At 42.5% G+C, this 117,478-nt stretch overlaps 9 protein-coding genes across 13 annotated transcripts; 5 read left to right on the top strand and 4 right to left on the bottom strand.

Moving 5' to 3' along the window:
- Positions 1 to 949: 949 nt before the first annotated feature.
- tacc3 (transforming, acidic coiled-coil containing protein 3) lies at positions 950 to 7,650 on the bottom strand (the record flags this gene model as incomplete). The annotated part of the gene is made up of 17 exons (XM_083997588.1): positions 7,560 to 7,650; positions 5,846 to 6,011; positions 5,493 to 5,620; positions 5,364 to 5,410; positions 3,812 to 4,916; positions 3,668 to 3,713; positions 3,442 to 3,577; positions 3,128 to 3,186; positions 2,902 to 3,032; positions 2,682 to 2,769; positions 2,456 to 2,584; positions 1,928 to 1,995; positions 1,794 to 1,837; positions 1,538 to 1,698; positions 1,336 to 1,442; positions 1,132 to 1,252; positions 950 to 1,015 (listed from the first exon to the last, which is right to left on the bottom strand). The coding sequence occupies exons 2-17, from the start codon at positions 6,008 to 6,010 to the stop codon at positions 950 to 952; spliced, it is 2,601 nt and encodes an 866-aa protein (XP_083853714.1). The 5' UTR covers position 6,011; positions 7,560 to 7,650.
- Positions 7,651 to 8,884: 1,234 nt separating this feature from the next.
- On the top strand, positions 8,885 to 19,948 carry kif15 (kinesin family member 15; the record flags this gene model as incomplete). The annotated part of the gene is made up of 35 exons (XM_083997586.1): positions 8,885 to 8,903; positions 9,148 to 9,181; positions 9,629 to 9,815; positions 9,967 to 10,043; positions 10,150 to 10,187; positions 10,274 to 10,371; positions 10,480 to 10,659; positions 11,636 to 11,845; positions 11,946 to 12,071; positions 12,463 to 12,585; positions 12,701 to 12,854; positions 13,012 to 13,097; positions 13,215 to 13,424; positions 13,659 to 13,836; positions 13,940 to 14,075; positions 14,299 to 14,440; positions 14,548 to 14,715; positions 14,808 to 14,936; positions 15,049 to 15,154; positions 15,894 to 16,059; positions 16,152 to 16,302; positions 16,414 to 16,499; positions 16,618 to 16,696; positions 16,796 to 16,882; positions 16,981 to 17,085; positions 17,203 to 17,325; positions 17,434 to 17,580; positions 17,689 to 17,784; positions 17,876 to 18,040; positions 18,305 to 18,405; positions 18,514 to 18,580; positions 18,670 to 18,707; positions 18,843 to 18,975; positions 19,651 to 19,782; positions 19,874 to 19,948. The coding sequence occupies 35 exons, from the start codon at positions 8,885 to 8,887 to the stop codon at positions 19,946 to 19,948; spliced, it is 4,152 nt and encodes a 1,383-aa protein (XP_083853712.1).
- A 1,326-nt stretch (positions 19,949 to 21,274) lies between these two features.
- tdrd9 (tudor domain containing 9) lies at positions 21,275 to 40,631 on the top strand (the record flags this gene model as incomplete). The annotated part of the gene is made up of 36 exons (XM_083998597.1): positions 21,275 to 21,408; positions 23,367 to 23,455; positions 24,817 to 24,954; positions 25,868 to 25,935; positions 26,504 to 26,725; positions 27,806 to 27,928; positions 28,196 to 28,276; positions 28,354 to 28,518; positions 28,606 to 28,709; positions 29,167 to 29,286; positions 29,505 to 29,589; positions 29,666 to 29,723; positions 29,848 to 29,952; positions 30,035 to 30,132; positions 30,225 to 30,356; positions 31,290 to 31,452; positions 31,565 to 31,628; positions 32,013 to 32,076; positions 32,184 to 32,228; positions 32,526 to 32,579; positions 32,853 to 32,969; positions 33,086 to 33,193; positions 33,735 to 33,835; positions 33,946 to 34,116; positions 34,972 to 35,083; positions 35,219 to 35,434; positions 36,406 to 36,495; positions 36,573 to 36,830; positions 36,960 to 37,127; positions 37,906 to 37,976; positions 38,062 to 38,171; positions 38,560 to 38,656; positions 38,764 to 38,902; positions 39,703 to 39,821; positions 39,965 to 40,037; positions 40,182 to 40,631. 36 exons carry the CDS (start codon positions 21,275 to 21,277, stop codon positions 40,278 to 40,280), a joined length of 4,161 nt encoding a protein of 1,386 aa, XP_083854723.1. The 3' UTR covers positions 40,281 to 40,631.
- On the bottom strand, positions 22,194 to 23,516 carry rd3l (RD3 like; the record flags this gene model as incomplete). The annotated part of the gene is made up of 2 exons (XM_083997748.1): positions 22,194 to 22,566; positions 23,209 to 23,516. 2 exons carry the CDS (start codon positions 23,514 to 23,516, stop codon positions 22,194 to 22,196), a joined length of 681 nt encoding a protein of 226 aa, XP_083853874.1.
- Positions 40,632 to 41,013: 382 nt separating the features above from the next.
- On the bottom strand, positions 41,014 to 61,605 carry rtn1a (reticulon 1a). Of its 3 annotated transcripts, XM_083998624.1 has the most exons (9): positions 61,362 to 61,605; positions 53,211 to 53,993; positions 52,204 to 52,902; positions 43,517 to 43,724; positions 43,270 to 43,408; positions 43,078 to 43,147; positions 42,664 to 42,710; positions 42,491 to 42,549; positions 41,014 to 41,895 (listed from the first exon to the last, which is right to left on the bottom strand). In XM_083998624.1, exons 1-9 carry the CDS (start codon positions 61,588 to 61,590, stop codon positions 41,853 to 41,855), a joined length of 2,277 nt encoding a protein of 758 aa, XP_083854750.1. In that variant the 5' UTR covers positions 61,591 to 61,605; the 3' UTR covers positions 41,014 to 41,852. The 3 variants fall into 3 exon arrangements, with proteins under 3 accessions (XP_083854750.1, XP_083854751.1, XP_083854752.1); XM_083998625.1 differs by lacking the exons at positions 52,204 to 52,902; positions 53,211 to 53,993; positions 61,362 to 61,605 and adding an exon at positions 45,605 to 45,680; XM_083998626.1 differs by lacking the exons at positions 52,204 to 52,902; positions 53,211 to 53,993; positions 61,362 to 61,605 and adding an exon at positions 43,884 to 43,908.
- A 1,634-nt stretch (positions 61,606 to 63,239) lies between these two features.
- Positions 63,240 to 77,249, top strand: lrrc9 (leucine rich repeat containing 9; the record flags this gene model as incomplete). The annotated part of the gene is made up of 31 exons (XM_083998595.1): positions 63,240 to 63,407; positions 63,662 to 63,802; positions 63,992 to 64,055; positions 64,151 to 64,221; positions 65,509 to 65,691; positions 66,063 to 66,218; positions 66,372 to 66,589; positions 66,720 to 66,851; positions 66,964 to 67,134; positions 67,266 to 67,383; positions 67,737 to 67,863; positions 67,990 to 68,130; positions 68,224 to 68,348; positions 68,677 to 68,862; positions 68,940 to 69,059; positions 69,148 to 69,339; positions 69,442 to 69,567; positions 69,724 to 69,864; positions 70,437 to 70,614; positions 70,793 to 71,013; positions 71,122 to 71,244; positions 71,335 to 71,465; positions 71,575 to 71,683; positions 71,776 to 71,915; positions 72,476 to 72,612; positions 73,033 to 73,250; positions 74,096 to 74,164; positions 75,087 to 75,212; positions 76,612 to 76,750; positions 76,974 to 77,130; positions 77,216 to 77,249. Exons 1-31 carry the CDS (start codon positions 63,255 to 63,257, stop codon positions 77,247 to 77,249), a joined length of 4,347 nt encoding a protein of 1,448 aa, XP_083854721.1. The 5' UTR covers positions 63,240 to 63,254.
- Positions 77,250 to 81,576: 4,327 nt separating this feature from the next.
- On the top strand, positions 81,577 to 89,982 carry pcnx4 (pecanex 4). Its single transcript, XM_083997899.1, has 11 exons — positions 81,577 to 81,720; positions 82,537 to 83,311; positions 83,401 to 83,580; positions 83,949 to 84,487; positions 84,619 to 84,719; positions 84,978 to 85,100; positions 85,555 to 85,915; positions 87,437 to 87,540; positions 87,630 to 88,741; positions 88,855 to 89,041; positions 89,241 to 89,982. The coding sequence occupies exons 2-11, from the start codon at positions 82,614 to 82,616 to the stop codon at positions 89,490 to 89,492; spliced, it is 3,657 nt and encodes a 1,218-aa protein (XP_083854025.1). The 5' UTR covers positions 81,577 to 81,720; positions 82,537 to 82,613; the 3' UTR covers positions 89,493 to 89,982.
- A 207-nt stretch (positions 89,983 to 90,189) lies between these two features.
- dhrs7 (dehydrogenase/reductase (SDR family) member 7) lies at positions 90,190 to 94,498 on the bottom strand. Its single transcript, XM_083998998.1, has 7 exons — positions 94,278 to 94,498; positions 93,310 to 93,462; positions 92,972 to 93,078; positions 92,543 to 92,782; positions 91,903 to 92,025; positions 91,558 to 91,773; positions 90,190 to 90,589 (listed from the first exon to the last, which is right to left on the bottom strand). The coding sequence occupies exons 1-7, from the start codon at positions 94,405 to 94,407 to the stop codon at positions 90,548 to 90,550; spliced, it is 1,011 nt and encodes a 336-aa protein (XP_083855124.1). The 5' UTR covers positions 94,408 to 94,498; the 3' UTR covers positions 90,190 to 90,547.
- A 1,921-nt stretch (positions 94,499 to 96,419) lies between these two features.
- Positions 96,420 to 117,153, top strand: ppm1aa (protein phosphatase, Mg2+/Mn2+ dependent, 1Aa). Of its 3 annotated transcripts, none has more exons than XM_083998342.1 (6): positions 96,420 to 96,814; positions 97,792 to 98,645; positions 98,751 to 98,868; positions 100,136 to 100,247; positions 100,356 to 100,413; positions 115,578 to 117,149. In XM_083998342.1, the coding sequence occupies exons 2-6, from the start codon at positions 97,809 to 97,811 to the stop codon at positions 115,611 to 115,613; spliced, it is 1,161 nt and encodes a 386-aa protein (XP_083854468.1). In that variant the 5' UTR covers positions 96,420 to 96,814; positions 97,792 to 97,808; the 3' UTR covers positions 115,614 to 117,149. The 3 variants fall into 3 exon arrangements, with proteins under 3 accessions (XP_083854468.1, XP_083854469.1, XP_083854470.1); XM_083998343.1 differs by lacking the exon at positions 115,578 to 117,149 and adding an exon at positions 104,791 to 107,537 and having other exon boundaries at positions 96,423 to 96,814; XM_083998344.1 differs by lacking the exon at positions 96,420 to 96,814 and having other exon boundaries at positions 97,797 to 98,645; positions 115,578 to 117,153.
- The last annotated feature ends 325 nt before the right edge of the window (positions 117,154 to 117,478 follow it).

The raw sequence follows: 117,478 nt of genomic DNA, 5'->3' as shown, positions 1-117,478 counted from the left end.
AAGTGTAAAAGTCCTTGTTGGGTAACTTCAGTAGCCGTTATCTGTCCTAAAAAAAAAGTGAGTGCTGCTGAGGTTTCTGGGTTCAGACAAGTCACCTTTCTTCCTTTTGAGCCAGGTGAAGTGTCTGCTGGGGGTGAGGCAGAGGGCAGCCAGCAGAGGGACAGAAGTTACCTGGATGAATGACTGAATAGATACTGTACAGACACAAGAGCAGTCTCACAGTCCCGTTTTAGATGAGTGATGGCCCCTGCAAGACTACACCGAACAAACAGCATCTTTCCCCCCCCTCCCCATTTAAGTGAATCGACCCTGTCCGCCTCCTCTCTGGTCCGCACCACCACCTCATTCAGCTCCATCCTAGGTAGGATTTCCTTTCACCATTTAGGAAGTGCATTGTCCTGCTCTGGGAGTGATGTGACAGGACCCTGTGATTGCTCTGGAAAGAAGGGGAGCATTGTATCAGGTGAGCTCTTGTTTTGTTGTAAGCATTGGAGAATGGAAGGGGGGGGGGGGGATTTTGGCTCCAGACAGATGAGGTGAGTGTATTGTGTGTTTAAAGTAGAAATTCTTTGAAGAACAAAACTTTTCTGTCTCAGTCATGTTACTTCTCAATGAGTAAATGCTTTGAATCCAAAACCAGGATGATAAGATTCAAAATGATGTAACACTGCCCCCTAGTGTTCAGACTCGCTCATCATGGTGACAGGAAATGGATAATGTCTTGTGTTAATCTGACAGCACATATTGATATAAATGAAATCTAATAACTGGAACAAAGTCACTAAAATTTGTAAATCATCTTTATTAACTTTTTTCCCTATTTACTTTTTTACAGTACTCTAAGAACATTCACAAAAACAGACAAGAAAGAAAATACTGCACAAGAAAGATGTCCAACTGACAGAGAAGAACAGAAAGAAATATTTTAAGACAGTATTTACAGGTGGGCTCAACCCTTCTGGACTTTGGTGATGAGTTCATCACAAAGTTTGGTCAGCTCCTCTGCCTCTTTCTCCTGGGATGAAAAAAAGTAAAGGGATATATTAGAAAAACAAAAAAAGGACAATTTTACATGTTTTACCTTTCAAGATTTCTGCAAATATGCATCATCTAATTAAGATGCTCCCTCACCTTCTGGTCCAGACTCTTCTCCAATGACTGAACCTTCAGCTGCTCCCGGCGCAGCTGGGCTTGTAGTCCCGACACCTCGGCCTTGTACTTGGACCGCACCTCAGAAATTTCCCCATTGGCACTGAGGATGAGCAATAAATTAGAGTTGGCCATCGCAAGTCGTTCAATTTCACACCAATAGTGTAGTTAAGTCAGGTTTCTTACTGGCCGATCTTCTCCTCTGCGTGGGCTTTAAGTGTTTGGTAGCGCTGCTCCTCCTTTTTAATCCTTGCCAGATAGTCCTGAGCACAAGCTTTCAGAGTCACTTCATTCTGGGAGAGAGCACAGAAAACAATTTAGAAAGTCAAACATACCACAGCTTCAAATACTTGTGGTTAATAACAGGAAAGCTCTGATCTTTTCTAACCTTTTTATATCCCTCAATAACTTCCTTGTACTTCTCCAGTCTTTTGAAGAGCTCAGAGAAAGATCTCTCCATGGCGCTCAGGTCACTGGACGCTTGTTCCTTCTCCAGCAAAACCTCGTTGAGCTTTGCCTCAGCGTCCTCTCTGTCCTTCTCTTGATCAGCTGAGCAATGCCAAAATAATCAAAATGCAAGTTTTAATACACTAATACCTCGACAATCCTCAAGAGTGAGACAGGTATAGAATAAGTTAACTTACCCATCATTTTGGCAATCACAAGCTCAAATTCCGCAATGATTTTCCTATAAGCAAAAATAAATTAACAAAAAGTTGTGAAAAGTCTTGAAACATTTATTATAATTAAAAAACTAAATTAAAACAGCACAGTTTACCTCATTTCCTGACCATCGTCAAGTAGCCTGTTATACTTTGCACTCCATTGCTCTTCTTTTTGTTGTACCTGTTAGAGAAAACACAAAGTAGTTACATAGTGACATGTAGCAAACTGTTTGTTGTAGTAATAACTGAGCAATTTACCATAATCAGTGACCTACGGTGTTTACCATTGGTGTCAAGTCTGTATTTGCTACTATACTGGGAACTGTGCCTTCTCACTTAATTTAATGCTTTTGAAATGCTGACATTTACAGGCCTGTAATTGACCTTGACAGTCACTGACGTTTGACCGTAACCACGTTTCTTTGACATTGGATCCTTGTGTTTAATCCATGATGCAATGCGCTCTCTGTGGACGAATCAGATTTCTCTAAACTGCTCCAGGGATTGTTTGAAAACCCACTGAATCATCAAGTGGGTCTATTGTGGTTGTTTGAATCTGTTTTCACATTCAGTCAAAGAAAGTGCCTCCACTGGGGTTTTTCTGTCATTCATCAGCTCCCAAAACACTGAGCAGGACGTACTTCTCCGCGGACTCTAGCGATGGCTGCGTCCATGTCTTTCTGACTGTACTTCAGCACTTCAATGATGGCGTCCTCCGTGTTCGTTGGCTGTGGGAACGGAGGAACGAGGCACTCAAGGATCGGATGAGTCTAGATGAAAGTTGTAACGAATCAAGTCAGCAGATGAAGCAAGAAAACACCGGAAGCAACACATTCGGTTCATGCTGGTTGTTCAAGAGTGACTTACTGTTGTCGCAGCAACATCCAGCAGTTTGAAATCACCCTCCTGTGGTGCAGGTGCTGCCTCTTTGAGTTTTGTCTGTGTAGTCTCAAGTCTAAATTGGAGAAAAGAAGAAAAAAAAAATTATGCTCATTTTGTTGTAGAGGACGTCCAAACAGAACAAATTCAGCTCTAACATCCACCGACGGCAGTAATCAGAGTGAGTGAAAACAGAAGTGTGTCATACCGTGAAGCAAAGTCAACAGGACGAGGGACTTGAGTCTGAGCAGCCGGGCCGGCAGACTTCTTTGGGCTTTCTCTCAGAAGGGGGTCAAACTTAAGGTACAAGGACTGTTTCCTCAGTGCAGACTCTTTGAACTGTTGACAGGGGTTTTAACAATTTAATGCGTTTCAGATCATGTGCTGAAAATCACAGAGCTTTGTCATCGATTGGATATGAAGCAAGTACTCACACTGCTGGACCCAAACTGCTCCAGGTAGTCGATTTGTCCATCAAAGTCGTTGGCCATAACTAAAACAAAACAACAACAAAAAAAACACAAGATCACAGATCAACATCAAGTAAAAATTTTGCATCATGATCCTTCAGGAAATTAAAAAAAAATTGACTACAGCACAAAATCTTCTGTGGACTTGCACAGCAAACTGAGGGGCAAGTGGGGTCGACCATTTTTGCAATTTCTACAACTTAAAAGTTAAAGCAACAGAAATATCAAAGATCATTGTGGAAGTAGACAAAACAGCGTAATGGCCAAAGCTTACTCACACGTCGTTCCAGGAACAAACTCGTCACCGAAGTCTAACACTGCAGGCTCTGTCTTCTGCTCAGGTTGGCTCAGCTCAAAGAACTCAGGCAGGCTCTGCACACTTCTCTCATCAGGGTCAGCAGCAGCAGCAGCACTCTGTCATTTCACAGGAACAAAATGTTTGTTGTGAACCAGTTGAGGAGTTGAATGGAAACTATTTTTTATCATATGCATAACTTCTCTTACCTCTGCGGGGTTGGGTTCAGCAGCTGGGAGACTCTCTGCAGCGCTGCTAAGGGCAAAAACACACAAAAATGAGAAAACTATGCTGCCAAGTGAACCATCCACTGAATAAAATCTTGTCACACTCGGATAGAAACCTCAACATACCATGGTGGCGATACAGCTTCCTGCTCCTCTGGCTTCTCCGTCTGCTCTGGAGTGGCAGCTTCCATAAGCACAGGGTCAGATTTCCTGATGGACTTTGGAGAGTTGTCCATTTTTGCTTTTGTGCCAAAGGGATTGAAGTTTGGGTCGTCAAATTTGTCCATGTCAAATGAGTAGGAGCTTTTGGTGACTGGGATGTCAGCAGCATCGTTGGCATCAGGCACCACTAGAATCTCTTTTGGCGGTTTGACCTCAGATGCCGGCTTTCCCCCTTTGGGTTTTACACCGAGTGGCCTTTTGCCCAATTTCTTGGGAGGCGGTTTCCGTTTAACCTCATTGCCATCGTCGAAATTGAACTCTAATAATTTGATTGGGCCTTCCTCCTTTGGGGCAACGGCTGGCTGGGATTCAGCAGCTGGAGGACTGGCTGCATCTGTGGGTTTCATTTCACACTCAACAGGCACATTTTCGACCTGTTCAACTTCGGCCACGTCTGGAACGTTAACATTATCTGCAGGTTTCTCTTCCTCTTTCTGTGGTGGGCTGCTGTCTGGCAGCTTCCTCCCCAGGACCGGGGAATTCTGGATTTTAGAGCCTCCCGTTTGGAAAGGGTTAACTGCATCAAGGTTGTCCAAATCCAAGTTGTATGAGCCTTTTGATGGGAGTGGGGCATCTTCCACAAAGCTGCCTGACGCTTTGTCCTCATCAACGCTCTGAGATGTTTGAGCAGGTTGATCTTCCACGGGCGTAGCAGAACGTGACTCTTGATCCTGAACCACTGGGACCTTCGTCACCGTGATCACGCTGCTGTCTGTGGAGCTGATGTTGGCTGAAAAGTCAGCCAGTGAATTTTCCACAGATGATGTGAATGGAAGAGTCTCATCCAGTGCCGATTCCATCTTGGTGGGCTCCTCCAAGATATTCTCTGTTTTTGTGTTTTGAGACTCAGTTGGAGCTGTAGGTGGGTTTTCAACAGCAGGCCTCGCTGGGGAGAGGACCATCTTATTGGACCCCTGGAACGGATCAAATGCGTCGAGGTTGTCAAAATCCAGCTGATAACCTCCTCTGCTTACTATTGGCATTTCATCATCGGGATAAGACGACACATCTGTGGAAAAAGTCAAATGAATCTGCATTAATTGTAAAGCTGCAACAATTAATCGAACAATAATCTATTAAATTAATCGGCAACCATTTTGATAATCGAATAAATCGGTTTGAGTAGTTAAAAAAAAAAAAAAGAGGCAAAATTCAACTTCTTTGTGAATATTTCTGGTTTCTTTGTTCCTTTATGACAATAAACTGAGTATCTCTTTGGTTTGTGGACAAAACTAGACATTTGAGGACGTCATCTTGTGGTTTGGGAAATCCTGATTGACATTTTTGACATTTTCCAAAATGTTTTACATTTTATTGACCAAACAACTACTCGATTAATCGTTTAAGTAACCAACAGATTAATCGATAATGAAGATAATCGTTAGTTGCAGCCCTAATTAATTCCTCATAATTCAGAGATACTCAAGTGAAATAACTGTAATGTTGATTAAATTACCTTGTTTGGGCTCTTCAGGCCGCTCAGGTGTCTCTTGTGGCAAAGCACTGAAAAAACAAAACAGGATTTCTTAAAAATTGAACAACAACATAATTTGAACCAAATTTCAGTGGGAGAAATGTCACTTACTTTGCTTTATCCAAATTTAATGACTCCATGGCTTTTGTACACTCATCCACACTGTTCATCCTGACAGACTTGGTTGGAGATACAAGTCGCTTTGTCACAGGATCTCTTCTTGGAGTCTGAAAACAAACCTATAAAGAAATAGTTTGGTGAATATAATACATCTTACCTGGATGCCAAAAGTATAAAAACAAAATGTTCAACTATTCCAGTAGATTTATTTATTCAATATAAAAATTGACATACAAATCATAGCGATTCCAGCCTGGTTTTATTATATTGCGTGAGAAGGATCAACAGGAGGAGGAGAAGGAGGACGTAACATCTGGAACAATCAAAAGTGACTAATTCTGTACCTTTATTGCCTTTGGCACTGCTTTGCTGGGCAGGTTCTCTGTCTGACGCAGGATGGAGGGCCTTCCAGTCGGCTGATCCAGAGCAAATATGTCATTACTTGAGCTGCTGAGTTTTCCTCCGGGGCAGACCCCTCGATTCTCATCATTCACTTCAGAAGAACTCATCCTGTGAGAGTAGAGACAAACTTATAAGTTACAGGGCTGGGACGACCCGACTGAACCCTGAGGGAGGCGCCATCCTGAAAGGTGCACACTGTTGATAAGACACTCGATGGTGGGTTGACTGATGTGTGTAAAAATGATCAGCAGAGACAGATGGCATATAAAGTTAACAGCAGAATCAAGACAGTGTGCCTCTGCCAATTCTCCTCTGTTGGTACAGTAAATCATGGTTGCCACATACATAAGTTTTATTGTTATAAAGCTTAGCAGGGGAAAAGTGTGAGGGACATTAAAATATCTGAAACGTTAAAACAACACAGGTAACGATGACGTGTATGAGGCTGGTCTGTGGACCAATATCAACTAATTGCAATGATGCATGTGTGTATGTTGCCTAACAAGGAACAAAAATGTAATCATCCAAATGTTTGCAGCATGAAGTGTTGTTGTTACACAGTTTGTCCACCAGAGAGCACCAGCAGGATGATCTCCTTTTTCCAACTTGTTGAGTCTAGTGGTCATCTTGGTTACACTACAGCCATAGTAGCATTATATGAATCATAAGAAAAATATTTTCTAAACACCGGTAAAGCAGTCTTGGTAAATCCAAGCTATAGAGTCCAGAGCCCAGACATAGCCTAAGCTACAGTAGTTTAAAATAAAAGACAAAGTGCTCAAGTGACACCTTTGTCCTGACATGTAGGAGAAGCAGGGGTGTAAATAATTACATCATTTGTAGACCATGGCAACAGCAAAACAAATGGTATTCAGCCATTGTTACTGTCATGAATGGGGCCCGTTGTCTGCGCTACCACATGCAAACATTATCTGCTGTGAAAAACATCTAGCCTATTTACTAAAAATATAATGTGGAAATATGACTTTGATCAAAGGCAAGTCAGACAATTAAAGCTGATGTTCCTGGTGATAGATAGGTGGGGACCTTAATTCACAGGATGTTTTCGAATTTGAGTAGTTAAGTTAGTTAATAGGCAAAATATTAGATTTTGGTCCTAATAATTTTAACTAACAGCAACTTTGCTGGTGTCGGGCTGTTTGCATCCTGGTTTGGACACTTTCATGATTTCGTGGTAAACATCAGCGAAGGCTAACAACAGGCTGATTGAGGTCAGGAAGGATATGTTTCCATCCACACTGCTACACATGTTTAATGCTTCATTATTATCTATACAGAGACTGAAGGACTTCTTTTGTCTGGTTGATGTCATGGGACCAGCGCTGCGGTCACACTGTGATGTTGAAGTCAACGTGGACAGCTGCCGTTAGTCCTAACTTTACTTTTCCAACAATAAAAATGCAATTTCCACAGCTAAACCTACCAAACTGTCTGACAATTAGTCAAAAGGGTGTTAACAGATATAGGCACCTGGGTAAAGAATAGTTTTAACAACGGACGTTAAGCTAACGAGCTATGAGAACTAACGCCACGGCCCAGTTAACGTTACAGCGGAGAAAAACAAAAACCCGGGACCACTTTTCATGAGCTACGACAAGTTAACAACTGTAATATCTCTCTATATACACCACTTACCTCGAGTAAAAAACGCACAGATGTAGCGGGTAGGGCTTGTAACGTCGTCTGTCGGAGCAAACAGCGACAGGCTGAGCCGAGAGAAGCAGCGACGTGCTTTTTGAATGTCCCTCGTCTCCCACGGCTGTTAACCGTTTGGAATTTAAAAGTCTTGAAATGCACCAATCAGATGCCCGGAAATATTCAAGCACACGCGCTTCCTGGTTGGACAGCCAATCACAGTGAAGAGCGGATGTGATCCAATTTTTTGGCCCAGGAGCAACAGCCACACAACTTCAAACATGACAAACAGCGCAATAAAAATCGCAACAACTTAACAGTCTGTAAACAACGATCAAATGAAGCAGCAGTGCGAAGGTAGCAATGTTGGTTCAATGTGTATTACGGTTGATTGATTGCATAGACTGTATATAAAATAGGTTGATCGACATAAAGTGCACTGAAATCACAATTATGATTTTTTCCCCCACATCAGTCAGACATATTTCATCCTATTTAAACAAAAAAAATGCACGTTTTTTGAAAAACAATAAAGACATCTGACTACAGATCGGACGCCACCTAGAAGTAACATCTTGACACTTAATTTTTGAAAACCTTGTGCCAGAGAGACACTTTAATTGGGGGCCACTGCACTGCATTGATTTGTCCGTCAAAAATATTTCAAAGAAAATGTGAACTGGCTTCCAGAGAGGCACTGAAAGCAAAGTGGGACGAGTGACCTTTTTCAGTTTGAGGACCAAACCAAACCAAATGTAAATGTGTGTGACCTGGCATGACCTCAAAGAGACAAGAAGAGGAAATGTATTGCAGAATCTGTCTGGATTTAAAACATGACTGACTGTATTTCATCTGAGCGGAGCCTATATTAAATGTGCTGATCATAATTGAATGATTGTGGTATTTCATTCTTCTTGTCAATTTTTTGTGAATTATGAGGGACTCATTGAGTTAATTGTAATTTTCCCCCACTGTGGGACAGACAAAGTTATCTTTTCTTAGATAAAAGACAAAAAGAGACACAACGACATTCAAAATCCAGTGTAAACCACAGCACACAATGTTTCCACAGTCTGTAGTGTATAAAAACGTAGACAATATAAATATATTTATATTTATGTACATTGCCCTCAGTCCTCCAGCAGGCGGCGCCACGCGCTCCGCTCTTCAGTCATAAAGCACCACAGAAGGAGCCGTGACGTCACGCCGCCGACCTGCCCGCCAATTTCGAGGCGATGTAAACAGAGATGACCGACCTGCTCTGACGGAGGCTCATCTTAACGATTATAACACAGAAAACGGCGGATATTTCTCTGTCAGCGATGATGAATCCCGGCGTGAAAGGTAGCGACACAAACACGAGTTTGATCGCGTGAAGTCAAAACGGTGTCGACACCTCGCAGCCGAAAACTAGCGTCCATAGTTGGTCTGGTTTGCTAACTTAACTCACTCCACCGCTGCACAGTCATTTAGACATTTAGTTTCATGTTTACTAGCTTTTACCATAGTACTAACCGTCTGTGTGTAGGTTTACCGAGCCTGTTTGTCCCGTAAACAATCATTAACAATCGTGTAATTATGTTGACAGGATCTGCGGATTCAAGCCAGCTCGCTGCTCCCAGGTAATGTATTAAAAGTTAACATTAGACACAATGACAGATGCTATACAGGAACTGGCCTATAACCCTCAGTATGATCTTTAACCCGGGCTGTTTGTACAGAAGGCTTTATTGTGTGGTTGTATGTTTCTCTTCTCTTAGTTTATTTGTTAAAAACAGTACATTTAGAACATACATTTACAATCATGACATGAATAAGACGAGGCAAGTCAACAAAAACTTATATTAAATCTTTACAATACATATAAATCATCATCCTAAATCAAAAAACATACATCAGACAGTCCAGTGAACAGTGGTCATAAAATAAAAGGGTAAAACAAAACAAAGTAACAACAACAAAAAACCTACATAAAAATGTAATGTAATAAATGTGATAGTCATTTTTAAATCTCCACATACCCAGCTCGGGTTGTATGTTTTTCAAATGTTATTTTCTTGTTGTTTCAGTGGTGACAGCAATTCCATCAAAGTTTTTGTGCGAGTGCGACCTATGACGCAGGGGACCGGGCTGACCACAGATGGAGATCAGAGTCTGTGTCTCTCCGTCATCTCACCCAACACCATCCGTCTGCATTCAAAACCAGAGCCACGAACCTTCACCTACGATCATGTGGCAGACATGGACACATCTCAGGTTGTGTACACATGCTTAATGTTGACATACCACTGGCTTGGGTGAAAATACATTGATTGATTATCTCTCATCTTGAACTGTCGTCTGTATGAGTCCAGAAAGTTCATCCTGACTGCTGTGTGTCTGATCTTTGTCTCTTATTTTTAAACAGGACTCTGTATTCTCCAGTGTTGCCAAGAATATTGTAGAGTCTTGCATAAATGGATACAATGGTACCATATTTGCCTAGTAAGTTGTCTTTATGTTCTTTCTACATGATATAAAATGATATTATGGGACAACTGCTCTGTGTTGTGCTACGTGTGACGCACTCATTCTCTCTTGTGCTCTACAGTGGGCAAACCGGCTCAGGGAAAACTTTCACCATGCTGGGTGAGAATTCAGTATCATTACATTGTGTTTTTTAAATTCTTTATTACAAAGATATAGAATAAAAAGTGACACATTTTTTCCTATAGGACCATCAGAGTTGGATAATTTCACAGATGAACTCCGAGGGGTTATTCCTCGAAGCTTTGAGTACCTGTTTTTTCTCATCAACAGAGAAGTGGAGAGGGTGAGCTGTAGCATTTCATCACCACAAAAGGGTTTTGTAAATCAATATTTGTATATTCCTTGTTATTCTAATGACTTTGTTCATTTGTTTTTATCTCTCCACCAAAAGTCTGCACAGTCCAAGAGTTTCCTTTGCAAATGTTCATTTATTGAGATATACAATGAACAAATCTATGACCTCCTGGACACAGCCTCCGCCAGCCTTTTCCTCAGGGAGAACATCAAGAAGGGCATGTTTGTTGAGGGAGCAGTGGAGAAGTTTGTCAACTCAGCTGCTGAAGCTTACCAGGTAGGTTGTAATGAAACATATGTTGCTGATTAAAGAGGAACTGTGCAAGTCTGGTCGCTTTTCCACAGTTTTTCTAAACCCTCCTCCTGACCATGTGCATTTGTTTTCAACGAAGCCGGCGAGAAATCAATCAATAGAGCAGTGGATGATGTTATTAATATCATAAATGCGTTACGATGTGTATATTTGTGTAGTCGTATCTGTCATAAACAAGAGATTACGGGTTACGGGGAGTGTTTGTGTCGCGGTGCTGCAGAGACGAGAGCTGGGACACCGGGGCGGAGGCTCTGATCTTGCAAGGTTGGTTTTAGGCCAAGAGATGCTAGATGGAAAACAGAGAGCCTCCTTTCTCCCCGTAACAAGTTACAAGTCATTCATTTAACCATCACAGTTACTCCAAAGCTGTTTAATTAAAGCTGTACAGAAAAGAAAATTGAATTTGAGCCCACTGTGAGTCTTAACATTACTGTAATAACTCATCTATCAGACTATGTAGCCCAAACTTTGTGCAAAATTCTATTTTTGATTAAATCCGGGATGAAAGTGTGGTATTTTTTTCCCGCATTGGATAATGCAGGCGCACGGATTATACGTCAGCCTGCTCACGATTCATCAGCCACTGATATTGGATCCGTCATCCCTCAATCAAACGTCTGAGACAATACACACGGAGCTCGGTCTCGCCCCAAGCTTTGAATATCCCGCCCGCTCGATAACGACCAAGCAAATTTGTTTTCCTCACTCGGGTAAACTCGTGCGGCAACTCGTGAAAACTCGCGACAAACAGGACAAACCATTTCTGTACACCTTTAAGGTGAAAATGTGGCATAGTTAAGTTAAAAATCCTGCATAGTTCCTCTTTAAAGAGAGAGTTTCAAGGTTATTAAACTGATTTGGACTGAATTGTATTAAAAGCAGCTGTCATAATAAAAATGTACTGTGGTATTGTACTGAATTTGTGTTTGAATCAACTTAGGTGCTGTCCATGGGCTGGCGTAATCGACGTGTGGCTTCCACCTCCATGAACCGTGAGTCTTCAAGATCTCACGCAGTGTTCACCATGGCTTTGGAGTCCAAGGAGACAATCAATGAAGTGGTGAACATCCGAATGTCTCAGCTGAACCTGGTGGATCTGGCCGGCTCCGAGAGGCAGAAGGACACGCACACGGAAGGCTCCAGGCTCAAGGTGACGCTTCATGCCTGAAGGAAGGCATGCAAAGTGGTACATCGACCATTTTTGTTGTCGCTTACAGCTGCCGCCTGCATTTGCTTTCCTCTCCTCTCAGGAGGCCAGCAGCATCAACCGCTCCCTCATGTGCCTCGGCCAGGTGATCATGGCGCTGGTGGACGTCTCCAATGGGAAGAATCGCCACATCTGCTACAGGGATTCAAAACTCACCTTCTTGCTAAGGGTTAGTGTCTGCAGATGCAAAATTTGGTATTTTTTATTTGAGAATGTATTCTCAGTCAACTTCCCTGCATTTCTGTCATTGTGTATACGTAGTGAGCTGCGGTTGTGAGACATCTGTAAATGACTCAATTGCAATTCCTCCATAAGTTGTATTGTTTGTTCAGTGCTGTTCGTGTCTATTAAATCCTTTATGAATCTATCAATATAGAAAGACACACAAGCTAATTATGAACTCTCACATCAATCATGTAGCTTATATTGAAACTAGTAGGTATACATTTTGTAAGCCTGATGTTCTGACATTGATTTCTATTTTAAAGTGTTGAATTTAAAGATATCTTTCAGTGTCACTATTTTTTTTTTTTTTTTAATCGTTGATATTGATATTTCAGGATTCTCTTGGAGGAAATGCAAAGACGTACATCATAGCCAATGTTCACCCTGGTTCAAAGTGTTTTGGAGAAACATTGTCTACCTTGCACTTCGCCCAGAGAGCAAAGTTGATCAAGAATAAGGTATCTGTCATATAATTATAATATATACTGTGTCCATACAAACTGTACTTGAGCAGCCTTTGGTGATTTCACTATCATCGCACATATTCATTATGCGTTTATTCCTTTTTGCCAGGCCATTATCAATGAAGACACACAGGGAAATGTGAGGCAGTTGCAGGCTGAGGTGAAGAAGCTCAAGGAGCAGCTTGCACAGGCACTGGCTTCTCCAACAGCAGACTATGGGAAAGATGCAGCACCAGGAGGACCTGCACTCCCCTTGGGTAGCAGTATGCCTAATTGTTAACCTTCACACCCTCAAAGAAACATCTTGTTCTTTAAACAGTGAATGCATATTGAAAATACCAGGATATGCATAAAGAGGAGGATGTTTTCAGTTCTAACTTTTACATTTTTTAAACAAATTTAAATGACTTTTCTTTCCAGGCCCTGAGATTCAACATGACGTCTCGTATAGAGCAAAGTTTTTGTCTGCTGCTCGTCTGTGGAGGAAGCGAGAAGAAGAAAAGAGAGTATGGGAAATGTCTTATTGTGTAGTTTTTTTTTTAACTTTTGTCGATTACACTGTTACACTGTAAGGGAATTATGTTGATGCAGGAGAACTTAAAATTGTATTCAACCACATTCAGACGCTGCTTGAGAAGGTGGCCCAGCTTGAGGAGGCCTGGACACAGAAAGACAAGTTCATCCACTCCAGCCGAATGATCGTCAGGTTTCGAGAAGACCACATCGTTCGCCTCGAGAAGACATTGAAAGCAGGACAAAACTTTGTGTCAGACAATGAGTCTCAGGCTCTGACTGAGCAGTTGAAAGAAGAGATCAAGATCTTGAGAGATCAGGTAAAAACAATATTGATCACAGTATCTGATGACTGTATGTGTATGATGTGTAAATACAAGGTAGGAGTCAGTCTTAGAGTTACTCCAATAATCTATTTATTTCCTCTTAAAAAGGCAGAATAGGGTTACGTGTGTATTAGCTAGTGTATATTTCTATTAGTAACAGCCATAAACCTCCACAATGCCCCTCAACTCCAGGATCGACTGTTTATCCTTTTTTTTGTGCCCTTTAAGGTTGAACACCACCCAAAGATGACTCGATATGCAGCCGAGAACTTCAGCCTCCGACAGGAGAACCGGCAGCTTCGTGCTCTTGAATCGGTGGTGAAAGCTGAAGAACTTGTTGGCCAAGTTGCTGCCGAGCTGGAAGAAGCCTTCCAGACTGCTATGGAGTCAGAAAGACTCAGAGAGAGTAAGATAATTATCACAAGAGAGCTGGGAAGTGGTTTTACTAAATGAAATATAAAAATCCTTCATACCTACTTGCATCACATTAATTTTGCATTTCTCAACAGCATCCTCCTCAACCTCAGCAGCTGCAGACAGCGTCTCAGCAGCTACAATCGAGAAGCTGAAGGCTCAGCTGCTTCAGAAACAGTCCGACCTCGCATCTGCCCTTCGTGCCTTTGAGGAGTACAAAGAAGTTACCAAGTAAGAGGAAAATATAATGAGGAGAAAAAAACAACTCAACGTGAGCTTCTCCAGCAAGCGTCACCAAATAGGAGTTTATACTGTTTTTGTTTTTGTTTTTTGAAAAAGAAAAAGCTTCTTAGTTTCCTGACTTCCATTTTGACTTGTTACTTTGCCATAACACAATTTCTTATATTTGTGAAGTATGTTTTGCTAAGTTTTTGGACGTTGCTTGGTGTTCTAGGAAACAGATGTCTCAGCTGGAGTCTGAGAAAATCTACCTTGACAAGTCCAACAAACATTTGGAAAACATTTTGGAGGCCACAAACGCCTACAAAAAACAGGAGGTCTCTGAACTGAACAGGATTCACGTCGAAACTATAAAGGTGAGGGGATGTTGAAACTTGCCTTCATCGTGAGTCCAACTATAACTCGGATCAAACCGTGACACAACCTTATTCTCCTTTTATCCTTCATTTGCCTTTCATAACAGATTCTCACCACGCCCACCAAAGCGTACAACTTGCGGTCGCGTCTCGTGCCTCTCTGCAGCCCGGACCACCTGAATGGGACCGGCGACGATGCAGAAGACATTTGGGGTGAGCAGCCTCCCTCAGACATGACTGAGATGGCCTTGACCGAGGAACTGCGCCAAGTGCAGGTAAAGCAAAGTTTACTATGTCTGAAATGTGTGCTGCAATGAATAAAGTCAGTGGCCCACACACGGTCATACTTTATCTATTTTCTCATCAGGAGCAAACTAGTCGCGTCCAGACACAGCTGAATGAGGAGGAAATGAAGAACACCAAGCTGTTGCAGCAAATTGCAAAACTTGAAGCGCAGATCACTGTGATGTCACAAGAGTGTGAACACAAAGATGAGGTATATCTCCTCCCCTGGTGCTCCTTTATTTAGAGTTTTATGTTGTAAATTTGGAAAAGCATGACGTCTTTTAACCTCACCACTTTGATGATGTAATTTACGTGTTATGCAGCAACTTTCTGCTGAGAAAGCTAACAGGGACAGAGATCAGCTCAACCTGCAAGACACTATCAGTGAGCTGCAACAGAGCCTTCAGTCCGAACAGAAAGCTGCAGATGGTGAGACTCTGATGATAAAAGGGATAGTAGCATTTTTTTTAAAAGTGGGGTTGTATGATCTACAAATAGCCCCTAAGTACTTTAATTGCAGTAGAAGACTCTCTGCACTCCTCCCGTTAGCAACGCCAGCCCATAATAGCCCTGCCCAGAGATTTACAACATACAGTGTTGTGAACAGACCCAAAGAAACGGCCTATTTTCGCAGCCTAAAAGAGGTTTTACCTGGGAAAAAAAATACACAGTTCCATTGTTCGCTATAATATAATTTTTTCCAGCCCTTCAAAGTGCAGGAAAAATGCAGTTTTTATTTGGAGCTAACCAACTGCTGATCGGCGGGCGCTAACCCTGGGCGGAGAGGGATACATGAGTTGGTTAGCTCCAAATAAAAACTGTGTTTTTCCTGCACTTTGAAGGGCTGGAAAAAATTATATTATAGCGAACAATGGAACTGTGTATTTTTTTTTCCAGGTAAAACCTCTTTTAGGCTGCGAAAATAGGCCGTTTCTTTGGGTCTGTTCACAACACTGTATGTTGTAAATCTCTGGGCAGGGCTATGGGCTGGCGTTGCTAACGGGAGGAGTGCAGAGAGTCTTCTACTGCAATTAAAGTACTTAGGGGCTATTTGTAGATCATACAACCCCACTTAAAAAAAATGCTACTATCCCTTTAACCTGTATTATAATCACCTCTTCGCCTGCCTGGACTTTTTCTGATGACTTTTTCCCTCTCCTCCTTTCAGTTCTGAGGAGTGAAATCCACGATCTACGCCTGGTGCTGCAGTCGTCCGATAAGGAACTGGCTGCTGCTAAGGACGAGTTAAGAGACGGCCAGAGCGAGCAGCAGAGAGAGATGAGCCAGCTCTCCAGCAGTCTGATCAGCACGCAGCTCCAGCTTGACAAAACCCAGTAAGCATGAGCGTCATACACAGTTTGTATTGTGGCCACTCTTCGATGTTGTGTTTTATGAGCCCGGCGTGACCACCGTGTCTTTGTTCCAGGCTGGAGTGGGAGCAGCTTCTGGAGCAGCATCGGACACTGCAGGATTCGTTTGACCAGCTGCAAGCGGAGGCCAAGTTTGAGGCTGACCAGGCAGGACAGCAGCTGCAGGACAGGCAGCGTGAGATTGATGAACTGAAAGCACAGCTCACGGTTAGTGAACTCATAAACTCAACTATGGCCTTTTTTTGTCCCAAAATGTGGACTGTGATGTCTTATTTTCTCTTTTTTATATTTTTCCATGATTTTTAACTTTCACTGTAGGAACTGAATGATTCTCTGCAAAATGAACAAGAACACACGAGCACCCTGATCTCACAGTTGACAGAAAACAAAGAAAGTACTTCAAAGTGAGTTTTGCCATTTTGTCTCTCGGGGGTTTTGTGTTTTTGTGAATTGTTGTTTTGTGAACAGTTTTCAAAAATAATCTTACATTGACATGGACGACTATTTAATATTTGTCCTCAGAGAACTCATTGAAACTGTGGAGCAGAATTCAAACCTCAAAAAACAAGTCTCAGACCTAACAGCACAAAATCAACAACAGGTAGGTTTGAAGCACAATGTGCATGTTATCAATATGGTAACTATTTGATTGTAATTGCATTTTAGTATCTAAACCAGGTTTTCTTATTTCTGTCTGAAGGCTTCCAAACTTGTCGGTCTTGAGCAAAATCTGACGTCTTCCAGTGAAATCATAAAAGGCTTGGAGCAGAAGATTGAACAGGATAAAGTAAGTCTGAATAGTTCAATCTCTCCCATCTCTGATTTACAAATACAACAGTGTTAATGTGTGCTACCCTCCTGAATGTCTCTTGTTTTGTTTAACAGGATGTTGTTCTAGATCTGATTAACCAAACCAGAGACCTCCGCACTAAGCTGAACGAGAAGGACCAGACCATCACCCATCTCTCTGAAGATGTCAAAGACATCACAGTACTTTACTTGTCCTCCTTTTTCACCCTCGATTCTTCTTAGATAACTTCATTCGTTGCTGTACATAGAAAAGCCCAGTCAGGGCAAGTTTGTGATAATGATGTTTTTCTTTTCCAGGCCAAATGCAATGTTGCCTGCCTTGAAAGGGAGGATATCAGGGAACAAAACAGTAAGACACAGACAGAAATATGTGACCTAAAAGAAGGGTTAGAAAGAAGTGTGGCATCCAATAAGATCGAGGTAAGTTTGGTCGCATTAAACACCTCAGTTCATGTGGATTTTTCAAAATCTACTGCAGGTGATTAATGATAAAGCCACAATATCTGTAATATGTGCATCTGTCCCTAGGTTGAAGTGTTGCAGGAGGAAGTGACTTATGCCACTGAGGAGGTGGAGAGACTCACAAAGGTCTTAGATGAGCAGAACAGCCTCCTCCAAGCATCTCAACAGCAAACAGCCCAAAAGGATGTCATAATACAGAATCTGAGGCAAAAGGTGAGGTTTAATTATCTCATTGCAAAACAAATGTCCAAATAATAACTGATACGTATGAAAGGAGATCATAAGGGTCAAAATCACTAAGACATTGTCCTTTTATACCAGATGCAACAACAGCAAGAAGCTGTTGAAAAAACGATAAGAAACGGAGGTTGCAAAACCTTTGTTGAGCCGACGGTCACACCTAAATCATTACCTCGGGTAAAACCTGTTTATGATTTAAGTATTCTTTAAAGACGGCCATCAAGTGCATCGAGAATTTTTTTTTAAATCATAATTTCTGTTTGTAAAGACGCCTCGTACTCCAGGAAGCTTCAGCAGGGACCTGACCCAGGTGCTGGAGAACCAGGAGAGGGAGCTGGAGAATCGACGCTCCTCCATGATGACCATGGAGATTCTTTTAGCAGAGCTGAACGCTGAGAGGACGGCCAAGAATGAGGAGATCCAAAGACTGAAGGTGTTGTAATGTAATGTAATGTAATGTAATGTAATGTAATTTGTGCTAATACAGCCATTCTTTAGTCTTGGTGTTGGCTGCTTTCAAATCTTTTTGTACCTTGCACTCTAAATTTAAATTCCAAAAAAAAAGAAAAAAAAGAAAAAATTGCATTTAAGTGTTTGTTTCTTACTTTTGATGATGAATGCAGTTGGTGTTAAATGGTCTTTCTTAACAATTGTGAATTCCACTAATAATCATTCCTAATCTGTTACCTGTCCTCAGACGCAGCTCAATGAGAAAGAGATGATGCGAATGGAAATCCAGGGTTTGCTTGACAAGTTTTATACTAAGCAGAACGAGATGGCACAGAATGGAAATAATAGGTAGAGTCTATCTGTTTAGTTGTTCATCCATTTGCTGCGTAAAAATGTAAACACTACACCTGTAATTGATGTAATGATGAATTAATGATGTTTTGTTGTGGTTTTCAGTGAGGAGCTGAATGATGCCATTAAGCAGTCCATTCTGAAAGAGTTGCAGGAGGAGAAAGCTGAGAGGGTTTGCATCTTAATTTAATTTTCTTCTGGACTAAATTGTTTATTTGATGTATTATATGATATGTAATTTCTTCTGTCATTGATCAACAGCTCAACATGACACAGAAGCTGACCAACACTCAGAAAAGGTAAGCATCTATGAGGAGAGGTTTTGTTAATTTAATTTAGTTAAATTAGTTAATTGCTTTGTTATTGAATTTCAATCTTTTGCTTTATCAATTCTTTCTCACTGAGTCATGTTTTGGTTTTGTGCTGTGGATCAGGCTGCAGGAAGAGGAGGCCATGCTGGCCCAGTCTCAGACCTGTGTTCAGGAGCTGACCACTGAGCTGAGGAACCGCTGTTTGGAGCTGAGAGATCTGAGCCACAGGATGCAGGATGAGGACAAGCTGCTCCAGGTGAGGCGGGGAGGAGGCTACTGTTTCACTACATGGAGCATTGCAGCTTACATGTATGATATTTTAAACCTAAAAAGGTATATTTATATATACAGCTAATACATTCAGGGTTGATAAACCATATTTTACCATGGAAGATGGCTACAGAACAACATCGGAGAATGTAATTTTGATAAATTACAGATTTCTGTCTTTCAGGCTGAGTAGTTTACTTGGTTTACATGTACATTTATTTACACAATCCAACTATGGTGGTGAAAGATTTGCAACAATAGTGAGACGGCAGATGTGTTGAGGGGAGGAATGCTGCCAGAAGTCTTGTATGTCTGTCTACAATGCAAAATAAGTCAGTTAGGTCTAGCCAGAAACATAAACGAAAAGATAGAAGTTTTTCAGTTGAGTGTGTGATGTGAGGACGTATAAGACAGAGGAGGGAAACTGTATTCGATGAGATTTTGAGGCTGATAATATGACAGTAAACTAAATGAAAAACATCTAAATCCTGGTGGGAATACAAGTCAAATTCTGAAATCTGATTTATTTTACACTTTGATTTGAACAATGTGACATTCAAATTCAGTATGACTTGATTTGATGACACAAAGGTTGCCTGTCAAAGACCAGACTGACAGATAGAGCTCAGCCGAGTTGACTTGTATACTTTATTTCTCACAGGAGAACGAGGTTCTCCGTAAGCAGAACGATAAGCTCTCGGAGGAGAATGGAAAACTCGTGGGACATAAGAACCACAAACAGAGGATTGAATATCTGGTCAAGCTGAAAAGGGACAACACCAAACTTCAAGAGGTAACTAACATTTCTCCTCTCTTCTCTTTGGTGCTTTTAGCACTGGTTACACATTACAACAATAAACTTTGTGCTTTCTTTTGTTTTAAAGGAAAATGAAAAGCTGCGAACAGAGATGAGCTTAATGCGAGACAGCAGTGGATTTCCCCCACTGGAGATGACCTAAGTCTGATGGATTTTTAATCGTTTAATGGAGGTGAAATTGTATCTTTCCCAGTTGTTTAATGGTTTCAATACAATGGCATTTTGATGAATTATTTTATAATTTTTTTTAATTCTGGAAATGCACAGTAAGGATTACATTACATCATATTATTACACCTTATCAGATGTTGCCAGGAGGCACACTCTTTAACTTCACTGATCTGCTATTGCAGCAGAGTGGACAGAAACGGTGTGACCAAGCCGCCCATTAGTCCAGCTCCACCTTGTCTTGGTGATGTTGGGTCGCTGCAGACGTATGGTAAAAGTAGACTTACATTCACAGCCAACATGGAAATTATAATGACGCTGAATAAGATTTTAATGTGAAATCTGAACAGTTCACATGTTCAGACTTTTTTTGGTGCTTATTTCTGATGCTGTGATTGTGATTGTTGTCTGACCATGAGTTGCTTCCATGGTAAAATGTTTCTTTATGTATTTTTCCACATCATACTGAGGTATTAGCCCATGACGTTTCTTCTTCTTCTTCTTCTTTTTTTTTAGCAGCTAATGAGCGGTTTTGTATACTGTAATTAAACATATTTTCCTCAATCTTGGTATGCTTAACTTTTTTTTTTTTTTACACTATTTTAGGGCTGCAACTAACAATAATGTTTTAATATTGGGAAAGCTGGACATTAATTGAGTAGCTTTCTTTTCAAAAAACAAAATAACATCTATCTATTATAGTTTCACAGAACTCAATGTGATATCTTCAGATGTTTTCATTTAGCTCATGTTTATGTCTGAGTATCCTGAGATGAGACGGACATTATGGCAGCACCTGATTTAATTTGCTTTTATTTCCTCCTTGGTTTGAGACAGTCGGAGATGTTTATGTTACAGACGAATAATGGATATTTTTTTTTTATTATTATTAATATCAGAGTTTCCTGTTTTTTTTATATCCTACAAACAGCAAGGCATTTTGTCATCCTGTTTCTACTGGATTTCTACAGGATTTTTTTTTACAGTCTATGGTTTCTACACTTACTGTAGTCTAAGGTTATTCCTTTAAATTGTCACAGACCTGTATCTCTTTAAGGATTAGATTTTAGATTAGAGTTTTTATTTTAAACAATATATGTGTGAAATATGAGCTCAATGTGCCTCTATATTGAATAGTTAAAAATGCAGTAAATAGACTTTTTTTTCCTTTTCTCCACATTATTGACAGTTTTCAGTCCGACGCCAGGGGGCCGCGTGAGTTTTTCCCTTTGGCTGTTCGCGCGTTTCGAAACGGACTCGACTCATTAATTATGTGATTAATTTAGAGACGTGAAGCAACATGAAGAAGGTTTTCACCGCAGAGCAGATTTCGGACTGGTTCACTTCTGGGACCGCGTTTGCAAGTATCAAACTTACAGAAGAGGCTGCAGAGAGAAAGTCGGAGGATGCACCGTCTAAAGCGGAAGAGCGCAGGTGAGTTCACCTGAGGGGCCGTGAACATGAGGTCGGCTGCAGGTCGGCTAGCCTCATGCTAACTAGCTTCCCTGCATACCAGTTTAACGGAAAGAAACGTGAAAATATTGCCACCTTAATTTTTTCCCCCATGAAACAATGAATATATAAAGATAAGAGCTGGTAACGTTACTGCACACATGTTTGAGCACGAGGTCCAACTTGCATGTCAAGTTGTGGCTGCAACAAGCTAATTAGTTGTGTCAATTGGGACCATGATTAGCAAGATGAGAAATAAGACAAAAACATGTGTCCTACACAAATTATGTTTATTGCAGCTTTTCTCCTCCCTTTCCTTTATCCATAGTTTTACTCAATTGTTAAGATGAAACAATGAGAAGACATTTTTAAGTCTTTGGTTAACACTAAAGACAGGTTTTTTTTTTTTTTTTTTTTTTTTTTAATAGGTAGGCAAGGCTTTCTTTTCTTTGTAAGACTCTAGCTAAAAACCTGTCACCCGTTTGTCCGGCCTGTACATGTTTTCAAATCCTCTGCCCACATGGATGCACCATGTATCCCTCTCCATGTAACTCTGCAGTCTGTTTTCAGGACAAACCAGTCACAGATTTGGGATGAAACATGGCAGGCCAGCAAAAACTAGTTTTTTTTTTTTTATAATAAAATGCACTATGAACAAAAATCCATGAAATATCTAAAGCTAATACAGTCTTGGATCTCATCTCCATGCTGAGGATGTGATGACTGGTCTTCCTTGTGTTGGGGGTAAGGTTGAGCAGTTTAACCTTTCACAGAGTCGTGCTGTAAGCCCCTTTGGGCCTCAGAGGAACTGGATAGTAATATGGAAGATCCCAGTCTCTTTTTGCTGCCAGTGAACCAGAGTAGCGCATGGCCCGGTCCACATACCCAGAGATGGTTGGGATCTCTTCCCTTGGGTGGTCTCCACAGTTGGGAACAGTCGGCGTGACAAAGCCCTGCTTCATCTTGTAGCGGCTGGTCCAGGCCTCCATCGGTTGGAGCTGCGCCGCCTGCACCGAGAGGTCCTCATCATCATCATCATCATCATATTGCCTTTGACTCAGGAAGTCCCTCAGCACTTGCTTGAAGACAGACGCCAGCTCCCAGGGCCTGATGTTGTTGGTGGCCAGCACTTCACGAAACCTGTGAAACGATGCATCGATACAGTTAAAAACCTGAATTTTCAAGACTTGAGTGTGTAATGTTTATGTATTTTACCCATCCCCAAAGTTAAACCCTGCAAGCCCTTCCAGTTACTGAGCGTCTTGTAGTTTGAAGAATGACGGATCTAGGACAACAGCACAGATTTGTGGAAATGGTACAAACATCATAACACCAATCTTACTAAATATGTTTTTCTTTGGTAATATTTGGTTATGTAAGCACTAGCAGCACACACCAGTGACCTAGTAGTTGGGTTTTATGGGGAAAAGTAAGTAGGTCACAGTGTTCAGACATGTAGAGCAACTCTTCAACCTTCTTTTAATATCATAATTGTTAACATGGGGCTGATGAAAGGAAAGCCCTGCAGTCTGGCTGCACTCGGCCTTGCAGGGCATCCTTCACCTTCACATGTTCACACCCTACATGGCCCGCCGCCGTGACAGTAACACATAATGGCTTTCTTGGCAGTTCGCCCTGCCTCTTTCCCTTTGGGTCTTCTCTGCTTTTGCCTGCTGTCAGGCCTCGTGTTGACGCAATAGCAGCTAGCCACTGTTGACAGCATACTAATGTGAGGATGGAGCGTGGTGTGGTGTGGCGTGGTGTGGCCGCTACCAAAAACACCTGGAAAGGACGGTGGCCGCGTGGATCGGTGGGATCTGTGCACACAGGAACTCCAGCTGCCGTAGCTCCGACGTGGGGATGAGGGTCTGCAGTCTCGGGTACTTCTGAAACCAGTGGAGAGCCTGGGTGCCGTGGGCCAGCCTGTGCTCTCGCTCCAGTTCCCTCGCCAGCTGCTCGCGCTCCTCCACGTGCCACAGGAGCTCCCTGATCAACGTGCGGTTGGGCACGACCCCCGAGGTCTTGAGAGGTGGCGCTTCAGCTTGCGCCCTCGTCTCATGTGGCCACTTCATCCAGCTGAACAGAGGCATGGCGGTCACAGCAGACAATCCAGACAACTGGAAAAGGAAAAACAATATCTCTGTTGTTCTTCTAGACTGTGAAGCAATTTAAAGCAATTCAGTATGCTTGAGTACTTCTTCCTTCAAGGCAAGTTCTCTCTGAATCACACCTTCAATTGACAAGCGAGCATTACACCATGAGACAGACTGCACAAGGGCATGTGAATCCAATGAGGAAATGAAAGCTACTGTTAGGAACAGGAAAACCAAACACGAGGAGAAAGTCTGTAAAAAGCTAAAAGTTCCTGAAGAAGAAACTGCATTTGTGCCAAGTAAGGGTCAATATTTCACCCTTTAAAACCACAATGAGAAATGTGCAAGAAAATCTCAACTTAAGTTCTAACTGAGTTATATTAAATATTATATAATATTATCTTTAACTGTTTGGCTGTATTAAAATTAATGTTTTCAAGTTTGACAGTGAAGGATGTTTGCACTGTATCTAAACTGACCTCTGGTCTGGTGCTATGATTGCCTTCAGTTCAAGTCAAACCCTGCAAAGCACAATGTCCCAGGTGTGTGTGTGTGTGTTTGGCCCTTTTGTTCAATATGATGGATTCAACACAGCTTCCACCTGGGATTCAGATGGATTACACAGCCTGCAGGGTCAGAGGTCAGCCGCACTGAGCACTTCACACATCGTAAGGTTGCAAAAACCCGTGTTCCTCTGCTGCTCTGGTGTCTGCTTTGATTCCTGAGTGCCTGGACAGCTGTGATGAATTATCACTGTAACATCTTGCTGAAGATTAAAAGCAAAAGATTTGTACTTACAGGTGAAAACTGCGCTGCTGATGCTGCTTTTGTGAGATATTCAGAAACCAAGCAAAGACGAGCTCTTCATAGAGAACAGTCTCCAGCCTTTTGGCAGTCCACGCAAACTTCATTCCTTCACTCGCTGTTGACGACGTCCCTCAAAAGCCATCAAAGGAGCACATCGTGTGCGTCCGCAGCAATCCTCCAGTGTCTTAACTGTTGGTAGCGTTGGTCCTCTCTGTGTTGTAGTTATTGTCTTGTCCTTATCATCCCTCCCGCTGCTCCTGTCACGCAGACTTTTTCCAGGAGAGTTAGTCACACACTGTTAACTGACTAAGAGCTGTCACCTCTCCTCTCCCTCTTCACCCCACTCTCCTCTGTGCAGTGTGCAGCTTTGTTCTAAGGTCAGATGCTTTGTAGCTCGCACGAAACGTGTGCATCGGAGAGAAAGAGAGAGGGCGAGGGTGCATGTGTGCGCACAAGCCGTGGGTGTGTTGTGTTTGAGCTCCACTGTCAGAGTTTGTGCCTGCTGTTGCGATAAAATCCTCCCCTCACAAAGAGAAAGGGAGAGGCAGAGACAACTGGGAATGCTTTCCCGGCTACAGCGCTGCAGGCCTGGCTGAGCTGACCAGAGGAGGCACAGACTCGGAGCAAAGTTAGACATGACATTAAGTAATGATGTGGGCAGAGCTGCTGGTATTTTCTTGCGATTGCATTTTACTTTTAATTATAAACTCAGTTTTGTTGCTCAAAAAAATGCCTTCATTTCTGAGAACTGCCCCGGTCCTGGTCTGTCTGGTCTGGTGTGTCAAATCACATGAAGTGCTGCAGGACCCAGTCTCAGCCACAGTAGATTCAGCTAAGGTGATGATGAAGGCTGACCAGCTATAGCATATTCACATTTCTACAAGCTATTGCGTATATAAATAAAATAAAACACAGCGCTGAGAGACACTGACCTTGAATCTATCCAGGATCTGGAGGGGAAGTTATTAAAGCTGCCGTTAGTTCAGCCTCTTACTTAAGCATGGCCTTAACAGTACATTCAACATTCAGTAACTGTATGTTTCTTAGGTTTTCTGAGATCGTGAGTTGCTTACGTGAATGACTGAAGAGAGTTGTCTGTCACATATGAATAGAGAGAAGGAAAGGTTTTGTCCCCTATAAAGAGAGATTTCTGTCTAGTCTCTGTGATATTGAAGTAAGTGACTTTATAATCTAAGCGTAAACTGGGGCAGAAAACCTGGACTTTTCAATTCCAATACATTGTGACGTATTTAATCAAGCCATTATAATTAATAGATTATTCATATATCGCATTTTAGTCCCTTACAGGATTTTAAGAGCCTCCAACATTATAAATCTGATTTCTTTTCAGATCACCAGATGTTCCTGCAGAGGGCAGCCCAAAGAGCTTGAACACTGAACCTGCCCCGAAGAGTGAGTTTTGAACTTTTACTGTCTTCATTTTTACCTTCATAGTAAAAATGTACAGAAAACTGCAACAGATTGTCAAACAGTATTTCTTATACGTTTTAATCTCGACCTCTGTGTTTCTGAATCTCCAGGTGCTGCTCCTCCACCACTCTTGAGCTACGAGTATCCCAGTTTGCCCATAACTAAGAACAGACAGGAGGTAAAATGTAGCGTCCACACAGCCTGATGGTCTCTAAGTGCACACTCGTTCTCCCCTAGTTGTTTTACTTATGGTCATATTAAGAATTGTACTGAAAATGTCACTATGACCTTAGGACACTGGTACTTCAAAGCTTTTACTGTTTGCCCAAGATGAACCCGGTGTTATGTGATGTTCAGGACAACACCTAACGTGAAACTCACCAGGCAAAAACATTTCTATTGTTTATGTGTGTGTATATTTTAGGAGCTCATGCGGTCATAGAAGATGCACTTTTTTAATGTAGACTGTAAAGTCTGGACTTCTGATTACAAATCAGTTTATAACATCCATCTATACAACAATTTCATAACTTATTATTACATTTCTTTTTTATAGCGTAGATACTGTATGTTACAAATGGCCAAATGGTTTTCTTTTTTTTTTGTTTTTGTCTCTCTGTGTGTGTGTGTGTGTGTGTGTGTGTGTGTGTGTGTGTGTGTGTGTGTGTGTGTGTGTGTGTGTGTGTGTGTGTGTGTGTGTGTGTGTGTGTGTGTGTGTGTGTGTGTGTGTGTGTCCCTGCTTCCAGCTGGTTTCACTCATAGAAAACAACTCTGTGCTGATAATTCGAGGAGCCACAGGCAGTGGCAAGACCACCCAGCTGCCACAGTATATTCTGGACCACTACAATGAGAAAAACGCCTCCTGCAACATCGTGGTCACGCAGCCACGCAAAATTGGGGCCATCAGTATCGCTCGATGGGTCGCCACGCAGCGAAAGTGTACTCTGGGTAGTCTGGTAGGATACCAGGTAGGTGCATCTGAATCTGATTCACCCAAACTGTGCAACACATTATAAACATATGAAGTGTCGTGTTTGTATCTGTTTAATAATAAATAAGTGAGATAAAGGATGGAAAGAACACCTGTGCCACTCTCATGTAATAACAGTAGCTCTGCACTCTCTGGCCTTCAGTGGTTTACTGTAGACTGCACATAAGCATTGCATCTCTCACAAAAAAGTGTTTTTTGTATGCATGTGTTGACAAAATCTTTGTTGCCAGGGTGTCTAACTGTATTGTGCAGAGCTCTGAAATACTGCTAATAATAACTGTTGTCTCCTCCGCTTGATGCAGCCCTCTGGAGTTAAGGATGATGTAATTTAAAGTGGGAGCAATAATAAACAGTTGATATTAGTGAGAGATGTAATGTCCAGGTAATGCAGTACAACCTGAATGTCATGCGCTGTTGCTAAGGTGATTTTAAAGATGTTTTTTTTTTTTTTTGTTCGCTCCAAGGGTTGAGCTCTCTGCTTTTTCCTCTTTGGGTCTTTTTGTCTTGGTTTATGAAAGTCGTTCAGTCGGTGAATGGAAAGTTCTTTTGTGCTCAGAGTTGAGTCAGCGAAGCAAAAGTATTTCCCTAAGGTCAGACACAGGGTAGCAATGGATTTTTATCTCAGGTCACTGATATTTTCTCCAAAACCAACCAGAAATGGTTACGTTGCAGACATTAGTTTTGAGGCCTAAAGCCATTGTCGGGAAAGTTTACTCCGGTCTTTTCTGTTCATCTTTCTGATGCAGTGGAATATAAACTGATAGGAGACAGTAAGTCTGTGTTTTATGAAGAAATTCCTTGATTTGCCAGCGGAAAATTGTAAAACGTGTTTTCTGGAGCTCAGTGAATCTGTGCAGTGCTTTTGTGTGACAGACTTACAAAAAAACATAGATGGTGTAGTCCTGCAGACAGACATCTCCAGGGAGACAGGGTGGTTATAACGATGAGCTCATTGGACTCTCAGATCTTTGTAGAGACATAGTAGTGATTTACAGTGTCAATGTTCAAGCATATGTGGGCAAATTTATATGAAACTCTTTGAGTATTTGTTTTCCAGGTCGGACTGGAGAAGATGGCAACTGAGCACACCCGACTAATCTACATGACCACAGGCGTGCTGCTGCAGAAACTGGTTTCAGCCAAACGCCTGGCAGAGTACTCCCACATCTTTGTAGATGAGGTGAGGAGCATTTTAAAAGTACATGTTCGTTTCTGTTAACTGGCACAGATCACATATTATTTGTCTTACTAAGCTTAGATAAATAATGGTAATTTTACTAAGAAATGTGGGCTTGTTAAATTCTAGTTTATCCCATTTAATGTTGCCATGATTATTTCATTTTATTTCATCACACCTCTTTTGTTTTGGATTCATTTATATTTTACATTACCCCGGGGGGGAGGGTCTGATCCTGTTTTCAAATCACTGATTGTTGTTTTACCCAAGGTTCATGAACGCACCGAGGAGATGGACTTTCTGTTACTGGTTCTGAGAAAACTACTTCATTCCAGCTCCCGTTACGTCAAGGTAATCACAATAAACACCCCTCCTCCGTCACCTTCAGTCAGTTGAACTCATTCATATAACCTGTATTTTTTCCTCAGATCATCCTCATGTCAGCCACCATAAACTGCAGACAGTTTGCGGAGTACTTTGCCACCCCAATATGGGGCAAGATGACTCCAGCCTACATATTTGAAGTGGAGGGGAAACCCTACGCCATTGAGGAGTTTTACCTGGACGACCTCCAGCACTTGTTTCCATACAGGGTAAAGACGAAGTAGTTATTTACTGATGGTGGCTGTTCTCTCTGTTGTGAGGCCAAACAGTCTACATGCTTTGATGCTTCTCACCAGGTGGAGTCCCTTAATCGAGAAGACCCTCACATCTCTGTGGAGATGTACAGTCTGGCCATCAGCCTCATCCAGAGCTTTGACGAGATGGAGGGCAAAGATACCAGGTGAAGCCTCGGTGGTTCATCGCTGAGCCAGACACGATGTTGTCCCCTTCGTTCAGTTACAGAAAAAGTTGGAAAAGTTTAAGGCACTTCAGATGTTTAGATTATCTGAGAGGCCTGTGATCGGTCCCAAATTTATGCTGCAACATGACAATGACCCAATAATTACAGCCAAAAATAACTATTTTAATTCACAAGAAGAATACCGAGTCCTGATCTCAACATTAACCTGCCAGTCAAGTACCTTTAAAAAAAACTGTGCAAGTGTATGGAGAACTGGTACTAAAGCGTCACAAAAGTATGATTTGATACAGGTTTCTTCTGTTGCTTTGACATTATATGAAGTTAATCGATAAATAAAGACTATTCATGGCATTATCTTTGAAAGTATATACACTTATAGTGCTTGAAACTTTGGACAATACTGTACGTCTTGGATCGTGTGATTGTGTTTTAACAGGAAAGCTGAGAACGAAGGTGGCCTGACTCTGTCAGACAGAGGCAGCGTGCTGGTTTTCCTTCCTGGTATCCATGAGATAGGCTACATGCAGGAGGCCTTGGCCAAGCTGGTCCACAAAAGGTTTGCTTTTGAGTCTACCTCTACGTTTAATCACCTGGAGCCAAGTTCTGGCTTTCTTTTGCAGGACGAGTCAGTTTTGTTCTTCAGTGATGACGAGTAGAACTAATATCCCATAATATTACAGTGCTATTACATTAATATATGAACCTACTCAACCTTTTCACCTGTGATGAGTGTTTATACTCATCATTCACAACAAATGGACTTGTGTTGTTCAGATTGCAGGTTTACCCTCTGCACTCCACGGTGACTCTGGAGGAGCAGAGCGGTGCCTTTCTGTGCCCGGTCCCTGGATACAGGAAGGTAAAAACAGTTCATCTAATTCTGTCCCACATGTGTTTGAGTATCTGCTGTACTAATAATATTTTCACATTTACAGGTCATCCTCTCTACCAACATTGCAGAGAGTTCAGTCACTGTTCCAGATGTCAAATATGGTGGATTTCAGTTTTTTTTTAACTTAATTTCAGTTTTTTTTTTTTTTACCTTGATGCAAATCATTTATCACTTATATGTGATTATCAATTTTGATTTGTAACTGTGCATTTTTTGCCATCACAGTCATCGACTTCTGCCTGGCCCGTCACATGGTCTGTGACCCAGATACGAACTATCAGTCTCTGCATCTCACCTGGGCGTCCAAAACCAACTGCAACCAGCGCAGGGGTACGGTAGCTACAGCACAGAGCGTTTAACAGTGTCCGTTCACCTCTGACCTCTCCCTTACCTCCCCCCTTCGTTACTGCAGGTCGGGCAGGACGAGTATCCAAGGGTTACTGTTACCGTCTTGTCTCCAGAGAGTTTTGGAGAAATGAAATCCTAGACTACATGATACCAGAGATACTGGCAAGATAATTCAAATACCAAAGTTTTGTTTTTGCAGTAATGAGAATGGCCCTGTCAATCATCCTGTGCCATACTCTTTGTCTTCCTCTCAGCTTGCCCCCTTGGCCACCATCTTGCTGAAGGTGAAGCTGCTGGACATGGGAAATCCCTGCTCGCTCCTCTCAACAGCGCTCTCACCCCCCAACCTCGGTGACATCGTGAGATCGGTGCTCCAACTCAAAGAGGTCAGTAAAAAGACGCCAGATAGATGATTCTTCCCCGAGACAGTCACTAATGTTTAGTCAAGTACGTCTGAATTTGGGGCTGTAATGATGACCGTTATGTATTCGGGCGGGCAGCTGACCACTCAGCTCTGTCACAGAGTATTAGACACAGAGGTCTTTCACAGGAGCTTTGTGTCAGCCAGTGTTAGGATTGTCTAGTCTGTTAGGTGAGCCGAATTTAGGGCAGTGTGGGCTTGTTTCTGTTTCCATCACTGATACATTTCAAGATAAACATAGATTGCAACATCCATCAATACCTATTGAATCAACAAAGGTAAACAATTAGATAAGCCATTTACATGTCCAAATCAATTAGATATTAAAAGTAAAACTCTTACTTAAAGGGATACTTCACCCAAAATCGATAATTCACCAATTTTCTACTCACCGTCATGGCAAAGAAGGGTTCGGACAACTTTCTGAGTTATCAAAACGCTTTTGGAGTTACAGTTGGGGTCCGACTGGCAATGGATTTTCATATAATGGCAGCGGATAGAGTTCACGTTTGAATCGTCCAAAACACACACTATGAAACATCCAAATACCTCCATACTGCTCGTTTGTACTGACCCAAGTGTCCTGAAGCCGCGACATGAAAAAGTTGTTCGGGAAAAAATAATTTGATCTCTGTTTTTCGCCTTGTTGTAGCAGTAGCTCGTAGTGGCTCTGTTGATGTTTGTATGCATGCGCGAGATTTGCTGCGAGATGTTCGTTTGTCATTGTAAACCATTGGATGTGTGATGTAAACATGGAAGAACATCTCGCAGCCACTTCCTTGGCATGGCGGTAAGTAGAAAATTGGTGAATTATCGATTTTGGGTGAAGTATCCCTTTTTAATGTTCAGGCGGTAATTAAAGCTGGAAATGAAATTCATGCTGTATTTTATTCTGCAGATGGGAGCACTGTCTGTGAAAAGTGACGGCAAAGATCAAAATGACGACGGCATTCTGACGTTCCTGGGCCGAGTGCTGGCCCACTTACCTCTGGACCTGTACCTGGGGAAGATGATCGTCCTGGGCCACGTCTTCGGCTGCCTGGACGAGTGCCTCATCATAGGTCAGTCTGTGAACGGGACTCTTGTTACCACACGTGTGCAGACATAAAGGCGTAGACTGGTGTTTGTGTGCATGTAGGATCTGTCTTTGAGTGACTGTTTGTTGATCCTCAGCTGCCTCGCACTCTCTGAGGAGTTTCTTTGCCATACCATCCATGCAGCAGCTCGCCGGCCAAAGGTGAGTCACCTCCACTAACTGCTATAACTCACAGGCAGCCGGGCTGTCGGTAGAGATACGTTTTGAGTCTCAACAAAGAAACAGGGTATTTGGGACAACATGAAGTCAAGACCCCTCCGTTGACTCACTTCTACATCTTAAGTCCCATTGCAGTGTTTTGTGGCTAATGAGATGCCTTGCAGTGGAAAACAGATGCTCACAGTCTAAACATGAACATGATGCCTCTCTCATACTGTGGTCATTAAAACGGAGCACGTTGCTTTTGTTGCACTAGATGCTTATAGAGTTTATGTCACAAGCCGCAACATGTTTTCATCGGGATATGTACAGAAACATGTGCAGTGTATTCTTTCTATCTGACATGGATGGTCTTTGTAAATCCAGGAGCAAGTTGGCCTTTGCCCGTGGCACACCAAGTGATTCCATAGCTTTTGTCAACGCCTTCAAGGTAAAGTGTTTGTTGTCAAGTCAGAAGCAAGTTGTTGTGCTCAGGGGATTACATATTTGTCTACTGGCTGTTGTCTTTTAAACTGCTCCGTATTGTCCCACTGTTAGGCATGGCGCTCATCCAAAATGAGAGGACAGCTGAGACACCCAAAGGTGAAACCAAACAAGAAACAAACACGCTCTCTGCAAAAAGCAACACACACAAATTTATATGCTGATTTTATTGTTTATAGCATGGAAAAATGGTGCACTGCTGTTGTTCAAAGCCATCCCTTGAAACTCCAGTTATTTATCTTAAATTATCTTTATGATTGGTATAACAGTACAACACTGTAGCTTACAGAGAGGCGAGGGAAAGTAGATGTAATGAGCCTTGTCTGTATATATCTAAACTGTACATGAAAACCTTTGTCACTCTGTTTTTCTTTTCCTTTGCTGCTCTCTCCTTAGGATGAACTGGACTGGGGAAGAGAGAACTTCATTCAGATCAAGAGGATCAGAGAGGTACAGACGAAATGCAGAGGGATGAGTTCATGGAGGCTCTTCTCATCACCTATCCTACTTAATCCTTTCCTACATAAAATTCTTCATCAATTCCATGTCAAATTTCCATAGCAAGAATAGATTTTATTATTTTTTTTTTTTTAAAGTTGTGTAAGTTGATTGTGCCCATTGTCAGTAAAAATTTCAACATCCAGTCATCATGGGCTAAATGAATGATATTAAGATGTTTGAAAACAATAGTTGGCGTCGCCTCAGCAGTAACTCACTGTCCAGGTTGCAGAGTTGTATGAGGACCTGAAGCGGCGTGTGGCCCAGTTCAACATGAACGTGCAGGAGCACACTGAACCGTCAGACTACACCAGCTCACACATGCAGAGTTTCATTCTTCAGGTTAGACACAGACGATGACATTTGCATAATGTGAATGAACTCCCAGGTCCACGTTCAGTTGCAGGACGCATTAGGGAGGCACCGATTGATCACCTGCCGACCGTTGTCTGTCCTAGGTGGTCATTGCTGGTGCCTACTACCCCAACTACTTCCTACAGGGAGAAATGGATGAAGAACTGGCCTCCAAAGAATTAAGTGGCCTCAACCCCAGAACAACAGTGATGGTATAACCCTAAATATTGGCAGCCAAGAGCGGGTTACTGTTTGAATTCGTAGTTGTAAAATATTTTTAGAAAGACGAAAGCTTAAAATTTGATGGAAACTTTTCGGTTACCCTTTAATTTACAGGGCGCTAATTACGTAATAATGTCAAGAAACGGACAAGATGTAACAAGTAATTGCGTCATAATGTCTAGAAATAGCCAATAAATAATGATCAATTTCATAGTAATGTCAAGAAATTGATATCCAAGAAATAACAATTACTTGTTGTGTAGAAATAGCCAAGAAATAATTGATTGTAATTGACAAGTGCAAGGACCAAAAAATTCAAACCATGAAAAGCATTTGTAATCTTTTGCCTTTATGAACATGACATTGCTATGAAATTGACCTTTATTTATTCTCTATTTCTTGACATAATTAATTAGTGGCCTGTAAATTAAAGGGTTGCCAACTTTACTCTTAAGGGGCAGCTAGTTTGACTTTAATGTTTTAGATTCATTATATAGGAAGCTGTAATATCAGATGTTGTGTTTTGTCCAGGTGAGGAACCTCCCTCCATTCAGTTTCTTGTACTACAAGCAGCTGCAGTCCCTGTTCCGTCTGTGTGGACAGGTCAAAACCATTTCCTTCGACAGCTCCAGGTAAACGGGGGCATCAAATGTCTCCACTTCGTTTATACCATGCACTTTTAATTTTATTACTGATAATGAACTTAAACTTGCACGCTCATCATCTGCCTGTTTGCGCTCAGAGCGTACATCGAGTTCTACAGGACGTCTCAGGACATGGGGGTGCTGCCAGAGGTGTCCCTCGCTCTTCTCCTGGCCCAGCAGACTCGGACCATGGAGCTGTCGGTTTACCCCATGGAACAAATAGAAAAAAGTGCTGGGAGCAGAAACTCGTCTCACATGAAATATGGAAGGTACGGCTTAAATCACACACAATGGAAAAGCCACACATAACTTCTCTATCTGTGACTGAAATCTGTTGCTGCATGAATTTAAAAAAAAACTGTATAAATTGTATCAATGAGGGGAAAAAATGCACAAAGGCCTGACTGTCTATTTTGAGGGGTGAGACTGTCTCTTTGGAAAGTGGAGCCCCCTGCACCACAGGCTGCATTGGTCAGTGCCCATGCGCTGAGCCTTAATATAATCTGACATCCTAGCACTCTGCATGACTTTCCTCAGCAATCACTTTGACTCAGAGAGGGTAGGTTTTAGGCAGACACAGCACCAGCTCCTTCCTACCTCCCTCTGGGAGGTCGGCGATGGGGTGACTCTGCATATTATTGAATGTCCGACAACAACACAGCTCACTATTCTCTGCCCTCACCGATTACAGTCCCTTCAACAATGATATTTACTCAGGGCTTCAACTTAAAATATCTTTGGCATATTTTAGGAACCTTGAAATAGATTTTACATTTCGATCACTCAAGCAAAGATTCCCACATACTGCATACCAGCTTTAAGACATGGGGTTTCTTCTCCAAGACTAATGCTTCCAGTCCTGTAATCCCTTCGAGAAATCATTGCATCAGTTGATTTGGACAGTAGTAAATTGAATCTCCTTTGATGTTATATTTTGATTTAGGATACACTGTGAACACGTGTCAGACAGCTCTGTAAAGCCATTAAAATAACGTGATGTTATGACGTTCAACATCAAAGCAGCAATAAATCCAGTCTGACACCATGTTCACAGCGTGACTGCAGTGAAAGCGATTGTGCACATAACATTAAAGTCCCGTTCTCTGCGTGTCATTTCTGTCCAGAGTGAACGTCGACTTTGAGAACCAGTCTGTCTGCCCGGTGGGAGTGGTGAGCGGCACCATCGACCCAGATAAGCTGCCGCCCAATCGCTTGTTTGTGGTGAACGTCACAGAGGTCAGTCCTCTCTGCATTTGACTTGGTTTGACATATTTCAAAAGAGGAACTGTGAAAAACCTGTGAAGGTCATGTTGTTTGGTGTTAACTATCTGAATCTTTAATGAGCATCTCCTCTTCTCCACTCTGCTGCAGGTGGTGGAGGTGGGGCATTTCTGGGGCTTCCAGGCAGACGAAGCCAGCCTAGAGAAGCAGCGCCATCTGACAGCTAACATCAACAAACGCACACTGCATCCTGTAACTGTGTCACTCTACCCCAACCTGCTGTGTCTGGCGCCGTACTCCGAGATTAAGGAACAGTGCCTGTACTATCGAGCCAAGATCCTACACATACGTGGCAACACAGTGGAGGTGAATATCGCTCACACGACGTCGCAGTTCCCTCGTCAAGATGAAGCACGTCGTCCATTCAAATGTCTTGTAACAATTGTCATTATCTTCTGTTTTCTTTTCCCAGCAGCTATCTCTAATATGAGTGTGTTATGGCTTTCACACACAATGTAGTTGAACAAAGTAATATTTATTTATAGACGTGCAGACCGTTGGTATAGCAGTACAACAAGTGAAGTAAACAATGTTTATGTGTTTGATGTGGCTCAGTAGATAGTATGTCGTTCTACAGGAACAGGGCTCACTAAAGGTTTTTACGATCTCACTTGCTCAGTTTGTCATTGGGGATATGTCCAAGTCTGGTGATCCAACCAGATGACGGGGAAAGAAATCTCTACTAAAGGCATGAATATAGTGAATTCAGCATGAATACATGTAGAAATGAAAGAGTTGTTGGTCAGAACTGGCAGTGTTTGCATTTTGTGTTTATGCAGACACGTGTACATATTGTACTACATCTTTGGGTTTAAAGGGACAAACTGAACAAAGTAGGATAGCAGTTGTTCATATCATCTAATGTAGAGTTCTCAATTTCAGCCCGGAATGCGACCCGAACCAGCCCTGCCCAACAAGCTGGGGACGGGCCAACAATTTATACTAATTTATACTAAATACACTCAGTCCAGGAGCCAGGATGAAGTTACTGAGGGGGTACAGCTCCGCTTCATGTCAGAACCATGGACAGTCACTGCAATTCTCCTCTCTGTAACACTTGTATCTTGACTAGTGTTTTTGTTTTTGCTGATTTTCTTGTGTACCGTACACAACAGGCCCCCTCGTGGTGCGGGGTGTGAGACTGTCGGGCTCTGGTTCAATATTATTCGTGATGATCTTGGGCGAGTCGGGCTCGGGCTTCAACTCGTTCGGGTCAGGTTTGGATTGTCAGGCCAGTTGGGAAGTCTCATCTACAGAGAGTTTCTGTCTTCCTGCAGGTGTTTTTCTTGGACTTTGGCAACACAGCGGTCGTGGCCTCCAGCGGCCTCATGGAGCTCCCCTCCGACCTCCTGTCGCATGCTTTCCAGGTAGCAACATAAACACTATTCGACCTTTCGAACTTTTGAGCAAACTTTAACCCTTAAGGCTCTGTTCCTCGTCTCAGGCTCAGGAGTTCAGGGTCACGGGGATGCTTCCATCAGCCCAGTGCATCATCATGGGAAACAAGTGGAGCAGCCGGGCCAGAGACCGTTTCATCACACTGGTGAAGGGCAACTCCCTCATCGTGTCTCTCTACTCCATCTTACACAACGTCATGCGCGTTCAGCTGCTGATCAGCACGGAGACGACCAACGCAAGCGTGGTGGACATCCTGGTGGAGGAGGGACACGCTGTGAGGGCTGAAGAGAGCTTCGACTCTAAGGTGAGTGAACAGTTCAGATCTCACGGTGTCCCAATGAATGTGTTCAGCACTGTGTAATGTAGAGTTAATCAAGAAAACTGCTGAATGCTCTTCTCAGTCAACATGTCTGATCTTTGCGGGCTCTTGCAGCAAAACCATGAGGTCCTGGAGTCTCTGTACAGGGACATGGAAACAGGTAACTACGTCCCTAACACCGCCACCGGCTCCTGGAAGGATCGCAAGAGAGAGGATAAGGAGCTCATCGACAGCCTACTCTCTCACTTCTCCAAGACCAACCAGCCCTATTCCAGGACAAAGGCAAGATAAACTACAGCTCTCAAAATATTTTCATATGTTACATTTTAGTAATAAGGGGAAAAAAATCACTGATTGCACAGCACTTTTGGAAGCAGCGCCACAATTTGATCTACACTGAACGAAAATATAAACGCCCCACTTTTGTTTTTGCTCCCATTTTTCATGAGCTGAACTCAAAGACCTAAAACGTTTTCCTTTTATACAAAGGTCTATTTCTCTCAAATATTGTTCACAAATCTGTCTAAATCTGTGTTAGCGAGCACTTTGCCGACTCCTTTGCCGAGATAATCCATCCAGCTCACAGGTGTGGCATATCAAGATGCTGATTAGACAGTGTGATTATTGCACAGGTGTGCATTAGGCTGGCCACAATAAAAGGCCAGTATTTGAGAGAAATAGACCTTTTGTGTACATAGAAAATGTTTTAGGTCTTTGAGTTCAGCTCATGAAAAATGGGAGCAAAAACAAAAGTGGGGTGTTTGTTTATTTTAATGTTGTTACCATAATTACACTGAACAAAAATATAAAGTAAATTAAGTTGAAACTTTAGTATTAAAATGTGTTTTTTGTGTGTAGAGATGTTTATTTTTGGTTGTGAGCTGGTTTTGTCCAGCAGATGGAGCCATTTCAGTGGCTCAGTTCACACAATGGAGGCACACCCGTTCTGTCTGATTGTACAGTGACGACAGAGGGAGCACAGTTTCTGAATCACGATAACCAATGGATGCATGAACACATCAGGTGATGTCTGGCTGCTTCCTTCTGTCTCACACCACAGGCCCAGCTGCACGGACCGCACAGTCCTTACAAAATAAACTTCCACAGCTTGAGCCACAAGACCTACTACAAGTAAGCACCACGTAGACCAAGACCAAAGTAAACATCCGAGTTTGTTCACTGCTTACGAGTGTGTGTGTGTGTCCTTCTCCTACAGGACTGTGTGTGTGGAGAAGTGCAGCATCAACTCCCTGGCCATAAATGAAAACCCTCACTCCAAACACCAGAGGATGCTGGTGGCCGGGAGTGTGTCGGTCAACTCCACAGGTACCAGATTAAAAAGAAAATCTGTTTATATAAACCCAGAAGCATTGATTTACAGCTTAAAACGCCACTAAACTATATGTAGGTTCACAATGAATCGAAGGATTTGTAATATTCACAAAAAACCATCAGCAGCTCTTCAGCTCAACTCGCCTCTCCTGAGCCTTTTAGTCTCTTTTAGTTCATTGTTTTCGTTAAAAAATTATGTTCCTCAAGAAAGATGTGATGAACTGACTGTCCACAGCAAACAACAAACACCTGGTAACTCTCTGGGGAACGTAGCAGAAAGAGTAATATTTTATTTAGTTCTGTTTGTTTGTCTGCATGTTCTTCCAAATGTCTGAGTTGCAGCTTCTGAGCGTGTGTGTGTGTGTGTGTGTGTGTGTTGCAGGTACACGCATCCTCCTGAAAGACACCACAATCACGCCGGACATCCCTGGACTGCCTGCGCTCCTTACCATGCTCTTCACCCCTGTCATGGAGTTGCGGTTAGTCAGACGTGCAGACCTACAGTACCGTTGCACAGTGAAAAGGCAGCACAGTCAAGAAGTCATGGTAATATTTATGGATGTTTGTTTGGTTTTTTCCCCCACAGGACTAATGAAGAGAGGACCTGCTACACCGGCGCCCTCTGTGGGCTGGGCTGGGACAGTCGAACGCAGGAGGGCATCCTACCTGAGCACGACATTGAACTCGGTTTTGATGTCAAGTTTGACGTGGAGGACATCATTGAGGTAACGGACAGAGAGCAGGAAGACAGATTAGTTTTTGTTGTCTCTTCTCACAGTGGTTAGGAAAGTTGATCCATCCCCTTGTCTGTATCTGCAGCTAAGTACACCGATCCAGTACAACAATATTGTGTTAGTCCCCCTTTTTGCTGCCAGATACGCAACAAACCGCGATGCACCGTGTGTTCTGCCACCTTTCTATCAGAACCAGCATTAACTTCTTCAGTAGTTTGAGCAACAGAAGCTCGTCTGTTGGATCGGACCGAACACAAGCTGCAGGTTTTGAGATGCTGTGACCCAGTCCTTGAGTCATCACAGTTTGACCCTTGTCAAACTCACTCAAATCCTTACGCTTGCCCATTTTTCCTGCTTCTAACACGTCAACTTTGAGGACAAAATGTTCACTTGCTGCCTAATATATCCCACCCACTAACAGGTGCCATGATGAAGTGTTCCCCTGATCATTATACCTGATCGAATGCAAATTAATGCAAAATGTCAGATTGAAACTTTGTTTTGTTTTGTTTGTTTTGTTTACTTTATCATAAGACTGTTGCTCAGTGACTGACAGATTATTTCAGAATAATTATGTATTCAGTGAGGGGCAGGCAATATAAGATGTATCTTCCTCTTGTGTTTTGGCATGTTTATTGGAAAAACGCGTGAAATTACCTTGGCTGGAACAAACAAGAAAAATGAAGTATAATGGGCGTCCCAGTTACTGCAATACTCCACTATTACACGCTGCAGCACCATCTCTTACGTATTGATGGGTATGTTCTGTGTTTTCTTTCTGTCTTCTTCAGATCAATGCGCTGCGTGTGGCTATGAATCGCCTGGCGTGTGACGGACCCTGTGGCACTTTGCACCTGGGGCCCGACAGGATCAGCCACCTGCAGGAGGACTGTCGGGAACGCCTCCTGAGGTTACACACACACACACATAGCACCCACAAAAATCAAGTCTAAATGTTCAAACGTGTGTGTGTGTGTGTGTGTGTGTGTGTGTGTGTGTGTGTGTGTGTGTGTGTGTGTTAGTAATCTGTGTTTATCCTGTGTAATATAACAGGCTGTTCACCAAGTCGCCTCCAAGAGAAGCAGTCGTACCACTCTTCTACGAGAAACAGGATAAATGGAACCAGGTGTGTTGCACTGGTGCTTCTCCATCCTCTACTACTTTATATTTCATCGTCAGCTCTTCTAAATACTGTACTGTACAGTACATGTTGTTATTTGAGGCGCATTGTAGCGCTGTATGTTTTAAAGTTTGTTTATTGGTCATGTAGGTGGATCCCTCTCTGAGGATGGACGTCATGGAGTCGGGTGGTGGAAAGACGAGAAGCGTTCTCTTCCAGCTGCACCCTGTTACTCTCCTCAACACATAACAAGGCACTTTAAAACATTGAACACTGACGTTCAGTTGAACTGATTCTAATGCTGTATTGTAATGTGAATTTAATTTTAATTTAATCTTAAATCTAATTTAATTGAATGTTTAGAGGATAACTAATTTTACCTTTTTTTTGTACGTTCAAGTGAAACTGTAGCTTTCAGTAGCACAGAAAAATCCTCAGTCTTTTCCTTGTTGCTAGCAGCTGTTACTAAAATCAGTTTTCCCTGTTCAAACAGTTAAGTGCTAATAAGAAATGTACAGTTCATTGATTGGATTCAATATGTATAGCTTGTTGTAACATTGTTTCAGCAGTGGGCCATTAAAAATAGTTGTTTGCAACAGATGAGGCTCATCAGTCAGCCTTCATTCAAATATAGTTTCATTGTGACCCAAGAGTCAAGTTAAATTTGTCACGACAGAAACCCCCACTCTCTCTCTCTCTCTCTCTCACTCACACACACACACACACACACACACACACACACACACACACACACACACACACACACACACACACACACACACACACACACACACACTCTCTCTCTCTAAGCTCCTACAACTAGAGGTGTGCCTGTGCCAAAATTCATTGGCTTCTATTTATAGCTAATTCCAAGTCTTCCATCTAAAGTGTTATCACCTCAAACTTAGCTGTGGTGTCACACAGTCTCATCTTCACCAACCTGAAGTCGCCCCGTCTCATGAATGTGAACTCGACAGTGAGGTGGCTGAGGAGATGTTATACATCAAGGTACATTTATTTTTCTTATTCTTGTAATTAAATACATACTGGAAGTGCAAATAGTTAAAGAGTCCAGGGTCTAAAGAACTACAGAGTATAGTTGAACATAGTACAAAGTTGGACAGTTATTCAAACAAGCTAAATATCACCAGATACTCCTTGTCTTCATAGTAGTTGTACAACAGTACCTAAAACATGAGCGTGTGTATTGTTCCTTATGGTTATACAAAAGCAAAAACCCTACAATTACCACATCTAAGACGCATACTTTTAAATTATTTTGTGCTTGGAAACACCAAAAGGAAATCATTTTGATATTTATATATATTGACATATACTGAGAGAAGCCCCAACTGCTAACTCAGAAACATGAAGCAGTATTTAACATTGGCAGCAGAGCACGTCTGTGGGCATTTTAGCTTTTTTGTGCCGAACCATACAGTTTGTGGTAAGCACTGCAAAGCAAAATGTAGCGTGATTTTAAAAACTGCACAAAAGATATCAAATATTATTTACCCAAGGCTCGACTTCATGCACTTTTATAATAAGCAACACAAAAAAAGTCAGTTTTCTTTTTTTTTGTTTTGTTTTGAGTTGTGTACTTGTCTACCTAGAAACAAGATTATGTACGTGTGACTGTGTGTGTTAGTGTTTTTAGACTGCTATAGACAGGGTGAAGGCTTCTCCAGTGGATGCTTTTAGAGAACACCAAAATGACATAGCACTACGCCCCACAGATGACAACCAGGCTCTTCAACAGCGACCGAGCTGCCTGACTCTGAGCTGGACTGGACCGTCAGCTTCACGGTGAGACAGACAGGTCTACTCCTCCTTCCTCTTGGCCCCGGGGATCTTGGCCTGGATCCTGCGCAGAAAAAACAAGTTTTAATACCGAGTGTCCGAGATAAGACCGAGATATTTACTCTAGATTAACTTCTGCCTGTTCTGCTTCGTTGTCAGGGAGGAAAGCACCTGCTGTTTTTCTATTCTGTCTTTTTATGGGAGTCCATAAAACCAACGAGTCAAGTTTGACTAAAATTGGAAAAGTCTGTGGTCATTCCAAAAAACTGCAGGCTGCTTTGGCATCAGATGACCCTGCAGAAACGCTACTCTTGAGTTTTCAGGGTTCAGACAAAGCCAGTGAATATAAAGTCCATTTCAGTCAGAGAGATTTCCCTTTCCTGAAAGCAGATGTCTTGACTCTTTATCCTTTTTCATACAGTATATCTGGTTGTGACATGAATGAAAGAGTGTTGTAGCATAGGTGATACAAGTGCTGCAACATTGAGAAACTAGAGATATTTTTGTCAGACTATGGACAAAGTGCTCTGTAAAAACTCGCACTGTGTATGTGAAAAGGTTTTAAGTCTTGCTTGGCCTTTGTTAACTATGTCTGTCCATACATTTTAACTGACCTTTGAACAAAAAAAAGTCTTGATGACAAAATGACAAACACTCACTTCCCCACCACAGAGTTGACCTGGGTCCGTATTAGTCCCACATATTGATCAATCTGTGCCTGAAAACAAGGAGAAAATGTCAGGTGTAAATACAACAATGTTTTCCAAAGCAGGTTCCACTGTAAAAAAAAAAAAAAAAAAGGGAAAAAAAATTAAAACTCAAATATTCCCACCTGGTGTTTCTCATAGACCACAGGCATGGTGAACATGGAGACCACAGCTGCAGAGGCACAGGGAGAGAAGTGTGTATTAGTATTCAGACAGAGTGGGAATATGTTAAAACAGGAACATTTGTGTCAGCAGGGCCCCAAACCACCGCACTTATCTAAGGTAAACTGGAAAAGTAAACAGAATACTGTACGGCAGTGAAGCAGACACATCTAATAATTAAATGTAGCTCAGCGAAAAGGGACTCAATGCTCTTCTTATTAATAACACGTATGATGATATAACAAGAGTTCTTTTATGTGTATTGTGTTCATCAAGTCTTTAAAAACAGGCTGAAATGCCGGAGTGTGTGAGTCAACCGCTGCGTTTGGAAGTGTTGCAGGGTGAGTGGGAGACGCAACGAGTCGAGATGACCTCACCTAGGATGAGCAGTGTCAGGCCGTTGAAGAGAGCGCCCACATAGGTCAGCAGCCACATCAGAACAGCAAACTGAAACACACACACAGACATGATATGTTTTATTTAATACAGCAGCTTTTGCGCGTGTGTGTGTGTTGGTGTATTCATGATTGGTTTGTTTTGTTTTGAAGGTACGAGAGCGCGTTGCAAACCTTCAAGGAGTCAACCAGATCCTGGACGAGGAACAGCCTGCGGAGCTCCTTCATACATGTGTTGGTGTACAGCAGGATTTTGTCGGCATATTTACTGATCTGGTCCTGGGACAGAGCGATCTCCATCTCCAGGTAGGCTCTGCTTGGGAAGAACACAAACAACACAAACGGATGTATATATGTGTAGACGTCTGAATGAAAACCCACAGTCTCGCTCATCAAAAGGCGTCGGATCAGTTGAACTCACTTGAAAGGATGCCCCTCATCGGTCTTCTGCACGGCTTGCAGCACAGACTTGTAGATCCTGAAGCTGATGGTGGCGGAGAGGGCTGCCAGGGCTAAGTAGGCTCCGACGCTGACCACGCTGAACTGGGTCAGGGAGAAGAGGAGCAGGAGCACGCTGCTGAACACGGCTCCAGACTGCTTCACATTCCTCCAGTAGAGCAGGTCAATCGCTGAGGAGGGGGGAGGTGGTGGGGAGAGAAGGACAGAACAAGGACAAGTAGGGTTAGGACCCACAACCAGCATTAACCTGACGTCTCTCGCTCGCTCTCTGGGCATCCCACAGCTTTTCAAAAAGTGGATTAGACCGACCGCCGCTGCGCACTACGCACCACACATTTGGGTCAAATAACTGGAAGCTGTTCACAACCCAAACGTCCTCAGAGAGATCCTGGCTGTCACGTGATCCTGTTTTATTTAACCCAGCTGCCTAACCTAGCTTTCTCAGTAGGTCGGACGTAGAGCTGTCGAGCCGCGAGGTGGGGGGGTGAAGGTGTCCGAGTGATGATTCGCCAGTTCAGTTTCTTTACCCCCCTATATATGGAGCAGGAGATAATGCCCCGACTCTCACTTGTTGAGTGACTCTCCAGAGTCTGTGTTGCCTCATTCTCAAGTTTCTTATCATCATCAGCAGCAGCAGCAGCTGGTCCGGTCTCATACGTATACAAACATACATACAAACAGACACATTACACTCCGGGTACACCTGCACACGCTGCTTACAGAGCTGAATTAATGATTGACCTATAGCTCTGTGAAGGCAGCAGCAGAAAAAAACAGTGGCACTATCAGCAGTTCACAGATAACGGTTCAATGTGACCTGGCCAGACAAGCAGTTCTGTGGTCAGTGATGAAGGATGACGATGCTTTAATGCAGCCTTTCATCAACGCAGTGAATTGCCACCCTCACAGCAGCCGGTGGATACATAGATACAACACCAACATGGCTGCAGGCGCTCGTACAGTACGTCTTCTTCCCCCTCTCTTCTGTAAGTTCTTAGTTTGCTGGGGCCTGTAATTCAAAGCCACTAGCAAAGATGACAGAGAAGTGATAACTGAGGATTAGCCCAGTGTACCATTACAACTCCAGCGGCCGACATGGTCCTCCTCTGGCAGTCGCCTGTGTCAGCTGAAAACATGGGCCCGTTTCCATGAGAACTGCCGGCTGCTTGTTTTCACCTCTGCTGAACCAGCTGCCACCCCCACAACCACCACCGCTGCTGCTGCTCGCTCGGCTTTACCATTCATCTGTTGGTGCCAACACCTGGTCTGGTCTTTGGTGCCATGTAGGGAGGCGGCGAGAGGCGAGAGGCCCCGGCACGTTAATGTAAAGTTTAGAGCCGGCAAAGAAGAGGGAGCTGCTGCTGCTGCTGCTGTGGTCTCTTGGGTGACTTACTCTTCCTCTCCGAGCTGTCCGCCTGCCTGCTCTAATTTTAGCCGTGGAGCTGTGAGCAGCATAGTGATGACGGCCATCTTTACTCTCCACTAAAAGGCATCTGTGGATGCCAAAAAGGCAGGCTAAACCTGGGTGGTGAAAGAAGAGCCATTGTGACCAAGTGAGTCTCTGTCAGGCTCGCTGCTACTATCCTATAAAACAACATGCATCCTCTGTCTTCTCCTATCAGTAACCAGCAGTGACTTACAGTGTCTATCTGTCGCACCGCTGCCAAACCAAATCCAAATACACTACTCATTCAGAAAACGGTGACATCAGGGTCCATGTGCCCAAGCTGCTACACAAACACCACTCCCCAACAGAAGCCATTGTTAATGCCACTACTGACAGACTGTCTATGTGCCTACTGATTTGAATGGAGATGCTCTCACACACACACACACACACACACACACACACACACACACATAGACATGGCACAGGTAGCACACACAGCAACTGTAGCAACACACCGACGCATCAACAACAGACAGCTCTGCCAGAGACAGACAGACAGGTGTTGACCGGCAACAGGCGCCGATGTGATGTGCTGCACAGTGGCAGACTGCACGCGAGACTGAAAAAGCTTTAGCTAGTGCAGTGGAAGTGTGTACTGACCTGCGGCTCCCATGGCTGAACAGGGAAAGAGGCAGCTGCTTTATCCACGGACAAAAGGAGAGCAGTGGAGGGGGAGTCCCCCCTGCACAGGAGGGGAGGGGCCGCAGCCACACCAGCAAATCAGCATCCGCCTGAGCTGGGGGGAGGGAGGGGAGGAGGACGGTGGGAGGGAGGGAGGGGGGACGTCTGTGGGGTGCGGTTGCCAAAGAACCACATTGCAATCCAACACACACACACACACACACGCTGTCTCTGAGCCCTTTTATGCTCAGACTTTTAAGCGTAGCCCCGCTGACATGTAACAAAGACGGCCAAGCAGCGGCTAATGTAAAAGTCATTGTATCAAAAATGGAGAAGAAGACAAAAAACAGTGTCTCCTTTTGTGTAAGAATTGCATCATGTGACACAGCAGCTGCAGATGAGACGACTAAAATTGTGATTGTGTAAGATAAAATGCTTAAAACCACCCGACAGGCTGTAGCCATGTTCTTGCTCCTCCATTAAATTAAAATGCTTCGGCGGCAAGGAGCTGCCTGAGCACCTGCCTGATGCAGTTACCATAGTTACCGTGCTCCATTTTCTCCCCGCCACTCACTGAGAGATGGAGAGCGGGAGGAAGGGAGGGGCCGAGATGAGGAAGAGGGAGGGCGAGGAGCGTTCCTTTGGGAACAGAGAGAGATTCATTTGCTCTGAATCTGGGGAATCGGCGACACATAATGTGTCTCTACACACATGAAGGCTGCCACTCCCTTTATTGTGGAGCACAAAGGGACAATGGGAGGTTTAACACAAGGCCTGTTAGTTGTCGAGTCCGTCAACAAATGAAAAGAGGGCAGACGAAGGGCTAAAGAAAGAAATATGAGTCGCATTTCTGACTGGGAAAAACATTGAAGCTGCTAATGTGTTTAAACTGTGTGCTAAATTAGAAATATTCTAAATTTCAATTATCTACATGTGATTAAAACCTAAGCCTAATATTCATAATAAGGCGTGACTCGGTATATAGAAAATCCAATACGTTTTGACAACACAAAAACTCAATATCATGAATGATAGTTTCATCTCCGGCTCCTCAGAATTTAAATCCTTGTCCCATGTGCCGTCCTGTACACACACAGGGAGGTGAATCAGGGCACAGCACAAGTCCAAACACACACCGCCTGTTGAGTCCTGCTTGTTTTGACTCTCTCCTCTAATATTCAACTCATACACTTTGAGCAAAAACCAGAGCAAATGATTAGCAGCACCAGTGACAATGATGCGATTCCCCCTCCCCCTTTTCTGTAGTGAAACTAGTTTAGCCTGACCTCATTAAATCACTGAAGACATCCTTGTGGCCTCAAACAAGCCGTCAGCCAGAGTGAGCAAACATGCAAAGGCCCTTCTCCTGCCAACAGTCTCTGACGGCCGAGGGTCAAGGACTTGGGCTGCAGTGACCCAAACTCTGGCCCTGATAACTTCAGACCTGGGTGTTGTCATGATGGATACGATGGGCTTTATGCCCAGCTCCACGACGTAACTGAACTTAAGCCAGCTCCTTTGTTTCCTGTGTTACAATATTGGACAAACTGATTAATCCAGGTTTGTCTGGCCATTGTTGTGAGGTCAGTCACCTGGATTAATCAGTTATAATGTAAGACAGGAAATAAAGGAGCTGGTTTAAATCCAGGAAGTAGTGGAGCTGGGCATAAAGCCTATTATCTAATGAGTTGTTAAAGAAATAGTTAAGATTGCACAGTCATGCAGTGGTGCACTGTCACCTCTCAACAAGGGGGTTTTGGGTTTGAGTCCCAATGTTTCTGGGTGGAGTTTGTATTGTTTCCCTCCTGTGTGGGGTCTCTCCAGGTTCTCAGCTTTCTCCCACAGTCCAGACACATGCACATTTAGTTGATTGGTGACTCTCTAAATTGCCCATAGGTGAGAAAATGTGCGTGTGTGTTGTTTGTCTGTGTGTGTGGCCCTGTGATAGACTGGCAACCTGTCCTGAGTGTACCCCACCCGCACCCCATGTCGCCTGGGATTGGCTCCAGCTCCCCATGACGATGCATGGATAGGTGGCGCAGCCAAAGGACGGATGGAGATGGACGGTCACTTGATTATCATTTGCCAGGTCTGCAAACAAACAACATCGCTGCAAATAATGAGAATTAAATGGCAGCAAACGTAACAAAACCAACAGCACTAAACAGTTTTGACTGTCCATCATTTGAATACTTTTATGCATGCTTCAAAATCTTTAGCAGTGATAATAATAATACCACCACCATAGTTAATATTATGTTAATACAATCCTGAACTATTCCTCTAAAGTTTGACTGTCTGAGTGACACCTCTGCTGTGAAACCCTTCTTGTTGTATACACCGCTAGTATACGACACAACACAGCAGGGAGTTTTTTGTGTTCATGTTTTTGATAAACTACTAAATGAAACATGTAACTATAAATTATTGTATTGTACAGCACAGTATGAAGTCCCATATGACTTAATATTAATAAACACAGCAGAGAATGAATTAGGAAAACCTGCTGGCTACTGTTTGTCATCCTGAGTTCCTGTCAGTGTGATTTGTTTCAAACAAGCCATACATGCTTCTAGAAACGTTTGCATCATTGTTGATAAGTCCTGAGAGGTTTGGTGACAGTGAGTCAGCCCTGTGCATATGCAGCAGCGATGACTAAACAAAAATCGCCTATAGCTTCAAGGTGGTGTACAGCCTCTCAAGTGAGTCTGTTCAATGTCATCCCTCGCTGTGCTGACAGTGTCATCTTAATGTGATGTTCTTAATGTTGTGGACAGATCTCATCGGATAGGCGGATATCGCGTTACACTGTGTCGACACTCGTTCAGTCAAAATTAAATGGATAATGACTCAGCAGAATAATGACATCTGCTGGTTTGTTATTGAGGTATTTTTACAAAGCTATACATCCGCGATCAATTTCTGTCTCTGTTGGGATACAGTTAGAGGACTGTGCTATTTCATTTCTAAACCCTAAGAAGATGGCAGACAATAAACCACGAGCAGCGTGTAGGAAGCGGCGCCATTTTCTCTCCTGGCCCCGTCCACGAGCCCCGCATGCTATGGAAACAGACAGACGGAGGATACTCTGCTCTGGCCCAGTCTCTGCAAGGCGCCATGGCAGCCGAGGAGATAGGGCTGATGTAATCAGGATGGGTGTGCCCTGGTTACCATGGAGACAGTCTGTCAGTGCCGTCCGGATGCTCCGACTGCCTCATTACACAAAAACAGAGCATACGCCATATAAAACCAGCTCCATTGCACGGTTGCAAAAGTGTGGGTGGGGAGGGGGGCGATAACAATGACACGCCTTGGTCCACAACACTGGCATCCATATTAACGTGCGCCCAAAACAGACGGCTCCCAGCATGCTGCTGTGTGTCAACTTATTGTCTAAAACACCCACCAGCGTCTCTCACCCCCTCTCCTCTTTGTTTTTTTTTCCAGACACACACACATGCAGCAGAGGGGATCTGTCATCAGGGCGTGTCCATGTGAACGGGGGTTGCAGGTAAACACAGTTATTTGATTCCTCAACACACAACAAATATAATTAAATGACAAATGGAAAGCACACACACACACGCACGCACATTGAAGACTACACAGCTCTAGTTTCATGAATATTCAACCTACATGCAGAGGTAACAGTCCGTCTCTCACAGCCACAAAACACAGACAATTGATGGGTAAAATCATCACAGTAAACACGTCAGTACCCTGGCCCTTCCAGCCGCTCCAGGAGCTTTCCTTCTTGGTCACGTCTGCAGTGGCCTGCATGCTGGTGATCAGTTATGTCCCTGCTCTCTCTGTCTTTCTCTTTACGGTCTCCGTTTTCTTCTTTTGTCTCCCTTCTTCGGTCGCACCGTCTCACTCACTCATCCCCAGAAAGGCATGAATGGTCGAAAAAAAAAAAGGATACAGGAGAGAGAGAGGCTGAGATGACAAGAGAGGGAGGAAAAGGGAGGGAGGGAGGAAAAAGGTTTCCAAGGTGCTGCCGGCTCGCGGAGCACACAGACTGATGCTGTGGAGCGGCGCTGGATGGAAGAGAAAGAGCAGGGAAAGTGCGTATGTGTATGTCTGTGTGTGCTGGGGGGGGAGGGGGGGAGGTTGGGTTGGGATGGGGGGTGGGGGGTGGTGGGGAGGGGGGGTCAAATTGTAAACACCACACCACAGTTGCTGCTGCAGCAAACCATCCATGCAATGATTAAGAGCCTGGGGGGTGAGACTGAGGGAGGGGGGGTGAACATCAGAGGCTAAGCTTTTTCTCTTGAAAGGGAAGGTAGACTAGTTTTCACAATAAAAGCACCGACAGCCTCAAAACACACTAGTATCAGTGGGGGGGGGTACAAGCGGTGGGAGGGTTACCCCACATATCCCGCATCCATCCCACTGATGAGACGTCAAAGCCGGCGGCTGCTTTGTAACATTTGATCTACAGTGCGACTTCCCTTGTAGCTGGTTGGGTTTATTCAATGTGGGAAACAATCCATATATTTGGTGTAATATAATATGTAACACTGGCAACAAATTATTAGTAAGAAAAAAAAAAGAAAAACAGCATTTTCAAAAGTGTGATGTCATGTTGCACACTTGCCGGATGCAGTAGGTGTTTCCTGCAAGCTGGTTATGGATTAACTAGTTGAGACCATGATGTTGCGATGGGAAAATGTGGCAAACATCCAGCTTTCTTTATTTGCACATACTAATATTTAAGGTCTTGAAATAGCCGTTTCCACTACAGCTATTGATAAATGAGGAGGTAAAGTGCTCGTACTTTAATAATTCACAAGGAGAGACGCTGTGCATTACAGCACAATGCTCCTCGGTTTGTGCCTTCAGGACGTGTTTGTGCTTTATGATTTCCTCCCTAGAATATACTTGAGAATGCAAATCCTGACCCTGGACCGGCTGAGAGATGCTGTATCTCCGAGCTAACTGCATAAAGAAAACGGCACAGTCACTGTGGTGTCAGCACTGAGCAGAGAACAATTCCTTTATAGATTGGAGCTAACGTCATCGTTCGATCCCATCAAAGCTGTGAGTCTTGTCCCCCCCCCCACTCCCTCTCACACCCCCGCAGACCGCCACACCTCACACCTTCTGCTCACCGCAGACTGACAGACTTGCCAATATCAACCAAAAGGAAAAGGGGGGTGGTGGGGGGGAAGAAGAAGAAGAACGAACATGCTCCCCCATCACTGTTGCTATGGTAACTGGTGTGGAAGTGCATTGCCTGATGAAAACAATATCTGCCATCTCTTTATAGGAGCAGCGATGACAAAGGTGCATTGCGTCCTCTAGTGGCGGAGAAAAAAAGCACATGTGACCTGTTTTTTTTTTTTAGTTTTTCCAGAACCTTCTCACACGTTGAGTAAACAAAACAAGAGGAGCCTACATCAGATAGCGCTACGTCAGCTCAGACTGTAAAGATGTATACATTTACACACGGATGTCTGGCTCAAAAGTCACACTCTGTCTAACCGGCATCACACACACACACACACACACACACAGAGGAAGTTTTGGGAAACGTATGCACCTGTCTTTGGAGGCCACAGAGCAGCCATAGTAATCAACACCACTCATTCAGATGTCACTTCATTAGTAGTGGCTTTTTGTAGATTTTAAGAGGTAGCCTTCAAAGCCCCTAAAGTAGGAGTATGCCCCAGTTTTGACATCATAAGATTATGTAAACCCACTGTGTGCAAGGACAGAGGGAGCAGCCAATAGCTACTAGCTTAGACTGCATTAACTCATGCTGACTGCAACTGGCTGGCCTGTCTTATCTAATCACAAAATGTCAGCGTGATGTAAGGAGCTGGATTCTGTCAAGATGCTCAGAGATTTTTGTTTTTTCCCCCCTCAATATTTGCATTTGTGTTTTATACTTTGTGCTGTTCTCCACTGAAAACAGAGATAAATGTTTGTAACAGCATGGGGTCGACCGCACACCTTTAGAGTTTCAGACATCATGCATTGCATTCCCACAAATGTGACTCAGTGCATCCTCGCTCTAATATTTTTCTTTCTTCTCTCACCTACCACCAGGGGGAAGCAGACCTCAACAAAGCTCAACACAGACACGTCCCACCCACTCTTGGCACAGAGGTACACGCTCAGTGGAACATCCCATCTCTCCCAGCAATCCTTTTTACTTTCCCAGCCTTGTCAACAAAACAGTACAACAGCACACCACGCAGGTAGCAACAGGAGGTAAACAAACACAAGTAGAGCGGTAGTAATACGACTAGAAATACTGTATGAAGTCTGATCTCTAAACGCCTAAATGTGATGGGTAACAGTTCAAACACAAATGAAGATATATGTCTCTTTCCCCTGGACATGAAGACACGTCATCAGACTCAACACTACCTCTTGCACCAGCTGACCTCACTGACCCTGAGAGCTTTTCTTTCTCATAATAGTTGATCAGCCAAAGTGAAGCCACAGCTATGATAAACAGATTACAGACATGTTTATTCTAACATTTTTGTGCAGACAGGAGCTACGTATCCCTCGGAAAAACACCGAGCTCTTGGTAAAAGAGACAGTCAGTGTCCGAGGTCGGGACTAACCTTTCTGTTTGTTGAAGCCCGGCAGAAACATTGATGTCGCAGGTTTTCCCAGCTCTTCTTTGCCCTCCTCGGTGTGCATGTGCATGTCGTCCTGAGGGGGCTTCTCCAGTCGTACCTCTGGGGGCACGGTGGCAGTGGGGGGCTTGGGTTTGCTGGGACGGTCCTCTTCGATTTTCACCGGCGGGGTCTTGACCTTTTCTGTGACCGGCGGCTCTGGCGCTGCCGCCTCAGTCGTGCTGCTGCGGGGAGGGGGAGGGACGACGCTGGGAACCAGGGGAGAGGGAGCGCCACCGACTCCCGGTTTGGGGCCACCGGCGCCCTGCTCTCTCTTCGGACTCTCTTCTGATGCAGACTCGATGAAGAGATCACTGTCGAGCTCGGCCTCTCTCTCTTCTCTCAGAATGCTGTAGGCCGTGGGCGGAGCGTGGTTGCCGGCCGGGCCAAAACCACCCTTGGCGACCGGGGGATTGTCAAAGGGGTTGTTAGGCTGGCTGAAAGCGGCCTTGCTCTTGGGGGGCTGGTCAAACGGGTTGCTGCTGGCCTTGGAAGGCTCCTCAGACACCAGCTCAATCTCTGAGTCTCCAGACTCTGCACTGCTGCCGTCCTGCTCCCTGCTGCCGGCCTTTGCGCCTGGACCTTTGGAGGCTGCGGGCTTCGCTGCTTCAGCTTTGAACATGTCATGACTGGGGAAATCTTTCTCTGTTCACAAAAGGAAAAAAAGCAGAGGAATGTTAAAGCTCGTTCACATCACAAACCCAGACATCTGCACCGATAACTTCAAATTAAAGTGACTTCTGTGAGAGGAAACGACACAACGTCCCCTCTTACATAAAACAGATGACTTCATGTTTACTCAGTTCAATGCACACAGGTGTTTCCTTACTTACTGTGTTTCCTGTCCGACCAGTAATATGTGGTGGCTGATGTTAGTTATATAACTGTCATTAGTGATTTTATTCATATCGCCTGCCTGTGCCTGTGTGTGTGTGTGTGTGTGTTGTACCTACGTGTTGGTGAAGCATTAGGAGTGGAAGCAGGGCTGTCGTCCTCGGGCTCTGATAGCGTCACCGTGGGAACCCCCTGCAAGCCCACACTGAGGACGTTCTCGCGCTCAGACACGCTGACCGGAGGGGGAGGCTGCTGCTGCTGCGGCTCCGTCTTGGCCGGCGGCGGCGGCAGCGGCTGGGACTCGGTCAGGGTGATCTTCACGGGGCTGGCGGTCTGCGGGGTGCCGCCCAGGTTCCGGTAGGAGCGGTAGTCCGACAGCTCCTCATCAGACGGCTCCTCCACGTAGGGGAAGGAGTGGGAGCCCAGAGCCGAGCCGAGGTTCTCATCCTCCTCCTCTTCCTCCTCCTCCTCCTCCTCCTCCTCTTCCTTATCCTCCTCGTCTCTTCCAGGGTTCTTGTCCATGTAGCTTCCCAGCAGGTCGCGACCAGCCGGGCTTGTGTCCACCAGGCTGTGCTGAGCCGCCTGGTGCTGGTCGTGGCGCTCGTCCCCGTGGCTGATGTCCATGTAGTTGTACGATTCTGTCTTGTCTGAGCCCAGCAGAGATTTGGGCATGTCATCCAGCAGGTCGGAAGTCATCTTGGTGTTGAAGCCGGAGCCGAAGGTCTCGCTGGAAAAGTCGACCAAGGCAGACGAGCCAGTGGGGGATTTGGAGGAGGGCTTCATATCTTCTGACAGGTAGGAGGCTTCCCGGCTGGATGTGAAGCTCTGATTGGACAGCAGGGACGTGTACACATCGCCGTCATCAGTCATGGGCTTCCTGAATAGACCAGACATGGAGTCATCTACAAAGACCGACAGAGAGAGAGACAGAGAGAGAGAGCGAGAGAGAGAGAGAGATCCAAAACTTTAGTGAGGACAGAAGCGCACAAAAACGGATGAGGAAGAACGGCAACACTCTGTGTCACACAATCAAATCAAATCAGCCTGTGCCTGAGCAGTTTGATTAATGAAAACATCCAGTTAAACAAGGCTACGCTTGAGCTAGTGCTGCTGGCAGAGAGAGGGGTTGTGGCACTGTGAGACTGGGAGCGCGGCTGTGCAGATCAGTGAGGCAGCAGTAACAGAGGGTACTTGTACCCGGCGCGGGACAAAGGGGGATTGTTGTTCAGACCCTAAAAACCACAGTGCCACAACCAGAGTCTGTTCTTCTAAATCACGCAGGCAAAGAGCGGTCTGTGGTCACATCTCTGCTCTGTGATCACTAATCCTGCAACCTCCCTTGACATGTTGCACAACTGTCATGAAAATGAACACATAACTTACACAAATACGCAACATATGAGGGAGCAGACTTTATGTGCAAGCTGGTGTCTAGGCTCTCCGAAGCTGAAAACGGTTTAAATTCAGCTAGACTAGGCTGATAAAGCTGTTCAATGATGGATGTAGAAAATAAATATTTTAAAACAGTGCATGTTAACAGCATGCTGTTATTCGACACACACACAAACACACACACAAATCTAACACAATTATATCTAGTTGCAGTGTTAATGTTGTGTTAAAGTACATTTAAAAGAAAGGACAGATGTTGTTGGAGTTTAGATGTGTGTGGGCTCGGCTGTGAAATATCACTCAACAACATCTCAATGAATAATTTCTAACAGCGCTGCAGAGAAAACATTATAGACGGCGACGCTCATATTACACATGAGGGCAGCTAGTGAAAACAGGAAGACGGGGATGTGATAGGAATGTTATTTTTAAACCATCGGGTCAGGAGTCAAGGTCAAGTGAAGTATTTATATTTATTGACTTCATGTTCAACTTCCAGTTAGAGTCTTTGGCCTCCAGTAACAAACACGCACGGCGCCGAGAACAACCAGAACTGTAGCACCAAAACACAGAAACGCACGCTACTCAAGATCTGATCTCTGTTGTGCTGTTTACAAGTCAGAGTTTACACTTCCACAAACCGAGCTCCTCCTCCTGTTCTCCATCTATCCGCGCTTCTCACAGGGCAGCGGTGGTGCTATAAATAGGCCAGGTCCAGCTGCTGGGCTGGATAAGGGGGGAAGATTTAAAATAGCAGCCTTAGGGTTAGGTCTGGAGGATGCGGGCTGACTGACAGCAGACCCAACAGGTCAGGACGTCCCGTCCCTCCCTCCGCTTCCTCTAACAGGCCCTACCACCCTTTCCTTCTGCTGTCCCTCCTACTGCTGCGCCCTCGGTCATTAACAATACATCATACCGCAGTACAGTGGCAGCAAGACTACACACCCGTGCTGGGACTTAGGAGGAGGGGTGACGTGACATAGAGAAAGGCAAATCTGGCTCAGATTGGGTTGAGCTTCGGGTTATTTTGTATTTAATAGGCTAAACTGTCTCGTCGTAGTCGTAGATCAAAATCCCGACTGCCTATGGATCGGAGCTGTATGCAAAATAGATGGGCACAGCTGTTGAGCCCAGTTTGGTTCAGTGACATGAATGCCCTTGATGTACTACTAAAGCAAACCAATGTTTAATCCTCTTAGTGTACTACCATCAGCCATCACCCTGGCAACACCATCATAATCTAACACTCACTGATTCACAGGACAAATACCTACTGCGCAGATGTGGGAAGCACTTAGAGCCACTAAAAACTGTGAAGAGAGTTGATCTCTGGCAGCGCACCCCCTCTCTCTTTTCCCAAGCCATTCTACATCACAACACAGATGAACTCACCAGTTGTTGCATAAGTCATCTGCAACAATTAGGAGGCTAGATGCCTGTCTTTAGCAGCCACCAGGGAGGCTGCTCCGAGCAGATACTTGACAAAGTTGGTGTGTTGAAACTGAGGGTATTTTGAATCTGCTGATATGGCGTAGCACCCCAGATGCTGGGAGAAAAAAGAAGAAAAAAAAACCCGCTGGGCTGGAGCAAATGCTTTGCTGCGCTCAGATGGGATTGGACGTGACAACAGAGGAATTTTCTGCTCACACTGTAGCCACACAACATAATCATGTCACTGAAAGTATGGTGCAGTTAAATAAATAAGTCCTGGTGGATGTGCTGAGAAGGAGCAGTCTCTTTGTTGTCCTCTGTACAGCCAGTGCAGCTCAGATACTAATGCAGCCTGACAATCTGTGCTATGCCAAGGCATGGGCTCCTAATTACCAGGCCACAGACAAAAACATGTGAGCACAGACAATATCAAAAGAGTTGCAAAATGAGCGTATTGCCACTTTGAAACTAAGGGGATACCGAGCTTTATGTTATCTTACTCATCTACTGTAGTTTTTCAATGTGGAATAAAATGAACAACGAACATGTGATGCTGCTGGCTCCACAGCCTGTTACAACGACAGATTGCACTGACTTTCAAAGGAACATTCACTTTCAGTGTGTTGTTGTTGTTATTGTTCAAGTACAGGTCGTCATTCATCCCAGTGGTGTACCGACTGTACTTCTTAAACATCTGTGAATCTACAGCACCGTAGCGTTTCCATTACTCCATCCATGACCCTCTCCTCTGTGGTGTTGCCTTTCGAGAGTACTCTTTCACTCCATGACATTGTGGTAACCAATCCGGCAAGATGCTCACCGAGCTCTTCTTTCAAAGCCATCTGTGCTTTTGACCTCAAGTGATGCACTGTAGCTTTATTATTATATATGAAGGAGTTGTCTTTTAGTAATGAGAAAAAACCCTTTACCAGGATTTTCTCATGTCATTTTTTTGTTATTTAGTGAACAATTTGTTTGAACTTTTGACATAAATTTGTTATTATACAGAGTATATGGAATTACATAAACTGTCTAGTGTACCCAATGACAGCCGGGTTTGGCTCCAGCCCAATGCCCCCAACCCTCTGTGACCCTGTGAGGATAAGTGGTGTAGCTAATGGATGGATGGGAGTAAAATACTCTCTCTTGGTTTACCACATATATTATTAGAAGTTGTTATGCTGCTTTTGAATTGTTGGATTTCAGTGTAAAATCAGACCTTTGCACTGCGCTGTACTTGTATATAGAGTTATCCCGTATAGGCAATCTAATATATAAGAATCAAACTGACACTAACAATAAAACTCATTTCATAAATAACTTTTAGTATTTGTTCATTCTGTACAACAGAGGTGAACCAGTATTATTCCACTGGCCAGTTGTATAATGTTTAATTCCTATATTGAGTGTATTAAATATTAAATCCCTTACTTGTTTGTCACAGTTTAACTACAGTTGTAGTGGTCTCTGTCTTTAAAAGCTCTGGTTATGACTTTTATGTTCATCATGTATCGATTACAATATCCTTGGTTCAACAAACACATGAATACAAGTCAGTAGCTATCCCACTTTGATGTCAGTAAAGAGGAAGAAAATGGAGCGCACAAAGAGCGTCTGTACCAGGAGCTGAGGTTCAACAAAACTACAAGCAGGGGTCGATAGGAGAACAGATGTACTCAACTGCTCCGAGCTGCATTGATCCAAGACAATGAGGACGTACAATTACTGTAAGAATCGTCAGTGTACCACCATTCTGGAAAAAAAAATCACTGAAGGCCACGCAGGACAAATGTTGTTGTTCCAGCAGCTTTTGTCAGAGATAAATCAATCTAGAGGCCGTTTAAATAACAGCTAATCTGTCCACCATTCAGATTGTGAAGCCGTGGAACCTACAGTACCTGTCTCCCACTGTATCGATCCTATTTTTCTTGCTTGGGTAGAGATTTATGGATGAATGGAGAGGATGTGGGAGGATCCAGACTGAGTGTCGGCGAGCTGTCTGCTTTGGGTCAGAGCTGTCAATTTAGTGTGACTTTGGACTGGTGTTTCACTTTGATCGTGCAGACAGAATTTGGGATTAAAAGAGCACAGATGAGGGCAGGAGGAGGACGTGCAGTGCATGCGTTGACTACAATAACTTACACACAGAAAATTCAGCTGTACTACACTGTTTGTAAGTGCCTCTGCTGATAGTAGCCCTAATCCCATGAGCAGTTTCGCAATACTCTGCTGAGGGATTACTCATGCCCATAGGCTGGAGAGGTGGACTGAGGCAATCAGAGCATCATATTTCACATGCAGCCTTTTAATTGTTTTTATGCTACACACAGGGGGATGAAAGGACATGTGAAATAATGAATAAATTATATAATGACAGCAGTAATGCACTGTTAATGTCCCGTCCAGTGGAGCCTTTTGGGTTCAGCTTTTACCTTTTATCCCTTAGCACTAGAAAAGCCGCCTATGGACTGGTGTTGAAAATTAGCACATGTGCTTATACACACCCACTGGGACAGTCTCAATGTACTTGTGTTGTCCATATCAAATAAAATAAACATAAACATTAGCTAATTGATGAAGATGAAGATGAATGAGATTGTAAACCTGGCAGGTGGCACACAAGACAGGCACTTTGACCCGAACCGTTCTGGTAAGTTCTGGTTGTATTGTGCACTCTCAAAGCATTATTTAAATATCTAAGATACCGGACAACCCATTTTTAACCACAATGCAGCTCACACCCGGGAGCTGCTCTGCTGACCACTGACATCTAAGTGCCTTTGTCAGAGGAAGACACTGAGTCTTTTAAGGAAAGGACACGTCTTTGTGTTCCCAGTTTTTCCCTCACTGTCTGGGCATTTGAACTATCGGCCTTCTCATCACAGCCTTGCCTCTCTCGCCATTAAGCTGCCCCTTTCCCTCTCCCACCACCTCCTCCTCCTCCTCCTCCTCCTCTTCCTCCGCTGCATTATCTCGCATCTTTATCATCCAGTCTGAAAAGACCGAGCACCGCTCGGCCCCCTGGGAACAGGAGCAGAGCTCTCACCAGCTAAAGGCACAAATGCACTGTGGCTTATACAGTCCGGCTGAGTCCACTAAGTGCTTTCTCTATCTGAAAGATATGGAAAGGGCCCAGCCAGACATATGCTGTCTCATCCTTGTCAGGGATGATATGGTGAAATGGAGAAAGACGGGAGTCGGCTCCACCTATCTGGCACTGGACTGTGGGAGAACATTTGTCATGACTGGTGCACTTTGTCTGCACATTACAAAGTGACCATTATAATAATATGTGTGTTATAAAGAGCTTGTTCTATTTTTTAAGAAGTATGTCAAAATGCGGTGTCACTGTTTGTGTACAGCATGCACTTAGTTGTTTTCCTCGTCGCCAGAAAGCAGCGGAGGGCTATTAGACACACCATCTGCTAGAAACAAACCCGACTGTGGGGTTTTCACAGCACATCAGACCTGGTCATGATGCAGCAATCTGCCTCTCAAAACCTCCACAGGATGATGGGAAATTTGTGAATATATGTATTAAAAGAAACAAACCTCTCCTGCCCTTTGCTGTCTGTGATTTTGAGGCCAAGGTTTCTGCCCTCTGGGTAATTCAATACAGCTGAAATCAGCACTATAGGGATCCTGTGGGTAGATCTCTGTTGTGAACAAGATTTGGGACAGGCATGGATCGATTACTTAGGGAGGCAACTCTAGACATCCTGAGGAGATTCTGTTTCACTGTTTGAACAGCTCAGAGATCAAACTTCTTCTCTGGCCCTAAAGTTCAGAAAGTTTAAATTTCATTTTATGATGATGCATCGGTTAAAAACAGAGGAGGACAAAGTGCATCAGAGGGGATTATTAAAGTGATAGATGAATGTGTCAGAGGAGACTGTAACATGTCGGGTCAAGAGGAGACTGTCCACTCTGCCCTGATAGATGTGATGAGATCTGCACTGTTCCCACCGAGAGCATAAGTGACAGAGTGATTTACTTCACTGGTATGGACACGGCTCAGCGGGACTCGCCACTCGCGACAATAGGAGACGGCTATTCTTTCCTCCTTTAGAAATCAAAACAAAGTCTGTGTGTGCGCGCTTGTCTGTGCGCACCTACACAAGTCTGAGCTTGTCTGGCACTATTATGAAAGTAGACCACGGGCTTTGTTTACTTTTTCTAAAAAGTGCAGTAAAACACTGAGTAACCAGTGCATCAATCCACATACGTAGATTTTACAGAATCATTTTGAGCTTTCATTAATTTTATTTGGGTGGTTGAGTTGAATTCTACTTTTATTTCAAATTCTGTTTCATAAAGATTCATAAATTCAACACCACTCTTGCACTTAACATAAACATACATAACATTATATCTTGTTTTGGACCAGTTTTTGCCAGTGAAATGAGAAAGGCCTTGGCAGTTAAGAGAGGAAACTAAGCAGCGATTTCTTTCTTTTTCTCTTTCTTTTTTTTTTCAAACACTGTCTCATGAATTTTTCAGTGAATTGGTGAATGAAAAGTGCAAGGCTCTAGTTTTGCTCGCCAAGCGAGTAGTGAGCCCTGTTTCTCCAGGATTAAAAATAGCAGCATGAGCCGAGCTGTGCTGAGGAGAGTGACGGACTTAGAACTGAGGTCTGCGTGATGTTCCCACAAAAACACAGCCTCCAGCATCCCATAATGTTAAAAAAACATCATCATCATCAGACCGAAATAGACCTAAAAACCTCCAAGATGCGTGCAACGTTTTACTTCACTTTTTAAGAGTGTCTCTATCGTTAAACTGTAGGATTGTTGTTGTTTTACCCAGTCACTACCTATGGGTACTACCACTGGGCTGAGGCCTGTGATCTGTTTATCATCGCTCTACTCCCTCATATCAAAAAGACAAATTTATCCTGGGCTGCATGTGGGAGCTCTTCACAGGCCGTTGAAAGTTCAGCAGGCCATTTGTTATTGCGTGCTACATCTCATCTGAGCCATCCATCCCTCCAGACTCCCTCCAGTCTCGTCAACCACAGTTGGGGGGGGGGGGGGGGGAACAGTGGGTAATATCTGATGCTTTCGTCAAACCCTGAGTCACTTTGAAGATGTCTAACATTATATTTTCCCCCTCAGCACCCTCAGACTGTTGTGACAGCTACTTCACTATCACCCTGTGGAAGTTACTCGCTCGTATCTTTGTGTTTTCAAACCCAGAAGTTTGAACTCGGCTGCCAAACAGGTCGTCTGTCGTTGCTGCTCAATGTGGGACAAATGGACTCGGCTGCCTCTCTCTGTCTGTTATTTGCACTTAAATGATTATGTAGTCGACTTTGAGTGGGACTTATTAACAGCGGGAATTTAAACCTACAGTAGTGTGGCTGAAACGCAATAAAGCGGTTAAATAACGAGACTTAAAAGTGCGACAAAAGCGCTGACCGCTTTTCTTTTTTCTTTCTTTTTTCTTACCTGTGGATGCAGTTTCCATAGCAACGGGAGGCCTTTTCCCGTAGTCCTGAAAAGGATGAAATTGTTGATCCAGGTCGTCCGCCGCCTCGCCGCTGCCGCCTCTCGGCTTTAAATCCTCGCGTAGCTCCTCGAACCGGGTCGGTGTGTTCCCGTACAGGCCGTTCCTCTCGTAGTCGTCCCCGAACCACTTCCCCTCCGAGCCTCGCTCCTCACCGGGCTGAGCGGACATGCCTCTGAGCTGCTGTCGGCTGTCGGACAAAAGATACCACTAGCCGCTATAAGCTGCTTTCTTCTTATTCTACTTCTACTTCTTCTGTTTCTTCTGCTTCTTCTTCCTCTTCTTCCTCCTCCACTAAACTGCTGGATACCGGAGCTGGATTTGCTTTGCGCTAGTAAAGGTGACGGAGACAAACAGACAAGGCAGCAGCACAATGCGGCGGCGGCGGCGGCTCCTCTCTCTCTCTCTCTCTCTCTGGCGTCTGTCAGCTGAGCCCGGGGTCTGTAGACGCCACGGATGAAGCGGTCGGTGCGGTCGGTCGGTTGCTCGGTCGGTCGGTGGGGGAGCAGCAGCAGCAGCAGCAGCAGCAGGAGGAGATAGAGGAGCAGGAGGAGATTGAGGAGTGAGGTTGATTGTTTTAGTTCACTGCTCCGACGGTGACGTCATGGTGTCCGTTGGCACTTTATTTGGGGCAGAGTCAAACATGAGGGGCATTTTTTTTTTTTTTATCTCATCGGCGTGATAATGAAGTCAAGTGGCCGACGGTGATGGAGTGAGTGAGTGACAGCTACGTTATAAAAAAATAAATAAATAAATAATAATAATAATGCTCGGTGTGTCGGAGTCAGGCTTCAGTGACTCCACATGCACATACATCAGGGAAAGACAGCGGAATTCCCAGGTCGATAATAGGAAGTGAAGATGTTAAAGTGGTTTAAGTGGTTGTTATAACTTCAAACATTGCGCGCATGTGTGTTTTTGTTGTAGCTCCGGTGTTTGTTTTTTTTAAATCATTATAAACGCATGGCTATGAAATAAGAAATAAACACACATGTTTTCCAAACTGTTAGCCTGTGTGTGTTGTATGATGTATGATGATGTTGTTGTGTTTTTGTCCTGCAGTGTGGCGCCCTCGTGTGGCCGATCTGACGTATGAACACACAAAGTTTCAACATGGCTCCTTAGCAACCAGACTCTTCTGCCTGGATACAACCTGATGCCAAACATTGCTGAACTCAGACGGCCGAAAGAGTTTGTTTTGGAGCAGGAGACCGCTGCATTTCGTCCTAGGAAAAAAAAAGCGTTCATTTTTTATCAGCCATGCAGGTTTAAATTAGATATTATTTATTTATTACAGCCATTTAGCTCACAGTTACTGTTATCTGCGTTTAGCTCAGCTAACTGACATGGCTTCTCCAACAATTTCTCCAGGACTATCAGAGAAACATAGCAGCTACTACAGAGCCCTGTAGTGACAGTGAAAGTGTTTCACTTTAGCTGGAGTGTATTTTAGGACAGAGGAGACATGATACACAGTGAGAGACAAAAGCACCGCAGTGATGAGGAGCTGGTCAAAGAACTGGTGAGTGTGAAACTCTCTTTGACACCCAAATCAATGTGTGTCGTGTATATTTTCTTTACTTTTCTGTGTTTTATTGCTTTTCTTTTCCCTTATTTTATATGTTTGTCTGCGCTACTGGATATTTGGATCTTCTTTGGGATCAATAGTGTCTCTAATAGCCTATCCATTTTTAGTGGCGTTATTGACTACTCCTTCTTTCATCCATTTATTTTGTCTTCTCTCTCTTGTTCAACATTATTCCCAACAGTGCTTGGTCAATGGAGTGTCCTATGAGAAAATTGCACTGGAGGGAAGCAACATCAGCTCCCTTGAGATGTTCTTCTCTGGTTTCCCCCGCATGGTCGGCCTGTCTCTCTTCCCCAGGCTCTGCCAGCTCACCATAGTGGGCCAGGACGTAAGACACATTGAGGGCCTCGAGTGCTGTCCTCTGCTCCAGGAGCTCTGGGTCGCCCAGTGCCAGCTGACAGTAAGTCTGTTGTGCTGGTAAGATTTCAAAGAATAGACACTGCCACAGCTAATAAGAATAGTATTAAATGCCCAGAATCATTACAGTCCATTAGGGGTTATGTTATTGAATATATTTTAGTGGAATAGTTTAATGTTTAATAGGGATTTAATAAGATAGTCCTTGCATGCATGCATCCTGTATAAGTTAGTTTCACATCATAAATCACTTATATATAATTATAATTGACCAAATCTTCTTTTTTTTTATTACAGGGAATATCTGGGCTGCAGAATTGTGCTCAACTAAAGAAACTCTACCTTTATGATAATCAGATATGTGAAATAAAGAATTTAGAATCACAGGTGAACCTAGAAGTGCTGTGGCTCAACAATAACTGCATAAGTCATATACAGGTTTGGACCATCAATTATGAATCTATTGTTTATTTATTGCCTTGGTTTACTACAACTTTTTTTTTTACAGAATTTGAACCAGTTAATGTGATGGATTGAGATGTGTTTGCAAGTTTTGTCAGTAGTAGCACACTCCTATTATATTTTTTTTATCAGCTGTCTGTTACTTGTGATTGCTGTTTTCTAAAGGGCTTGAACACACTTCAAAACCTCAAAGAACTAAACCTTGCTGACAACATAATTGAAAAGATTGGTAGGTTTCTATTTGCTTTCTATTTGCTGTGCCAAGTTTGATTGCGATTCATTGAGCTGTTAAAAAAAATCAAATCATTTTTAACTTCTTTTCAGGACATAGCCTTGATCTTAATGTCAGCCTTCAGAATCTTAATCTGTCTGGGAACAGGATCAGCTCCTTTAAGGTAGGATTTAAAACAGAAATATCTTTTGAAACTCCCTCTGTTAAATTTTCCTCCTTACTTTGTAAAATCTTATTTCTAAAATCCTTGGTCTCAAAAGGGGGCACATCCTAATTCTTGTGAAATGTCGAGGTCTCGGCCAGTTCAGATTTTCAATCACAACGACAATGGGTTGACTGCACAAGGCCTTCTAGGAGCTATTGAGGAGCATAATTTAATTTTTTGTTATTATGAATCCAGCAAAAATCACCCATGATTGCACCCATTTAAAAAAATTAATGCTAACAAAGTATGTTTTTGATGAACAGGTTTGTATTAGTCAGTTATACATTTTAAACATGCTGTAGATGACACGGTCATGCAGAGCATTTAGAGTGGGTCATTGTTTTATTCAAGGTCATTCTGACAGTAAATGAAAAACATTTAGTGGCTTTAATTTTGATTGGATTCACACCTCAGACCATGTACCTGCAATCAACTTTTTGTCTTTAAAGGATCTAATTATTGTTATTCACTGAATGTCTGAACGTCCATTACATAGAAAAAAACCAAAGAGGAATGTTTTCAGTTCTTCAGAGTCTTTGCGCCCTTTCTACGCAGCAACATTTCTTTTCAGTTGCTGTGAGGCAAGCATTGCGAATTAAATTAAATAAATAGGAAATTCGAAAGATGTAATTTAAAGGTCATAGCTACAACTTTTTCATCAAAAGGATACATTTTTCAAAAATAATGCATCCACAGAATGTCTAGGGGGTGCAGAATAAAAGTATTAATTTTACTGATTTTATTTTAAATAGTATATAAATAATTGTTTAATACATTTTGGCGGGTCCGAAATATGTAAATATTTACATCTGGTCACGTTGGCAACGTCAGTATGGAATGATCTCTGTGGCAACAGCATTAGGCAGTGTGAGTTCTACACCTACTGGCCAGAAGGAATTAAACTTGTAGCTATCACCTTTAAGCATTATTATTATTATTATTATTATTATTATTATTATTATTATTATTATTATTATTATTATTATGTTAAGACTTCTTTATAGGGTGTAGCCACAATACCAGAGACAGTTCCTTCTACACTACCCACCAATTTTTCTTTATCAGTTAGATGCAATTCACACATCAGAAATGTCATTCTCACTCACTCGCTCTCTTTTTTTTTTCTTTTTTTTTTTTAACAAAGCTAAATGAAAATTTTAAAAGAGAAAATAGATTAAACAGTCTTTGAGGGCACAACCTTGCTCTCTTACTAACGTGTGGGCTCTGTTGTTGCTGTTGTAACAGGAGCTGACCCTGCTTGCCCGCTTGCCACATCTGACAACACTTGCACTGAAGAGCCCCACATCAACCCCAAACCCGGTGTGTCTGCTGTGTAACTACGCCACACACGTTCTTTACCACATGCCAGGCCTCCAGCGACTCGACACCTATGACGTATCAAGCAAGCAAGTCAAGGAAGCAGCTGAGGTATTTAGGAGACCTGCAGGACACTAACTGATCTCACCCTCGTTGCTCATGGGCGCTTCAGAAGATACAGTCTCTTTTAACCTGTTACCTGAGAACTGCAGTGAAATTGCTTTAATAATTACACATGTTGGTTGCCAATGATTTGCTTAGATTTTTTAGTATTTCCTAATAATTTAAAAATTTCTTAATAAATTAGTTAAATGGGAGGTTTTACATCTTTAATGTATCATATACCCATTAAATTCAGCTTAACACATTTTATGTCTAAGATTATGTGGTTTTAAACAAATGTGTTAAACATTATTATCATTTGTTGGCTCTCTACACTTTTGTGGCCTGTGGGATCTGACTCTGCTTTTTCTTTTTTTTAGTCCACTGTAATGAAGAAAATTATGTACTACAACATGCGTGTGCGAACCGCTCAAAGGAACCTGGCAGAAACCCGCTTCGGACTGATAGAGAGGAAGAAAACTCTGCTGCAGTTACCTGAAGAATCTATCAGGACAATCAGTCATGCTCTCAAAAAGGTACGTACAGTCCTTTACCTGTTTTGAGATCATTTTAGCAGCTGTAACATGAGTACAGGATATATATATATACTGTATATGCTGGCGCCCCCAGCTGCAGATTGCATTAAAGTTCAAAGTTAAGAGAGCTGAGTCATTTGTGCATTTTCCCAGCTGGAGTGTGAGCTCTCCAAGGTGCTGGCTGGTTGTAAGAAGTCTGCTTGCATGGTGGAGGAGGAAGCAGGAGAACAGACCGACCTGCAGGAGGGTTCATCTGACAGATATGATGCAACCACTGACATCAGTCATGACCCCAGCATGGAGTCCAAAATACTCCTAAAAATGGACGCACTGAGGGAGCGACTGGAGACATGGACGAGGAGGCTGAATGAGTTAGTTTGTTTAGTTCGATAAGACACGGAGAAAATTGAACAATTCTTTACACAACTTGAATTTTAATGTCTGAATGAAGTATGTCATGATTTTTACCTCCAATTTAGAATAAATATTTTTTACATTCAGGATTAAAGCCGGTTATGAGCAGGATTTGGCTCAAGCCACAAGCAGGATGGAGTACACAGTCCAGTTTCTGTTGATGGAGTTAGAAAGTGTTGGTAATATTCGCTTGGAGGAGGGATGCTCCACAGACCCTTGGTAAATATTTGGTTCTTAACTTGTAATTTAAGTTTTCTATATAAAAAAAAGAAAAGAAATATCAAAAACAAACTTTTCTAAACTCTTTTTTTTCTGTTTGTCTGGACACCAGGTTTACGTCCTGTTGCGACCTCCTGAATTCCCACGTCTCTCAGTCAGACTACAGGACGTACAGCATCACTGGCATTAAGATCAACAGAGTTATCCGCATCTACAACAGTGCTCTGAGGCTTCGCTTTGAGGACAAACTTCATAGCTTGCTGGCCAGCGACGACAATTCACAGTGAGTAAAACTGGAATGTAATGAAAAGTGAAAACTAATCATAACCTTAACAATAACCTTAAGGTTTATATTTTCCTTTGTAACAGGAACATCAGGTCTAAGTTGAAATCTTACATGAATTTTTCAAGCAGGAATTACAGACGTCGGCTGGAGCACTTGTTCTATGCAGCCGACCCTGAAAAAAACAGTGAGAGGGAAGAAATTTTGGGCATCCTGGAGGAGGGCTTCAAAACAGCAGAACAATATAAGGTGTGCACGCTGCTGTAATTGCTAATTCTAAGAATCCACCAACACAACACTCAGAATATGTCCCCTGTGTGTTAGGAGAAAAAAAATATTTTTTGAGTTAGTTTACTCTACAATCTCCAGCATGTGAATAAAGGAATTCCTACAAATCAAAAAGAACAAAACAAAACATAATGAATAACAGAGGGACAGAACAGTTTTGTTAAAAGTTTTATTAAATCGTAATCACAGCACCATGGTGGCTCTTGTTTACAGAATAACTACAGTAACTACAGAGTCACAAGAATTCAGTAAATTCTTATTATGTTTTCACTTTATTTGAACTTCAAGTCATGCTGACTTTTACTCTGAATAAGGCTTGGGGGAGAGTCGGGGCCATACCTTTATCCAACAGCCTGTGTGTGACTGAACTGCCCAGACTGGAGCACAGACTGCGCCAGGCTGGCCAGTGTGATTCCATGGATACAGTACCTTTCAGGCACGGTGGGTTAGTTTTACTCACAGTATTATATCCTTTATTATATATTATATTACTCCCACCACTCCGATTTTTTCATAAAAAAGCTGAAATCCTAGTTTTTTTTTTGTTTGTTTTTTTCTTACCTGTAGGTCACGTTATTGTTTCCAAAGTGTTCGTGGGTCACAGCACACACATCAGAGAGGGAGACCCAGTGAAGAGAAGCAGCCATCATGGAGTCTGCTCTGTATATCGCAATGTGGACACCAAGTGCAGAACTGCAACGAGTGAAGGTACGTGACTAATAAAAAAGATATGAAAAAAAGAATGACATTTCAGTCAGTAGCTGTACAATGTCATAACACCTCTGTGTGATTTCCTTGTAGAGAGACCTCGCTCCTCCAAAACAAACACTGGTCCAGAGTGCAACCCCAGACGAAGACAGTGGTTTGTGTTTGACCATGAACTAGTCTTGCCTGAGTACATCATATATTTTGAATACTTAACCGGGGTAATTGATTCATTGGTTTTGTTGCTGTTTGATAAAAGCCTTTGTTAAGATCCCCTAAGTCTTCCAGTTTAGATAAAGAAGACTATCTTAAAGACTGCAGCAGTTCACTTTGACTTTTAATTCAAGCAAAAAATCTGAATCATAAAATAAATGCTTAGTCATACTGATCAATATGAAGTTGCAAGGCTTATAATTAAGTCTAAGAAATGGTAAGACAGATCATTATGTTTTCCTGTCTCTTTGTTGGTTGCATACTTGTTTCAGAATTCTTTGCAACCTATCCAGCTGAAGTTCATCTATTCAAAATCTATAAATGTGTTGTTATCAGAACCAAGAACAACCTGCATCACCAGGACGTAGCACAGAGGAACATGAGGATCCCTCAAACGCTGTCATTGTGGACCAGGAAGTCCTCAACATGGAGCCTGTGCTGAAAGCGCTGCCCAAATTGTTGAGCTTGGATGACAAAATTCTGCTTAATGTGGCCAGAGCCAACGTCCTGAGTCAGATCACTGTGAGTATCTTGGCTTGTCATTTTGAATCCATTTCATATGTTGAAATAATAAACTCTTCAATGATCTGAAACTCCAGGTATTGAACCTTCATGGTAACAGTCTGAGCAAGATCAAGGAGATTTCCCACCTAACGGCTCTGCGGCGTCTTACCATCAGCTTCAATGAGTTCACACGCCTTGATGACATTTCTCACATGGTAGGAGTGATGAGAGAAAGTGGTGTTATTGAGCTTTTAATAGCAACTTGCCTCTTTAACTCAAATAACACAGACTGTCTTGTCACAGCCCAACCTCGAGTTTCTGGATGCGAGCTATAACCACCTAGTGACCCTAGAGGGACTGAGGGGTTTGGGACAACTCAAAGAACTTGATGTGAGCTGGAACAAGTTGACCAAAGCCAGAGAAGATACAGCCGTGCTCAGAAAACACACACCTACCCTTCTCAGGCTCGACACTCAACACAACCCCTGGAACAACGTCTGTGATCAGCTATAGAATTAAATCTAAATCCAAAAACGCTGACACGCTGAAGCTAAAGAAATAAAGATATTAATTCCATTCTTCCTGCTGTCTTTCCAGCCGGAGGCATTCAGAGTGACCATACTAGGACGTCTAACAACACTCACACACTTGGACGGTGTGATGGTAACAGAGGAGGAGGCTGCTGATGCTGTTCACATGGCTGCTGGGTCCAAAATTAACCAGGTTACAGATATTAATGTGATGTACTTTTACTTGCAATTTTAAGTAAAGTAAAAAAAAAAAAGTGGTTACATGCTTCAGTAAGGGTTTCAGAGTGCAAACATCCATATTTCAGAATGTGCTGTAATTCAATCATACCTGTTGACACTCTGTTCACAGGCATCTGTTCTAGCTCAGTCACGTACCGACAGTGATCGTCCCCGCAGTCTCAGCCTGCTGTCAACAGCCCAGCTCCTGTGTCATCTCAACCCGGCACCCTGGGGACTCAGTCAGGAGCTTGAGCCAGACTGGACTGCAAAGGTGAGCTTCAGCATGTGGTGTGATGTTTATAACTATGGCAATTCTAATTTAAAGGTAGGGTTGGAGATCCTGGAAAATCGCTTCTATCAGGCCACATTTTGAAAATACACAAGTCAAAAGTCCCAGGCCATTTCCTCAGACTTCTGTATGAAGCCACACCTTCTCCTTTCTGTGGACATGGGTGAAGACACTATATTGATACCCACCAGACTGGAGTGTGGCTTTTCCGCGGACGTCAGTGAAGAGTCTGATCGTGCATGCGAGAGGAGGGAGAGAGGGAGAGAGACGGTAGCTTGATTGACACATCACGATCCAATTCACTACAATGTAACATTGTACGTGACTGGATGGAGTTTTTTAAGGCTTGTTCATTCCCCAGGCTGATTTTTTTTTTTCATTTTTGTGAAAAAGTCTTTATTTACTCAGTTGCAATCGGGTGTTAAGAGGATTTCTGTCAGATTAGTAAAAAAAAAAATATCCAGAATAAGATCTCCAACCCAACCTTTAAATCTCAATACATTCTTAAATCATTCTTTTCTCATGAGTTGCTTGGTGCTAACATTGTTGACCAGATCACAGCCCTGAACCTTGACAGCCAGAGGATTTCCAAGCTGAACAATCTGAATAAGCTAGTGAACCTGCGCTGGGCCTCCTTCAATGACAATGACATCTCTAAGGTGGAGGGACTGGACAGCTGCCTGAAGCTGGAAGAACTTTCCCTGAACAACAACAGCATCAGCACACTCAGTGGTCAGTCACAGACAAAAAAAATCAACCAGTATGATAGTCTATGTTACATATTTTATGACAGGATAAAACCAAACCGAATCAAACATAGAAATGTATTGATTTGTTGTCACATGTTATACCCAGACCAGCTGCACAGTAGCCGTCAGTATTTTTCTGTCTCTCCAACCTGTTTTTTCAGGCCTGTCAAACCTGCGCTGCCTGAATAAATTGAGCTTAGATGGGAATCAGCTCTCTAGTCTGGATGCTGTGGTCCTAGATCACCTCCCCAATCTGTCCTTTCTGTCCGTGGAGAACAACCGCATCAGTTCCCTGCATGGCATCCAGAGGCTTCGCTCTCTTCTCGAACTCTACATCGGCAACAACGAGATTTCTACATCACGAGACATTTACTACCTAAAGGCAAGAGTCTAATAAACAAAAACATTCACAGTACACCCTATGACCTGATAGGGAAATAAGTATCGATGGTGTCAGGTTTTTGTCTTAGCCCATATACCTTCTTTTCAGGCATTGACAAACCTCATCATTCTGGATCTTTATGCGAATCCTTTAGTGGAGAGACTGGAAAACTATCGGATATACGTGGTGTTCCACCTGCCCTCCCTGAAAGCACTGGATGGGATCGCAGTCGTATGTGTCAAAAACACCCTCTCAGATGTTGTGTTAATGGTGTTAACATAATTATCTCCAGTACTTTTGAATGTCTATTGTTTTCTCTAGGAAGTGACAGAGTGTGAAAATGCAAAGGATATGTTTGGAGGGAGACTAACCCCTGACATGGTGGCTGAGAAGCTGGGCCACTCTAACTACACAGACATCACCTACCTGACCTTGCAGTCCTGCTCCATTAGGTAAAGACTTACACATTAACATAGCATGCTTCTAAAATGAGCGCAATTGACTATGCTGAAAAAACAGGCATTAAAAAAAGGTGTAATATGAAGTGTTATTTCCCCACAGGATGGTTGATCTGTCTCCATCAGACCTGTTCAGTAGCCTGCGTAGTGTCAACTTGGACCACAACAACCTCACGTCGTTCTCTGGCCTCATTTACCTGCCTAACATCAAAGTACAGAAAATACAAACCCAAAAATCTGGCTCTTAATACAACTAAGGTGTGGACAAATTATTCATTTCAGTGTCCTCTTTGTCCTCTTCCAGGCTTTGTGTCTGAACTATAACCACATCGAGTCCATCCTGCCCAGACAGAAGACTCAGGCTCATCTGACAAACAGACAAATCCTCTACAGTAAAGTTCACTCCAGTGGTTACGGTCAACACAGCTCATCCAAAGGCAGCAGGTAACACAGCTCATCAGTAATAGTGTATTTCAACATGTTATGATGTTCCTCTGCTGCCCAATGTGAAGTGTGAACAACATCTGACTATAACCATTAGGGGGCAGCGCTGACCACCCAATGTAAGAACTCTCTTTATAATATTTCTCTTACAGTTGTTGCCTATAAGCATACAGTAAGTGCAAGAAAGTAAAGTTGTTTACACATTTTTATTTTATTGTAGTTTGATTTGAAATCTGTCAAGATGTATTCTATAAATTTCTATATTTTTATGTGTTGCTAAAATAACCTGAATATTTAGATACTGGTTGGATTTTTAAGCCTGTGGATTGCCAGTAGGTCGTATGATGTCATACAATTTCCCAGTCATTCTTGCTCTTGTAGAACCCAGTATATTGACTGTAGTGCTGTGACAGGCACGCTTTTGTTTGCCCTGACTGTGATTGCCTTTATGTGCTCTGCACCTGGGAGGTAGGCCTAGTTAAATGAGGCAGCGGGAGGCAGAGGAAGATGTTCATTTAACCACAGAGGTTGCAAACTGTCATTCTGTGGCTGTGTTTAAGGGAAACGGGGCCCACTGGCAGCCTGGAGCCGCTGATGGGCAGCCTGGAGGTGCTGCATTTGAGTCACAATGGCATCTCAAATATGGCCAATCTGCAGCTCAGCAGGCTCACCAATCTTAAAGCCCTCTTCCTTCAAGGTATGTATGGTTGACGTACCAACCCTCCCTCACAAAGCCCGCTAAAAGTGCAGTGCACAGAGCCTGTGAAAAGGCAAACACTGAGAGCAAAGTCCCCCATAGACCTAAGGCCAGCTGGCTGATGAGACTGGAAGAAAAGAACGACTGACTTTCTTTTCACCAGCTTTTGATGGTTTCTGATTGAGTTTTGCTTTGTTAGTGTGATTTGTTGACCTTTCCTGAGAAACCTTTAGAAGCTGTCTCTGTAACTTCAGGGCTTTCTAAACTAAGGACACCAAGAATACCAGACAAATGTTTATATAGTGTTAAGATGCTGCCTTTTATATTGTCTAGGGTGTGCAATCTACACACCCTTTGTTAGAAATACATATTGTTTGATGCATCTCTCCATTGTTTTGATAAGGCTTGCCCTCTCATCAGGTAATGACATCAGCCAGGTGGAAGGACTGGAGGGGCTTCACCAGCTCAGAGAGCTCGCGTTAGACAGGAACCGGATCAAAGCCCTGTCTGAGTACTCTTTCGCTGCTCAGAAGGTGCTACTAGAACTGCACCTAGCGGAGAACCGGATCCGGGAGCTCAACCATCTCAGTCCTATGACTGAGCTCCGCAAGCTCTTTCTTGGCATGAACAAGCTGCAGGTATCCTCCTCTAGCAGCAGTTTCCTCCCTGCATGTAGAATGTTTTTACTGCTTATATTTAGGTTCACAATAAAGCTGGATATTCAAATTTCCAATTAAAGTGCCTGAAAGACTCACGCCACTGTGATCTCCTGAGGTAACCTCCAAGGTCACAGTCAGATTTTGCACAGTTTCTGATTTAACTACCAACTTTTACTGATTAGTTCTTATGCAAAATGTGTCAGATGTTGAAGAATGTATTTCATTCAGCATGCAGCAGTATTACTTTTCCCTGCGTTTGCAAAGTAAGACATGAAGTATAGTAATCATGAGTCATTACCACCCCACCGTGGCATGCGAGGGGTAGCATTAAAGAGAATCAAGTTTGATTGAAGGTCAGAGCCGTGAGGATGAAGGAAGAGAGGAACAATCAGGACAACGTGTAATCAGCTTCTCAGTCTGCATCTCCTTCTCACCCGGGGCGAGTGATTTGCACTTTTGTTGCCTGTTCCTTCTTCCCTTTGCTTACTTAATGTTTTATTAAGACATAAAATGCAGCAATCACCCCAGCACAACAGTGCTCACAGTGGGGGTGTCTTTGAATCGAAGCCAAATCTGAGCATAAACCTGGGAATGAGAGTAAACACCCCCCACGCCCTGCTGTGTGGCCAAACTCTCTCATGAGATTATTGAGAGCTCACACATGTAATCTCTCTCATCAGCTGTTTCCCTCCCCCCAACACCAAAGTTATGAAAGGGTCAGGCGGGATGCATACAGTGTGTTTTCAGTGGGAAAGAAGAGTTAAATGCAGGGACAGGGAGTGAAATTAAACTTAAATTAATCTTTGTTTCTCTACTTGTTTCAGGACATCTCAGAGCTTGATAAACTAGAAGTTCTTCCTTCGCTGACAGAGCTCTCAGTTGTTGGCAATCCTGTGAGTAACATCAGATTTGTTTTGTTTTTTTACATTAAACACAATTAGATGTAATGATCTGGTAACGATTAGTGTCTGTGGTTATTTTGCTACAGTGAGCTTGCACAGTGATGTGGGTCCACTAGTCATCAGTCTCAAGGCATTTTTAACTCCTTTACTCGCCAACAAATTATCAGAAGCGTGCTCACAGACTCACTTTCTCACTCCCACAATCCAAAACACAAACCCAGAGGAACTCTGTGGTCCCAAATTAAGCGATTACATGATGGGCCGTCTGCTGCGCCTCAAACTGGCCGGCATCAGAGACAAATCCGTTGACCAAATGGCAGGGTGCTGTTGGCCCACTGACATCCCCCATCTGGAGCCCATGGATCAGGCCTGAGCAGAGCGTGCAGCTCTGCATCTTCCATAGGGCCCTGCTCAGCTGTGGTAGCCTCTTTACTGCTGGGGCCCAACCCCCATCTCTCCTCAAGGGGGGGTTTAATCCTGCCAGGGGGTAGAGGCCAACAGCCACCCTGGAGACAATACCTCCTGCTGTTGACCGCATGAGATCGCTACTTCACCCATGTTCCCTCGCCAAACCCCTCTCCACTGGGCATCCATTGGCACACACTCATAACTCAATCATTACAGCAGTGTCCTGCAGGAACATACAGTCCTGTAACTGGAAAGGCTGGATTTGTACGCCGGCCAGAGGGTGTCCGCAGCTGGGCAGGGAACTATCTGCTACTGTCATCTGGTTCACAAGCATAGCTGCTTAGGACACGATGACTACGCTGGGACCCACATAGCATCGTATTAATCCCAGATGTCACAGACAGGCTTCATTCAGGCTGCAACATTAAAACCGTTGAATGCTAGTATAGTTAGTGTGATTTATTACCTGTAGTTTTATCAAAGGTGCCTTTATTGTTTTTGCTAGGTAGCCCGCAATTCTCTCCACAGACCAGCAGTGGTGCTCCGTCTGTCCCGGTTGCAGGTCCTGGATGGAGTGATGGTCACTTTGGAGGAAAGAACCAGGGCTGAGCTCCTCAGTGGTGATCCATCAGTAAGAGCACAACTTATCTACACCTACACAGGGTTGAAGCCACCATCAGTCATGTCACTACTATTTTTTGTTACATTATAAGCTTTTTATTTTCACTTGTAATACACTTAAATTGACTATTTTTAGGTCAACAAAGTTATAAATAAATACAGCCCTCTCATTTCCTGCTCGTTGAGAGGGATGTGATATAGAGATACAGCAAGTATCATTGTTTTAACCTTTATTCATTCAGGGTATTTTCACCCAGAGGCACGAGTTCTTTCACAGAAAGACCCGATGCTGCCGGCCACAGAGAAGCTCCACTGGAGCAGTAAGGGTTAAGGGCTTTTCTCTTAACACATTGTTGATGAGGGAAGGGCACCCTGAGTTAATGCTGCCTGTCAGGGGATTGAACTGACAACTTTCTGGTCAAATACTTGTTTCTCTAACGTTCAGGCCAGCACTGCCCCAATGGAGATGGTGTCGCATATAATACACTTCCACTGTTACTGTAAGGTTAGTTGACAGGAAAACCATCTGTCATGTCCACACTGGGCTTCTGCACTTCCCCTCTTGCATTTCAATCATTGCTGAGTTACAAGTGAACAAAGACCTTGCTTCAATGAAAGCACATAATGTATCTTATCGTGTAAGATGTACAGTAGTACCACTGAAAGAAACAAAATGACAACCACCAAATAGCAGCCACCAAAAAGGGTAAAAGCCTGGATCAAACTCTTTCAGTCTGACTGATCTGATGTTCATGTAATGAGAGACCAAGGCAGTAATTCCTGCAGCTCTGAATTAAAAGCAGCCTAAGCCTGCTGGCATCATCCTGCTGATTAGATGAAATGTGCCCGGCCGATAACGCACCAGTGGATTTACCCCCTATTAGCCAGGTCAACATGACCCCCTCTGTTTGTTAATCGTCGATGTGGAATGACAGAGCAGAGATCAAGGGTTTTCTCATTAAAAACACAAACACAGAGCTCCCCTTATTGAATCTCATAACTGCCTTTCAGTTGTCACTCTCAATCTATGCCTGTGGCTGCTTTTGTTTGAATTTGAGCATCATTATTGATGAGCAGTAATTACTATGCCCCTGTAAGATGCTTACATATATGGAACAACAAGCAATGTAATCACCAATTCTCTGCCAAGTGTGTTTGTGGAGTGAACACACAGTGTAGCGATAGAAAAGTGGAGAAAAAAGAAAGTTATAATTAGGATGCATTATGTTAGTGAGGTCGAAGACACTGAGTTTACCCTGGAGTCTTTTTAGAGATTATTTTTGCACATAATTTTTGCACATATGTGAATGCTTAATTTTGTTTTTCACTGTACTTTGACCTGTAGTATTTTTTTCATGTATCTTTCATAAGCTCACTACCTCATATTTCCCTGGCAGCCCTGCTCCCAGTGCTCTGGAGCTTCTCTTCCTGCCACTGAAATAAACCTCCCTGGACTGCTGCCCCTCATGCCTCGAAATGCCCCTTTAAGAGCAGTGAATTTAAGTGCAGGACTGCAAACGTTTATGCATGGGCACGATATGCTGTCAAGTAACATGGATGAAGCCCAATCTCATTACATATACAAGCGTGAGTCAAGTAATCAAATTTCACATTGCACTAAACTTCACAATTTGTATTTATTGTTTTTTAACTCTGTTCTCTGATTTACTATTAATATATAACAGATAACTGATATGAGTTAGGGTGACCACTAACCCTAACCCTCTTGGTTTCTAACCGACACTCTTGGGTTTATTTTATCCAATATCAGACAAGAAGCACAAGAACACTAATGTTTCTCGGAGCGGCCAAACTGACATTACCCTCAGACACCTCAGAAGAACAGGAAACAACCTGCCGACCACGGGCCTCCTATCTGACGGGAACAGAGTCATCATCACGTATCACAGCCAGGAGCAAGACAGCAGGTGACTCATTGTAAATTTTCTTCAAAATGTGAGTGATCTGTTCAAAAGATATAGAAAACACTCTGACTCTCTCCTTGTGTTCCAGATTCCCAAATGGTGGTAAACCTCCACCCATGTAGCAGCCAGAGGAGGTGGGTCAGTATTCACTGATACGTGTCAATCTGGACATGAGCCGGAAGTGGCCACCTGCGACAGCCATATTTGTGGTTTATGAGATATACGAAAGCACTGTGGCATGCAGGACATTAAAGTATGTCTTTATGGCACCTTATCTTTACTTATTCAATGAGGGAAAATATCATAGGGTATTTGAAATGCTTTGAACACAGCAACAAAAACTTTCCAAATAAAAAAAAAAATGCAAATGACATGTAAATAAATCTCTGCTACTAGTTCAAAATGAAACTGGCTTTAGTTTAAAGAAAATTAGGGGCATGAAGTGCATCCCTTTCAAATGCATTTATAATGACTGATTTTATTTTCTATCCACATATGTGGATCACTAACCATGGTAATCTGAGGATGAAAGGTTTTGGTGTCATTTCTACCATCCCATCCTAGGCCCCAAAAACACCCACAGATGTAAGGGCGTGTGAGGCTGGCATGCTGCGTCCATCAGGTCAAATGCATCCCCAACAAGTGGATAATCCAGCTTTAGCACACCTCTCTGTGGACAATAATCTGCAGTCACTCAGATAAAGATGTAATCTTGAATAAGGTCCAAATGGATTTCATCATGTTAGCCTCTTTTCAGAAAGCTCACCGTAGTTTTCGCCTCTAATAGGCAAATCTCGTGTGGTCTGTTGTAGCTGGAAATGAACCTACTCCACTCGATATTTATGATATTATTTCAACTGAACATGAGAATGTAATCCTCCCTGTTTTCATGTCAGTTTAGCCTAGTAGTGCTGTAGTTAACTAAAAACCCAGTCTAAGCCTTAAATGTGGAGGATATAGGCGATATTATGTGATATGAAACGGTTAGATTCTGGGACCTAGATACTGGCAAATGTATGATAAAAACCTTCATTTGAAAAGGTTTAGATAGTGTGCATCTATGCATGAATATTATGATGTTATATGTCTGTGCAATGTCTTATAAAGACAAATTATTGCTTTACACTTTCTCATAACACATATTCTTTATTTAGAAAAGATTTACAGGTTGAGACCTGGTTTTGATGCTCTGAAGATATGGCCTTTGTTCTCAACTCCAAATGAACGTCAGCAAAAGCAAAAACATTTTTCCAATTTTCCTTCCCATCAACCTCAGCTTCAGAGTTGATGCGTTTGCTTTATGCATTTGTGGCGTCGGCGTGACCACTAGGTGTCCTTAGAGATCCATTAGCTCTCTCTTTACAATGCTGCTAATCCCTCCACTGTGAATTTACCACCTGCCCTGTACTGTAGGTAGTAATTTATCAGTTGGAGAGGGGAATACGTGTGTATGCTTCAGATTTGTGTTTGATGCCGGCATATGCCTTTGCTGAACATGCCAGGCAAGAGCCAGGCTCTAGGCAGCAAAAGTGAAAAGCTCTCCCCAAACAAGCTCCTCTAATGCATGTACTTAACTTCACTTAATTTGTGTTAATTCCCAGCATTAAGCGGGGCTAATGACTGTGCAAGTGAGTGCACTGTCATTACCGTGCTCTGGCTGACATCAAATGGCAGCTGATGGACACTTAAAAAAAAAAAAAGAAACTCTAATGCACAGATTTGGGGGCTCAGTGTGAGTACTCTAATGCATTTGGTATTGCAAAGGATAATTACATATTTTTGTTATTTGTGTACAGGATGTGCAGTATGGACATGTTAAGTATAACTGTTTCTAATGCAATTGTGTTGTCTGTGTGCGGTGTAAGTTTATAGTGAACATATACCACTTCATACAGTATGTTTCTCTTTGCATATCTGTCAGTATTTTCAACATTAAAATGACATTAGCATAAAGATTGTGAATAATTCATAAGTTCTGAGTGAACCCAGATGCACTGCTCTGTCTCTCTCTCTCTCTCTCTCTCTCCCTGCTCCTCCATGTGAGTAGACCACATGGTTCGTAGCTGGTTTAATGGGATGGAATGTGACAGGTTATGTTTTCATCTGCCTGATATGGAGCCCGGCTGCGGTGGGAGGGAGAAAGAGAGACAGACGGAGAAAGGGATGCAGAGGAGAAGTGAGTTGGTCTCCACAGTTGTATTCTGGATTCATAATTTGACATGTTTGTCCTTGTTGTGAATCAGTTATAGATGATGATGGCCCCCCTTCTCCCTCTTCCCCGTCTCCACCAACACACATGCACACTGAAAAACACATGCTCTGTATGGGGCCATTATTGCTGGTCCACTAACTCCCTACATTTGCTGTGTCTGTGCATTCAGAGCGCCATTAGTCCAAGACTCTGTGAATAATTGCTGAATGGACCATGTTTTCACTGCTATCTACTCAGGTTCCAGTGTTGGGGGTTGATGTACAGTAGGGGGTGAAGTGAGAGGGATGAGGACACTGATTGATATTTGATGCCGAGAGATAACGCAGCATCTTGTGCAGTGTTAATCGAAGCATTATGCACAGTATGCAATGCATGAACACCATTAGACTCCACATGGATTACACATTTACCAGCTTGTATTAACTTTGCTTCAAGTAGAGCTTACAATTACAGCAACATCATCGCTTGACTTAGAAGTGATGTTGTCAAATGAAATGTCCTCCCCACATTTGACTGCTGATGGCAGCCAACCACTGGCCATCATCAAAATATAAATTATTTTCTTTCTAAAGGTACACATTATATCCCAAGTTCACTTTTCATCCCTACAAATACATCCTCTATTCAAAAACAATCTTGCCATATTGCCTCTCTTGAAATCTGTCATTGAGTTATCGTTGTTGCTTGTCATTTCCCTGTAATTTGTTTCCTGTGAGGTTCCCTAGAATAAAGAGTGAATGGAGAGGGAGTGAAAATACAGATAAAAGAATGGAGTGAGAGTGACAATTAGAATGGAAAGGAAAAAGCTTTTATTTTGTGTAAACATTTTCGTGAGAGCACGCTCCGCAGAGGCATTAAATCTTAACTGCTATTCATTTCTGGACTTGCGTGTCATTTATCACATTATTTCAATCACACAAAGTATGTTGCTTGGTTAAAATAGCAAACACAGGGTAACGCAATCACAAAACAACAGACAAATACCCAATTTTCTTGTAAATTTTAACGGGAATCAATTTTCAGAGGACCGTCAGATGGTCTGCCTTTTGTGCACAGGCCAATTTGGTATCAGCCTTTTTTGCATTTGTGTTTCTTGGTTAATGACTCTTACGTCTTATTTCAAGTAGATATTCTTCATCAGACAGCTGTAACAAAAGTGGAGCAATGATTTTAAATAAGTGGTGCTATGGGGGGATTACAGGGTGCAATACATGTTGTCCTGATTGACAGGCTTTTCTCTTGTTATGATTTATTGTGTCCTACACGCCGCAGAAATTGCTTTTTCAAGATTACAAGGAAACACAACCTCCTGCCCACCCTTATCCCCCCAGCCCCAGTGAAGAATAACAACAAATTTAATCTCCTTTGCTCCAGACTGTTATCTTTCTTTGTGTTGATATTGTGGCCTTTTTAGTTGATCATTTCATGATCCTCCTTTTTGCCCCCTTCCCAAGTAAATCAATATTTTGGAGAGGCAGACACTTAAGCACAATCACTTTCATTATATTGAAATAATAAAGTACTTGTAGGATTTGCTCTTTTTGTATTAAGAACATGATAACAAGGATTTAATATGTAATATTCATATTCCTAATCCTATGCCAGTTTTGGGGACGACTAAGCGCATTAGTTTCAGGATTTAAAGATACTGGCAAGTGCCAAGAAAAATAATTTGAGAAAAGGAGGGTAAACAACCCCCTGCGATGCGTCATTTGATGTAATTATAACTGTAAAGGGTGATGGTCTTTTCATTGTTCACAAAGTAGAGCAAATTTGAATCCTTGGTTTGCATATAGGCTAATACAGTTAAAACTGGTAAGATTAAATATAGTAGCCTACCCAGTCAAACAAAGACCAACAATCACAATCTAATTTATATTAATTTGTATGAATTAAGGCTGGATAGTAATTAATAATTATCCTGATTTTTGTGATTCCACAATTAGATTTTTTTTTCTTTATGGTCAAACTAGTTTTTTTTCTGTTTTTTTTTTCATTGTGCTTTGTGAGTATTTCTGTAACGCAACAGTGTTCAACTGCACCCCCACCCCCCCCCCCCATCCCATAAATACAACAAACATGGGTTTGTGTTGTTTCCTTTTGTATCATTAATAATGTGTGTGTGCGTGTCGGTGTTGAACGTGTAGGAGGCGGGGCTTATTTGACACCGGCCAATCAGAAGCCTCGCTCTCCTCTCGTCTCCGCTCCCATTGGTCAGAATCCGTCTGTGTATCATGCCCGATGTTGCTTGGCTTTTTCTAACAGCTAGCTAGCAGCTAACGCTAGAGCTGTGCGATTTCCGCCTTTTTTCATCACAAAACGACCTATATCGTCAAATATTACACAACGCGTAGCTGCGGTTGGTTATTCTTCTGTTGACGGTAAGTTTTTTTCGCGCCAGTGTCACTGAAGCTTGGTCAACACGCTGTTATTTACCTGTTAGAAATAGCAGGCTAACGGTCAGCCCAGTTGAAAAGACTTGGTGGAAAAGCATCGCTAGCTAACACCAACAGGGCTAGGTGAGGTAAAAACACCAGACCTGACTGTCAGTCTCTGCTCAGAGGAGAATTTACTTTTCCTTAACTTGCTTGTTATTTGTATCACATGAGACTCTAAATGTCGGACTGTTAGCTTTGACAGGTTGCCTCACGTTAGCGCATCACAAGCTGCTGCTTCTCTGTTGTGTTTTCATGGCAACGCAGCAGCAGCAGCCGATGCTCCTGACTTGTTTCTGTTTGAATCTTAAAAAAATAACAAGCCAAGACTGATCCACAGTGCAATTCCGTCTTTAAAACGTATCATTAAATGGTCAGTGTGTTGACAACAGTCTGCACTAAGTGAGAATATCAGGGATGCTCCAATAAAGACACGTTTGTTATCTTTTAACATCCAATATGTTCACACCAGTGAAAACAACAAAAGTGTCAAAGGTTTAGGCTTATGTCTTTAAAGTCCTCAGTAAATATAAAATCATCCAATTACAGGAAACAGTTGACATTATACTGCAGTAGAAAAGTTGTACTAGTGAGACAGTGCAGACTGAACTTCATTTTTTTATGTGGTTACATGAAAAACAACGACTGGGGCTGGTGCTGTATGGCATTGACAGCGTGTTATATTAGTTCATCATCTGTACTGTGTTTGGTGGCTATTCACAGACTCCATTGTTGTCTAATTGAAGGTGTGCTTCATTGCAGACAGCTGTGTTGTGTCTGGGACGATGAATGGAGACGCTCCGTCAGCTGCGTGGAGATGACCGTCCACCCCTTTAGGAATGGTCAGAATGGGGCCAGATGTGCCCCTTCTTAATGAGTCCAAGCAGGAGTTTTTCTGGAAGCGATTCCCCCAGACAGTGTTAGGGGGTCCACGCTTCAAGTTGGGCTACTGTGCCCCACCATATGTCTACGTCAACCAGGCAGTCTTGTTCCTGACACCATGGCTTTTTGGGGGTATCGGTACTCTGCTGTGCCAGCTGCAGCTGCTTCAGGAGCTCCACGCAGCAGTGCTCTCTGGTCTGCTCATGTTCGGGGCTGCCGCCGGCGTCCAGGCCCTGGCGTTGTATGCTGCTCGAAGGAGCGGCACAGTAGAGAGATTTGGCGTGCCCAACATCCTGGTTGATGAAGAGGAAGTGGAATTCACCCACTGCGTCAGCCCAGAGACCGTCCGATTCATTGCTCCCGGGAAGAGGTTTGGGCTGAACGTGGTGGTGCATACAGTACTAGCCGGGGTGCTCTGTGGATTTGGAACATGGTACGTGTTCCTCGGCAGGCTGACTGCTCTCTACGGCAGCATCGGCGTGTCCATGGTGGTCTTCGTCCTGAGCTGGGTGACACTATGTATCGCCGAGTATTCCCTCATTGTAAACACGGCCACTGAGACGGCCACTTTCCAGGCACAGGACACTTATGAAATCACCCCACTCACCCGGCCCCTCTACATTTTTATTTTCATCACCGTGGACTTGGCTGATAGGTGGGCAAACCATCAGACAGACATTTGTTTAACTTCTAAAATGCTACTCTCTTGCTGTCATAACAAAGCTTGCTGTTATTTTTTTTTAGGTTTTCAGGCCCTGTCCCTGAGCTCCAACTGGCCAGCCAGGTTCTCCATGTGCTGTTCCTCTTCCTACCTCTGCTGTGGGCTCTAGGTATACTGCCTCCCCTGGATGCCCTGCTCCTCTGGGGGATGGAGCAGGCTCTTGTGTTTGGTTTAGGCGGCTCGCCCATGTCTAGCAACCTCAGGTACACACAAGGACAAAACACTTTGAGCAACATTTGAACTGTTATTACCAGATTTCCACTGAAAAATTAAATTCTGGTACTAGACCTGTAATGCTGAATTGATTTTTTAAATGTTTTTTATTTAAATTTTGAAGTGTAATTTAAAATATGATAGATATTAAAATAACTGCACATCTCATTTATGTAATTGTATGTTTGTCTCACACCAGCTTCAGTAAACCAAAATGTATTTTTTGTGTTCTGTTCATGTAATGTGTTGAACCAGTTCTGATCAATCAAACAGTAATAGTCCTACAGAAGTTACCAGTGTGGCAGTAGTCTCTGTATCATCTTCGTCCTGACTTCTCTGTGTGTATGCTGTTCCACAGGCTGCTGTTGATGTTTGGCATATCCGCCGGCGTAGCTGTGTGTAATTACTTCATCCCATCAACACTGGGTGTGGTTCTGTTCTCCATCTCGATGGGATTTCTGCTGAGCCTGGACCTCAGCCAGGTCAGCACGCTCTGCAGAGGCCCCAGGGCGGCCTTTGGGAATCGTGGATTTCACAGAGGGGGGTCGCCGCCGCCTCCTCCCAGTACTTTTGGCTGGAATCTGGGCTGCAGGGAACTACTGCTGTATTTGAGCCTGCTGCTGGTGGGGACGGCCGAGGCAGGGCTGTTGCATCACTTCCTTGGATCAGCTCAGTCTCAGAGCTTGGTTACAGGACCCCAGGCTCCCGTCAGCTACCTACTCCTCGTACTTTTCTGCCTCTGCTGGGCTCTCAGAGAGATCCAGGGAGCCTATGTGTTTGGAGGCGTGTTCCTCAATCCCCTCTACCCTAAAGGGATGTCCAATGTGCAAACTTTCAAGAAGAGGAATAGAGGATTATACATTGCTGCAGCAATCAGAAGAGTCCTGCTTAATCTTGGTGAGCTTGTTATAATAGTTATAATTTAATAAATCTGCTTTAGTCTAATCTTTACAGATTTCCCAAGCGTGGGAATACCAGTCCTCTGAAAGTGTTTTGATCCAGTACCTACTCTGTGCTTCACTTTATAGTGTCTCCATTTGCCATGATCGCTTTCCTGTCTATGGACAAATCCCTGCAACTGCTCCACAGAGCTTCCCTCAGCGTGGGATTCACAAGAGCCTTCAGAGTGGTATGTACACACTCATTCTTAAGTATCAATATGAATATAACATGCAGAAAATACTACAATAAAGACATTCTTGTTAAAGTGACTCCAGGCAGATTTTAACGGGGACACTATAATAGGTCCTTAACAAAACCAAAAAATGTGGCAATTGAGAATGTGCTCTCAACAATTTATTTTTTATTCCTTTGAAATTAACTGTTATTGATTCCTCCTGAGTGCGGTTCACTTGAGATTTGTGCCTGTCGTGTTTTCTCGGTGCAGGTGTGGCAGAGCTCAGAGGACGCTCTTCTTCAAATGGTAGTGGTGGTCTTGGTGCGGCTTGCAGCTGGGAACAATATGCTGCCAGGGTGGGACAGCCTGGGAACAGGAGTTCAGCTTCTATTGGTGAGATCAGCCTCACTTGACCCTTTATATTGTATAATACTTGTTACATCACATAAACAGTCTTTGTGTTCCACATCTATACCACAATCCTTTCAAAACATAAATATGGAATATCGACATTGTGGATACTAATAGCACTGTCCTCCCTTTTTCCAAAATATTGCAACATTTTAGTGTAGTCATAGTGAAAAAATAGATAAATGCAGTGTTAGTTATCAAAGTAAATGCTGACTGATTGTATTTTAAGGATTTAATTGTATTGAAATGTGTTTTGGCGAGCACATAATCATTACTGAAAAGCTAACTGAAAAATGAAAACATGACTAAAATTACACAAAATAAAGTAGTGAAGCACAAATCAATCAAACACATTTTATGCTACACTGGTGATTAGAGCTGCTGGTGGTTCAGTAGGTTAGTGTTTGTGATGTTTGCCTCTGTGTCTCTGGTCCAGGTGGGCCTCCTGATGGACAGACTGACCCAGTTCCTGGCCAAGCTAAAGTTCACCCTGACTGTGTTGGTGACATCTTGGACAGAGAAGAAGCAGCGTCGTCAGTCGGCTGGAACTCTGTTGGCTGTGAACGCCTCTCTGTGCCCGCTGCTTCTGGCGGTAGTGACCCTCTCTGCCCTGCTCTCTGCCCCTCTGCTGCCCCTCTTCACCCTGCCCATCTTCTTGGTAGGGTTCCCCAGGCCTCAGCGCAGTTGGCCGGGGCCCGTGGGTACCGCCTGTCCCTGCCCAGACTCCATCTTTTACCAGCAGATGAGTGGAAGTCTGGCCTCAGCTCTGAGGATGGCCTTTGCAAGAGGGTCACTGGGTTAGTTGTGCATGCTTGATATCTCCTCTGTCTGTCTGTGGTGTTTTCCCTTTTTAATCCGTCTCAAATGTTACTGTACCAGAAAACAGAGCGCACGATTTCAGCATTTATAAAAGCTGTAACTCTCTCTGAATATTTAATTATTGTGGCCATTGAAAGCACACACTTATATTTTAATCAGATTTAATGTGATTGATTCAATCAACAAAAAAATGGTTTGAATCAATTAATAGCTATTGTCACCAAATTACTAGAATTAATACATGATCAAAATATTTGGAATTGAGCATTTTGTGATTGATTGTCCCATTAATTTAATAAGGCAAAAGTATCAGAACTAGATGTAAAATTATTCGGTGTGGCTTAAATTTTTTACACACTAGTTTTTTTGTACCTTAATGTGTTTTGACTTGTACAATGATTGCAGCGGCTGAACCTTCCCGTGGGTCAAGTAGGGACTGTATGCAGATCATAGAGCACTGAAGCATCACCTCATATGGTTTAATAGTAGGAGGAATGTTGTTGTGAGCAGCTCTGTGGAGTTGCTGGCAGTAATGTGAGCTCGCATGATCCAGTTGAGCTTCCTGTGAAGTGACCCAAAAAAAAAAAAGCTCTGATCTGTATTCATTACATCCAAATGTTTCCACACCATTAACCGCGTAATACTCTTAGGTCAAACGTAGCTGCTGCTAGGATTTTGTTCTGTGCTCGATCAGGAGGGGGCAAAGAGAAAAACACAGTGCAAGTAGAGAATCATTATTTATGGACTGATGATTCAAAACTGAATAAAACCGTTGAGGTAATGTCATCACTCAGTTTTCCTTTTTTTTTATCCGTGTGCACATGGGGATGCTATAGCTGTGTTGTATAATTCAGAATCTGCACTTGTTAAGTTGATACTCACAGCCTAACGATGGCTGTTTGTAATGTTCTTTTGCTTTACTTACACTGGGGGGCTGGGGAGCAGTGAGCAGGAAAGAAAATCTGCCCAGCGTGTCAATTCCCATCTCGAGGAAGCGGATGGGTCTATTCTGAGATGCAGTTATGGGACATGACATTATCCTTGAGCAGAGCAAGCACTAGTCAACTTAAAACAAAAGCCTCCATCACCTTGCCACTGCTGCTCATCTGTGTTGAAGTAAACGTCTGGCGGCTGTCTTCTGCCTCCGTATAAAAAGGAGTGAATTTTTAGAGACTAATGGAAAGCTAAGGCCAAGAAGAGATTTAATATTTAGATCTCTGTGCAGTCAGCCAGTTAAAATAGTATCATGACCTTCCTGTACTACTGTGATGGTACACGTCTCCCTGCAGCTCATCCACTAGCCATGTTATCCACATAGTCAGCAGAGGGACGCACAGCTGATGCAAAATGAAAGGGATGCGCGCCAAGTCTCCCTATGTGTTGCATGATGTATATATTGTGTGTTCTCTTCTTCATTGCCCTCAATTTACAAATCACATCTCCAACATGTTAAATACACGGATGGCTGATCATTTGGTATATTTTCTCCTTCTTTCTAGGTTCTCTAGCCCCAGGCTCTCATTTTCTGGGCCGCTTTCAGGACCGTATGGTTTGGATAATGATCCTGGAGAGAGGATATGGCTACTGTACAGTCAACATTAAGGTACTGCATATATGTTCGGCTATTAAGGAGCGCTGCATCAAGATGTACAGTACAACAAGATTAGATAATGGTGTGTGGTTTTGTTACAGGGTCTGGAGCTGCAGGAGACATCTTGCCACACAGTGGAGGCGCGGAGGGTGGACGAGGTGTTCGAGGCTGCCTTTGAGCGCCCCGAGCGGCTCGGCTTCACCCAGGGCTTCAACCTGCATTGGGGCAACGCCCTCACCCCCTGTGCTGCACTCGCGGTTCGCGTCTACTCCGATGCCCGAAATGTGCTCTCTGGCATCATCGACTCTCACGACAACTTGAGGAAACTTCAGGATGACTTTCTCAAAGCGCTGGTCTGGTTGCTCCTGCGATACTGTGTTCAGAAGCACAAAGGGTTTCTGTGGAGTAGCGACGAGGGGCCGGGGGTCGGAGGCAGGAAGTCCCAGTCTTCCCAGTTGGCCCAGACTACCTGCACTCAGCCGCCTGAGGCCGTCGTGGTGGAGTCCAACGTGTCTTCTCTCAGGTTTAGGCAGGACAGCTCCAGCATGACCTCCTTTGGCGATTGGTCCGACGAGGACGACTTATTTGGACCTCAGCCGGCCAGGAGGACAGTGGCGTTAGTGACCGCAGAGGTCCAGCCTGGACTCATGGCGATGCAGACGGGGGCTTCTCTACCAGGCTCCGTGGAGATGGACAGTCTTTTTGAAAACATGGCCCTCTCTGCTCTGCAGCCTCTGCAGCCTCTGGGACTGGGCATCGGGATGGGGATGCCAGCAGTAGATAAAGGTCGAACCCCAGAGGTCTTCAGGGAGAGTCCTGGCTCTGTCCCTCATTTGAACTTCAGCTGCCCTCAGTCAGAGGTTTTCAACCTGCCAACAGGGTGGAGGACGTCACCGTTGCTCTCATCCCGCCTGCTGCAGCTCAGGCCTTTGTTTCCCGAGGACTGGTTTCGGTTCACCTTGGGGCGCTTTGGGCCCACTGTGCAGGGCGAGACCTCAGAGGACATGACCAAAGCCCTGAAGGAGGACGAAGCTTTGAAAGAACTGCACGCTCAGGTCGCACTTTCATGTCTCATCTCACTGGGAGCAGAGTCCGCCTTCACCAGCCCCAGTTACGTCTACAGGCTCTACTGCGGAGACGTACCGTGGACGGAAGGACTCGACTGGCTCTCCTCCAGTAAAGAACTTTACCAGCTTGCTCTCCGGGCTTTCAGGTAAAATTTACCATTAGTTTCCAGGTTTTAGTTGTTCTGATCACCAGAGCTTATTTATGCCAGAAAAATATATTTAATTGAATTAAAGCCTCTATGGTTTGGTTTGTTTTCAGGTTCAGTTTCAAGCTGTTGTTTGATCAAGCCAGCCTGGGGCCCATGGAGTCCCCTGAGGAGCTGTTCAGCACCTTGGAGGAATATGAAAGTGACTGGTACATAGGACTGGTGACAGAAAAAGGCTGGCATGACAGCGTCCTTCAGGAGAAACCTTTCCTGTTCTCTCTAGGACACGACCTCGCTATGGTAATCACACACACCAGTCCTTGTTCACATTCTGTCCATGCTACATAATGTCAAAATGAACATCTGCCGAGCATCTTGCCTACCGATTATTCTCATCCAGTCAACGGCAGGAAAATTGAGATTGGTTATAATATAGCCAATCTCAGTGAAATATACAGTACGTTCTTACATCCGTATGACCGACTGCTCTTGTCCACAGGGAACGTACACGGGACGAGTCCTGTCCCTGCAGGAGCAGCTGGTGCAGATGGGCCGTCTGAATGGAGAGGGGGTCCGAGGCCAGTGGGCGAACCTCTCCTGGGAGCTCCTGTACGCTACCAACGACGACGAGGAGCGCTACAGCATCCAGGCTCACCCCTTCATGCTGAGAAACTTAACTGTCCAGGCAGCCGATCCCCCTCTAGGATACCCCATTTACTCCTCAGCCCCCCTTCACTTCCCCTGCCTCTGAACACAAGGAGAAGCTCTTAAGAGGTTGCTATTCAGTCGGTACTCCTACAGCATACAGTCCTCTTCCAAAGCAAATGGTTATTAGGAAAATGATGTGGAGACTATAGCAAAAATAAAGAGAAAGCTCCGGACGGTTGGAGTTTTACCTTCTAAGCTGTTGACTCATGAATTCAGAGTGATGATGTCTGAATGGAAACCTACGTTGTTTTTCAACATTAATTTAACTCGTGTCTTGGTGCTTTGTTTCCTGCACCACAGAGGAAGAAGCAGTGGCATCACATTAATGATTGTGCTTAGAAAGAAAAAACAAACATTTGCCCACCTCACCTTTTGCTGTCACCTGCCGAATACCTCTGATTTTATTGTACTTTTTAGATTTCACAATTTTCAGGTTATTTCTCCTCCACGTCCATAAAAAAGGGACAAGACTTTTAATGTTTTGGTGAAGATATCAAGGATGTGCCTTGGGTAAGTCTTGCTGTATGTGTAAGGTGTTAGTGCTATTGTTTTGTTTACAATTCACTTGTTTACAATTTAGAACAAAGAGTGAAACGATAATGTCCAGAGTCTCTTGTACATATTGTTGATTTTTATATGTGTAACTGTATATACTTATAATAAAATAGTTTGGCAGAAGCAATTCTGTTATGTTTCACTGAACAAACTTACCAGGACAGAAGACTGATCCAAACAATGTTTTATTAGCCATTCAAGGTTAGTGCAAGTCTTACATGTTATTTGCCCTTATGAAAGAAATTAATAAAGGCCTTGTACCAGAAGTTCACATAATCTTAAAATGCTTGTTAAAAAATACACATATATTAGAGTTAAATTTTGAGATTATAGATTAAAGAAGAGCAAAATAAACATATCCATGTTTGTCAGACGTGTGGCCATGCATTGGGAACTGTGCTCCAAGCTTTCGAAGCAGTTGTGTGCTTTAATTTATTTCCCTTCTAAATGAAGGTAAAGATTTTGCAGGAAAACTTCTCTTTTCCAAAATTCAGGTCGGACCTTAGGAATGCAATGAAACAGTATCTTTTCTGGATGAGACTTTCAGGAGGTCTTTGGCTTGGTGAAGTACGCAGAGTCTGCATCCTGCAAAAGAAAAGGCCAACTGTTAGCACTGATACTGAACCTGGTGTCATCTGTAAATCTGGGGTAATTGTGTGTTTTTTGCAGGTATGACCTGATATTACTTTAACTGCATTGGCGTCACTGGTCAGGAATACTGTTTAACATTATACTGTTTAATATTAACTTGCGTGGACTCTTTCTCAAAAGAATACACCACAGACCCGACTGAAGCACAAGCATGTGACGCTCTGATGTCTGGCCAGTCGGAACATGACCTTTCTGCATGGCCCTCAGCCATCACTGTCCAGCAGAGGCCACCAGACACACTAGTCAGTCAGTCAGTCAGCACCGCCGGGAAGTAGTCATGCTCACTGTCATACCCTGGCCACCGTCTTCTTGTTAGACTCAAGCAAGGTCAGCAACAGCTGAGGCCCCCCAGCTGTTAAGAGACAGCTCTGCTTTGTGTCTGGCACGTTCGGCTTTATTCAAGTACTTTGGGTCCGTTCACAGTGAGAATCCCAGTTCAAATGGAGCAAGGTCAACGTCAGAGTGCAGCAGCAACACTGAGCATATAGACGACACAAACATGTCTCTTTATGGTGAGCTACGAGTAAACCGCCCTTTCACCTGGCTCTGACCAGGTGTACATAGCTGCAGTATGGGGAAATGATTTTCAAGGTCCTCCAAATCCATGGTACATCCCCAACTGAAGTTCCCTATTATGTGTGTTAGCTGAATTAATTTCTTCCTATGACTGTTACTGTAGCATCGAGCCGAATCTCCTACATGACCTGTGTTGGTGATACCTTTAAGTAGATGAGTTGAGTGACTCATGTGACTCCCAACAAACAAAACAAAACATCCAACTTGCAAGAAATGGTTTTAAAAAATTGAGAAATAGTTGATAAAATAGTATAAAAAAGTGTTTTTTCAGCCACTCAAACAATATAAAAATCCATTTTACAGTTTGGACATTATTGTATACCTACCAGACCAGCTTTGAAGTTCTGCACCCTTTTCCTCCCCAGCACATTTGTGATGAACCAGGCAAATGTAGGCATGTACTGCCAGGCGTAGTAAAACAGAAGGAAGGGCTGCTGCGCGATCCACATTTCCTTGACACCGTTGGCAATTCCCACCAGCATTAAACGCACACAGCGACTTGTTGGCATCTTGTGTACCTGGTTACCAGCTGTGGCCACAGGCTTAGGTAATGGAAGAAAAGAAAAGGTTACTGACACCAAATACTGAAATACTGTCATTCCACGACGTATTGAATATCAAATCCCGGTAACATACAGAAGCTTTTGTGTTAACACATGAAAAAACGTCACCTTGTTCAGCTCCTCTGTGAAGGCGTTGTGGACGATCTGTGACTGCACAGGCCCCGGACACACTGTGCTGATGAGTATGTTTGGATAGTCAGTCAGCTCAGTTCGAAGGGAATTAAAGAAACCCTAAGGATAAAAAAAATAATAATAATAATTTGTATAGCACCTAGGAAAACAGACAAATGACACACACAAAGTGCTTCCCATGAAAGGACATAAAAATGGGTGGAATTATTGATCTACAATAAAAGACTTTGATGTAAAATGAGAAGAAATAACAAATTGAATACGAGGAAACTTGAAAGAAGAGTAGAGCAGTGCATAAATGTGGAACAGAGGGGCATAGGTACTATCTAATTTGTGAATTAATTCTTTGTAACAAGGGGTAGACAATATAAGTTCGCTTCTTTCTACCCCCTTTCATTCAAGAGTTACAGTATTGTCACTGTTTATTTTATTTTTTGTTTTTATGTTTGACAAATGAATGAAATAAATAAATAAACTAAACTAAACTAAACATATACTGCAGGTAACATACAGTAAATCCCGATGTAACACAGCTAAAGCCCTGACACAATACACTATCTATGCACTCTCTCTCCATTAAGTAAATCAGATCAGTTGTAGTCTGTATTTCCCTCACCTGCAGAGCATGTTTGCTGGCAGAGTATCCTGTGGACAGGGGCGCCCCAGTGATGCCAACCACGCTGCTCACAGTCACAATGCTCCCACTTCCTCGCTGCGTCATGTGAGGTAAGACCTGCTTGGTGATGGAGACCGTACCCAGGAAGTTGAGCTCCATCAAGGCTTGGTAAACATCAACACTGGTCTCCACGCACAGAGAGCGCTGACTGCGACCGCCATTGTTAACAAGGACATCAATCTGAAAAGGTATGTAAAAAGTAAAACCACATGTTTGAATATATAATATTATAATATAGTTACATATGCACATAGTATAATGAAAAGGGAAGAATACAGTAAAGTGAAATAGAAATGTTGTTATTTTAATTGAAACTAATGATAAAAACGGACTGTCTTATAAAAAAAAAAAGCAATGCAGTGTCCTCACATGTCCAAAGTGTTGGATTGCAGCTTTGGTTTTTCCCTCATGCGATGTCCGCTCAAGCAAATCAAGTGGAAGAACAAGAATATCTTCATCTTGGAGGTCGGAGCAACCTTGAAGAAGAAATGGTGAAACGAATTCAGCTGCCAACAGTATGAGTAAGTCTCAGTGGGAATAAACAAACTCAGGTCAAGCACTGAACACGCTTTACAATTGATTGTCGGTTCGAGGGCAAAGGGTAACTGCAGGAAAAGGAAGATCGCTAAATGTCACAGCAGAGTTATGACTGTGTGTTACACTGTGGTGTTGTTGAAGAGCTGACCTTAACGTGTTCATTTTCTCACCTAAACAGTGACGTTTCACTCTATTCAGCTCATCCTCGCGCCGAGCAGACAGGATGAGACGTGACCCACACTTTGCCAACTGGTAGGCCAGCTCCTCTCCAATGCCACTGGAGGCCCCTGTGACCCACACCACCAGTCCTTTGAGCTTCTTCTCTGGTTAACACAAACCACACCTGTCAGCATTCAATACAAAACACATACATTTTTATTACACAGGTCGTACTGTCACTCTGTTGTGGCATAATGGGACCCCTGAATACAATGGAAAATGGATGTCTTCAACAAGTGTTTGGCATTTACTAAAACACTATATTTACTGTAATTTTTGGGTACATTTATTTAAATCTGGTAGTGGGGGTGTTCAGTGTAATATATGTTTTATGTATTTGTTCTATCTGGTTATGACTCAAGGGCACTTTTGAGTATTTGCTTTGTTTTTTTCTTCACCTTAATTTCAGGGGAAAATATTTTTGTATTTATTTTGCAACATTCATTTTCACAGCACTTGCTGAATTAATATTTAAACACATAGTACAATATGGAGCCTACTTTTGCTTTTTTTTTTATACATTCATATAATTGTTATTGTGCATGCCGGTGGTTGTATTTGTTACACAACCTTTGGGGTGTGGTTGAAATAGTCTAGTACTTGAGTAAAATAACTTATGGGCCTGGAAATGAAAACCTTTGTTAATCTTTAATATGGCAGTGGTGACATATAAGCTAATGTTTGATTTTTATGTGACGTTTGGAGAGTTCAGAGGAGGCTCATGTGCAGTCACGAGTCCTTGGTGAAATAGTTAAATATGGTTTAATCGTTGTTTAATGTGTTATTAACGGTTCATAATAGAAAAACCAGGTGTCACTGAAAGTCGCCATGTTTTAAAGTACATACATTTCCTTCGTTTAAGAATAAGTAACGGGACAAGGTAGCCTAATGGAGACAAACACACTTTTGGCGAACTCACCTGGCCTGTTTCCTGTCACACTTGCCCACCACAGGGTGAAGTCTGAATCCCCGAAAATGAAACACAAGACGTGAACGAGTAAATAAAGTGGTATAAAACACCACAACGCGGATACAAGGCAACAGTCCATCGCTTCTGGATGAATGAATGAATGAATGAATGAGCCGCACACCGCCGACCTTATGACTTAAGTAGCTGCTGTAAACAAGCTGCTACCAGAAAAAAAAAAAAAAAACTACAACCGACGGATATGGCGTCACTTCCGCTCTTGTACTTTCAAAATTAAAGCTCGACGCTTGTCAGCTTGGCACATTAAAATTAGCACTCACAAAAAACACCAAAGTCAATGTAATGAGGAAATGAATATTAATGCAGTAGTTGAAAACCAACATCTTAACTTTATCTGAATTAACTTATTGTGAATACAAAGGTCTGGATTTCTGTTGCACCCAGTCATCTATCTATCTATCTATCTATCTATCTATCTATCTATCTATCTATCTATCTATCAGTTTTTTTCAGAGGAAATAGTGTTCCTTTTTCTCGCTACCTTGAAGTTGCTGAAACTGTCCTTTGTGGTTAATGTTCAAGCCTTTTGCAATAATGAACTTTAACCACAGAATTTACACAGGAACTTGCAGGTTCTCTAAAAGTCATCATTGTTTCAAAACTAAATTCTCTTTCAGAGCAAAAATGAAAAAGTGAATAAACTGACCCTCCACCACATTACTGCAAAATGTGCAGTGTTCAAAGCATTGTGTTTGAGAATAATGAAAAAAAAAGAGTCCAGGGCCCCAGTATTACAATAAAGCACAGGTCAAGCAAATGTCTCTATTACTAAAGACATATTGTTGTACAGCAGAACCCTGAACATCATCATTACAAAAGGCATATTCAAACACAGAAAAAATAGCAATGAGTGGAGGTCGACCATTTCCTCATTCTGAACACCACAGAATAACATGATCATTATGATAACAATGCTTGTTAGCATTCCACCGAAGGACTGTCCTGTTGGTTGTGTCCCCTGTATTTGTAATGTTTGTCCTTTTGTGGGAAAGTGTAACCAAACTCATACTCTGGAATTAAAACCTGCATGTGGTTGTTTGTTAACAGGCTTGACACATCATGTTGAAATGTTCACTATACTCAAGAACTACGACAGGCTGATAATATTGATATTTATACAGTAGCTAGCATATGATTAACTGGGGAAACATAAAGATTTTTGATTCTTCCTTTTACATATTTGTGCCAAATGAAAAGACATAGCTACATAAAATATTTAAAGTTAGATCAAAGAATAAATGAACATGCCTTAGAGTCCGAGAGTGGCCTGGACTCATGACCTCAGAATTTCTATAAAATGACTTGCCACAGCCCTGCGTGATAGGACTAAGAGCAAACAAATGAATGACAAAGGAAAACTGTTCTGCCAGTGGGAATGCAAAATCTATAATCAGATGATTCTGCATTTGAATAACTTGAATCTATCACATGTGCAAACTCTGCCAATTAAAACAGGGCCATTCATTATGTAAATGACAGAAAAGCACAGTAAGCACATCAGTCTAGGTGCAGCAGCCTACTTTATTTCTTTTCTTTCTTTTTTTTAATCAAGGCGACATCAATCCAAATACAGACATTGGGATGGGAAGGTGCATCTCAATAATTCAGAATATCATGGACAAGTCCATTTTCAGTAGTTCAAGTCAAATAGACCCAACCAGTTATAGAGTGCATAAAGATGGACATACTTTTCAGATGGCCAACATTTCCATAATAAAAATGCTTCTTTTTTTTTTTTTGAGATACTGTGTTGGTCTTTAATAAATGTAGGCCATAATCATTACAATTAAAATAAATTAAATAAATGAACACATGAAATGTTTCATTCAGTGTGTAATGGATCTATGTAATGAATTACTGACATAAATAAACTCTTCCATTATATTCTAATGTATTGAGATGCACCTGTATACATAGATAGCCTATAATATATTGTGCGTGCCCTCGGCTCTGTGTAGTTGCCAGAGCAGCCACAACCGGCCACAACTCACAACTCTTCAGGGATGATGTCATGTTTTCGAGTACGCAACCTGCAACATCCGGGTCCTGTCCCAGCGGCTCTGTGCTGCTCCGGAGCTAACGGTAGCTAGCAGGCTGTCAAGCTGTCAAGTGGAGAGAGGCTGGGACAGACGTTTCAGCTTCCCCCCCTGGCTTGGCCACTCAAAAGCTCCGGCCCAACAAATTTACTAAGAAATCTCCTAGCAAAAAATCCTTTAAGATCGCTGAGATAATGTGATGCAACACGGGCGTTCGCCAAGAGGGACCTCCGCACGTACACCGTTTATTTATATGAACTGAGCTTTGAGTGACGATTGCTCGCTGGGAGCTAACTGGCTAGCTAGCCTAGCTGAACCGCCGCACTCCCCCCTCCCCTCCTCCTCGTAGTTTCGTCGGTTGTGCACTACGGCCAGTCAGTCCTGGTCAGTGTCGCAGCTTCCGTTGCTGTCAACCGGTATTTTGAAAATTTGGTAAGTAATGAAGTGTTTACTCTTGAGTCCGCAGCTGCGAGGGAGGAAACGGTGTGTTACTTAGCTGCCTCGGCTAAATTAGCATGTAGCCACGGTACGTTAGCAAGGCCGAGGGTTTCTCCTTGGCTCAGCGTTACGTTAGCAGATCATGGCAGAGGGAGGCCTGTCAAAGTTAGCTGTGAGGGACAAGGGTCAGGGCCCGCAACTAGGCAAGGCTGTTTGTTTATTTGGGTTGTGGTTTAGGCGTCTGCTGTTAGAGCCCACTTATTTCGCGTCAATCCAAGAGCTAAAGCAGCTCCCACTGAGCAGGTTCATGGTGTAAATCGCCTCATCACAACGTTGACTTCATGTTGGATTTGTCAGACCTCACGAAATAGTGTTGTGTTGTGTTTATCGAGTAACTGGTCAGTCGGTAAGCTAGCGTTAGCTGTGCATGCATGTAACGACAGCAGCTCAAACTAATATCACCTCACCAGCTAACATGGTTGAAGTGTTGTGCACTGCGAAGGTCAGGGAGATGCAGCTGGTCAGCGCCCTGTTCAAAACACGACTAAATAACTTTAAGGGTGTCATGAGCGATTCACGCCAAACTTGATCAGCCAGTGGTTTAAGGGCGTTTCAATTTGATCCCACACTAGCAGTGTTCCTAATATGTAGCCTAGTAAAAAATGTGTGCACAGGTCTACTATTTTTAGACCAGAGCATGGGGCCTGAACTCAGCTCCAAGATGCTAATCATTTGCCACAAATGGATGGAGGGTGTTCTGATTTAACCTAGTTAATAAACAAAATCCTGCCTCTCTGTGTAGAAGCAGACATTTAAAAAAAAAAAAGGTTTAGATTATCATTTACATAATAACACCATTAGAAACTGAATAATGCCTCAAAATTTAAAATTTTTGATTGTGTTAAACACTTCAAGTTTTTGTATTGAAAACTGTTTTTTTTTTCTCTCTCTCTTTCAAATTTGTGTTACAGGTTTTAAGAGGGACACAATGGGTGCATTTCTGGACAAACCAAAGATGGAAAAATATAATTCCCACGGTGAGGGTAACAGCCTGAAGTATGGCCTCAGCAGCATGCAGGGTTGGCGGGTGGAGATGGAAGATGCACACACAGCAGTAATTGGTCTGCCTCATAGCCTCGACCTCTGGTCATTCTTTGCTGTTTATGATGGGCATGCCGGCTCTCAGGTGGCCAAGTACTGCTGTGAGCACCTGCTGGAGCACATCACCAGCAACGCAGACTTCCAGAGTGCTCTGCAGGACGACCCCCCTGTCGACTGTGTGAAGACTGGGATCCGCACAGGATTTCTGCAGATCGACGAACACATGCGAACCATCTCCGAGAAGAAGCACGGCGTGGACCGCAGTGGCTCTACCGCAGTGGGGGTGATGATTGCTCCAAGCCAGATCTATTTTATCAACTGTGGCGACTCAAGGGGGCTCCTCAGCCGGGGTGGAGCGGTGCACTTCTTCACACAGGATCACAAACCCAGCAACCCCCTGGAGAAGGAAAGGATCCAGAACGCCGGTGGCTCAGTCATGATCCAGAGAGTTAACGGGTCCCTAGCTGTCTCTCGGGCTCTGGGAGACTTCGACTACAAGTGTGTGCATGGAAAAGGCCCTACAGAGCAGCTTGTTTCTCCCGAGCCAGAAGTTTATGCAATCGAGAGAAACGAAGGGGAAGATGAATTCATTATACTAGCTTGTGATGGCATCTGGGATGTCATGGCCAATGAGGAACTGTGTGACTTTGTCAGGTCAAGGCTAGAGGTGACAGATGATCTTGAAAGAGTCAGCAATGAAATTGTTGACACCTGCTTGTACAAGGTATGGCATGTCTGCAAAACCAGTAACATTTTGTTTTACACTCTGTTTTGGTGTCATGGTTATTTAATTTAAATGAACTCAATGTTTTTTCTTAATTTTCTACAGGGAAGCCGGGACAATATGAGTGTTGTGTTAATCTGCTTTCCTGGGGCCCCAAAGGTATCACCAGAAGCAGTTAAACGGGAGGCTGAGCTGGATAAATACCTGGAGGCCAGAGTAGAAGGTAGGAGAGAAAAATTATGTTTTGTTTCACAGACCACCGTTAAAACTGGGGCTTGGACGTAATAATGTGTTTTCCTTTTACTTCTGCTATTCTGCTTTTTTTAAAATGTAAACCCTACATTTCTCTTATTTTTCTTTTATTATGGTTGGTTGCCTCAATAACATCAACTCTAAAAGAAGAGTTAGGAAGTGTTTATACGTCAGAGTTGTGTGCCCAGTCAGGGGATCCAAAAGCCTGCGACTTATGGGTACACAACATCCACAGTTGTCAGGAAGCACAAAACACCTTACTTAGTATGATTTAAGTATTTAAACTAATTCTTATACTTTAGTGTATTGTGGCCTGATTCATTGGGCAAAGCTGATGGAAATCTTTAAAATGTGTCATCTACTTCAATAAGATCATGCCTTAGATCTCAGACAGGTTTTAGCAACAGTTTACACTGATTATGATAAAGTCTTTATGGTATGTATATTATAGTCATGCTGGAGAGAAGGTGGAGATGCACACCAACAGCTGCAATGTTCAGTCTCTCTCTACATATTCAGAAGTAATAATGACAATTTCATCGGCACAATTCATTTTTGCAAATATTCAATCTAAAATCCTCCTCTGTTGGAGGAATATTAAATGTTTTCTGGCGTACGTACACTGCAGAGGCTTCAGAAGCAAGTAATTCATTACTACAAGCCATTTGGGTGACGTTGAGTGTTGCAGTGCACACTAATGCCATTTTTAGTCTTGAAAATTAACACTCTTTGTTCAGTTGTGACTTGGCAATTTGGAAAAAGTACTTAGTACAATAAAGTAAAATAAAATCCTTTCTCTTGTTGATATTTTATGCTTTACATTCTGAGCTTTAAAGACTGCACAACATACAAGACCCTCTATTCTTACACCCTTGATACATGAGAAGACACTCCCTATTAAGAAACCTAAGGAAGAGACATAGAAGAGGGATCCCTCTTCCACTACAAACACACATGACTTACTGTCTCTGCTTCATGTTCTGATACAATAACATCACATTTGAAATATAGCACAGTTTCTTTTCCTATTCTATCATAGAGGATCACTTCTATCATAAGGAAACCCAGCCTCACTTTATTATACCTAAGATTAGACATCAAGCATTAAGTACGTTTAAATCAGAATATTCCTCCACTACACATTCAGTCATAGATGCACATGAACAAACTTTTGTAGAAGAACTCTTTTACATTTCTTGTAAAATGATGCAAAACAATATTGTTTTGTTTTCTAACAGAGATCATCAAAAAGCAAGGGGATGAAGGTGTCCCGGATTTGGTCCATGTTATGCGAACGTTAGCATCTGAGAGCATCCCTAACCTCCCCCCTGGAGGAGAGTTGGCAAGCAAGTGAGTTGACGTTGTGGTTAGAACTGACATCGATGATATCACCAAGTCGTGGCTAATCTTCCTCTGTAAACTAACATGTAATGTTTATATACTATTTCTTTCCCTCAGACGAAGTGTTATTGAAGCGGTGTACAACAAACTCAACCCCTACCGAAGTGATGACACAGTAAGTATCTCAGCTTGTCTTTAACTCCCAGTAGGTGTGCTTTGTTGTGGGGTATGCATGCTTGTTGATGTGTGACAAGCAAGTTTTAACCAATTTCATGCATGTTAGAAGTATTCAACAAGATGGGACGAAGACCAAGGCCTGTTGCCAAGGGAGATTTATTCAAAATGCGATGGCATACTGACCCATCATGGGCATTTGTATGCCTTCTGCCCGGTTTATGTGAATCTAAAAACAAAACAAAAGAAAACTGAGAAAAGTGATTTAAGCACTGGTTGTTGTAATACTACAATTTAAAAATGTTTCTGTGTGCGTGAAACCAGCAGAAAATGGTCCAATTGTTTTTCTTAAATAATGATAGTGATTCTTGAGTTACAAAGCTTGCTTTAATTTTGACAAAGGACCATGAGTGCATTGCAGGTCCTGTGCCAAAAAAGGCTCAGTCTCACACCACATGAGCTGATTTCAATAATTACTGCTCATTAAATCAAAGAGGAAAGATCTAATAAGTGAAACTATCGGCTGTTTGTGTGGATGGAATAAAAACTGCATTCTCTTACGCACTGATTTTAAAGGAGCATTGCTCATTAGTCCTTTGTATACAAACAGACCACAAAGACGGCGCCCTTGTCTAGTCAGATATCGTGCTTTAAAAATTTCATCAGATGAGTTCACTGGCTCAGCTATATAATCGTGCATCTCATCTTGTCCTTGACCATGAAAAATTGGCATTTTGTTTCAGTGTTTCATGTTTGTATGATGGACTTTTTGAATTACTTTCACAAACTGAATTAGTTTTGAAATTAGGATACCTTTAGAACGTCATCAGACCCTTGACTTGTCTGTATTATGTGGTGCAGCTTAAATACAAAATGGGCTACATTGAGGTTTCGTTTGCCACCAGTCAACACAAAGCTTTTCATGGTAGAATGTGAAATTAGGTTCTTTGAAATGTTTGCAAATTAATTGAAAGCGGCTCTTGAGAAACCATATACAGCATTTGTGACTGTATTCTGCCTTTTAACTGAGTAGTAATTTGATCCACCTTCGGCAGCATTTCAACCTTCAGGTCTCCTTGGACACATCTGTGTCATCTCTCTGAAAAATATTACAATAATTCCTAATGAAATTTAAATTTGAAGTCTGGCTCAGGCACCAAACAACTTTAACATTATTGTTGTTGCTTGTAAGTCTTTGAAATCATCAAAATAGATACAAAGAGTACTACTACAAAGATAATTTAAAATAAATATATATTTTTTATTATTCAAAATGCAGTGCATCATATGTTAGTGAGGTGCCTGCACTGTTACACCTATAGTGTCCTATGTTTTTTTTTTAAATCACTAATATTAGGTTGTATGTATATTTAGAATTGGTGGCCAAGTTCAACATTAGTGATAACGTCAGGTCACGTACATGTAGTGTAGTGTTGACTGAAGACTTCTGTGGTTTTATCATCACACCGCAGACTCTTTTTGAACTGAGCTCTCAGTCTTTGTGCCTTCTTTTCAAATAACTGATTTCCTGTCATCAAGCTTTGTGTATTTTTTTTTTTTCAAATTCCCCTGGTGACATCTTTGATCATAGCTCTCATCTGTTGCTCTGTCTGATTCGCCCTTGGTGTTGTGGTCCAACCTGTCCTTCTAGCCTGGTTACTCAGTTAGTCACAGTGCTTGATAAAATTACAACACTGAGGAGATTATCTGACATGTTCTTCCCTGGATGTTTCCATCCAGCCCAGTCTGTCTCTCAGTTCCTGGAACCAGACCTTCACTTAAGTAGGTCATTTTTGGCAGAGTATATAAAATATTCCTTAGATGTGAACCCTTATCGTGGCAAAGAAATCCTAATTGCCCTTTATGAATTTGTATTGTAGCACCATGTAATACAGAAATGTCATGTCAATGCCATGTCAAAAGTGTAACATTATATAGTAAAACGTGTTAACAAAGCGTCATTCTGGTCACTGTTGTGGAAAAGCACAACATGTAACTAAATCTCCACAAGAAAAGGATGTCAGGTGTAATCACAAACACAGCTGCATACAGACTGCATACAGTGCCATTCAGCAATGGGTCAGTCCAGGTGAATACAATTTCTGATACTCATCTGTGACTAACCTTGGAGACTCTATGGTAGATATATTTAATTACCTCTGAGGGTAATAATTATGCCTACACCGAAATTTTACAGCTGCCTGGAGTTTTTGCTGGAATTCAGAAGGGTTATTTTTTAATCAGTGATTCACAACAAGTGTAAACACAAAACAGAAGCTACTACCTAAAGAATCGACCATGTGGGCCATTTAATTACTAGCAGCAATCATAATAGTGACATTAAATATCGGGAGGACCTAGTCTGAGACGTCTCTTATTACTTTTATGTCACCCAAGACATTATCCTGCTTTCAAACCAAACCTATGCAAAATCTGCTTCACGTTTTTCAATTTTTTTTGCTTGTCTTTAGGGAGAATTTCTTGTCATAAAAATCTCTTACAGTATCCACCTTTTTCCGAACGTGTGCCGGTTTTGCTCTTCTGGTGGAATTTTATGTTTACGTTTCCATGGTTTCGGTAGTTGCGGTAAATGCTTTTAACAATGGATATCACACAAAATGACATCCGTGTTAAAAGCCAGCGTTAATAGATCCATGCATTTACCACAACTATGACAACGACTGAAAACCATGGAAACGTAAACGTACAATTCCACTGGAAATGCAAAACCGGCTTCCGGTTTTGACCATAGATGACGTTCAAACTTGTGGATAAAAGCCTCACAAATTCCAAAAGCATTTTTGTACAATAATAACGACGACACACAAACAACATGAAGTATTTTACTTTGACAAAAAAAATCTAAACATCTCTTGAAGTTGGGAGTTATAGTACTTTAGTACGTTGTTATACAGGTTGTTTGAATGTAAAATCAAGGTATAGGCCTATATTTTAAATGATAAATAGTAATAGTGAGAAAAATAGTGGCCTGAATGCAGGGAAGCTGTGAGGTGTTTTTGTCTGGCACAGTGTAGGGAGGTGCAATTCTATCTTTTTTTTTTGTTGTTTGTTTTTTTCGTTCCAGTATTTTCTTAGATTTGGCAAAACCAACATTTTTTGTTACCCATGATTATTCATAGGTCTTAACAAAATTGGTCTCAGACTTTTGGACACAACTACGTATTAGGAATCTGTGGATACCAAGGCTGATCTGACACTTACCTTGATATGTCGTAGTACACCAGTGCGCCTGGTATATATAGAATAACGTTGAGCCTAACACATCCCAAAGACTGGTTTGCGATGGTGGGTTTATATAATGAAAATGACAGTTTAACTTGGAGACCTCCTGAAACTTCTCTATCTCGCTAATCTGGCTTTCTGAAACATGAGTCAGTTGCACCAGTGCGTCCAAATAATTTCTCATATTTGCTGCAACTTTTCACTCTCATATGCGATGCACCCACTCACGCTGTCGGGCCCGACCGTTGCACAGAGAGCATATTTGCACAATAAAAGCATTTGATGAGGTTTATTTTAGTTTATACTACTCCATTCCTGAAACATCTCCTCAGGACTGGCTAACAGGATTGTTAGGGTTAAAATAATAGCAGCTATAACAAGGACATGCTTAAGCTTTTAATATGTAGGTCTTAAAATGGTATATTTATACATTTGATGTTACAACGCAAAGTTTATATTTGTCGTAGTACCTATGGCAAATTACATAGACACCTCCTAACAAACCAAACACAGTCTTCATCCTGTGCGTGTCATCATTCATTTGGTATATATCTAAATAGCCTGAGTCCAGTTCTTATGTCCGGCATGTGCCATATGGGCTTTTTTATTTGTTCATCATGTCCTCAGCCCAGTCTGTCACATTTCAGCATAATGTGACATGTAAATAATTTCCACCATTCAGAGATAGATGGAAGAGTTTGCTCCAGATAGTGTACAGGATCATCAGCCTAAAGAATAGTTGTTTCAAAAATGTAGACTTGAATTATACTTAATAGCTTTTTGTTATGAGTTAAGTTAACCATGATACACAACAAGATGGTGATATACTATATAGCTGTGTTGTATACTTGATCACTTAATCAATGCTGCATTATGAAATAACAGTACATTTGGAAAAATATACTGTTATCTCCAGCATCACAGATGTTGGGGTGTTAATGGTGTTGAAATAAGTATCGCCGTAAACTCCTGGATGACTATTATTATTATTATTATTATTATTATTATCATTATTATTATTATTATCTATCAGTTTGTGTCGTACATGCTTATACCTGTCCAGCTCTTGATAGAGATCTCATGGATGTAGAGTCAGAGTCTGAAGGGTTTTTCCTTCCTCTCCTCTCTTATTAAGGACTCTGCATCCACAGACGACATGTGGTAACACAACCTCCTACCACTAACACAGCATAGAGTTTACAAACCACCATCCTCTCAAGACCCACAGCAGCTCAGCTCAGCAGTCTGTCTCGCCGTCACTCTGAGCTTTTGGTTTCTAAGAAGGGAATTTCATGGGAGGAGGAGGAGGAGGAGGAGGAGGAGGAAGAGGAGTTGCATGCACACAAACCTGGAATAGTGCAGCACCAGTCCACTCTGGAGTTCAGGATCCTCACCGTCTTGTCTCCCATTTATGTTCACCCACCTAAATACTCTCCTCTAAAGTAATCCATAACAAGTGAGTCCGCAAGGTTTTCTTTCTTTTTTTGTTAAATAATCAGCTTAAGTAGTACAATTTTTTGCTGTAATTAATTTGATTCACATTTCCTTGTGTGTGTTTGTATATTTCTGTTTTTGTGAAGTGCAATTGTCCTGTACAAACAGCCTGTATTTAATGCAGCTTGATTTTAAGTTAAAAAATGAAAGAAATGAAAAAGAGAACCTTTTATGCACTATCTGCCTTTTCCTGCTCTTCTGGAATTCTAACAAATGTCTGTTCAGTGGATATTACTGCTTGTCCTCCAGGCACAATGTCTCTGCGCTTTTACTTTTCTTTCTTTCGTTCGTTTCTTCTTCTTTTTTTCAGTTAGTCTATGCTCCTTTAAGAAACGGGTAAATTGTATAGTTGACAGCACAGTAAGCTCTCTATATCAAAACCATTTAAATCCTAATTATTTTTCTCCCTGTGCTTTTTTTATTGTATTTTATTTTTGTAAGTGGTTTTCTGTACATGCTCAAATAATAATGGCAAAGTGTTTCTCAGTTTGGAAGTGTGAAGCAAAAAAAAAAAGAAAAAAAAAATCTTTTTCATTTCTTTGAGGCGTCTGATGAAAAAAATACCCCTGTTAACACGTTTGTCTGTGCGGATAGATACTTGCAAGCGTGCGTGGGTGCTTGTGTGTATGTATGTGCGCACGTATGTTAGTGTAAAGGCAGATCTGTATGTGCGACTCTAATTCAAATTTGCTGAGGTGGTTCAGACGACAGACGAGGCTGGAGCTTAAGGGAATTGCCCAGTGCTTACCCATTGCCTGCCTTTTCTTTCAGCCATTGTTCCATATCAACCCAACACAGGTTCTCACTACTACTTATTCCAAAAAGCTTTGGATAACAGAGTTTACATGCTGTTACGCTATTTGAACAACTTCAAGCTATATATCAGAACTATACAGTAATCTGAGATGACACAAGTAGTTCAATTTACCCATGGTGTACAATGGTTTGCAGCTAGTCAAGTCTCGACTAATTTACACATCTAGTGTGTCATATTGTAATACTGCTTTCTAAACATTCATTGTTACCAGTGCCCACTGTGGGTGCCATATGATTTATGATCAGTTGTTTCAGCTTTATGACAGCCTATGCCAAGTTTTTTTTTTCCCATGATATTCAGCTTTTGTACATGGTACAGATAGATTTTTAGCTTTGTCCTTTAACATTTGATAATTTGGCTGATGTGAACAGTTTAAGCACTGACTGTTTTTTTTATTTTTATTTTAGAAAACCACCCATTACTAGTTATAAGACAGGAGAAACTCTTGACTCCAAAACTTACAAAGCTATCTTTTTTTCCCCACTCGCGCTTTATTTGGACTTTCAAACCAAGAACAAATTCACTAACTGCAATGAGTCCTTATGGTTGTATAGCACCTTTTTATTCCCATGGGGTTTGCTCTGCTTAAAACCCTCCCTAACACCGTCACAAGCCAGAGCACAATACAGTTTGCTGCTATAGTGTATGATCTGTGGGTTCATTTTTCCCCCATTGATTCCCCCCTTGAAAAGATGAATAGTCACTGACTATACCTGTATCTAACACACACATTAGATATATTTCTTGAAGAGAAATGGTTTTATTTCAGATTTATTTTCTGCCATTTTTTTTGTCTAAAATTGCATTGTTGGAAATTTATGTATGTATATATTTTTGACTTAAACTTTCAAGGAATAAATCGTATTGCTTGAGTTAGTTTCTTTTGCCATGGACAAAATGTGATTCTGGTTTTTCTTGGGATGCTTAGTTAAATTTTTTGTGTCATTGCAAACAAAAGTTTCCTCTAATCACTTTGATGTCCCTCTGATCAACACTGATGGTTTAATTTATGTGATGTGTATTAGTACTAAATTTGTAATCCATTTATCAAAATGACAATCCTAAATCTTTAACAAAGTGCAAAGTTTAACTTTGACTGTAATCCTAAATTAGCTGCTTCCTTGTATGCTTTTGTGGCAAAAAGGCCAAAGACCACTCAGAATTTGTAATTGAGAAGTCTATATTACAAGAAGTAATAATATAAAGGAGAGCCCAGTTGTAACCCTGCAAAAGATGTTAAAAGTATTAAGATGTTAGAGAGCGACTTTATTTTGATTTTATTTTTTGTTCCTGTTAGTTTTTAAAGGTACTCTGTGGAGCATTGACCACTTGTGGTGCTGTAGAGAAATGTTTCGATGAGCAGATTTCCGCACTACTAGCATGTGCACAAGGACAAACGCACAGGACAAGCACATGGGGTGACATGAAACACACTTGTGCTGGCTGCAGGAGGCAGTGATGTGTGCATCAACAGGTGGTGTCATGGTAACTTGGCACAGAGTTGCCACTGAACCAGTTACAGACAATGAAACTGTAAGATGATGCAAAAAGTGCAGGCTTCAAAACAAAAAGCCTTTGACATATTATGTGAGGTATTGAAATGTTTGATGGCCTTAAAGACAATGTTGTAAGCAATGTAGAATGTAAACCTGTGTTTTCACAGTGGAAACTCCATAGGGTACCTTTAAACAGTGGTCCTCCAAAAAAACATGAATAACAGTAGTAAAGAGTAGATTTAAATGTTGTAGCTAACCCGACTGTAAACATGTCAAATGAGGGAAATTGATTTCTTTGTGTTTGCATGAAAATATGGTTTCACTGATTATTTTTTTCCCACAAAAAAGCAAAAATAACAAAAAAAGAAGACTGAACAGTAAAAAGTCTTTAAAGTCACATCTTTCTGATTTACTTACCCTTACTACTGTACTCACATCATGTAAAACAGAAACCTAATCCAGTGAGTATGAAAATGCGTTTGTTTTTTTCTCTCTTTAATTTAGGTAATCGGTTTAAATTTCATCTGTAAACTCTTATGTTGTGCTGCACTACCTGTATTTGTTAAGCGAGTGCACTAAATGTCTCTCTTATCAAACAGTTTTCAGCACCCAGCTGCTTGTTGCGACTCTGGTAGATGTTGATGACGTTTAAGCAACATTTCATGCCTTTTTTTTTCAAGCTTAATAAAGAACAAACATATTTCCTTGCATTTTGAGGCCATTGATATGCGTGATCCCCTGGACTGTCCTGTATTTTGTCCTAGAAATTGTACAATTTATTATGTGGCCCTTAAATGATGCTGGTTAGTTTATTTCCCAGTGTTAGATTTTATCCCACAGAATCAAAAATGTAGAATTTAACATTTAATTATTTTTTTTAAATAAAAAATGACTGTAGCTGGAATGATAGCAAATATTGACAGTGACTTGGCTGTGATTTGTCACCTCTGGGTGTTTATATTATTTATGTGGAAGAAAAATCCAATGTTCCCTGTTGCTTCCCAGTCCCCAACAAAAAATGACCCACCCCTAAAAAGAAAAAAAAAAAAAAAGAAGGAAAAAAAAAGCACCTATTCTCCTTGTGTTAATTTTTCATGAACTGAAATACCTCATAACATTTATAGGAAGTGTTTTTGTGTCATGTTATGTAGATCCAAACTTTAATCAGAGCCGTTTTTACACAGCTCTCCCCTGCGACTTATGATTTTAACACTGAGCTATTTGAGTGGAGTAAGGCTCTGCTCATGTACAGTATTGGACTGAATAGTGCTGGTGATAAAAAAAAAGACAAGTGATGATTTAAGTGACTACCGTAAATGAGAAATTTTAGTTGCTATAGGAACACTATTGGCCTTGTCGTGTAAACTGATCCACCCCTCACAAATAGTGCACTCAGACGCTCACCTGTCTAATCTCACCAACTTTGTCCACTTGTGTGATGCTCACTTTTAGCTCAAATCTAGAATTGTTGAGAGTTCATCTTAGAAATGTAAGATGTGAGAAAATAGGTGTGACTAAATGACAAGTCATATGCACTGATCATATCTATAATCAGCTTCTTTTTTTTCCAGAAAATTGTTATTGTAGAAAAAAAAAAGAATATAAAGCTATTTACAGAGTTACCTTTGGTTGCCTGGAATGCATCCTGTATATTCTTGTACGGAGAACTACCTGGCAGAAGTTGAAGAGATTTTGAACGCTTGCGCCCTCTTGTACATATTGATGTACCTCAGTGGTGGCGTTTACTGTGTGACCCCTCGCAGTGGCGGTTTATTCATCCCCTTGCAGGGTGACCTGAGCCTCACTTTGCTGACCTTTTTCAGCTCATAAATAAGCTCACCAATTTGCCTTACCCAATCTCATGTTGCCCCCTAAAGTACTTGTTCAACAAAACACTATGAGGAGGAGTAATGCTGCTGACGTTACTCTCGTAAAAGATTAAAACTGTCTCCATGTTAGGGTACTTAAGCTATCAACAAAGTGACTTTGTCCTGGTTGTCACAAGGTACAACTTTTCAACCATTGCTGGTTTGTATGCTTTTTTTTCTTTCTTTTGATCTTTTACCTTATTGGATTTCGGTCTTGAAAGCTTATTAAACTTTCCACTGCAGATGATGTCATACTTTTAACAAATGCAAGTGTTTTAACATGGTAACCTCGTAAGCATTCAAAATGTGCATACATACATTCATGTCTGCTATATTTATGATTACATTCAAGAATAGCTTTAGAGTGCTGTAGATAAGTATTGTCAATGTTTATTCAAATGCTTCTCAGAGGCCTCTGTGAGTGATTTTACAAAGTTCAATAACTGTATATTTTGTATTATGTTCTAGCTCCAAATGAATGGCAAAAAAGGAAAATGTTTAAAAAAGCTTTGTTCCCTGAACTAAATTGTACTATTTGTGTTGTTGATTGAACAAATTGCATTCCTTGCTTGTGAATTGATGCATTTCTCTCCTTGCTCCTTAAAAAATTTCCCCCTTCTTCCTTCCTTTCTTTCATTTTTTAGCCTTTGAAGTTTGAATAAAATTTCTAGTTTGCAGAATGTATTACTAAATAAATGGGTTGTCATCTTGTACTTCTCATTTCATCACTTTTTACTGTTTCGGCTTGTTGGACTACTGAAACTTTCTACAATTCTCTCTCTCTCTCTCTCTCACACACACACACACACACACACACACACACACACACAAACATCAAAAACAAAACAATGCAGTTTACAAGGCTGGATTTGTACAACTGAATTGAAACTATGATAAGTGTATCTGCAGTAAGAACTAAGGATGAAAACAAACTCACAAATATCAGAAAAAGATTAGGTATGCCTACATGTATGCAGTACAAGCTTTATTTCTTTGTTATCACATGATGCTAGACACATGCTGCAAAGATAGCGGCGACTGTATTTCTTCTCTGTATTGGAGTAATTTTATTGCTTTATCATTATGTTAAAGAGGTAAAATTAAGTGTACAATAAATCTCCTCGTGGCAGTCCTCATGTTAGCTCTACTTCATGTCTCATGTTTGACCAGTAGGCTACACTTGAGTCCCAGAGTTAAATACCCGACTAGATACCCAAATCTTAAAAAGAAAAATTAAAAAAAAAAATATGGAAAAATATGACCAATTGTGAAAGACATAACTGTTTTCAAAGTTAGGGTAGAAGTGGTAGCCAGTCTGGTAGCGCGTGCATGTTAGTGCATGTGAGTCGCTTCCGGGTTCATGGCCCCGCCCACACGCAACATGGCGCGCGGTGCAAATCGTGTACAGGTGACAGCGGTCTTCCTTAACCAGTTTTGGTCCAGCAGAAATGTTATAGTTAGAAAAGGGAAAAGGTTGGAAAAAGGTCCTTCACCCCCACGTACACAGAGATGAGAACAGGACAGGAGCGGACTAGCCTCCAGGACTACCAGTTTTACCGTGGTCAGCCGTGGACCGGGGCCACACCTCAAAGTGTAGAGGTTTTTACCGGTGCTCGTTGCCAGCAGCTAGTCGAGTAAGTAACTTGATAACACACAATGTTAACTTACATGTCTGTTTTCACTGGCGTTTGGGCAGTGACTGGTATTACGATATTATGCGAAATTACAAAAGAAACATGGAATAACTTTAGCTGACCGACAGTCGTGTTAGCATTAGCTAACCTGGTTGCTGCGGTTGGCGTTGCTAGGCAGCGTGCAGCTGTCGTTGCCGTGGAGCGAGTCACGGCCGTGCTAATGGTGCTAACCTGTCCTGGTGGTTGTGGCCAGACTGTTTTTTGTCCACTCTTTGTTTAGTATTATAAAATGTTTTGCCATGTGTGTTTAGTGGTCGCTTTCACTGGACCAAGTAACACCTGTTTGACTAATTTAGTACTTGTTGAGTGGAGGTGGAGGTCGTGGCCTGAGGGAGGTCGGAGCTGTAGCCGGGTTTTGGTCGGCGGTGGCGGCCTGGTGCCACATCTAGTGGAAAGAAACATCTTTATTTTGCTGTTAATATGGTTAAACAATGTTTTTTCAATTGTGTATTTAACACAATATGTTTAATCATTGCAACCTCAAGAACTGCTGCAAGTGTTACCAAATGAGCGGGTGTTGAGATGGTGAATCTATGCTGCTATGCATGAGTCATTTGTAATGGTTATACAAACAGGGGCTGTCCTCATGTTACACTTTGAATCTCAGCGTGTGGTTTAAAGCTTCAGTATGTGTGTATGATAATTAACAAGCCCTTTCATCGCTGCATGTTTTGAGCCCCATGAGCCCTCTAAAGCACAGCGCTGGTCGGTGTTGTTGGCTTGTCTGGGTATCAGGAGTTGTGTTTGTCTTGCTGCCTTTCCTGTCAGTGTGTGGCTGGCGAGTGCACGACGTTAGGGGCTTGAGCTCAGAGGATGGGTCAGGGCAGTCCACGGCCACTGGGATTAAGAACCGTGGGAGGGATTACTTTAAATGTCAACATAATGTCATGAGCTGTGTTAGAAGGTCAAACGTTCAAACGGTGCTCAGTGGCAAGCAGTTAATAGATCAGGTACAATTTGAATTGTTGTGGCCCCTGAGATGAGTTGACTAGCATGCTAAAACAAACTATATTTAAAGCCATAATCCTGGTTCATATTAAAACATACTGGAGCCAAGTTAGATTTTAATGCAGTTTGACATTTGTTGTTTTTACTGTTTTACTGAACTGGTAACACTGCCTAATGACATAAAACATTATTATTATTATTATGAATTACTTGGGGGATATCTGCTCTTAGATATGGAACAAAATGTTGCTTATACTATACAGTAGTTTTCTCTTTGTGCTCAGTATCTGACTGGTCAAGTGCTAAAGCACTGTCTTAATCAGGCAGCCAACTAGCCAGAGGGGGGCAGTGTTAATAGCTGAGACTGATAAGAAACACTAGCAGTATATTCTCACAGACCTCTGAAAGTTAATTGGCAGAAATAGTCAGTGTCCATTTATTTATTTAATCAATGATGATGACAGCTTTTTTTAATTGTAATAAATAAAAGCATGTAACACTTTTGACTTGCAAGATGTTTAGTCATGATGCAATAAGAAAAGACATATGCAGCAAATGTAAATTCACATTATGGCAAATTAAAGCTAACGACCACTGACACTGTGTCAACTGTTCAGTATTGTAATGTCCCATCTGTTGCTTTGGGAACCCTTCCTGTTGCCTAGCATTTTATTCTCTGAGTTAAACATACTGGGAAAAGCACAGTTTCATAAAAATTAAGAAAAAGCGAATCCCCTATTGAAAACAAGCTTCTTCTTTTTTTTTTAGCATGCACATCCTCCTTTGAGACTTTGCGTGTTACAGCTACACAGTCGTCACTCATTAGATCCCGGGCCACCTGTGCACCCCTAATGAATCAAGCTGCCCTTATACTCCTCCACATCAAAAAAAAAAAGTGCCCACGTCGGCAGAGGCCATCATCAAATGGAGCTGGCTCGTCATCTGCCTGCCATTGTTTAGCGCATGTCATGCTCTGCTTCGCATGGCGGAAAAACCCATTTGAGCTTGACTAATGCAGCCATGCAGACACAGCAGTAAGAGGTGGGGGTGGTAGGGCACACCGCATACTCTGTGTGGATAGTCTCTACACTGAGGTCACTGAGCTCCACATTTGCTAATTTGGTTTGGAGTGCACCAGGAGCCAGGTTTTCAGTGTTGATCTGCAAAAATAAGGGAAAAATGTGATTGAACATAGGGAAAGTACGGGAAGGGCGACGTTCATAGATCATCAGATCAGAATGAAATGCAACAATATGTATGCTTTCTTCTCTAAAGATTGTTTTTCTCCTCCGCCCACCATGTCTCCCCTCTCTATTTCCTCGTTCTGTGAGTGTTCTTGTTGCCCAAGGTCAGATCGTCACAGAGCACAAGCTTATCCCACTTGGTTGCAGCGATTCAATGATCGGTGTGTACAAACAAGCATATCAAGCAGGAATGACATGTGCCCACCTCCCCATCCTCCTCCCCTCCCACCCCCCCACCCCTCTCTCTCTCCTGCAGACATTGAATATGTCCTTCCTGTTCCCTCTGCTACTGTCTGTCTCCCTCTCTGTCTCTCACTTACACTTGGTGGGAGTGAGTGTCCCCTGCATGAGGTGGGTTACACAAGCTGCTGCCCTGGGAATCCCGGGCCAGCTCATTATCCCGCACCCCTGAGACACAGCTCACTGTAAATTAGGACATAAAACGATGCGGGCTTGTTAAAGAGCGAACAGATACACTCATTAGCATCAGCACCTTTCCTTGTTAGAGCCTGTATCAGCATTCGCTTCCACCACCACGTTGTGTCCTGTCATTCCTCCACACTGACTGGAAGGTTTAGGATTAATGTCAGCTCTAGCCAGCGGGTCAGGACTGTTGTGGTTCAGATATGGGACTGATTGATCAGTGGTGGCGGGAAGCTGTGGAATTTGTTGACAGCTGCCCACTATCCCCGCCACTCTTATCCATATTTCATTGTGTGGAAGGGGGGGGAAAAAACGTGTCTCAGAATAACTCTTGTCTGGCAAGTGGCTGACTAGTTGTGTGTTACAGCTACAGGGGATGGATAAAATAACTGAAACCTCTTTTAGTACAGTGTCATAGTCTTGCAGTAGATGCCAAGTTGGCTGATTTTCTCTTTCTTTCTTTCTTTTTTTTTTAAAGCTGATTGTCTTGATATATTTTTATTAAGTGACGGTTCGCCAATGCTCTCTTTATGTTTGTTTACATAAATGTGATTGCTCGGCAGACCTCTATTAAAGGGATACTCGGCACATTTTACATGAAATTCAGTTAAAGGTACACAGTCGTGCACCTGCACAAGAGTGCACGTTCACAGCATTAAACTGTTGGTGGTACCATACCATGCAACTTATTTGTGCATCAACAAAGGGAGGGAATAAGATGCAGAAGTAAAAGTGGATTTAAACAATTCATCTTAAGATATTAAAATCTAATTTACATTTGTTATTTGCATAATGAAATGCATTTAACACATTTTTTAAGATACATACAGAGTGATTTGATAAGAAATGCTAATATAGCCACGATTTTTTGTGCAAATCTACAAACATTGTATTTTTCAGTGAAGGAGCTTACTAAAGCCAAATATCATAACCCTGGTGCTTATCCCAGTTTAAGCGTGAAGACTACCGTATATGCTTTATGAAACATTACAAGGTGGATGTGTGGAGTTTTTTGTTTTGTTTTGTTTGTTTTTTAAACCAGTACCTCAGCGTGGAAAAAGATGCCACCCTTAAAATCTGGCAATGTCCTGTCAGTTGGTATTCCCATTAATAAGAATTACAATCCCTACATGATACTTATTTGTGCCCTTTTTTAACTGATGGCAAGAGAGGAAATCTTAAAATGCTGTATTAGGAAAAAGGAGCAGTGATCACAAGTGGGTTCAAACTCATTGGCTGCAAGACACCCAACGTTATATTTGCCTAACAAAACAAAAGTACAGTCTCAGAAGTCACTCTTCACACCACATCTAAACACATCAGAATTCACTAGTTGCATGTTAAAACATAAAAAAATAATGGAATCCAATTTTGTCTGTAAAACAGGTTAAATGCCTCTTTATCGACAAGTTCTCTTAGATGTTTTTTTTTCTGGATAGTTAGGCACTGTCAAAGGCGTATACGGTATTTTTTCAGTACATTTGAGACCGGCCTCTGTCAATCTATACTCGCAATTTTCTTCATTACGCTGTTCGTGTAAAACCAACTATTGTCGTTTACTGTGAAAATGTGACTGATGGCAAATTGTTTTTCTTTTGTGCCTGCGACTCTTTTTCTCTCGGTTCCAGCATGCCGTCTTGTCTGTGATTGGGCTGTGGTGAGATGGAAGCATTCATGACTGTTTGCAGGTGTCTTGTTGTCATCATGCTGTCTCATTTTCTTTTAAAATCCTAACATCACATGGTATTGGTCTCTCTCTTTTTTTTTTTTAAACGTATTTTTCCATCGAACTGTCTTTTTCGTCTCTCCTGCATGCTGTCCGATACCTGTAGCATGCAGCCCATTGGTGACACGGTCAGTCCCCTGGCATGCCTTCAGTTCACATCATTTGCATCTACAAACTTCACTTCATTTGCACCCTGCTCTTCTCCTCCCCAGGACCCAGACATCCTCTTCTTCCGTGGTTTCAGCTAAAACGAGAACTAATCAGAGGATGTCGAGCAAGCATTTGGCACAAATTTGTCCATCATAATAATTATCTGCTCCCGTCTTCATTACTGAATGTTATTTTCATTGTGTTGCACATCTGATATGCCCAACTAGCCATTCAACATTATCTCATCATACATTTTCACCCATTTGACCTTATCCACACCCGTCTAAAAGTCTAATTTTAATTTTGTATAAGACTCTGGGCATGCAGGGATGGGAATTTACCTATTCACTATCATGCAACTTATTTATCTGATCAGTCTAATTCTAGATTATTATAGTGAACGTGGTTGGAGATAAGGATGTGTGTTTCTTTAAAAGGCAAATTCTGTTTCCATTAACTCATTGGCTGATTGATTCAATAAATTATTAATGAGTTAAGATTTCACCCCCCATTTTGGTTTGAGCTTTCTTTTCTTTTCTTTTTTTCTTAGTGGATTGTGTTGTTAGGCGTGGCGCAGAGATAAGAGAGAGCAGTGCAAAGGCCTCGAGGCAGATGAGCAGTATGAACCTGTGAAATTCACCACAGCTAAAAGGAAATTACAGAGGACAGCATCATCATGGCCGGCTCGAATTAGTGCAGTAACACCTGTGGAGAAAAATCTGACTCATGAGAGGACTAGCACTGCATCTGCTTTTATTCTGCTATATGATGTTTTACTTTGCTATTATTTGCATAGTCATGTGGCTAGTTTGAAGACAGTAGCTGATATCTTAATTGTTGTTCACAAATTATAAATCAAATCCCCACATAATTTAAAATGCATCACTTTCTCAAAGATGTTGTACTAGCTGTGCTTCTTCCAGTGAACATGCAGATACAGCTTTTTTTTCATGTCTGTAAATTTCCATCCCTTTTACTTATAACAGAAGCGATAGATCCCATCTTTGAAGTAATCAGGCCACGGAGCAAACTATAAGAATGAGAAAGGTCAGGGACTGAGCAGTCTGACTGTGAGACCTCGACTCTCTGTACCAATGTAATCTAGCCGCAGTATGTACTGCTGCTGCTGCATTTGCAATTGTATGAAAATTGCCAAGTTTCTTCTCTGACTGTGTATTCACTCTCCACATATAGGACCCTTTGAAAATCAGGATATGGTCATTGTCAAAGTATTTGTAATGACATGAAATGCTAAGGGGTATTAAGTGAGGCTCTGAAGTTACTTTTTCCAAGCTCTCCATTCATGGTACCAGTATGTCTGACTCAAGAGGAATCAAGTGGGCTGCGTTCCTTAGTTTCCCTTGGTCCATCGCACAACTCTGTCATGCTTTTGTCAAGTTTCTAACCTCACCATGCGACTCGTAACTGAATAGTCCGTGGTAAACAATGGTGCTGAGCTAAGTTGCTGCATCTCCGAGGTGAACATTGAGTTTTATGCCGCAGGAGAATATGTAACCAACACATCCTTTGGAGCAGCACTTAGACATCTAAGTTATCACCGTACTGTACTGTTTATCTCCAGGCCATGTTTGTGCCCCGAGTGATTCATAACAACATCTTCAATGTCTGAATGACAAAACATTGTTCTGTGTGAAATTTTTGTCCTCGAATAAAACCTTAAATGCAGCCGTCACCCCCATTGTATGTCGTGTTACATGCCATTGTAAGCATCCCTTGCTGTGTGTTGTAGGTCAGCAGTGAATTAAGACAAGGTGACATTGCCTCCTTTAAGTGACATCTGAGAGGTTAAGTGCCGTCGGTCTCATTGTCTCTGCCATAATCTCCCACTATGTCATTCTTTCCACTTCACTCAAATGCACTCTTTCTCATATCACACATTTCAATATGCTTTGATAAGAAAGGAAAAGGTCAGGGACTGAGCAGCCCGACTATGAGGCCTCAG

This window comes from Trachurus trachurus (assembly GCF_905171665.1).
Source record: "Trachurus trachurus genome assembly, chromosome: 22".
NCBI classification, from domain to species: domain Eukaryota; kingdom Metazoa; phylum Chordata; class Actinopteri; order Carangiformes; family Carangidae; genus Trachurus; species Trachurus trachurus.
This window is presented reverse-complemented; position numbering and strand designations above follow the sequence as displayed.

What these genes read in the sequence shown, in the direction of transcription:
- rtn1a (XM_083998624.1), bottom strand. Translation starts at nt 61,590, where the DNA reads ATGTCCGCTCAGCCCGGTGAGGAGCGAGGCTCGGAGGGGAAGTGGTTC. An exon ending in TCCTAATGCTTCACCAACAC is followed by an intron (nt 52,903 to 53,210) that starts GTAGGTACAACA and finishes TTTTGTGAACAG; the next exon opens with AGAAAGATTTCCCCAGTCAT. An exon ending in CCTGACACTGCTCATCCTAG is followed by an intron (nt 42,711 to 43,077) that starts GTGAGGTCATCT and finishes GTGCCTCTGCAG; the next exon opens with CTGTGGTCTCCATGTTCACC.
- pcnx4 (XM_083997899.1), top strand. Translation starts at nt 82,614, where the DNA reads ATGGTCAGAATGGGGCCAGATGTGCCCCTTCTTAATGAGTCCAAGCAG. An exon ending in ACCGTGGACTTGGCTGATAG is followed by an intron (nt 83,312 to 83,400) that starts GTGGGCAAACCA and finishes ATTTTTTTTTAG; the next exon opens with GTTTTCAGGCCCTGTCCCTG. An exon ending in ACTGTACAGTCAACATTAAG is followed by an intron (nt 87,541 to 87,629) that starts GTACTGCATATA and finishes GTTTTGTTACAG; the next exon opens with GGTCTGGAGCTGCAGGAGAC.
- ppm1aa (XM_083998344.1), top strand. Translation starts at nt 97,809, where the DNA reads ATGGGTGCATTTCTGGACAAACCAAAGATGGAAAAATATAATTCCCAC. An exon ending in GGAGGAGAGTTGGCAAGCAA is followed by an intron (nt 100,248 to 100,355) that starts GTGAGTTGACGT and finishes TCTTTCCCTCAG; the next exon opens with ACGAAGTGTTATTGAAGCGG. An exon ending in CCTACCGAAGTGATGACACA is followed by an intron (nt 100,414 to 115,577) that starts GTAAGTATCTCA and finishes TCTCCTCCCCAG; the next exon opens with GACCCAGACATCCTCTTCTT.
- dhrs7 (XM_083998998.1), bottom strand. Translation starts at nt 94,407, where the DNA reads ATGGACTGTTGCCTTGTATCCGCGTTGTGGTGTTTTATACCACTTTAT. An exon ending in AGTGAAACGTCACTGTTTAG is followed by an intron (nt 93,079 to 93,309) that starts GTGAGAAAATGA and finishes TTCTTCTTCAAG; the next exon opens with GTTGCTCCGACCTCCAAGAT. An exon ending in AGAACTTCAAAGCTGGTCTG is followed by an intron (nt 90,590 to 91,557) that starts GTAGGTATACAA and finishes TTTCTTTTGCAG; the next exon opens with GATGCAGACTCTGCGTACTT.